Source organism: Cryptomeria japonica, chromosome 4, assembly GCF_030272615.1.
Source record: "Cryptomeria japonica chromosome 4, Sugi_1.0, whole genome shotgun sequence".
Classification (NCBI taxonomy): domain Eukaryota; kingdom Viridiplantae; phylum Streptophyta; class Pinopsida; order Cupressales; family Cupressaceae; genus Cryptomeria; species Cryptomeria japonica.
Window position 1 is genome coordinate 476885128 of NC_081408.1, and position 144179 is coordinate 477029306.

General features: G+C 36.3%; 1 protein-coding gene across 4 annotated transcripts; it reads left to right on the plus strand.

Moving 5' to 3' along the window:
• The first annotated feature begins 28238 nt into the window (after positions 1 to 28238).
• Positions 28239 to 32236, plus strand: LOC131062547 (probable linoleate 9S-lipoxygenase 5). Of its 4 annotated transcripts, none has more exons than XM_059219891.1 (9): positions 28239 to 28728; positions 28810 to 29102; positions 29223 to 29463; positions 29578 to 29925; positions 30009 to 30163; positions 30251 to 30358; positions 30430 to 30779; positions 30876 to 31139; positions 31222 to 32236. In XM_059219891.1, the coding sequence occupies exons 1-9, from the start codon at positions 28413 to 28415 to the stop codon at positions 31994 to 31996; spliced, it is 2850 nt and encodes a 949-aa protein (XP_059075874.1). In that variant the 5' UTR covers positions 28239 to 28412; the 3' UTR covers positions 31997 to 32236. The 4 variants fall into 4 exon arrangements, with proteins under 4 accessions (XP_059075874.1, XP_059075875.1, XP_059075876.1 ...); XM_059219892.1 differs by having other exon boundaries at positions 28819 to 29102; XM_059219893.1 differs by having other exon boundaries at positions 28240 to 28728; positions 30078 to 30163.
• The last annotated feature ends 111943 nt before the right edge of the window (positions 32237 to 144179 follow it).

Genomic DNA, 144179 nt, shown 5'->3' on the forward strand with positions numbered 1-144179 from the left:
TATATCTTTATATAGGCATTAGGTTAAGTCTTAGTGGTCTCCATGGAATAAGGTATATATCTCTACAATCAGTAGTAGAAGTAGTATAATCATGCATGTGATGCTAGGAATAATAGCATTATGAAGGTTTCTACAATTAGTTGTAGTATGACCATGCATGCGATGATAAGAACAAAAGAACAAATCCATGTGATCACCTTTTTTAGTTTCATATTTTTTCAAGGGTGGAAGGACGATTAAACGGTCTTATGATAGCTTCAACAAGATTATATCCTCTCTAGATAAAGGATGAGGTTTGGGTAAAAGTCCTATCTCTTATGGGACATGATGGTTAGGATTTGATGAAGAAGTTGGTAAGGAAGGAGTAGGAAATCTTATGCCTTCTACATTTCATTAAGATGTGGGCCCTATAGGATCTTAATTTTTTGTTCCATACATCCAATACCTTGTCCACTATATCCTTGTCTAGAAAGCATGTTAAAACCAAGTTTTTAATTTGTGTGCAACTCTAATGGGAAAGGAATTTCATCATAGACATCATTAAAATTGGTCGTGTAAGCATACTTTAAAGTACTAGAAGGATGAAAAAAATGAATAAGGATTGATCCTTGTAGGAGGATGCACATCTCTATTCATATCATTTATGTCAATTTTGGAGCTAAGAGAGTCCCTTTTCATTAGGTTGTTTGGATAAGAGAAGTGCTTTCTTCATTCAACATTTCATCTCTACTCAATGTAATGCCAGGTGACATATCATTAACGAAATGAATAAAATTTTGCATTAAAACATTTTAATGATGAAGGTAAGCTCTAGGAGAATAATAGGCATCTAAGTCCATAGATGTGTTGAGATTTAGATTATCAATGTTTAAAGTATGTTCCCCATGCATCAAAGCATCCCTATGAAGGAGGTTAGTTTTGGAGAAGAATCATCATCACTCTTTAATGTGTCATCCCAAGGAGAGAGATCATAAAGACAAGTATATTATCTTCTTTGGTCAAAAAATCCTCATGAATAAAATAAACTTTGGGAGGGAGATAAGCATGTTTCATTTCCATATTATTTGTAGGGGCTTTACCAAAGGTGAAACGTGAAACATATACCAAAGCTTTTATAAAAGTAAAACATGCCATGAACATATTTAAAAAATTTATCATATTATAATATGAAATTTTTATGAAAACTTTTAGAAATGAAATAAATGTCATGAACATGATTGAAATCCTCATTATGCAATACATTAAGATGCAATGAATCAATGCAAGTAATATAAAGGAATATGCCTCTTTTCAACAAATGATCTTGATAAATGTAGCTAATTAGTAAAATAATCAAATGTGAAATTTTTATCCAATCAAATTTTGTAGGATTCACATGAATTAAATAAGAATTTGGATTTGAAAATCCAGATTAGAATTATGTAAAATGTAAGAAGCGTCAAGTTCACCAAAATGAAATGTATGGAAATGAGGTCTTAGCCTATGGATGTAAGCTAAGAACTTATTCATTCTCTCTTTCCAATTTTGATCATTTTATTGGGGAACAACCAACAAGGTTCAACTTTAGTCTGAAAGGATAGATGAACACTTTGGCTAATTGTTCCCTTTTTATTTGATTGGATATGAATATGCAAGATCTAGGTAAAGAGATAGGAAATTGATAATATTCAACATAAATAGAGAGATAAAGAACTAGAAACCAACACAAAAGTATAGATATGGGATTAAGAGACATAGAAGAACTTGTACCTTAAATCTAGAGAAAAGTATACATCAGACTTTGGAACAAGGTTCCCTATTGTGAGAGTATCAATGTCAATAAAATATTTCATATTTTGGATGAAAAGGCTTTGTAGATATACCTCTCCAAAAAATGGCCTAAAAGTATTAGACACTAGAAAAATTTGGCATAGTCCAAGGGTTTTTGCTTGTTTGAAGTCTAAGACTATTTATCGCTATCTACTCTATACAAATTTTGTAACTCCCAATTGTTAAATTTGTACCTACACACATGAAAGGGAAAAATGTTGTGTTGTATAAGGTCTTGCCTAAGTCAAACCTCGTGTTGGTGCTTCCACCTCCACAATAGCTATGATAATGAAAAAAGAGAGCTCACCCCTAGTAGGGAAAAGGCTAAAACATAATTGAAATGCTAAAATGAAATGATATTATCTTAAGGTTGATAATGGTGGTGATGCAATGCTCTTTAGACAGTTTCTTCAAGTGTCAATGCAATAGCATGACAAGACATAACAAAATCAATCATTAAATCATACTTGAATGTAGATTATTGTAGCTTGTTGCTTCGTATACTTATATTTGAAGACGCTTGCTCAATCAGAATGTACCTTAAAATGTCTTTCTCACTCAGGATTTTTGAATGACAAATGGTTGTTTTATATAGCGTTCATAAGGTATTTCCTAATTTAGGCCAACTTCCAAAATTCAAATAAAAATATTGAGATTGGATCACAAATGCGGGAATTGACACTCACAATATTTAAATATAGGCTCCTTTTAGAGGAACTAGAGCACTAAGTGCCATAGTCCACTCAAAAAGGGACAAGAAAGAGTGGTGGAAAAGTATTAGGACCCAAGACATAGGATATTATCTCAATCTGAGCATATGATGATAATCAGGGATGATAAGACAAAAATAAGCTTAAAATGAGCTAAGAGATAGCACGCTAAAGTAAGGAAGGGCCCAAAATAGAGTGTGAAATTGTAAGGGGATACAATTAACTACACTACATATGTATGGGAAAATCAATAAGTTTCACTAAGGATGGGCCACTAGAAGGAGAAGAATTATAATCATAAGTAATATATTGTATGGGAGCAATATCAAGGTTATCTATGAAAGTACATAAAAACGAATGAAATGATGTATGAGAAGAATGATATGAGTTAAATCACTATTTATCTCTATCAATTGAAGTACTAGTAAAGGTGTATATCAAAGTACTATCATCATTATGGAAGCTAGAGTGAAGATAAGAATGATCTAACATGTACATTAGCATCTTCAATTCTATTGAATGAATGTAAGATAAGTATATTAATATAATGTTAGACATAAATTGAATCATCATTAAAAAAAGACATCATTCATATTATAAGAAGATAAGAAAGTATCACCATGATTATAGCTAAACATATCCACAATAGATTATGCACCAAAAGAAGAAGAAAAAGGACTAGAAAGCTCATATAGAGATGAAAAGGGCATTCCATTAGTGGTAGAAGTACAATCATCATAAAACTCATCATGATGCACCCTTATCCTATAGCATGTATTGGGATATGTATGGGTTGACTTGTGACACACTATACATGCTTTTATTTATAGTAGTAGGCTTTTATTTAAGTTAATCTAGCTATAACTACAAGGTATGACTAGATACCTAATTATATCCATAAATAAGGATGTGTGAAGGATCTTCCATATTATAACATTCAAAACTCTTTTCTTGTTTAATATTGTTGAGGGTTCCTTCAAGTGGCTTGGTTACATATTCAATATTTTTCATCATACCATGCTAGATTTTAGTGACTCTACTTTAGTGATTAGTAAATTTATTATATATACTGCTAAGGTAGTCATCATAAATAGGTATTTATCCCAAACTACAAAGCATATCTCTAGGCATGTGAAAAAGGTACATGCATCACATCATCATCTATTCAAAGGAAATATGTCAGATCATCATGAAATGCATCAATGTCATGAGAAGGCGACTAAAGTAAAATTGTATTATCCCTGTCCATGTTCACCATGTTACAAGGTGTGTCACAAAGTATATATTATCACTAGGCATGTACTCATCACTATCACTATCCAGATGATCATCTTAGAATAAAATATTAATAATCAACTTATATACAAATAATAACCAATTTATATTGATGATCATAATTAAAATAATCAACTTAGAATAACAATAATAATTGTTGGATTATAATATATAAGATAAGCAAATGTGTATAATTTTGACAAAAAATGAGTGGAACATGATGACTTAGCTTTGTGATAGAATAATGAAGATCATAAATGTGTCAAGATGTTTTGAGCTCGTCAATTTTAATCTCATTATGTTTGATCTTTGTTCTATTAGAGGATGGATTTGTAGGTGGATTATGAACTTAATCTTTGCAAGCAAACTCAACTTAGACAAGTCTTGGGCTTATACCCCTATGTTCCCATGATTCACATTGTTATGATCTCGCAATAAAAATGAATTGTTGATTTGTATGTGACAAAGATGATTACTCCCTTGTGTAAAATCATTGAAGGAGGTTGATTCATTGACTTGATCAAAGATTGAGGTAGGGATTGTTACAAATGTATTATTGATGAGTATGATTGGTTGTCATTAGTGTCAAAATGTGTACTTGGTGTTGGTGATCCAGAAGATGTGTCCCCAGAATCTTTGGTGTTCCGGAAGATGTGTTTCAGTATGGATTAGTTGTGTTGATGGTGATCTGGATATTTTTGTTTATTGGATATGCTGTTGATTAATTGTATTCATGTATATCTTGATTCCACTCATATTTTTGTTATATTAGGCAATGGTTTTTGGGCTCAGAATTCGAGGATGTGTAGCGGCATTAGTGCAACGTGTGAGTCACGATTTGGGTCTGGAATTCGTAATGGATATAACGTGTTGATTTAATCATTGTGCGTTGTGGTATGGTCTACTTCTCATTCCTTCCCACCACCAGAATGTTTAGTGTTGACCTATTTTAGATCTCTGTCTTGGCCAACTTGGAAGATTATGCTTCTCGGAAGGTAGTATTTATATGAGGATGATCTGATTGTGTTAGTATGGAAAAGTGGAGCATTGTTATTGAAGATACACGAGATTGAGAATGAAGGATCTGATTATTGATGTTGTGCGAAGTGTTTGTTGTTGAGGCACTAGATTCAGTCTGGTTTTTGCAGTGTGTGTTATAGTGGTGGATTACCTTTCTTTCTTTCTTCGGCAGTGAGCCTTTTTCTGGGTAGTGAGCATTTTGGCAGTGAGCCATCCTTTGTAAAAATCACCTTAACCGATGTTTTATATTGATAACTAACACTCTCTGTGGTTTTTCCCTTCTTGGGTTTTCCACGTCATATCTAGTGTTCATTGTGTAACGTGTCAAGTGTGTATGTGTTCTTCATGTTGTATATGCTTTAATTAAGTCACTTTGTTACTCCGGATGTGTGAAAGCATAGAAGAAATTATTTAAGTTGTCAACTGATTCACCCCCCCTCTCAATTGCCCAGATATTCAATAGGGATAAATTTTAAAAATCCCCCCTCAAAAAATATATAAAATATTGGTGAATCTTTCGTTTTCTTGGAAAATATATTAATTTCAATTGGCGTATCTTTTCCTATTTTTTAAAAAATATAATTTTTATTGGAGGTTTTTTTATATAAGAAAAATTTGTAAAGAAACTTGGTGAATTTTAGAAAATAATAGGAAAATACATTAAATTAGCATGGCAAATCCTTACATTAAAAAATAAATAAAAAATCTCTTATAGAAAAGTAGAAGCTTGAAGGTGGAAATCATTGGCTATATACTATTTAGTTGGTACCATTAATTTAAATATAATCTAACGACCCTCATTGTATTATGCGAGATAAAATGTACCCACAATTTGTAATGCGCATGGGACCCAAAATTGCTTTTAGACCATCGATTTCCATTGTGATCAATAATCCAAAATGATTTCAGCCCCCATGAGCATTACAAATTGTAGGTACATTTTAACTCATATAATACAATGAGGGTTGTCATCCTATATTTTAAATCAATAGATGCAACTAAAGATTCGTGATTTGGCCTTAAAGCAGCTAATAATAATTATATATTATTGGTGAATTAATTTAGATTTCTATGATAAATTATTAATTAGACAAATCTAATCTAATCATGTATCGAATATTATCATGAATTTAAGTTAAATTTTTTGATAAAATAGACACTAACAATTTTAATAAGACTATATTGTAGTAAAAATGTGGTGATTCAGGTTGCCATAAAGCTTGAACTGCTAGCCAAATTTTGATTCCCAAATTTCAACTATTAATCAATTGGTGAATATTAGCCGCTAAAATAATCACTGGAATGAGGATAGCAAGCAAAACCTAAAATGAATTTTTTTTTTTACTCCATTGATGCACACTTTAAGATGAGAAATTGTTGCCGGCTTTTGATGATTAGAATGAATGCAATAGATGCCTTTAAATATTAGCACGTGACATCAATTTATGAAAGCATGTACTTAGTTAGCTTTGGGTGGGAAAGGTAAAGGGGGTGATTAGCCAAAATCTGAATTAGGTCAATTTTGTGCTTGTGGGGACCACCTTACAACCATATACTCAACATGAGATAAGTAGATAGAGTGGATCACAACAAACATAGCATGTTTGGAGATTAGTGTGTAGACGTCTAAAAATGGTCAACGCTTGCGGAGTCATATTTTAACATTTGCGCATTGCCTCATTTTAGGTTTTTATGTCGCATTAACATTTCTCCTATGATTCGTACTTGGTCTTTATCATTTGCGAGCATTGAGTCATTCTTCTAGATTCTTCAATCGTCTCGCTCTTGAATTTGGTCTTGTCGACAACAATCTTCAATCATGATTTTGGTCGATCTTATCTTATTGCATCAATGTGCATAGTCATTTGTCATCATTTTGGACATCGTCAATCCTAATTAGGGTTTTGTCCTCTATCAACCTTGTCATTTTGCGATCGATTTGTCATTGATCGTGGTCATTCTCAATATTGTCATTTTGCAATCTATTTTGTCATCAATTCTTGTCCTCTTGTCAATTTTGTCATTTTGCGATCGATTTGTCATCGATCGTTGTCTGTCTCAATTATGTCAATTTGGATCAATTAGTCATTGTTCCTCGTCAATTGGCGCATTTTATCAATCAAATCATTTATCACATTGGTCATTTATCAATACAAAATCAAATCGAATCGATATCAATTATCCTTTGTCAAGACCTAATTGTCATTCTCGCATTGCTAATTCATCTTCTAGGGTTTTATGATTTAATCATTTAACCTTGGGTGTCATTTCCTCCTTTAGGATTAATAAATTATTTATTTATCCTAAGTTTTCTTGTCACAATTAAATGTTCATTTAATTGGCTAATTATTCCTCTTTGTGAATTAATTAATGAATGACAAATTATTAATTAATTTACCTAATTTCTAATTTCCATCAATTTCTTAATTCCTAAATTCTTAATTCTCTAATTTTCTAATTTTCTAATTCTTAATTTCAATTTCCTCCTATTTCTCTCCTAAATTCATGGAAATGACATGTCAATTTGTTATAATTTGTCATAATTGACAATCAATCAATTTTTGACATAGAAGTTGTCATAATTTGTCATAAATTATCAATCAACAAATTTTGCATAGAAGGTGCATAATTTGTCATAAATTTGTCATAATTGACATAATTGATTTGCAATTTCCATTTGAATTGAATCATGCTAATCTTGTCATCTCTCCAATTCCTCTATAAATTGGATGAATTTCTTCAATCAAACCCCTCAATCCTAATCTAATAATCATATTATCGAATAATCACTTCATCAAATCAATCACGCTTTGAGTATTCTTGAGCAATCATCTTGTCTACTTGCTTTCAATCATGTATGTGCACTTGTAGGTGAGATCCACAACCAAACTATTTGAAGAGGAAAGAAGAACAATGGAGCCGCATGAAGGAAGCATTCAGATCTGCATATGGTTTGCATAGTGTTTACTTTTGAATGTTTTTATTTCATGTCTCTATTGAATGTGTGTAGGATAGATCATTGCAATGAATGCTTTTGTGATTGAGCTATTACGTTTATCTTATCTTGTGATGATTTCCTATTTCCTAACGTACATTAATTGGTGAACCCAACGTGAACACTAACCTTCTAACCTCTTTATGGTGTTTTTGAGTGCTTTCAAGTTGATTTGCAGGCCAAAAAACCCAAAAACAGGGTCGTGCAGGGTTTTCTGGAGACTTCTGCACCTGTGTTGAGCAACCTGCGCCTGTGTTGATCATTCTGTGCCTATGTTGAAGACATTCTATGCTTGTGTCCTGCATTCTGTGCCTGTGTCCTGAGTTCTGGGCCTGTGTAAAGTCCAGAACAGGGGTAAAAATGCAGTGTTTTACTTGAAATTGGTTTAGTTTTTGCATTCTGTTTTCTGTGCTTTGGATTTTGGTACTAATTATCTGTGCAGAATCTTGGCATACGCATGGTAAAGACAATAAATCAAACTACTAACATGTGTTATGCAGAATCGATAGTCAAAGACAACAAATCAAACTTCTAACTTGGGTTTTGCAGGTTGCCTTGGAGAAACAACTAAACTTGGTGTTTGTTATTAATGTTTTAGGCACCTAGTGATTTCTAATAGGTTGGAATGAACATGTTCTTTCTTTGATTGTTGAGTGTGACATTGGAGTAGGAGAGTATGCTCTCATCCTTTTAGGGTGATCAGAAATCCAGATCTTTGATACCATGCTTTTGTCTTTGATTGTGTGTCTCCTCTAGAGGGCCTGCCTTCCCGACCACTTTGCTTTTGCAAGCAAGTGATAATCGTGAGAAGGGAATGACCCAAAGTGAGTACGGCTAGAATTCCTTGGCATTCTAACTCACTATAAAAAAATACCCGATGAGCGAAAGCTTTGAAGGAAGTGTTACGTGGGAATTGCAGTTACTTGGGAAGTGATGACCCTTGGACTCTTTCTCATATCAACATCTAAGTAGGACCTCACGGTCTAAATCGTGCTTGCGTGACTACATTTGTTTGGTATCTTGATGGGCTTAATGTCTCAATCACGCTTGCGTGACATCAAGGAGTAACACTTAACAGAAATCCTGACTAAACACCTTGTATTTAGAGGCCAAAAACCCTTCTAGTTGCTTGAGAAGGACAAGTTCGGATACTTGGAAGAGATACTAAGTTCACCATGGGGAGATTTCCATGGGGACTGATGCTTGGCTACCTTGAGAAGTGAGTGCCGTGGAGGGGAGCCCGTGGGGTCAAGCATCTATGTATTCTCCTTGAATCCTATAATGAGTCTACCTCTCAAGTACCTAATGTCTTTGCCTACCATAAGAAATGTGGAAATGAGCATGATTGTCTTGACTCTAAGTTGCAATATCTTGTATTCTTTGCTTGTCAAAAGTTGAATTGTATCTCATTTCAAGAACAAAACAAATTGATCCAACATAAGATTAAACACAAGAGACATTCATCCAACAAAGGTTCAACAAGATTCAAAACTCATCTCCAAACATGGTTTTCAAATATTGTTCAAAATCTTGTCTCAACAAGCATGTTACTTACATTTAGGTTCATCCTAGGTTGCATTTTGCAAAGTTCATTGTCAAGTACCAAGGTTAGGTTTCACCTAAGTCATACTCTTTGCAATAAGGGTCATCCATTTACATATGTACTCTTGCATTAAAGTCATACCATTTTCATACATTGCTTACCCTAGGTCTCTTCATTAAGCTTAGGTCATTATCATATCATATTAGGGTTACTTGCATATTAATTGTCCCTTTGCATATAGTGTCAAAACTAGGTTTTGTCATACTTGAGTAATCCAAATCTTTGATAAACCCTAAGTCATTGTTAAGAAGTCTAGACCTTGTCAAACCTTTGTCTTTATGTCATTATTGTCATTTGGTCAAACCTAGCTTAGTATCCAAGCATATAGGGGAGACATTGTCATGTTGTCCTTTTGTCACTTGGTCCTTTTGTCCTTTGAGGTCTAGACATCATTTCAATTTCCTAAGGGTCTCTTTCTTAGATTTGCATTTAGAAGTTTGTCAAAATCTTGAAAAACAACCAAAAACATAGGTTACATTCTTGCCATAGATTGTATTCTCATTCATTTAGTTTGCATTTAGTTGCATATCATATATTGCCCTTGAAAAATTCCAAAAATATTGCATTTGCATAGTGACATGTCTATTGAAACAAGGTTCCAAGCACCAATGATGCAACAAAGTTTGACGTATCAACCGACAATGCAATCGAATTTTAATCCAATGCAATCACAATTATATCCAACCCAACAACAAAGCAACATTGATCAAACTCTTTATGATGAAACAAGTCTCCAAATACAAAAACTAGAGGAGAAACTAGCTCAAGAAGAAGAGATATTGGAACAAAGAGTGAAAAACATTGAGAAGAATAGATCACAAATGTCTAAAGTGTTTCAAAAATTTCCCGGTCGACATCCAAATATTGAGCCAATTGATGTAAGATCTCTTATCGAACGATCAGACATACCAGCTCTCCTCTCCCAAATAGAGATGATGAAACAATTTCAAGAAAAGAGACAACATCAATTTCAACATTATGTGCCTCCACAACAAGAACAAGAAGGTGTTTACTATCAATCACATTTTCAACCATCACAACCAATGGTTCAACCAATGGTCCAACATATACAACCAACACAATCAATGGTCCAATTTCAACAATATATCCAACCAACTATACAATGTCAACGAATAGTTCAACCAATGGGGGAATATCAACAAGTTCAATCAACATATCAATGTGAACAACCACAATCACCAAACATTCAAAAACAAAGGTTGCAGCACACACCCACCCAAGTTTCCAACATGTCAGAACAATTGAACCAAGTCCAGTATCAAAACATGACATCAAACCAAAAACATGTTCAAATTCCAGATACAACCATGTCAAAACCTCGAAAGAAAGGTGGCTTTATTGCAATGATCTTCAGGAAATTACCAAGTGAGTTCTTTGAGGAAGATCAAGATAATACAATTATGTCTAGCAATGCCTCATCCCCTCGCAAGCAAATTAACTCTCCAGTGGCATCTATCCCTACACCTTTAGAAGTTTCACAAGAACCTTCTATATTGTCCTCATCAAACAATACACCCAAGGATGCAATTACCCAAGGGCTATCCATAATTGATTGCCAAGATAATCCAATTCATGATGCACATCCTTGTCATGTTTCAGAAATACAAGACCCAATGCCACCATGCACTCTATTGCCATTACCTATTTTAGAGGACCCCATTCGAAGTCCCTCTTCCTCATGGTCAAGCATTGATTCCTTGCCAGAATTCATCACAAATGTTCAAAGTGCATCTCCTTCATGCCAAAACATTGATTCCTTGCCAGAATCCCCCATACATATCCAAAGTCCAACCCCATGTCAAGAGGATAATTTAGAGCATGAAGAAATGTGTCTTAAAACAAATCAAGATCAAGATCCTGAAACCTTATCATCCCATCCAATTGTTGACCAAGACCCCATGTTCCCAGACACTCACGATGATTCCCCTATTCTTGTCCATCCTATCCAAAGTCCTATTGACACTCCATTCCCCAAGCAAGATCAAGATATCCCAGTCCATCCAATCCCAAATGATCCCCTTCCATTTCATGAACACAATGTCCTTTCAAATCCCATTGACATTCCACTTCCTGAGAAAGATCAAGATATCCTTTCCATCCTTTATGATGATCCCATTGAAAGTCAAGAGCAAAGCACATTTAAAGAGGATTCCAATGATCTTCCTCCTTGTCAAGATCAAATTATTCCTTTAGATCCTCCACAAGATCCACTTGTTCCTCCATCTCCTTGTCCTAATGCTCCATATACACTCCAAGATCGCATTTCTTTTGATGATCCCATTATTTCTCCCATTCCATCTCTTGAAGAGCCTGTCATTGAACCATGTCCACAACACAATCGTAGTCCCCCTCATGATCCTAATCCCCTTCATGATTCTAACGTGTCAGTGCAAGATGTTCATGAACCCTCAACATGTATAATGGGTTCTTCCACTTTGGTGCAATCCGATCCACTTCAAGATCTCATTATTTCTCTCATATCATATCCACCTCATAATGGACTCGCGTCTTCTTCCCAAAGAAAAGAGTATCCTACAAGTCAAGATATTCATAAAGGCAAAGGAGTAGATCTCCATAAGCAAGAATCCCTCCATATCAAAGAAGATCTTAAGGGTCATGTCTACACAACTCACTCTCAAGACGTTGGTATCCCCCCATCAAAATCAAAACATACACCTTCCCCATCATACCTTCCATCCATCTTAGGTCCTTATATCCCTTCATCCTCTATGCAAGGTCAGTAGAGGCACACATCTTTGAGAACCTTCCAGTCATCCAAAAGAACTCCATTTCATTCATATCCATCCATGCATTCTTTTCCCTCTCCAAGCAATTTGGATGCCAAGTATAAATGTCATAAGTCTAGCAATCCACATGTATTCAAGGATCAATATGTCCAATATAATCGACATGTCAAAATAAAGAATAAATTGATCTATAAAGAAAAAGAAATATCCAAAAGGCCACAAAGGCCCACTGAGAAAAATAAAGCAAAGTCAAAATATATATGGGTTCCTAAATCCCTTGTGCAAGCAATGCACTCTAAGGAACCACAAAAGCATGAAAAATCAAAAACCATGTGGATCCCTAAGCGGCTCCTTGAAGCACAAAAGCCTAAAGAAACATTAAAATTGGCATCTACAATTGCTATTCCTCCATCCAAACATTCCAAGTCTATTCCTCCATCACCTTCTTCATCCATTTTGGGCCCTTATGTCCCAAAATCCCAAGCTATTCCTCCATCCAAATCTCACAATCTGAGATCCATTTTTCCTCCGTCAGTCCATCACCCCTCAAGGTGTGTGCCAATGTCGATCTTGCCAACATTTTCATCCGCTGAAGCCCAATTCTTCCAATACCCTATCCATTATCCAATGCATATTTTCCATCCTTCGATCCATTTGATCCCATCCTTTACATAAATCCTTGCCTTAGTGTCATCTCTTTTTCTATGTCCTTATCCTACCAACGTCTTTGAGCATACTTTTAAAGGTCATGGTCCATTTTTTTTAAGGATACTATCTAAACAAAAAGATGCTTGAGTCCTTCTTCCATCCCCTATCATGTGTCCATCTTCTGTTGAAAAAGTCAAAAAAAAAAAAAGTGAAAAAAAAAGAAAAAGAAAAAAAGTAAAGCAAAAATAATTCGTCCACTGGTGAAAACCTGACAAACAGGCACCTTGGGCAAGTACCGTGATGAAAACCTGGCAAACAGGCGTCATGCGTAATCTATGAACTTCTTGCATACCACACTTGGGGGCAGGTTTCCTCCTTCATATCCTATTGCCCTTCATTATCCTATCATATCATGTCACACTCCTCCATTATCCTATTGTCCCTCATGTCCATTTCCTCTTTCCACCTTTGATCTTGACAAGGCTGAGGATCGTCATGAGCATCACGCATCTTGTTTGCAGCTTTTAGTCCATCATAGCTTTTGGTATTTATCCATTTGCTTATTACAACCTTTCATCCATATTCCCTAGCTTATTGCAACTTTTTTGCCACTATCCCGACCTTCAGTCCATGTCCCTTATCCATTCTTGGTCTTGCTTATCCTATCCGTCTCTTATCACTATCCATACACTTTGTTTCACTCCTTGATCTTGATCTGACATAAGAACGCAAAATTTAAACATGGTTTCAAAAACCTCTTGACATGTCCCTCATGCCCTATCACTACTTTACATTGTCATAACCAGTCTCTTGTCCCATCATACCATAGCCCTTGAAAATTGCATCCGTATTGTCTCCATGATAAAAGGCCTTTGTCTTCCCTCTATCCACCATCATTTCAGAGAGCCTATTTATTCACCTGTCATATTCCTTGCCTTGCTAGACATTGGGGGCAAAATCATAAAAATTGAAAAATGTCCTTAAAAAATCATAAAAATTGAATAATGTCCTGAATAATTCAAAAAAATCAAATAATGTCCTGAAAACAAAATCATAAAAAATTGAAAAATGTCCTGAAAAAAAAAAATCATAAAAAAATCGAATAAAGTCCTGAAAAAAATATCTAAAAATTGAAAAATGAAAATCCCTAAAAATCATAAAACGTCCTGAAAAAATGAACACAAAAACATTTCAAAACATTAAAATCCAAAAACAAGCATTTTGTCAATAAAGGATCTCTTTTTGTGCATAAGACAGATCACTGAGTATACATCCAACGACTTGCAATCCAACATTGTGCTTTAATGCAATCATGCATTAACGGATGAACTTTTTCAATCAAACCAGACATTCAAACTGATCAAAATTGTCATATCAATCAACATCAATATCATTCATCCTTGGCACACTATCATGGGTCTTATACAGGGTGTGGTATACTCGAAACCAGACTGTCTCCTATCTTAGACGGGGTACCGCATGTCCTGAAACCAGACAGCATGATCATCCTATCAACACTTTCAACTTTTGACATTGAAGATCAAGATGTTTGTTTGACTTGTTGGAATTTGTGCATCTTATCTTTTTATTGATTTATCTTCAATCATGTTCCTATGTTGCTCGATGATGTCACTGAGTGATTTAGAGTGACCGGGATGGTTCATGGTCCTTTCTTTTTTTTGTGATTGTTGTTTGTCTATGTCGTGTTTGTCTTTTGCAAAAAGGGTTGCATTTCAGCTCTGGCCTTCAATGCCATGATGCTACGCATCCATTTTACTATATTAAAATAAAGGTTCTCACCTACAAAGTGCATTACTGAAAGCAAGTTTTTCTTTGTCTCTAACTGTCCTCTGTCTAATTTCTGCTTACTAACATTTCTTCCGTCAGTCTTGGCAGTCCATTTGATCCTATCATTTTCTATCATTCTTATCGATCAATTGGCCTCTTTTCTGGATGTTTCCAGCCAATTCCTCGAGGGGGCATGCATATGTCATTATTATTGTCTGGGGCATTTTCATTATTGTTCTTTGAAACAACGCTTAAAATCGCATTGTCTCAAAGAGGGGCAAAATGTAGACGTCTAAAAATGGTCAACGCTTGCGGAGTCATATTTTAACATTTGCGCATTGCCTCATTTTAGGTTTTTGCGTCGCATTAACATTTCTCCTATGATTCGTACTTGGTCTTTATCATTTGCGAGCATCGAGTCATTCTTCTACATTCTTCAATCGTCTCGCTCTTGAATTTGGTCTTGTCGACAACAATCTTCAATCATGATTTTGGCCGATCTTATCTTATTGCATCAATGTGCGTATTCATTTGTCATCATTTTGGACATCGTCAATCCTAATTAGGGTTTTGTCCTCTATCAACCTTGTCATTTTGCGATCGATTTGTCATTGATCGTGGTCATTTTCAATATTGTCATTTTGCAATCTATTTTGTCATCGATTCTTGTCCTCTTGTCAATTTTGTCATTTTGCGATCGATTTGTCATCGATCGTTGTCTGTCTCAATTATGTCAATTTGGATCAATTAGTCATTGTTCCTCATCAATTGGCGCATTTTATCAATCAAATCATTTATCACATTGGTCATTTATCAATCCAAAATCAAATCGAATCGATATCAATTATCCTTTGTCAAGACCTAATTGTCATTCTCGCATTGCTAATTCATCTTCTAGGGTTTTATGATTTAATCATTTAACCTTGGGTGTCATTTCCTCCTTTAGGATTAATAAATTATTTATTTATCCTAAGTTTTCTTGTCACAATTAAATGTTCATTTAATTGGCTAATTATTCCTCTTTGTGAATTAATTAATGAATGACAAATTATTAATTAATTTACCTAATTTCTAATTTCCATCAATTTCTTAATTCCTAAATTCTTAATTCTCTAATTTTCTAATTTTCTAATTCTTAATTTCAATTTCCTCCTATTTCTCTCCTAAATTCATGGAAATGACATGTCAATTTGTCATAATTTGTCATAATTTGTCATAATTGATGTAGATGTATAAAAATGACCATATTCCTAAATGAATATTTTATGTTCATTTCCCTATTTAATTAAATCCAGTTTAATTAAATTATTCACATTCTTCTATTTAATTAAGTAAATCACTTGATTAAATTCACTATACCATTTAATGAATAAATCATTTTATTCAATTAAATCCCCCTAGCCATTTTTAATTAAATTCAAATTTAATTAAATAGTTATCCTAAATTGAATAAATCAAATTTATTTAATTACAACCAAATTGAATGAAAATCAATTAATTCAATTAAATCCTATTATCCCCCCCATCCACTTGCAAAATCCCAAACCCCTTCCTAACCCCTTCTAGAATATTCTAACCAATTCTAATTAACCTAACCCTCCTCTAAACTTTGTCACATCCCTAAGAAAAGGGAGGTCACTTCTCAAATGGCCCAAAGTCTTGGATAACCATTGAAGGTTTTCAACCTTCAACCACCAAAACCCCCAAAGTCTTTGAAAACCATTGAAGGCTTCCAACCTTCAACCACTTAATCCACAAAGTCTCCAATAACCATTAATGGTTATTTCAAACCCTCCCACATGGTTAAAACATTTGTTTTGACTCAACCTCTATCCAACCCAAGGGTCTCATCAGGTCATTAATGTTTTGACCATGATTATCTCTTAATCATTTGCACAAAGGTTTATCTTTGGATTAGATCCTAATTCATTGGGTAAACCTAACTTAGACTTGACCCTTAGCCTTTAGATAACCATGAGGTCTTCTCAGGCCTTTAATGCCTCCAACCTCTTCTTTCAACCCAATCCTGTGTGGACACTTGTCATCATTTCATTGGTGCAAATTGTGCACATGGATCCCCAACTTTCAAACTTGGCCCTTGATTAAACTTTTCAATCCTGACCATCCATTGCCCTGTTTGTGCTATAAATAGAGCTCTCATTCCTCCATTTTTAAGAATCATCTTTCAAATTTGAAGCATCACACTTATGCTCAAATTGTTTCAAGCTTTCATTTTATATATGCTCCTCATTTAGCCTCTTTTAGATCATAAATTAATCATGAACATGCATGCTAAAGTAGTTTATTTATCATTTTAGCTCAATCATAGATTAAATATAGTGTGCTAGGATAGTATTCATACTAACCCTGTCATCTTATCATTTAGTTTGTTGCATTTCAAGCATCTCATCTAGCTTATAACACATCTCATACTAAGATCAGTTAAAAATCTCTCGTTCTCATATTTGCCATCCCTAGACCATTTTGCTCAGTAATCTGAGAGCAAAACATTGGTTTGAGGGACATTGTGAGATAGAGAACCATGGGACCCTCCTTGGGAAGCTGAGTAACGCCACGTTACTCCATAGCTTGCATCAAGAAGTCCTCTGTGTGTGTGTGGATTGGTATTTTACGTATTTTTCACATTTTAAATTCTAACAACCCACTTTTCCCACATACATTTCTGGCGCCCACCGTGGGGTACGACCCCCAATAACACATCGGTTTTTGAAATTGATCACTTTTGCAGGTCCGCGGGAAACAGGTATCAGCGCGTCGAAAGCATGTATTAGCGCATCCGCCTAACAGTTTAGCGCTTCTAGCCTACTGTTTAGCGTGTGGGCTCTCTGCTTTAGCGCGTGAAGACCTTTTCTTAGCGCATGATATTATTTTAAAAATTTTTCCTGTAGGTTTCGACGTGGGAAAAACACTGTTTAGCGCATCCGATACACAGAGTAGCGCATCCAATCCACTGTATAGCGTGTGCAGACCATCACCTAGCGCGTGCAGTTCAAACATTAGCGCGTGACCTCCGTTAAGTTTTTCTGTAGGTATCAACGTGGGAGAAAAACAAAGTAGCGCATCTGATTAACAGTCTAGCGCATCCCACTCACTGTTTAGCACCTGGGAACTATACTCTAGCGCGTGGAGTCCTTTCTTTAGCGCGTGACTTTCACTAATATTTTTCTGTAGGTTTCGACGCGGAAGAAAAATAGAATAGCGCATCGAGGAAACAGCTTAGCGCATTGGGGGCACATAATAGCGCGTGGGTGCTTTTTCTTAGCACGTCCATGCAATACTTTAGCACATAGAGTTGGCAGAGTCAAAAATTCATGACAGAGTAAAAAATTAGGCTTGTGGGAGGCATAATATATATGGAATATAACATTTCCTCTTATCTTTTCTCTTTCTTATACTTTAAGTTATATTCCATATATACTTTCAGGATGTTTGAGAGGGGTTTCAGACCTCTAGGAGTTGTAATGCAAAATCTAGTTTTTGGAAGATCTTCCAAATTTCAGACTTAGTCAAATTTCAGGGCATTTCAGGATCAGAATTGTAAAATTTGTAACCAAGATCAGAATTTAGGCTTGTGTAAGCCCACACTAACACTTGATCACTGACTGTGTGCAGGTTCTAATATTTTTTGTGCAGGGGAAGGAGCAAGTTTAGAAGCTTTAAGTTTCTTTTTTTACTTTCTTTCAACAAAAGTTGGTTAAAAAGAACTCACTCTCCTTTTTGCACAAATTAAAATAAACCTCATCATTTCATTTGGATGCATAAAATGAACTTCATGCCTTCCTTTTTGGTGTTTTAAAAGAAAATTCATTTTTCTTTATTGCAAGGTAAAAAGAACAACAAACTTCATATTTGTTTTCTTACAAGATTAGAGGAAAAACACTTCATTTTGGAAGCTGTAAAAAGAACCAACAATCTTTACTTTGGCAAAAGTTTTAAAAAGAACCTCACCATCCTTTGGTGTTTAAAAGGATTCACTTCATTTTGCAAAGTAAAAGAACCTCATCTTCATTTTGTGCAAAGCAAAGAGGGAAAGTTTTCCCCTATCGACTTTAATTTTGTTGACCAAAAATCACGATTTACTTTTGTTGACCAGGCTTGTTTTATAAAAGTTTTGGAAATACACACTTTGCTATGAAAGGTTAAAAAGAACACCATGCTTTTTGGAGCAACATCTCCAAATAGAAGTTAGCAAATCATTGTCTTGAAGGCTAAAAAGAACAAACTTGATTGCCTTATCTCGAAAGTGGAAGGTATATGCTCTCCCCATAACTGGGTGACCAAAAAGCCAAACCACTCTTACGCTTTCAGTATTTCAAGCATTTAAATCCTTTAACAGGCCTGCCTTCCCGAGGAGTTGCACTCAACTCTTAAAGCCGTTTATGGCCGGTGTGAAGGGAACGACCTAAGTGGGGAACGACTTTGACACCAAGAATTCCAACCCACTATAATCAAAAGTGAAAAGTGATGAAAGTCCTTTTCAACGGTTGCGCGCAGCGATTAGCCTTCCCCCAGTATCCTTGAGATACGTAAAGCCTTTGTTCTAAAGGTTGGGAAGCCTCCTGAGAGAGTTTATCACTGACGGCCGAACAGGAAGCCTGATTACAAACCATAGCATTAGAAACTTTGAACCGAGTCAGTCGCCAAACATTGGCAATATCATAGTGCAAGGGTGGGGAAGAATCCGCCCCCAAGATTACTCACCATATATCTCCCAAGATAACTACTCAACTGTGAAGCGATTCACTTTGAGTTAATTTCTGGCAAAAAGCAAAAAAATGGGTGCCCCCTAGGGGGTGACAAGGCTGTTTGAGCTGACGGAGTATCGAGACTAGTGGGCTATGATATTGTCAATGACCTTTGAATAAAGAGTCTATCTGATGTGTCTTTTGTTGTAAATCAAACCAGTGATAACATTAAGGATTTGAACACATCCTCAAAAGAATATACACTCAATGTTTAGCATTAGGATGATCATTGTCTTCATGTGTGCTATGTATTCTTGTCGCAAATGCTAAAATATCTTGCAAAATATCTAAACAATCAAACTCAAAAGTCAGTTCAAACAAGGAAAAATCATAAAGTGGAGAAAATTTCCATATCCAACAAAACATCTTTTGAGATGCTTATCAACATTTCAACTATCTTTAGGAAAGACTTTCATCCAACAAGATTCGAGGAAAGCACAAACTCAAATGATCCTACTCCAAGTCAAGATCAAGATCAAGGAATCTCTTCATCCTCCAAATCTATCTTAGGTCCTTTCATTCCACAATCAAACTCTCCATCCCTTTCTTCCATCTTGGGTCCTTACTTCCCTCCATCCACAAATCCATCACCTCAAATGATCCATAAGAAAGATCAACGAGGAGCACATCTTTGAAATTCTTTCAATCCTCTATCTAAACATCTTTCCAAAACTTCTTCTATCATTTCGTCTATCTATTTAGGGTCCTTCTGTCCCAAAATTCAATTTTCCTCCATCTCTTCATCACTTCTCAAGTACCAACACTCATCTTGAAAACATTTCTATCAATCCTCGCACAAATCTTCAAAACATTCTATCTATTATCCAACACCTCTTTCCATCCCTATCATCCAATCCTTCGCATAAAATCCTTCATCAGTGAAATAGGTGTTTGTGTCATTTTGTCACATACTTGCCCATGCTCGAATCTCATGTTCAGTCCTTTTCTTAGATATCTATTCATGAAATGCTTTAGAATCCGAGGTTGTTCCTCTTTAACATTTTCTTTTGGTTGGGATACACACTCAATCCAGAAAAGAACCACTTATCGTATCTTGGTACTGACATCTTTTGATTACTATATCTCATACACTTAATTGATTGCTCTAAATCATTGTGATCTCTTAAATTGAAGACATGGCTCGTGAAAAATCTAAAATCTTGCTTCAGCGCCACTGTAATTATCAGACCCATGTAAGTTTCATCACTTACAAGCCAATGCAAGAAAAAAAGAGAAGAAGAAAAAAAAAAAAAAGAAATATCAAAAGCATGAGCAAGAAAATGAATATCAAGAAAAGAAAAATGCAATGAAATGAAATATCAAAATGATTGGCTATGGGAACATCCAAGTAACTCCATCGGGGCTATGGACGCCTGGCTGGCAATGGAGCAATATTTGTGAGATTACAGCGATAACCTCGTCGGGGCTATGGACGCTCGCTGGCAGCGAGGCTCTATCTAGGATGCTTTTGAAGTCAAGGTAACTCATGTAGCTAGCCATGTTGGATTCTGAAGATTACAATGATCATATGAGCCAGAATGAACCCACTTGCACACACATGGGTAATCAAAGAACTAAGTACCTTGATCCAGTTTGGGATTCTTCTTCCCTTTTGAGTTTGCTTCCTAGTTGCTAGAAATGTTCAGTTGAATTTTCCAGAGGTTCTAAGTGTGGGTTGGGTCTCTATCTTTGAAAAGTTTGAGAACACTTATTCAGATGATGCTACATGTTGTGACAATCTTACATATCACCTTTTTGCAAATGGAAACCTCTATGCTTGGGGGCAAAGTTCATCCACTCTATTCTTCTTACCATATCTCCCAAATCCTCTAATCCATATCCCTTATCCTATATATTCATTTCTTCTATCATCCAATTCTTTCTACAATCTTGCTTCACTTCATCCATACCTTCTAATCCATATCCCTTATCCTATATATTCATTTCTTCTATCATCCAATTCTTTCTACAATCTTGCTTCACTTCATCCATACCTTCTAATCCATATCCCTTATCCTATCTATTCATTTCTTCTATCATCCAATTCTTTCTACAATCTTGCTTCACTTCATCCATAACTTCTAATCCATATCCCTTATCCTATATATTCATTTCTTCTATCATCCAATTCTTTCTACAATCTTGCTTCACTTCAGCCATACCTTCTAATCCATATCCCTTATCCTATCTATTCATTTCTTCTATCATCCAATTCTTTCTACAATCTTGCTTCACTCTAATCCATATCCATTATCCTATCTATTCATTTCTTCTATCATCCAATTCTTTCTACAATCCTACTTCACCTCTATCCTATCTCTATCCATATCCCCTTTTTCATCCTTGATCTTGATCAAAACTATAGACAACGAATCTATTTCCACCTCAATGGTTCAGTCATCCATTCATCCATTCCTTGTCTTGATATACATTGGGGCAACCAAATACATCTTTCTTCTAATCCAAAAACTCAAAAAAATCAAAATATCCAAAAAACTCAAAAAAATCAAAATATCCAAAAAAATCAAAATATCCAAAAACCAAAAATCGACAAAAATCAAAAAAATCAAAACAAAAAAAAAACAAAGCATGAACACATGGACCATCCATCAAATCAGATCAACAACAGGAAAACTCTCAAAGTCTACAATCAAACTTATCACATGTCTTGTCAATCAATTCATTTCTTGAAATCAACATCAACATCAAACATGTCTTATACAGGGATAGGTACACTCAAAACCAGATAGATCGGTCTTATACGGGGTACTCACTCTTTGAATCTAGACATTCCTATCAATCATCAAGTCTTGATAATCAATCCATCCATCAACATCATTTTTCATCAAAGCAGAGTGACAAAAACAAGCCATAAAACTATTTCTTAAGCAAAATTTGTGTCAAACAAAGTTGTCTGAATCCTAAACGAATCGAGCAATAGAGGATGTCTCTCCTATCATAATCCAGAAAATTTTCATCATCAGTATCAATCAAATCCTTTACCATCTTACGGATTTTATCTCAAAAACACTTGTTTAGAATTTTCAAATTGTCAAATCCAGTTTCCAAACCGGGAGGCTTTTATCCATATCATTTGACACGCTTTATCCTGAAGGGGCAGCTAAACCTTCACTCTGATAAAGTAAGATTTGAAATTTCTGAAACAGGAATCAACTGAATCCAAACAAATCAAAGGAAACCATTGATCACTCATGCATGACTAATCCCCTTATTCTGAGAAGAAAGAACCTCTATCGTAACATCACGTTGAAGAAACAACAACCTAGTTTTTCCAACTTCATCAAGAGAAATAGAATTTTTATACATCAATCATCAACCAAATCATAACAATGACATCAATCAGTATGACTGTTGGATTTTATTATAGTTAGCCTTATCTTTATCAATTGATGGAAATACATGTTTCACAAATCATATTGTACATATCATATCCACCCATCTGAGACATCACCAAAAATTCACAAATGCTTATCAATCTTGGACATACTTAGTGTAGTCACTGTCCTTGGTTTCTCTGAAACAATTATCCAAATAATATCCCACCATGGCTTGGTGATCAGTATACATATCCATATCAAAGTAGTATCCATGACAAGGGGCAAAATCCTGACCTCGCTTGGGGCATTTCGCCTTCAAGATTTTCAACATTAGACCAAAAACATAGCAAGACAACAAGGATCAAAACAACCAACAAATGGCAAATGACAATGCAAGAAGGCTAAACATCAACTTGAACTGATTTCAACTGAACAAAGATCTATTTTGCAAGATGTTTTAATTGACAAGAATACATTTCCAATAGCATGCATGATTACTTATGGTTATTAATTTTTGCTTATCATATCTCCTGAGCACCTCCAGGATGTCTTACGACTAGAGAAGCAAGGAAGGAATGTGATGTTTTATTTGTCTTCTATCTGTGAGTGAAGCCTTTACCATGCAAATTTGTCCTATGAAGAAATCCAGTGGCATATTGCTGAGGACATTTCGGATTTGTATGGGACAAAGGTTAACTCTTGTATGTTTACGCAATACGCACTCAGGTTGTCCTGGTTCAATTATACCTTGACGCTTGTGCTATCTTGCAAAATCAAATATCAGGTAAATTTTTCTCAGGTCATTATGGTTCAATTATACCATTATGCTTGTATAAATTTTCAACATATCCTAAAAAAATCAATGCTCAGTGATGATATTTACAAAGAAAGCAAATGAATGGTTCTATCAGATGGCAAATACAGAACGAGAGATGCTCCAAAAATAATTAGTTGCATATCATTTTACATTAGTTGCATATCATTTTACAATTAGTTGCATATCATATCATACATCTCATTTTCAAAACATCATTCATCATTCATCATTGCATCCCTCGCATGCATATCTATCACATCATCATGGAATCTTTCTTCACTTTCATATCTCTATCATTCTTCTAAACTATCTTCATCATTCTTCCAAACTATCTTCTATCATGTCTTATACAGGCGGTATCATTCTTGCAACCAGATGCTCAATCATCCATGTCTTATACAGGCGATATCATTCCTAAACCCAAAATAATCGATCATCCATGTCTTATACAGGAGGTGTCATACCTGAAACAAGACTTGCTCTCATCAATCTAATCAATCTTATCAAACCCATGCATGCCATCACTATCTACTCTTCCATCTTTCAAACAACATTCTTCTTCTTTCGAGAGATCATTCATGCTTTGTGTGCACGAACGATCTCCCGAGGGGGCATTATCATATCAAATCTCAAAACAAATCCAATATCAGTTTCCACATCAACAAAGATATCAAAATCAAACTTACATCAACAACATGAAACAAATTTGCTCATCTACATCAAGTTCAAAATCCTATCATTTCATATCAACTTGTAACACAACTCAAGTTCTCAAAAACCATATCAAAACTTGTAAAACAACTCAAGTACCACAATCACATAAACTTGTAAAACAACTCAAGTTTCCCACCCATATCAACTTGTAAAACAACTCAAGTTTCCAACCCATATCGGCTTGTAAAACAACTCAGGCTTTCATACACATTGAACTTGAAATAGACAACGCAAATACTTCAGTTTCTGATCAAAACAACAGCTTGATAATCTATACATAACTTGAAATATCTCACATCAAAACAAGTTATACCGACACTCATATTGGACAACTACATAAAATCATGACAGCACGACACAAATATCGAATCTGGGGCATCACACATCAAATATCGAATCTGGGGCATCACCATCAAAATATCGAATCTGGGGCATCACACATCAAATCTCGAATCTGGGGCATCACATCAAATCTGGGGCACGACTAGCAAATTAAAAGAGCGACACAACAAAAATTGCATTTGATCATAAAAACACAAAAACACATCATTTTCTTTGAAATAACATGTGCACACACGTCACTTCAAAGAGGGGCAAAATGTAGACGTATAAAAATGACCATATTCCTAAATGAATATTTTATGTTCATTTCCCTATTTAATTAAATCCAATTTAATTAAATTATTCACATTCTTCTATTTAATTAAGTAAATCACTTGATTAAATTCACTATACCATTTAATGAATAAATCATTTTATTCAATTAAATCCCCCTAGCCATTTTTAATTAAATTCAAATTTAATTAAATAGTTATCCTAAATTGAATAAATCAAATTTATTTAATTACAACCAAATTGAATGAAAATCAATTAATTCAATTAAATCCTATTATCCCCCCCATCCACTTGCAAAATCCCAAACCCCTTCCTAACCCCTTCTAGAATATTCTAACCAATTCTAATTAACCTAACCCTCCTCTAAACTTTGTCACATCCCTAAGCAAAGGGAGGTCACTTCTCAAATGGCCCAAAGTCTTGGATAACCATTGAAGGTTTTCAACCTTCAACCACCAAAACCCCCAAAGTCTTTGAAAACCATTGAAGGCTTCCAACCTTCAACCACTTAATCCACAAAGTCTCCAATAACCATTAATGGTTATTTCAAACCCTCCCACATGGTTAAAACATTTGTTTTGACTCAACCTCTATCTAACCCAAGGCTCTCATCAGGTCATTAATGCTTTGACCATGATTATCTCTTAATCATTTGCACAAAGGTTTATCTTTGGATTAGATCCTAATTCATTGGGTAAACCTAACTTAGACTTGACCCTTAGCCTTTAGATAACCATGAGGTCTTCTCAGGCCTTTAATGCCTCCAACCTCTTCTTTCAACCCAATCCTGTGTGGACACTTGTCATCATTTCATTGGTGCAAATTGTGCACATGGATCCCCAACTTTCAAACTTGGCCCTTGATTAAACTTTTCAATCCTGACCATCCATTGCCCTGTTTGTGCTATAAATAGAGCTCTCATTCCTCCATTTTTAAGAATCATCTTTCAAATTTGAAGCATCACACTTATGCTCAAATTGTTTCAAGCTTTCATTTTATATATGCTCCTCATTTAGCCTCTTTTAGATCATAAATTAATCATGAACATGCATGCTAAAGTAGTTTATTTATCATTTTAGCTCAATCATAGATTAAATATAGTGTGCTAGGATAGTATTCATACTAACCCTGTCATCTTATCATTTAGTTTGTTGCATTTCAAGCATCTCATCTAGCTTATAACACATCTCATACTAAGATCAGTTAAAAATCTCTCTCGTTCTCATATTTGCCATCCCTAGACCATTTTGCTCAGTAATCTGAGAGCAAAACATTGGTTTGAGGGACATTGTGAGATAGAGAACCATGGGACCCTCCTTGGGAAGCTGAGTAACACCACGTTACTCCATAGCTTGCATCAAGAAGTCCTGTGTGTGTGTGTGGATTGGTATTTTACGTATTTTTCACATTTTAAATTCTAACAACCCACTTTTCCCACATACAATTGACAATCAATCAATTTTTGACATAGAAGTTGTCATAATTTGTCATAAATTATCAATCAACAAATTTTGCATAGAAGGTGCATAATTTGTCATAAATTTGTCATAATTGACATAATTGATTTGCAATTTCCATTTGAATTGAATCATGCTAATCTTGTCATCTCTCCAATTCCTCTATAAATTGGATGAATTTCTTCAATCAAACCCCTCAATCCTAATCTAATAATCATATTATCGAATAATCACTTCATCAAATCAATCACGCTTCGAGTATTCTTGAGCAATCATATTGTCTACTTGCTTTCAATCATGTATGTGCACTTGCAGGTGAGATCCACAACCAAACTATTTGAAGAGGAAAGAAGAACAATGGAGCCGCATGAAGGAAGCATTCAGATCTGCATATGGTTTGCATAGTGTTTACTTTTGAATGTTTTTATTTCATGTCTCTATTGAATGTGTGTAGGATAGATCATTGCAATGAATGCTTTTGTGATTGAGCTATTACGTTTATCTTATCTTGCGATGATTTCCTATTTCCTAACATACATAGTGTATAGATAACCATGAAATTTAAACAAATATGATATATGTATGAAGACTTGCATAAATATGAATAAGGTAAAATAATAAACATAATAGTACATGCATAAATAAAACCAAATAGATAGACACAACTTAACAAAAAATTACACTACTTATTATCATATACATAACATAAATATAAGAACAAATTTCACCATTTCAACAATCAACATTACATATCACACAAAGTATTTGTTACTACTTTAACTAGAGGGCATATACACATATGCATACCTAAAATTGAGTAAAATGGCTTGCATGAGAAAGAAACTTTATGTAAGTTGTGATTTAGAAAACAACTTTATGTGAACTTAATCTTTGCAAGCAATCTCAACTTAGACAAGTCTTGGATTTACCTCTATGTTCCCATATCTCAAAAAAAAAAAAAAAAAATTTAAGTTTTATGGGTTGCTTGTGACAAGGATATATTACTCCCTTGTATAAAACCATTTAAGTGTGTTGATTCATTGACTTGATCAAAGATTGAGGATATCAAGAGAGACCTAAAATGATTTTTCTTTTTTTAACTCTTTTAGTTCACCAAATTAAAGTGTAACATTATAGATGATCTTTTTAATGCTTTAGGGTGTAACATTATAGATGATCCTTTTAATGCTTTAAGGTGTAACATTATAGATGATCCTTTTAATGCTTTAGGATGAGAAATGATTGTTTGATGTTTTATGATTACAACATGAACAATAGACATCTTTAAATATTATCATATGATATCAATTGTAAAAACATGTACTTAGTTAGGTTTGGGTGGGAAAGGTAAAAGGGGGTGGTTAGCCAAAATTTGAAATAGAGCACGTCAAGTTTGTGCTTGTGGGGATGACCTCACAATCATAAAATCAACATGGGATTAGTAGATAGAGTGGATCATGACAAACATGACACATTTGGAGATTAGTATACGGATAACCATGAAACTTAAGCAAATAAGATGTATGTATGAAGACATCCATGTATAAGAATAAGAAAACTAATAAACATAATAGTATATATAAATAAAACTAAATAGATAGACTCAGCTTTACATAACTCTACACTATTTTATCATCATATATATAATAAGCACACAAATGCTAATTTTATCATTACAACTATCAACATAACATATCATAAAAAATATTTGTTATTTCTTTAACTAGTAGATATACACATATGCATACCTAAAATTGTGTAAGATGGTAAATATTAGAAAATAACTTTATGTAAATTGTGATATAAATATGTATTAACATTTAGAAAACAACTTTATATAATTGATGATACAAATATTTAAACTTCACCAACACACCAAATCACATTAAATTTTCCATCTAACTATGAAATGAATACTCAGTTTTGACCGTGTGCATCTGGGTCGCGCGAAGCATCCTGTGAATTGCTATGAAAGCATTACTGCAGAAATTTCCTACGTGAGTTCACGAACACGCGGGTTCAAATACCCCATATAAAATGCTTGTTTGGGCATCAGAAATCTTCAAAAAAAATTCAAGCAATTGTCATAATGAAAAGCTGTTGGGGCATTTGCTTTACCACATCAAAAATCTTCAGAAAAATTTCAGGCAATTGCCTTACAAAACAATGTTGTTGGGCATCTTGTTTACCACATCAAAAAACTTCAAAAACGTTTCAGGCGAATCTCGCTTCTTCTCTTGCTGCGAAGATGGAGGGAAAAGAGAGCATAAAAGGTTCTGTTATAATCCAGAAGAAAAATGTGTTGGATTTGAACGATTTCCATGCCGGAATCGTGGACAATCTCAGTGAGCTGCTTGGGAAAGTAGTCTCAGTCACACTTGTTGGCATACCTCAAGGCAACTCTGGTTGGTGTTAATTTTTTTTGCCATCTTTCTGCATTTGATTGAATAGAAAATCCATGATTGATATTTGTTTCTGTGATGGAGCATCAACAGTCAATGCCAGTGCAAACTTGAGCGAACCTGCTTACTTGCAGAATTGGAGAAGTACTCCCGTAGTGGCCATCACTGGGAAGACCACATATCCAGTGGAGTTCAAATGGCACTCTGACATGGGAACCCCTGCTGCTTTCTTTATAAAGAATACTCACAGACATGAGTTCTTTCTAAATTCACTTACTCTTGAACTTCCTGGTCAGGGTAGGGTTCATTTCGTCTGTAATTCTTGGGTGTATCCTGCATCTCGCAATAAAAAGGACCGGATCTTTTTCTCCAACAGGGTAAACACATAGATCATTAGCATAGATTTTTTGCCCATTTTGTTTTAGCAGTAGCAGAGAAGGTTAAAGCTTACTTTTAGTAAAGTGCGTGATTTATAAGAGATATGCTTTGATTTGCAGAGTTATCTCCCTTCTGAGACTCCTCCGGCTCTGTTGAAATTGAGGAACGAGGAGCTGATAAGCCTGAGAGGCGATGGAACAGGGGAGAGAGAAGAGTTGGACAGATTGTATGACTACGATTTTTATAATGATCTGGGAAATCCAGACAAAGGTGAGGAACACAGTCGTCAAGTGTTGGGAGGATCTCAAGCCTTTCCCTACCCTAGAAGGGGCAGAACAGGACGCCCCCCTACAAAGAAAGGTTGGTTGATAGTAAATACAATATTGGTTTTACTATTGCAACTTAAAACTTAAATCCCACACATACTTGTTATCTGCTCAATGAAAACATTCAATTTTGTGGATGTTATGACAGATCCAGCATCTGAAAGCAGACTGTCAGTATTCTCTAGCCTAGACATCTTTGTGCCGCGAGATGAACGATTTGGGCATTTGAAACTGTCTGATTTTCTAGGCTACGCCATTAAGTCCTTGGGACAATTTCTACAGCCTGAACTCAAAGCCTTTTTCGATTCCACCCCCAACGAATTCGATTCCTTTGAAGACATTATGAAACTCTACTCGGATGGGATAAAGTTGCCTGACAACCCAATTCTTGATGACACGAAGAATCGCATTCCATTGGAGCTTATAAAAGAGTTGGTTAAAACGGATAGCGAAGGCCAAAATCTCCTCGCGTATCCTACTCCTCAAGTCATCGCCAGTATGTTTTCTTCATTCCTATTCTTCACACAGTACCTCAGATCTAATTAGCACAGAGCCGAATTTAATTGGGCAGGGATGCAGGGGACAAATTGGCATGTTACATCATATCTTGTGAGTGTAAAGCCAAAATTAACTGGACATTGGTTGCAGGGGACAAATTGGCATGGAGGAAAGATGAAGAGTTTGCACGCCAGATGCTCTCTGGTGTGAATCCGGTAATCATACAGCGACTTCAGGTGAGACTGCCTTTTACAGAAGTTACTGCTTACCTCATTTTATATTGGTACAAACCCTGAATATCGTTATAAATGATTGACATTCAGAGTTTTCCCCCGAGAAGTGAATTAGATCCGGAGATATACGGGGCCCAGGAGAGCTCTGTTACAGTTTCAGATATAGAACAGAGCCTCGATGGCCTCACAGTGAAGCAGGTGAACTTAATTTCTAACCCAAATTTAATTTATTGCACAGTGCAAACTGAGGAGTTAAATTGAATGTGTAGGCTCTTGATGAAAGCAAATTGTTCATTCTGGACCATCACGACACAATCATGCCTTACGTGAATCGAATAAATGCTCTGAAACAACCAGACGCAATCATCCCTGGCTTGGATCGAATAAACCCTCCAGATTCTACCAAGATATATGCTACTCGCACCATTCTGTTCCTGAAAGAGGACGGCACATTGAAACCTGTTGCGATAGAGCTTAGTCTCCCCCCTTTGGATGATCGGCCATACTATAGAAAAGTATTGACTCCTGCAGAGGAAGGCGTTGAAGGGGCGCTCTGGCATCTTGCAAAGGCTTATGTTGCAGTGAATGATTCAGGACACCATCAGCTAATCAGCCACTGGTGATATGCTAACGAATCCCAGATACATACTTCTAATAAAATGGCATGATTATCTCGTAGGCTCATAATGTAACAATTTGGGGGTTTTGTTTTCAGGCTTAGAACTCATGCAGTGACAGAGCCATTTATAATTGCAACAAACAGACAGTTGAGTGTTATGCATCCCATTCACAAGCTACTGAGTCCCCATTTCCGAGACACAATGAACATCAATGCCTTTGCCCGCCAAATTCTCATAAATGCAGGGGGCGTTCTTGAAAGAACAGTATTTCCTGGAAAATACGCCATGGAAATGTCTGCCGTTGTCTACAAGGGCTGGAGGTTTGATGAAGAAGGATTACCTGCCGATCTGCTCAAGAGGTAAATAGTAATATCAATCTATTTATTGCTGTGGCTTACATTAGGTCTTGAAATTTCTTGACAAAAGGTATGAAAAATGCAGAGGGATGGCAGTAAAAGTAGAAGATAAAAAAGCGAAACATGGGCTGAGGCTTACGATTGAAGACTACCCTTATGCAGTGGATGGGCTAGAGATATGGTCCGCCATAGAATCATGGGTTGAGGAATATTTATCATTCTACTACAAGACTGATGAGGCCGTGGCATCTGATACAGAGCTTCAAGCGTGGTGGTATGAAATCAGAAACGTAGGGCACGGAGACAAGAAGGATGAGCCATGGTGGTACGAAATGCAAAGCGTACAAGATCTTGGAAAGGCCTTAACTACGATCATATGGGTTGCCTCAGCTCTGCATGCTGCGGTTAATTTTGGTCAGTACCCATATGCAGGGTACATGCCCAATCGGCCCACAGTGAGTAGAAGGTTGATTCCTGAAGAGGGTTCTAAAGAATTCACAGAGCTGAAGGAGAATCCCGATTTGTTCCTGCTGAGGACCATCTCAAACCAATTTCAGACGACGCTGGGAATAGCCCTGATTGAGATCCTCTCCAGGCATTCCACAGACGAGGTATATTTGGGGCAGCGTGCATCTCCTGATTGGACAGATGATGAAAGAGTAGCGAAGGCCTTTGAGCGTTTTGGGTCCCGCTTGAAACAGATCGAGGAAAACATTACAGACAGAAACAATGATAAAAGATACAAGAACAGATCAGGCCCGGCAGAGGTTCCCTATACTTTGCTTTATCCAAATACTTCTGATAAGAGTGGCAAAGGAGGACTCACAGGAAAAGGAATTCCCAACAGCGTTTCCATTTAATATGCTCATATTTTGAAGCCTCCAGAGATGGAACTTGATAAAGGCTTCTCATTCCCAATATTTACTGCACAACACAGCGATGTAATATGGATCAACGTTTTTTACCATTTATATTGTGCTCGGATTTGCATTGGGTGAGAATTTTTTGTCTTTCTATTTCCTAGTTTGGATGAGCCGTTCTCACAGTAAACCGCTAGCAGTTGCATCATTTTGCCAAGAAAATGTTTGATTACATAAATATTTTAGTGTTTTCATTTGTTGTATGATTTGGTGTAAGGGCGTTTCTATGGTCAGCGGTTAATCTTTACATAAATTAGTACTGTAAAAAACTTTCAGATCAGAGTGTCTTTTAGTCGCATTTTTTGTGGTTTTATAGTAATGGGATGAGATCACGAAGATTTAGATTTTATAGTAATGGGATGAGATCACGAAGATTTAGATTTAGATTTAGCTATTAAAAATTTCGTAGAAATCTGTTGTGTTTTGGGAATTTTAAAAAATGTATGGAGTGTTGTTTTGTGTGGAGATTAGCCACATCCACCTCTATGACGATGATAGAATGTATCAGTCCCTTAGTGTGAGGCCGGTGTATTCTATTGGTCTCATAGCCAAGGACATGTTGTAAGGGCATCTATGTCATATAAGATGTGTAGGAGCATTTATGAGTGTAAGAGCATCTAAGATTAGTTACATATGAAATTTGAAAGATTATTTATGACATGTAAGAGCATGTAAGAGGGAGTTAAATATTAGACTTATAAGAGTGTCTTTGTAAGAACATTCCTATTATGTAAAATGTGTTTGAGTATCTATGACACTATAAGATGTGTACTTGGTAAATTACATTATATTCTCCAGGGGTTTCACGCATATTAGAGGCATTCAAATGTGACTCGGATTTTGACACTTGTTTTCGGTCACATGGTTTTCATAAACCACATGTGATTTTCCAGACCTCCTTAAACTATAATTATGTTACCTAATTTTATGCAAGTGTAGATTATTGATCTCCATTGAGGCCTTGATATTACATTGTAACTTATTGTTGCTAAATAATATGCTAGGCACGTATGCTTAAGATGTTGATTTTTTTCTTGAAAGTATTTTCCTAGGGTATATTAGTGTTATTCTTTTGTGGTTGTCTCATTTTATGCCTCCTTTTATTCTTTATGACAAGCTTATTTTAGTATTGATGCCTTGATATTACATTGTAACTATATTGTTGCTAAATAATACATCAGGTTTGTGTGCTTTAGAGGTTGGTTTTTTCTAGGGTATATTAGTGTTATCTTTTTTACAGTTGTCTCATTCTATACTTAAAAGTATTTTTTTGAAAAGGTTTTCCTAAGGTATATTAGTGATATTTTTTTTGTGCTTGTCTCATTCTATTACTCCTTTTATTATTTATTTTTAATTTATTCTAGCATTGAGGCCTTGATATTATATTGTAGCTATCTTGTTGCTAAATGATACTTTAGGTGTGTGCGCTTTAAAGGTTTATTTTTTTCTTGAAAGGTTTTTCTTAGGATATATTAGTGTTATCTCATTTGTGGTTGTCTCATTCTATGCTTCCTTTTACCCAGATTTGTGTCAATTATTACTTATAACCTAATTCTCATAAGATTGAGTAAATTTTTTTGTATATTCCATTTTATTTGGTGTCAAATCCTAACTAGCTTGTTACATTTATGAGAGGAGCGGGGTTAATTTTGTACTAATTGATGTTTAAGTACCTAGGAGTTTCATTGTAGCGATCTGATTTCCAAGAGACATATGGCATGTGCTTCTATAATATAGGTGAGAGATTTAATGGAACCACATTTTATCTTTAAAAGTTGGAGATGGGGGATCTAACTATGGATAGAGATTAATGGGTTGTAGCTAACAAATGCTTTTATTTCTTACACACGTTTCCTTAGTGTTTTGAATATTGTCAAGCATATGATGGGGATGACTTTGAGGCTAATGTTTCCCTCATCCTATTCATGTGTTATACATCTTCAACTTGTGCAACCTTTCATGGAGCAACTATGATCACTTGTATGTGTTAGTGTGTAACATGATCAAGTTAGTGTGCACATAGGCATGCAGTGTGATATGATCATGCCATATCTTATTTTTTATGATGTTTAAAAAATATGTCCACTTGGCTAGTATCCTAGATGTAAGGCTTGTGGCATTATACAAAGGTTTTGATGTTATGATAAAGTTCATTTCTACATAATCCATGTCATATTAGAACTATTTGAAATTTTGGAAAACACCAATAAGTTAGCAAGTTTTTCCTTTGATATCACACACAAAGTGATTATTGGCAATTTAAGCCCTAGATTACACATAAGCTTTTTGGTGAAGGGTAGACCTATTGTAAGAAATTTTATTATGTAATATGGATTTGATAGATATATGATTAAAATCTTGAACTTTTTAGTGGCATGGAGAGGTTCCAAAGTTTATTTGTTATACGTACTCAAAGGGTAATTGGATTTGATCAAAATTTTATTCTATAGGTAAGGTAATTATAAATTTTATTCTTGGATTATACTCTATTAATTTTTTATTTGTATTTGGAAATATTATATTATTATAACAAAATTATTGACCATTTTATAGAACAATTTCTTAATTCACATTTGTTTGATAACAACATGACAAAATAGTGATCTTTTGATATTGATATCATTGAGCCCAAAAATTGCCAAGTGTGTAGGATTTTTAAATTAAAAAAGAATGCGATGTACAATGACCTTGAAAGATTTCAAAATACATAAAGAAACATCTAAAACAAGGTAATGATGTCTAATATAATTATGTTCATTTATGTTTGTTACATATTTCTTAGAATTTCATTATACACTTAAGAAAAGTGACACCCAATAAGAAAAAGTGTTTCATTACTACTCATAGTATTTTCATATAAACCACTTCTAAAACACATCGTCGTTTTATTAGGCAACATGTATATGGTGAAAATGGAAACAACAATATTGAAAGACTAAATGGATTCGACCATGAAACCCTAGCCTAACAACAACAAAGATCCACCATAACATATGAAGATTACCTAAGACAATGTAAATCAAATGAAATCACAAAGATTATACCATCACATGTCCAATAGGGTTTGGATCGCCATTCTTCCTATCTCCATTGATCTTGCTTGATATATTTGCTCTCAGATTTTATGTGTGCACAAGAGCTCAACAAAGAACGGAAATGTGGTTGCGAGTAGGATTGCATATGAAAGATCGAATGCTAGGTTGCTTGAATAGAATGCATAGGGTTGATAATGAAGGAAGCATCTCCTTATATAGAAGACACTATAAGAAATGGAGGGATAAGATTGAGAGGGTAGGTAAAAGAAATAAGAAAATAATAAGAGGGTAGGTAGTGTATGAATTAAGAGATGAATGACATGTGTCATAGATAGAAAAGGTTAATGAATTAATTAAATAAATAAAGATTCATTTAATTAATAGAAGAAGTGGGATAATTAAATAAATAAGATATTTATTTAATTTAGGAAAAAGATTATTTAAATAAATAAATGTATTTATTTAAATGAGAAATAAGGCTAGAAGAGGATAAATGAACTAATTAAATAAATAAAGATTCATTCAATTAATAGAAGAATTAGGCTCAAATAATTAAATAAATAAAGATATTTATTTAATTATACAGGACAATTTTAGGTGTCTACATTTTGCCCCTCTTTGAGACAATGCAGCTTGTCGCGTTGTTTCAAAGAAGATAATATGAACTGATACAAAGTTGCCCCAAGATGGGAATGATATGCCCCCTGGAGAGATTGGATGAAAATAGCTGAAAAGATCGCAAACAATCTCTCGATAAGAAAGAAAGGCTAGAATGGACTGACCGGATAGGATAAGGTGACAGAGTCGCAGGATAAAGAAGTCTGACTCGGGAAATGAGGGCTAGGGCAGTCTATAAGATAGACCATGAGGGGAATACATCCTCATTGTCATCCACACATCCAAGAGATCAAAGTGCAGAGAGAGAATAGAGCAACAACAGTAGTCAGCAGCGATGGCATTGGTGCATAGATTCGATCGCGTTCGTCGATTTTAGAGGCCAACAGATGCAAGAGAGCCGGTAAGTACCACAAAACCTCCTTGTACTTTGTCGCAATAAATGTTGTCATAAATGCATGCTAGGTAGCACAACAAATGCATTTTAGAATATGTCAAACAATGTCAAAAAATGCTGAGGCGCGTCTATGTTGGTGCCAGGCGCATCTAGGTTAGCTAGGCGCGTTTGTGTTTGTGTCAGGCGCGTCTATGAATGAAAAGGCGTCTATGTGTCAAAAATGTGCATTTATGTCTTCTAGGGCAAATCGGCAATTCTGTGATGAACATACGTTGTCGATTGGATAAGCTGTTGAGAGGATACACTCAAGCAGGTCCTCTAGGGAAGACTAGGATAGATCGAGGCACTTTGTGATGAACAGGGAGTACCAAGACATAATACTTTGTGATGAACAGGGAGTACTAATATGAGCAACACTTTGTGATGAACAGGGAGTGCAAATATGAGTAGCACTTTGTGATGAAGAGGGAGTGCAAATATGAGCAACACTTTGTGATGAACAGGGAGTGCAAAAATATGTAGTACTTTGTGATGAATAGGGAGTACCACTAGGATAGAAGCAACACTTTGTGATGAACAGTGAGTGTCACTAGTGTCACTAGGATAGAGTATCATATGATAGATATAAGCACTAAGATAATAAGCAACATTTTGTGATGAATAGTGAATGCCACTTTAACTGACACAGCTGATTTGCTTGACTGCGAGAGTATCTACCTATGCTGGAGTCACGGAAGAGATTCCCATTGACTCAGAGTTTACGACCAGAGCTGACATTTGAGGATAGAGTAGCTATTGAGGTTATGGGTTTGCGATATATTCTGTATGTGCCTGAGTTTCGGGCGAGCATGGGATTGCTAACTGCGCTGGCTAAGAGATGGCACTTAGAGACTTGCACGTTCTATTTGTCGATGGGTGAGATGGCAGTCATCTTAGAGGATGTATATGGGATACTGAGGATATCGATCGAAGGGGAGTTAGCTCCTTACAATCGAGAGGGAGACATGGATGCACTAAGACAAGTGTTCCAGGATCTAGGATTGGAGATGAGGGCTGGACACATGGCTTGGGATACCATGACACAGACATGATTGACGCTACCAGTGGTACTGGCAGGAATGATCAGTGGGTTCCTCTGTCCGGATAGGGTAACACGAGGGTTGGCTATGTAGCCATATGTATTTTGACATCATTGTATCATGACACTTATGATTTTTGATATATATCTGAGATGATTCATCCTTGCGGTAGCTATATGCATGTGTACCTATGTGATGTATGTTTCGATGTGATGCTTATGTTATGGATGCAAATATGTACATGATGAAATGCAATATTTTTGTTTTTTTATGTTTTTAAATATGTTTATGCAAATGCAAATGCAAATGTGAATGTATGAAATGCAAATGTGAAATGTGCTAATATGTGTTGTGTGCAGGATGTGATGCAATTGTGATATCTATATGTATGTATGAAACACTAATATGTGGTAATGCAGGTGCAACTACATGAAATGCAAATATTTTTGGCATGTCATTATACTCAGTCATGTGATAGCAGGCTACATGGACTCAAGAAGGATGATGAAAGTCAATCAAGAAAGGGGGATGGAAGATAGAAGATATGAAAGTGAAAGAGCTTCTTGTGCGTTATCATCATTGAGCTTTATTATGGCAAAATAGGTTATGACAATCGAGGCATATGTTTGACTGATAGCACTGAACCATAATGTTATCTGAGTCTGTTGAAAGATTTGATTTGTTGAAGCCCATTGTTGTTGCTGTGTCTCATCTAAAGCTGACTGAATCCATGAAATAGATACTTTATTGCGGATTGGCGATGCGAATGTTCCTTTATTGTGGATTGTGCATGGATAGACTAAAGAAAACTGGAAGAAACTATACTCCTCAGAACATGTGATGCTCTCAGTTCCACACCCATCACTTAGACGTAGGATTTTCTTTAGCCACAAATAGGAGCTGATTTATTATGGATGGAAAGGGGTGAAAAGGGGGTTATTTTGAATGGCTAACCAATCTTAGGTAGGTCAATAACAAGCAATGAGGGGAATGGGTAAGTTTATTATGAATGAATAGGTCGTGAATGTGTGCAAAGTGAAAGGATGAAATGAAATCCTGAAGGAGGGAGGAGCAATGTCTCTACGCATGTCGCTGGTGACCCAGTTTTCACCATGGTACTGGCCCAGGGCGCCACCAAAGTGGTTTTCACAGCTGGACGAAATGTTTTTCTGTTTTTCAATTTTTTTGTGTCACAAGGCGCCTATTTGCCAGGTTTTCAACAAGTAACAATTTTTTTTTTTTGCATTTTTTGCATTTTTTTGATTTTTTGATTTTTTTTTGTATTTTTTATTTTTTAAAATTTTTTTTGTATTTTTGAATTAGGATACTTTGAAGAGCTATGTGTAAAACCTGTGAAGGTGCATATTGTTGATAGGATCCTCCAAAGGTTCGCCATCTGGAGTTGAAAGTTGATATGCACCAGATCCATAGGCTACTGTGATGATGTAAGGACCAAGCCAATTTGGTTCAAACTTGCCCTTCTTCTCTCCGTCTTGTTGTTTTTTAGGATTTTCTTTGAGAACTAAGTCACCCACCTCAAATGTGCGAGGCTTTACCTTGTGATTGTAGCTGCATTGTTCCTTGACTGAATGATGTGTAGCTTGAGTGTTTGTCTTCCTTGATAAAGGAACTGAGATAGAATTACTAGTGTGTGGACTACATAGGCCCGTATGCGTGTCACCTGAAGAAGTTTGGGCATCCCTGATAACAAATTCCTTCAAGGAAGCTCCATTAAAGGTCCATGATGTATCACCAAAAGGGAAAGGATGTGTGGAACAAATAGATGAGTGATGAAGGCTTATGATTGTGAAAAGAAGTGAAAGTAGGATAGCATGATGGAGACTTAGGATCAACAAGTGTGCTTTTTGACTTAAAATTTTAGAACTTTTGCCCCCAGTTATTTTGGTATTAGGGGAGATCAACTCTTGCTCTTTTTGCTTCATAGGATTTTTATCCTTGACTTTGATTTTTGTGGAGTCCAGTAGCTTTTGATTTTGATTTGGACTAAAGGACTTTTCTTTATTATTGACTTTTAGATTTTTCTTTTCAAATCTTGATTTTTGATCCCTAATAAGTGAGGGATTTTGTGATTCTTGTTGATCCAAGTCTAGAAGTAAAGTGGAAATGGAATGAGTGGATGATATGGTAAAGCTATGTGAGTTATCAAGAGGGCTGGCGATATGCTCAATAGATTCTTTGTTGGAACCACTCTTAGGACTATTGATATCAAGAGTTGCTTGCACCACTAGAGGAGATTTGCATTTAGACTTAGTAGCCACAACACTAGGCGGTTCACACCCAATTCCTTGGCATTGTAAATTGTTTGTAGATTGTTCTCGTCTACTGAATAGCTTAGGAGATAGTGGGAGTTGATCAACATGGAAGATATACTCACCACATCCCAGGTCTTTAATCTTGAAATTTTCTTTTATCTCTGCTTGTTTTGATGTAGAAGCTTTCAAGGATTTTGGATCAATATATGCTGAAGATGGAACAACTTCTCGATTGACTGGTATTGTTATTTCTGATCTAGGTCGCAGATTGTTGCAATATATGAATGGATTTGGGTCAGCTTTGATGGTCACTTCAACTCCATTGTGTGGAAACTTGATACATCGATGATATGTAGATGGGACTACGCTCATCTCATGAATCCATGGATGTCCAAGCAATATATTGTATGTGAGATCCTGGTCTAGGACTTGACAAACCACATCTTTTGTAACTGGCCCAACTCTAAGAGGTAAGGTGACTGTGCCTTTGGATGAATGCTCTTCATCATCATATGCCTTGATGGTAATTTTGTTTGTAGAATTCACAGCCTTATCTGAATATCCCAATTGTTTAATAGTGCTCAATGTACCATTATTTAGACCTGCTCCTCCATCTATCAGGACTCGCTTTATTCGATGTTTGTGTAGGAAGGCTTCAATGTGTAAAGGTGCATTATGTGGTTGACTTACGAAGGTGTCATCAGCTTTTGTGAATGTAAGGGAGTGTGGAATGGAAAGGTATCCCACCATGGCTTGAAACTGGTCCACGTTCAGATCAGTAGGGACATAAGTGTCTCTCAAGATTTTGTCAAGAATGGCTTTATGTGTGGGGGATATGCGTAAGAGCTCAAGGATTGAGATAAGCGTGCGTGTCTTCCCCAACTGTTCTACAAGGTCATACTCAGGCTTAGTTGATGAGGAAGTGGTGTTTTTAGCTGGAGCACCTTGCAAAGTGAATTTACCTCAACGAGTTGTAACATTACATTCAGAGATAGGTTTGGAAGAGGATCCAATGCCTTTTAGGACAATCTTAGGTCTATGGGTAGAATTCTTAGGCATTTTGTCCTTGATGATAATGGTAGAGACACAATTGTCCACTAAAATGTGATTGATAGTTGAATCATAGTTATAGGATGCTCTAGTATAGTTGGTATGGTCATCTATGGCTTTAGCTTTTCCCTTGTCATGTTTTGGGAATGGTTCTTTAAACATTTCATGTTCTTGATTAGATGAGTGTCCCTCAATCTCAATGTCACCTCTATCAATGAGATCTTGTATGATGTTCTTCAGTCGATGACAATTTCCTGTCTTATGACCCTTGCTCTTATGAAATTCACAATACTCATAATCATTCCACCAATTTGGTTTGACCTTTGGCTCATATGGAGGCAAATCTGGAATTTTTATTATCTTGTTTGCCACTGGCTTCTTGAAAACTGACTCAAGTAGTTCTCCCAATGGAGTGTACTTCCTTCGTGACTTTGAAGTTGTTTGAGTATTCACTTGATTATTTTTAGAGCTTTATCCTTGAAAAATGATTTTGGGTCGTACTGTATTAGCGTCCACAACACCATCATTGACTGTGTTCTTGTTTTTATTCCAAAATCTTGGCTTATCTTTTCCTTTAAAGTCATCTTTGTTTTCCTTGAATATCTTAATGACTCCTTGTTCAGTTAGGACCTTCTCTGTTGCTAAGCCTTTTTCAATGACGTCCTTGAAGGTGGACAAACAAGCTTTTCTTAGGTCATAACCAATGTCTTTGTTAACATTTTGGGTGAACATCTCTACCATTTATTTTTGTGGAATTTCACAAGAGCATTTGCTAGCTAGATTTCTCCATCTTTGTAAAAATGATGAAAAATATTCTCCATCCTTTTGCTTAGTGTTGCACAAAGTGGTGACTGATATGTCTATCTCTATGTTGTATGAGAAATGTTGGATAAATGCCTCTGCTAGGTCACCCCATGACTTAATTCCAGGTGGAAGTTGGGAGAACCATTCCATAGCTTGATCGCCTAAGCTCTGTGGGAATAATCTCATCAAATATGTCTCTTCTGCTGCTACCTCAATGCAAGCTATGAAAAATTGTCTTATGTGTGCCTTAGGATCCCCTTTACCTCTATACTTATCAAAATTAGGTGTCACAAAGTGTGTAGGAAATGGAGGCATTGGAATGCTTTTGTCAAATGGATAGGGAAATATGTCTCTCATTGTGTAAGTTGGCTTCGGTGTATTTATGTCCTCCATTTTCTTTTGTAAGTCCTTGATTTGTTGTTCCAAATTGTTCTTAGGTGGAGATCGACTTCTTGGACCATACCCCATGCCTAAACCACTGGGTGGAGGAGGAGCATGTTGCATACATGGATGGTATTGATCATACACATGTTCATATGGAGGAGGTCTATAATGATGCTGCGTATATGGACCACTTGGTATAGAGTCATGATGAGGAACGAAATATTTGCTTTGTCCATGTATACCATACTCTACAAGAATATCATGAGTTTGTTCTAGTGTGTTGCCCCCAAATTTCACACGGGGTTTCCTTGTGTCCAAATTTTGAACATGCCTTTGAATATCCAATTTCTTTGGTGGTTGATTCTTAGCATTGGTATGTGATTGAGTATATTTTTCTGCATAAGACTTCCATAATAGTCTACGAAGGTGAGTATCATATGCTTGACCATGTGTGTATGGGACCTCTGGTTTTTGAAACAAAGATGATGGTGATTCAGGCACCATATGTGGTCCTCTATTGCCTCCACTATTAGGCCTCCTTTGATCCATGTTGAGGTGAGGTTGTTGCAAAGGTCGATTTTCCATTATTTGAGACATGTCAAAATCATGAGGGATCTTGGCTCCACTTTGTGCCATCACTTGTAAAAAGTATTGTTTATCTCTCCTCATTATTTCCTCAACCAATCTATTGAAACGGGGATCCATAATGGAGTCTTCCACTTCCGCTGAATGTACGAAAATGTTGTCCATATTGTCATTGTGTGTGTCATTGTTGTTTATAGTGTCCATGTTCTCAACATTTGGAATGTTTCTATAGGCATCCATTTCAGGTAATGTAGTATGATCAGAATTGAAAAAGACATCATTGTCATATTCATAGGCACTCATGTTTGCGGAATCTTGAGCCTCTTTAGCTTCTCTCCTAGATTTTTGGGGACGGGTTTCAACCATGAACTAGGTCTTGACCAAGATGTGTGAGACTAGATGAAAATGGAAAAGAGTATGAAAGACCAAGAGTTGGATGTAATGTAAATGAATCTGAAGTGTACTTGCAATGTCCAAAGTGTAAGACCAAGTATGTATGTAGTAGAGTAGGTGTGGCTTCCAAAGAGATGATAATTTCTCTTGATGAGGTAAGTTGACCTTGACTCTAAGTAAGACCAAATGAAATCCAAAGGTGATAGACCTTGATGAGGGACCACTTAGCAAAATGTTGTTATATGTAATGTGTTGACAAAGTATGATGAGGACAAGAAAGTGACCTTTTGACTCAAGTTTAGACAAATGTGAATGTAATGCAAGGTGTAAAGCAATGATGGACTTTGTGAGACCCAAAGATAGGTTGAATGCTAGATGAAAATTTAGAGAAATAACTTAGGAAGCTCAAGAATTCTGAAACCGATTGCTCTTGTTTGTTGGACTGTAAAGTTTTGCCAATTTGTGAAGTTGTTTGTTGTCACCAAATCTGAATTTTTTGACTGTTTTTCGTGACAAGAGGACACAATGTTGATGAAGACTCAATGTTTGCAAGTGTTTAGACTCAAAGTGACTCAAAAGAAAGTGTGTTGTTTGATGTAAAAATGTTTGGCATACACTTGAAGACACAAAAGACACAAAAGACACAATGTTTTGATGTTTGGTCTTGAATATTTGAATGTTTAAAAGAAGACAAACATAATTCTTATGGTTGGCCAGGACAATAGTTGTTGATCCCACATGAGGCTACGCTATTCAGAGCGGATACTTAGATGCTTGACCCCACTGGCTCCACCCTCGACACTCACTTCTCGGGGCAACCAAGCATCAGTCCCTACGAAAAATCCCCATGGCGAACTTTGTATCTCTACTAAGAACCGTATGTGTGTGGGCTGCTCCAGAGGTCTGACCTCCTGCCCCAACAACTAGAAGGATTTTGACTTCTAAAACAAGAAGGTGCTAGTAAGGGCATCCGCTCGTGTGGCTATACATGCGGCACTTTTAGCTCTGTAAATACAGAAGACTCTCAGCCAGTAGGGGTTACGCCCTACAACTGATCAAATAAATTTGATCAAACGGGTTTATGGGGAGACATAGTGTCGGTATGAACTAATCAGCACACGTTATCCATAGTTTTCACCATGGATACAGTTGTTTATAGTGGTTCAGAAGAGGTGGGTTTTCCTCACTACCACTTGTGTCGTTCTCTCCTCACTAGTAGTCCTAATGACCACACAGGGAGACAGACCCTCTAAAGATGACACAAAAAGAGCCTATTTCTCAAGACACAAAAGACACTAGTTCGATTTTAGTGCACCAATTGAAGTGTTTGCTAATCTATGAAAACAAGGCACACAATGAAAGATCAAAAACCCTTGCCAAGGTCCTGCAACAAAGATCTATTAGTAGTTTGGATTGTTTCAAATGATCACCCCTTCATGCAAGCACACAAGTTAGGTAAATTTTAGATCCAAAAGACTTTGTGAAATAGGGGCCTTCAACAATGCGTTTTTTTTTTACCAATTCAAAGATCTGATTCATCATAAAAAAAGATCACTTGTAAAATTTCAAGAAATTTCCAGAAATGTAAGAAAATCCAAAAAATTTGCTAATTTGCTCCAAAAATTAATTTGTTATGAAAAATCATAAAAAATTCATATAAAATGCAAATTTGATCCAAAAAATCTAAAATTTTTACTGGACAGTCCTGATGGTCTTCCAAACTTGCATAAAAAAATTCCATCACATGTCCAATAGGGTTTAGATCTCCATTTTTTCTATCTCCATTGATCTTGCTTGATATATTTGCTCTCAGATTTTATATGCACAAGAGCTCAACAAAGAACGGAAATGTGGTTGCAAGTAGGATTGCATATGAAAGATCGAATGCTAGGTTGCTTGAATAGAATGCATAGGGTTGATAATGAAGGAAACATCTCCTTATATAGAAGACACTATAAGAAATGGAGGGATAAGATTGAGAGGGTAGGTAAAAGAAATAAGAAAATAATAAGAGGGTAGGTAGTGTATGAATTAAGAGATGAATGACATGTGTCATAGATAGAAAAGGTTAATGAATTAATTAAATAAATAAAGATTCATTTAATTAATAGAAGTGGGATAATTAAATAAATAAGATATTTATTTAATTTAAGAAAAAGATTATTTAAATAAATAAATGTATTTATTTAAATGAGAAATAAGGCTAGAAGAGGATAAATGAATTAATTAAATAAATAAAGATTTATTCAATTAATAGAAGAATTAGGCCCAAATAATTAAATAAATAAAGATATTTATTTAATTAGAAAGGACAATTTTAGGTGTCTACAGATATCATTGAGCCCAAAAATTGCCAAGTGTGTAGGATTTTTAAATTGAAAAAGAATGCGATGTACAATAACCTTGAAAGCTTTAAAAATACATAAAGAAACATCTAAAACAAGGTAATGATGTCTAATATAATTATGTTCATTTATGTTTGTTACATATATCTTAGAATTTCATTATACACTTAAGAAAAGTGACACCCAATAAGAAAAAATGTTTCATTACTACTCATAGTATTTTCATATAAACCACTTCTAAAACACATCGTCGTTTTATTAGGCAACTTTGTACATTAAAGTAAATTTAGATAATAGCATATAATACATAAAACCATGAATTCCAAAATTTGATACACAAATATCAGTTACATTTATAATAAGAAAAAATGAGATTACAATTAAATATATTAATATAAAAAATGAACATAAATATTAAAAAGACAAAAACAATTTCTACGTATTAAAGAACTAAAATGCTAATGACTAACAAATCATAATATTATACATTTTGCATTCAACAAAACATCAAATACACTATTTACACTTCTTCTATTTACATCTAAGGTGAAGGTAAATTCTTTTCTTATTTTTAAAATTAAATAGAATATTAAAGATGAATATATCATGAAAGATACTCAAAACCAATCGAATCTTGAATCCTTCAATTTTAGTTATATGTCCCTTGCAATTACCAATCTTCAACCCTTTAATTTTAGTTATACTTTCCTTGCAATTAAGTGCTATAATTAATAAAATATCTAAGTTTTCCCATGAAAGAGATTGACATAAAGCGATTTTGTATTCTTCTTCTTCGCAAATTTTGTCCCATTTCATACGTTTTTAGATAAGATGTGAAAGACAAAGCCACACACGTCTCTTTAATGCTTAGAATTACAAGGAAAAATATTGACTTTACAACATGGGAAAGTTACTCCGTACTAGGTAGTATTTTTTATTTATTTTTATAATGTTTGTGACACTAACATATAATCAACTATGTTTTAACTAATTAAGGTTGTGACATTATTAGTTTGGGTTGATAGAAGGATTTAAATGATGCATTTTCTTTTTCTAATTTATTAATCGGATTTAAGATTTTTAAAGAAGTGTACAATTTATATTTATTTTTATATTTTATATAATTATAAAAATATCATTTTTTTTTATTCTTATCGGATCATATTGAAAATAGTAGGTAGAAAATTTAACTTTAGAAAAAAAAAATCTTCATTTTTATACATTTAATAAATATATGTCATTGAAATGACAAAGAAGCCCTGTTGCTTGTACAAACAAAATAGTAAAATAATTTACAAACAATAGAAAAACTACTAGTCACTCACACGTCGTCTAAATTGATTATACGAAAAAAGTGATGTGTATTCTTATAAATGTTGTTAGTGGTAACAATCGTACTCTCTTCTATTTAATGCAAATCTTATTTACTTGATTTTAAAAAATTGTGTGCGTAATTACATATGAACAAAGAGATTTGTAAGGGGTCAAGTGCCCTGGTTTTCACTGCTTTTTTAATAAAAAACAAAGAGATTTGTAAGGGTATGTTCGTCTAACTTTGATTTTAAGGCAAATGGATGCAAATGTTAAGTTTGGCTTAGTGAAAATTTTGTTATAATAAAGTTGTAAAGTTTTCATATAAGGCTAATGATTGGTTATAATTATAAATGTGGAAATATGAGATATTCCTTTTAAGTAAAGTTTAATAGAAAATGTTAGCATTAATATTTGTATTATTAAGAGGGAGTGGGCTTATTTATAGGGAATATGGATGTATATTAATTTTTTTTTTTTTTTTTTCTTCTTTTTAGAAAATACTTTTTTATAAAGTGAGATATTTTGAAGAAATGAATAATATTTTTTGGGTAGAACAATTTTTATAATATTTTTGTGTTTGAAAGTTTATAAGAAAAAATCAACTAGCTAATTAATATGGAATTAAACATAGAAAATAAAAATAATCATGTGGAAATAATCCTATTCAACAAAATCATTTTGAAGTAAAATTATATGTTACATGATTGTTAGTTTATTTATGAGAATATTTGACTCACACAATCTATTACAATTCAAAAACTTAATAAAAAAATAAATTAAATAGGATTTAAGTCTTAAGTAAATTTAATAGGAAAAAATATCATTTAATCTTTAATACTAATTTAGAAAAATTAAATAAAATTATATACTCAATATTTCATATCATTCCATAAAATAAAAACTCTTAAATAGATCATATGAATTCTTAAAATCTATATAACAATAATAATTTGTTAAATAAAAAAACAACAAATGACTAGAACCCACCTTAACATATGCATATTTTATAAGACAATGACGACATACTTTTCATGATTACATTCTATTAGTCCATTCCTACATAACATAGATCAGTTTTGTGCATTACATGAAGTTCATGATAATTGAGATCAAACTCATAGAGCTCGAGATCCATCTACATCATTCTCTCTATCAATTTAGAGTTTGAAAAAATTCATATAATGTGAATATTTATATAGCAATAATAATTTGTTAAATAAAAAAACAACAAATGACTAGATCCCACCTTAACATATGCATATATCTATAAGACAATGGTGACATACTTTTCATGATTACATTCTATTAGTCCATTCCTACATAACATAGATCAGTTTTGTGCATTACATGAAGTTTATGATAATTGAGATCAAACTCATAGATCTCGAGATCCATCTACATCATTCTCTTTATCAATTTAGAGTTTGAAAAAATCATATAATGTGAATATTTATATAACAATAATAATTTGTTAAATAAAAAAACAAACAAATGACTAGATCCCACCTTAACATATGCATATATCTATAAGACAATGGTGACATACTTTTCATGATTACATTCTATTAGTCCATTCCTACATAACATAGATCAGTTTTGTGCATTACATGAAGTTTATGATAATTGAGATCAAACTCATAGATCTCGAGATCCATCTACATCATTCTCTTTATCAATTTAGAGTTTGAAAAATTCATATAATGTGAATATTTATATAACAATAATAATTTGTTAAATAAAAAATAACAAATGACTATATCCCACCTTAACATATGCATATATCTATAAGACAATGGTGACATACTTTTCATGATTACATTCTATTAGTCCATTCCTACATAACATAGATCAGTTTTGTGCATTACATGAAGTTTATGATAATTGAGATCAAACTCATAGATCTCGAGATCCATCTACATCATTCTCTTTATCAATTTAGAGTTTGAAAAATTCATATAATGTGAATATTTATATAACAATAATAATTTGTTAAATAAAAAAATAACAAATGACTAGATCCCACCTTAACATATGCATATATCTATAAGACAATGGTGACATACTTTTCATGATTACATTCTATTAGTCCATTCCTACATAACATAGATCAGTTTTGTGCATTACATGAAGTTCATGATAATTGAGATCAAACTCATAGAGCTCGAGATCCATCTATATCATTCTCTCTATCAGTTTAGAGTTTGAAAAATTCATACAATGTGAATGTTTAGAGTGCTTGAAAAGATAATTTTTTATTTATTTGTTTAATCTATTTTTCTTGTGAGAATAATGTCATATTGAGTGGTTGACAAAATATTTTACTGAGGATCTAAGACATTAACAAGAATGTAGTATTAAAAGAGAGAAAACTTTAGCCTTGAAAGTTAGGGTTCAACATCTTTTCTCATTCTTGATTGTATTTTGATGGCTTTCTTATTATATTTGTATTTGTATTTGTGTGTGTATTTTGATTGTATCTTTATTTTGTTTATGATTCTATGGTTTACAATATTAAGTATATCTTTCAACTCATTCAATATGATGTCAAACAACTATTTTTATATTTGAGTGCTTAAAATAATAAAAATAAGGTTTTGAATTATCATATAAAATTGAAAATATCAAATAATGACTAGAGAAAGCTAGTTCCCGAGATAGTTATAATCTTGTATACTCATGATAATTATGTAAAGACAATCCAAGCATCACATCTCTAACAAATTAGTATTGGTGATAGTGTTTAATTATAACTATCATCATATAGATCTAATAATAGTCAAAGAATCACATCTCTAACAATTGCGTGCCTTGGTTACAAATAGTCCATAGTAGCATAGCATCCATGTGTTATCTATAAAATATTGGTAGTCCAAACATCATATCAATCATATTAGGAATTTTGAGGTGGCTCTAGATCCTAGATACTTTACCCAAAACCTTATATTCAAATCAAATCCATTCAATCTTTTGCTTGAAAACATGCAAAGAAAAGAACATACACCACGAAAATATCATAAAGATGAAACAAATGAAACTTGCTCATTATAATTCAAAGACTTTAAGTATAGTATTTTTGAGACAATTGTGAAGGCAATTTATATAAATCTTCATATATTATGATTGAATAATTTGTTATACAAGTATCATGTGTACAAACTATCACTTTCTACCAAAACACCTTTAATTTAGACACTTTACAAGACAATAGACCTAACCTAACAAGACTTAGAATCCTTTTCAAATGGCTTGGAATTTACTATTATAGAAATAATGTAACAACAAGATTAGAGCCATATACATGTGACACATTTTCACTTAAAAGTCATTTTTTACAATAGAATATGCCAAAAATCATCTTTACAGAACTAGAAGACACAAGGTACTTTAAGCTCAGCCAAAAGAATGTTGGAGATGTTGATGCAGTTGGTGATGCACTCAAAAATGGAGGAAGATGCTCCATATTTTGAATTGAATGATTACTACCATCGAGGTTGTTGGAATTGACCTGATGGGTATGTGACTACAAGGCTAATGACATAGAAAAAGGGTCCCAAAGGATGATTGATTGAAATGCAAATCAAATTGGATTTTTCTTCACTTTAAAATTCAAAAATACCATCCAACATTATTCAATGAACTTGGGCCAAATTCTTGTTGCACTCATATCCAAGAAAACCCCTTATGACAATCATAATCATAACCATCCCATGTTCCAACTATTAGAGTTTGTATAAATATGAACTTAATTTCTCAATATTTGTCTCCTCACTAGCATGATTTTTTGCAAACATAGGAGAAAAAATATTTGTAAAATCAACCTTCTATTATGCACTATCCTTTAAATGTTCATTCTCCTTGAACATCATAGGCATGCGGTAGATGGTCATTCCTTCAAATTCTATCAATTGCCTTAGAATAATTTTTATGGATGTGTGGTAAACATGAAGAAAATACAAGATATGTTTATATCTACTAAAAAGATCACAAATAACTTGAAATGCTTGATACCCAACATCCAAATTATTCAAAATAATTTTTAAAGCCTCAACAATTGGTGTCAAATTAGCTCCCAACATCTCAATTTTTTTCTATCTTTGGCATGAACTTTAAAAAAGCTTCCTATTAACTTATAAAATTTCTATACCTTTTCCACATGTTGGAGGAGTGTCTCTAAACTTTTTCCAAGTAGAGCATCTTATTGGCAATATGCTGGATTTGGTTAAGTGTTGTCATTGATGTCAACACTGTATCCTGATTGGAGGCTATCCCAGTTGGACCTATCCTAGTTAGTCTTGGTGATCATCTTGGTTTTGGCTATGATTCTGATCCGGTATGATAAATCTCTGGAATCGGTTTTAGATGCTTACTCTGGATGGTTATTTGTTTTCCATATTCTATTGGTTCATGTTTTGGTGCTCCGGTAACTAACGCTTATGTTCCCGATTGGTATTTCTCGGTACTAGTTAGCTTTATCGGTAAGTGATATTTGGTGTTTTGGTCAGATGATTTTGGTCCGACTTATGGAATCAGTTTCTATCATGCTGAAGGTGCTTCTTGATCATATTCCTAGTGTTTGGTGACTTTGCATTGGCTGGTGTGCTGTTATGGTGGTCCTATTTGGAACTTTTTGTGTTACTTCACTAAGGGTTTCTACGAGTTGGTGAAGCATGTTGGATTTTGGTCTTAGCAGAATTTTTGGCGGATGGAATTGTTTGGTTACTTGATTTAGGTCCATGTTATGTAATGTAAATCATAATATTGGTCTGGTGATACCATGTAATTTAATTTTTGTAATTATGAGTTTATGGGTTTAGGGTTTAGCTGACCTTGTCAATAAGGTTGATGATTTGTATTTCTAGGTGACTTATTCATGTAATTTGCATATGGATGGGATCGATGGTTATGTCTACATTTTCAGAAGAAGGTTTATGTGTGAAAAAGTGATATTGTTGGTAGTGGGCCAGCGTCCCTCGCGGAGATTTACGACATGGTTTAACAGCCTCCTATAGATTCTATAAGTCTAGTGGTTGTATCAGGCACTGATAGGTTGATCTTTTGGTGCAATGACAACTCTAGCTTGTAACAAGTGGTATCAGAGCTTGGTCACAAGTTTGAATCACGCAAGCTGCAACAAGTGACGCTGGGAGGGGGATTGTTGGTAGTGGGCAAGCGTCCCTTGCAGAGATTTGCGACATGGTTTAACAGCCTCCTATGGATTCTATAAGTTTAGTGGTTGTATCGGGTATTGACAAGTTGATCTTTTGGTGCAACAATAACTCTAGCTTGTAACGTGATATATCATTCGGTGAAGGATTTTGTATTGTAGGGCAGACATCTGTTCTTAACAGAACTGTATCAAGCATTAGGAGATGCTACTTTCACAGTTCATTCTTTCCGGATTGTAGTCCAATGTTTTTGTAAGTTAGTGAGACTTCTTTTTATGATGAGCAGTGAGCTCTAGGCGGTTGGCTTGATTGCAAGTGCAATCCCCATTGTAATTTCACATACTGCTGCAAAAGTATTATCTGATTGTGGATAGGGTTTCCCACTGTGTGTACTGTGCTTTAATGTTCTATACTTCATTATGTTGGTTTCTTTGTGCTCCGGTTTAATGGTTTTGATATGCATTAGTTCTTATTTCTGATGGTAAATTTATTCACTGCCCCCTCTCTGTTTACTCCCGGTATCAGATCTGTCTAACAATTGGTATCAGAGCAAGGTATTCTCTGCACAAGATTAACCGCTTGAGGAGATCCGATGGCAATTGAATCTAGTTCTACATTCAATCCCTATCAGAAGGAGAGTCCCATATTTGATGGTACAAATTACAAAATATGGAAGGAGTGAATGAAGATTCATTTCAAATATCTTGGAGTTGAAGTTTGGGAGATAGTGGAGAAAGGGTATATACCTCATGCTCCTAATTCTGGAACACTAACACCTATTGATGAACAGAAGAAGGTTGAAAATGATGTCAGAGAAAAAGAAGCATGGTTAAGAGCCCTATCTGATGAAAAGCTATTGAATGTCATAGAGTTGGAGAATGCAAAGTTGATATGGACAAAGCTTGAAACTCTTTATGAAGGCAACCAGGTTGTTAAAATCACAAAACTTGAAGGTTTCTAGGTAAGGTATGAAACTTTGAATATGGAAGAAGATGAGAAGATAAGTTCTTTCATGGATAGAGTAAATAAGATTGTTATGGGAATTAAATGTTGCAGTGGATCAGTTAGTGAGGATGAGATAGTGTCAAAGGTTCTGAGAGTTCTACCTTTGACTTATAAGATGAAGGCTACTGGAATCAATGAACTCCTGACAATGTCAAGTACCCCTGTTACTAGAGATACATTGCTTGGGAAATTGACTGCTTTTGAGTTTGAGGAACTTGGAGATCAGAGTGCTACTAAAACTGAGACTACATTTAAAGCATCTACCTCTGGTAAGTAGAAGATAGATTGGAAGGAGATGTATGCTAAAGATATGGAGGACATTGAAAGTGAAGAAAGAGAACTTGAAGAGCTAGAAGCCCTGATTGCTAGAAGAATTCCTAAAGGACCAGTTGGAAGTAAGTACGAAGGACAATTCCCTTTTAAATGTTTTTCATGCAATAAGATCAGTCATTTTGCTTCTAGATGCCCTGAAAGAGCTGCTAGGAATCATGAAATATTTGTGAAGCATTATAACCCTAATCCGGAATATCAGAACAATCCTAGATTCAAAAGGAATAAGGATAAATCATGCTATTATGTTGGTGATGATTATTTTGGTATTACTAATGATGATGATGATGATGAACTTGTGAGTGGAACCGATAATGGAAATTCCTCCGGTAAGGACTGGGTTTTCATTGCTATCAAGGATGATTCTTTGGAACCTATCATTGAAACAACTCATACTTAGGAAAAGGCTTTAGTTGCTAAAATTGAAGAAAATGATGAATGGGTTATAGACAGTGGATGATCACATCACATGACTAGTGACAAGAGAAAATTTCTATTACTACAAGAATTTGATGGCAGATTAGTCAAATTTGGAGACAACAAGGCATGTAGGATCAAAGGCAAGGGAGCAATATCATTGGATGGTAAGACTAATCTTGATATTGTTTATTATATTGAAGGCTTAAAGCATAATATTTTAAGTGTAGGTCAGATGGTGGATAGAGGATTTCATTTACAATTCAAGGATGGGAAATGTAAGATCATCAATAGATCTAGATTGGAAATTGCATCCAAAACCCAGACCAATGGAAACATCTTTCATTTGAACTCTAGTGAGAAAGCTTGCTTGATTTCTCAGATTGATGAAATTTGGTTATGGCATAAGAGGATGTGTCATGTAAATTTTTATTGCATAGTGAAGATCAGTTCAACATAGGCTGTTAGAGATTTGCCCAAAATTGTCAAACCTCATAATCTGGTATGCAGAGAATGTCAAATGGGTAAGCAAGTTAGAACTTCTTTTTAGAAGCATACATGATAAATCTAATAAAATTATTGATCTTATTCATACTGATATGTGTGGACTAACAAGGACTAAAAGTTTTCAAGGTGATATATACTTTATGTTACTTATTGATGATTATTCTAGAATGATGTGGATAGCATTTTTGAAAGAAAAATCTGAAGCTTTTGAGAAATTCAAAATCTTTAAAGCTATGGTTGAGACTGAGACAGGATTGAAGATAAAGTGCTTAAGATCAGATCACGGCAGTGAGTTTACATCCAGTGAATTCAACAACTTTTGTGAGAAGAATGGAATCAGAAGACAACTTTCTGCACCTAGGACTCCACAACAGAATGGATTGGTGGAAAGGAAGAAAAAAGCCATATTGGATGCGGCAGGGACTATGATGACATAAGCAAAATTGCCTGATATTTATTGGAGGGAAGCTGTTAATACAACTATATAAACTTTCAATAGAGTACACATAAAAGGTGATACTGATAAGACTCCTTATGAATTATAGTTTGGTCATACTCCTGTCAGATATTTTAGAATTTTTGGAAGTAAATGTTACATTAGAATAGATGATGCATTGGGAAAATTTGATCCTAGAAGTGATGAAGGAATATTTTTGGGTTATTCTACTAAGAGAAAAGCATATAGATGTTATAACAAAAGATTGAATAGCATAACGAAGAGCATAAATGTCAAGGTGGATGAACATGGCCATAATCAGATCGGATCATATGACTATGGACCGAAAGATGAACTTATCAGACCTGAACTGGTAATGCGTGAAGTTGCTCAGAGCATTGAACCTGTCACTCTGATAACATCAAAAAACTCAACTGTGACAGAGGAACAATAGAAAGAGTTAGTAAAACAAGAAAATTCAAAGACTCCTAGGTATGTCAAACTAAATCATTCTGAAGATTAGATCATTGGAGATAAAAGCAAAGGTGTGATGACTGGGAGAAGGCTAGCTATTGAAGAGGTATGTTTGATTTCTCAAATTGAACCAAAATAATTTATTGAAGCAAGTAAAGATGAAAATTAGATAAAAGCAATGGAAGAAGAATTAGATCAGATTGAAAAGAACAAGACATGGGAACTAGTTCCTAGACCTAAAGACAAGAACATTATTGGAACTAAATGGGTTTACAGGAATAAATTGAATGAGGAAGGTAAAATTATGAGGAACAAGGCTAGATTGGTTTACAAAGGTTATTCACAAGAAGAAGGAGTTGATTATGGTGAGACTTATGCCCCGGTTGCAAGAATTGATGCGGTAAGACTTTTTCTTGCTTATGTTGCACACAAGAACTACAAAGTATATCAGATGGATGTCAAATGCACATTTTTGAATGGAGATATTGAAGAGGAAGTCTACATTGAGCAACCTGATGGATTTTATTTATCAGAAGACGAGGACATGGTTTTCAGATTGAAGAAAGCTTTACATGGACTAAAACAAGCCCCTAGGGCATGGTATGCTAGATTAGACAAATATCTTTCTAAGCTTAGTTTTAGCAAAGATAATGCTGATAGTAACCTATATTACAAAATTGAGCATGATGACATACTGATAATTGAAGTCTTTGTGGATGATATCATTTTTGGAGGAGAAGATAGTCTATGCATGAAATTTGTTGATGATATGAAAAATAAATTTGAAATGTCTATGATTGGTGAGATGAAATTTTTCTTAGGTTTGCAGATTACTCAGACTGATAAAGGTATTTTCATTTGTCAAACTAAGTATGTGAAGGATTTGCTTAAGAAATTTGGACTTGAGAATTTGAAACATGTCAGTACTCCTATGATAACCGATTGCAAATTGTCAAAGGATGATGAATCCCCTAAAGTGAATCCAAGTAGATACAAATCAATGATTGGTGGATTGTTATAATTAACTCAGACTAGACCTAATATTATGAATGTTGTTTGTATTGCCTCTAGATTTCAGTCAAATCCTAGAGAAACTCATGATATTGCTATTAAGAGTATATTCAGGTATTTGGCAAGTATAATAGACCTTGGGTTATGGTATCCAAAGAATGATGACTTCAGATTATGTGCATATATAGATTCTGATTGGGAAGGAGATATGGATGACAGGAAGAGCACTACTGGTGGTGCATTCTTTCTTGGGAAGAAGTTGGTTTCATGGCTTAGAAAGAAACAATCATGTACTTCATTATCTACCGTTGAAGCGAAATATGTAGTTGCTGCTACCAACTGTACTCAGATTTTATGGATGAAACAAATGTTAAAAGATATAAGGGTAACTTATGATGATCCTATTGTTATTCACTGTGATAATATTGTTGCTATTGATATGTCAAAGAATCTAGTATTTCATTCCAAATCAAAACACATTCTATAAGGTACAATTTCTTGAAGGAAAAGGTTGAAGCAAAGGAAGTCAGATTGGTTTATGTGCGTACTAAGGAGCAAATTACAGATATTATAACCAAACCATTACCTAAAGATACTTTTGAATATCTTAGAGATCAATTGTGGGTTACCAACCCTCCAAAAGAGACTTAGAGATGTAGGAATGCATCAATTTGGTAAGCTTATCAGATATTTTCTTTGATCCGGGTTGATGAGATGATGCTACTACTCAGGGGGAGTAGTCAGTTGTTTGGCTTAGTATTTTTGATCTAGTATCCGTCCTTTGCCATTGATGTCAAAGGGTGAGAGGTGGTATTCATGTGAAAATCAATCATTTCTTTGAGGGAGATTCTTGGCATTCCTTGGCACTTGGATGTTTTTAACATTTAGTGTTGCCATCAATGCCAAAGGGGGAGATTATTGACAATACCAGTTAGCTTTACCGATAAGTGATATCTGGTGTTTTGGTCAGACGATTTTGGTCTGGCTTATGGAATCAATTTCTATCATGCTGAAGGTGCTTCTTGATCATATTCTGAGTGTTTGGTGACTTTGCATTGGATGACATGCTGTTATGGTGGTCCTATTTGGATCCGGTTAGAATTTTTGTGTTACTTCACTAAGGGTTTCTACCGGTTGGTGAAGCATGTTGGATTATGGTCTTGGGTGAACTCATAATACTGGTTCCCACTTTTTGACCAACTTTGACACTTAGATGAATATTTTGAAAAAAACCTTCACTTTCCAACACCTATAACTTTTAAACCATTAAGAATTTGAAGATGATATAAACTACTGATTTTTAGCATCTTGATTGTAGATTCTAAATATATATTTTTTAAAATTTGTTTGAATAAAATTTTATTGATTTTTCCATCTCCCTCAAACAGTAGTTTTTAATAGTGAACAACAATTTTTAAGAGTGATGTGTATCCCGAAACACATAATTTTTTTTTATATATGATAAAAACTTAATTCTTTTTAATTTTGGTTTGTAACATCAATACCCAGGACATGCAGTTAGTTTGATAGTGATATGTTGAATATTTTTCATTTTATTAAGTTTTGAATGACTAATTATAATTTAGATATAGGTGTACGTTTGAACACATAACTTGTTCTATATATATCAAAATACAATTTTATTTTTTTTGTTAGAAAGAAAACATCAATACCTAGTGCATAGATATTTTTCAGAATTTTTTAAGTTAGTTTATTATTTTTCCCAATGCATTGAACAAATAAGTTCATGTTTAGTGAAAAACCTACATTCATAAGAAATAAAATAAAAATATATTAATGAAATTAAATATATTAAAAGATATACTATTTGGAAAGCTTATAATAAGGACTAAATACTTTTAAATTTTTTTTTTTAAATGAATTAATTTGAACCCCCAAAAGCTAATGTAAAATTGGTTTTTTATCAGCATTTGATAGATGCAAAGGAGACTCCATTGCAAGTATGATTTAGAAGTAGAGAGGTTCTATCCAAGAAATTTTGATCTAAGAGACTTTGATTTAACTCTCTTCAATTAATTACTTCAAATGGGACCTCTTAAAGTTTAAATCATTATATTTTCTAAAAAATGTATGATTTCAGCAAAAATCAGGACGTACCAAAAAGTGGGAACCAACTTTGTGAGTTCACCCTCTTAGCAGAATTTTCGACGGATGGAATTATTTGGTTACTTGATTTAGGTCCATGCTATGTAAAATAAATCATAATATTGGTCTGGTGATACCATGTAATGTAAATTTTCTTATTATGGGTTTATGGGTTTAGGGTTTAGCCGACCTTGTCAATAAGGTTGATGATATGTATATATAAGTGACTTATTCATGTAATTTGCACATGGATGGGATCGATGGTTATATCTGCATTATCAGAGGAAGGTTTATGTGTGAACAAGTGATATATCATTCGGTGAAGGTTTTTGTATTGTAGGGAAGACATCCGTGCTTAACCAAAACTGTATCAAGCATTCATAGATGCTACTTTCAAAGTTCATTCTTTCCAAATTGTAGTCTGATATTTTTGTAAGTCAGTGAGACTTCTTTTTGTGATGAGTAGTGAGCTCTAGGTGGTGGCTTGATTGCCAGTGCAATCCCCATTTTAATTTCACATACTGTTGCATAAGTATTATCTGATTGTGGGTAGGGTTTCCCACCATGGTTTTTCCCTTTACCGGGTTTTCCACGTCAAAATATTGGTGTTGTGTGTACTGTGTTGTCATGTTCTATCCTTCATTGTGTTGGTTTCTTTGTTCTCTGGTGTAATGGTTTTGATATGCATTAGTTCTAATTTTTGATGGTAAACTAATTCACCCCCCCTCTCAGTTTACTCCCGGTATCAGATCTGTCTAACATATCTATCATATAATTCTTTAGTTTCTTCTTTGTTTTCTTTATTTTCTCCTCAACTTTTCTATTCTCTTCAAGGTATTTTTCCAAATTCCTCACCTTTGTTTTCAGCATTTCTAAATCCTATGTCATTTTTGTTGTCTTTGCAGATGTTGAGATTTGTCCTTCTTGTTGTGGGGGTGGAAGAAATGTGTCACTATTGTAATTTTATCCCTCAAAATTTGATTTTATCAATTCAATTTATCAACATCAACCTCCAACTTATTTGTTGTGTCCTTAGTAAATATGGCAATGTGCATAGTCAATTGTGCATCCTATTGTAGCATAATAAAATTGCGTCCTTGCAATGTTTGACCACATTTGGGTCTTCACATTGGCGAAATGAATCCCTAAGCCCGACTGGAGACCTGAGACATGCTCACACTCCCCGAAGGTTGCATCTCCTCGCACCCTGCACTCTCCAATGCTGCTTCTTGTCCTAAATTAGGGCAGGATAGGGGCGTGGTACCCCTGTCCTTGCCCTATTTTGGTTCCCTCTACATTTATCCTTCATTGGGCTTTGCATTTGGAAAGCGGGAAAAGTTTCCCTATGTCGGCCTATGATGAAAAATCAGTCAATTAACCCTAATTGACGAGTATATAAGACACATTTTCCCTTCCTATTTGCATAAGCGAAAGTAAGGTGAACAAACATTATCATCATTCAAGCATTCCTTTCAAGCATCCATTGAGCATCTCAAGTCTCCTTTCAAGGATAGGTGTTGCATTCAAGTCAAGGATTCAACCATTGAAGAGGGGATCTATTTCATCATTCAATTCCACACAAGTAACTCTATCTACATTTCAATTGCATCCTCCCTTGAGGTGAATTCATTTCAGTCTTTTATTTACATTTACTTGCAAGTACTACTTTTCATCATTTGGTTAATTCAAAAATTGGGGTTTGACCTAAAGGTAAACCCCCAATCCCAACCCCTTTTCCTCTCTTTTTTGTGTGTAGGTCGTAGGTGCGCAACTGTATTTGCAGATTCCAACTTCATTTTCAGAGGCAGAAAAACCCTTTTCGACACGCAGATTTTTTGAAGGACCGTGTACACTTTCAACACAGTCTTGACAACTTTCGCTCAAATTTGTAGGGGAGCTTCGTCTCGACCTTTTATTGCCAATTCCAGGTGTACAACTTCATCCTGCATTCCTATCTCAAGTTATAGTAATTTCTTTGTCTCTTTTACACTTAACCTTAAATCGCATAATCCAACCTTTTACATTCTAAAAGAGGGGTTACTTTTACTTTCCAAATTCATTGTCAATTTACTTAGCATTTAATCTCTTCCTATTGAGATTAGATCTAGTGAATTCTCCCCCCTCTTTTAAATGTAATGTGCGTGAAAAGGTTAAGGAGAATCTTTTGTGATACTTTCACTCCTCTTGAGGAGAGAAAAACTTTCCTCTTGATTTCTTCATCACCCTCTTTCATCACCATTACATTTTGGTGAACCCGACGTCTTACATGCTTGATATTTCAAATCATTGCATATTTTTCATTTACAGGTTTAATTTTCCTGCAAATTTACAAAACTTAGTGGTTAATTCAATCAAAACCCTAGTTTTCAAAAATTGGAATTGAACTTGTGTCTTGTAAAAAATTGCTATCTATTGTTTTAGATCTGAAAATTTCTTTTCTTGAAAAATTCAATTTCATCATTGTCTTGTTCAATTTGCAAATTCAAATTTACAAAATTAAGTGGTTAGATGTCAAAACCCTAATTTTCAAAAATCAACTTGAACTTGTGCAAAAATTGAAATCACATTTAATTTTCAGATTTAGGACTATTTTCAGATTTGTCTTCTTGTTTAAAATTCAATTTTTCAATTTCCCTCCCTTTTCCAAAATTCAAAATTTTAAAATTCAGTTGTTAGGTCCTAAAACCCTAATTTTCAAAATTAATTGGATTTTGTGCAAATTTCAATCAATTATAGTTTTCTAAACATTATTTAAGGTAGCCTTATCCATTATGTTTTACCTTTTTCAAATGTGCAATTCAATTTCTTGTCTTTTTCAAAACCCTAATAGGGTCCTATTTTCACATTCAAACCTTAATTTTGCCTATCTAAACTTCGTAAAATCAACCAATTTTTTGGGGTTAGCTCTAAAATCATCGTAACTATCATCGCTGAAAATTTCCAAAAAAATCTGGGAGGAACGTGTGCACTTTCAACATAGTCCCTGACTTTTTTCCTAGAATTTCAGGAGACTGTTATGACTGTATTTAATTACTTAAATCTAGAAAATTGGCCTATTTTCTGAAATTTTGCTCTCTCTAAAATAAAAAATGTTTCCCAATCTCAATATCACAACTTTCAAGGAAAAATTTGAAATTAAGTGGTTAATTATAATCTCCCTTGAGTTTAAAAATTCAAATTTTAACAAATTTAATTTCGAAATTAAGTTGTATTCAATTGGCCCTAATTTTAAATCTCAATTTCTTAAATTCTTTTGGAAATTGTGTCATTTCTCCTTTCAACAAAGTTCAAACTGTGTAATCATAAATTCCTTGAATTTTGCATTATTCAATTTTGCAAACTTTGTTCCCAAAATTCAAAATTCTAATTCTAAATTCAAATTTTCCCTCTAGTGCATGAGTTTTACCACTATTAGTCCTACCTCTACTATCCTCGTTAGATGAAGCATTAGAATTAAGGCTTCCCAAGGTTTAATTACCAAGGAGATGGAGCCTAATTTGGGTGACTTCTTCAGTGAGGATAATGCTAACTCTTCTCATCCTAATCACATCCCAATCTACCCAATTGCTGATTCCAATGCTGAGAAGAAGCTTTGACTAGAGTATCTATTGATCAACTTTCAAAATTGGATAATCAATTTGACAACTTTCAACAATGGATGTCCCAAGAATACCCTAATAGTGAAGCTCTTCCATTAATTGAATGCCTAAAGTGCATGATTCAAAGTGATAAGAATGGAATTGATATTTTGCGTGGCATTGCTCATATTGTTGATTCTAATGTCATGCCTATAAAGAGTTGTGCTAAGAACTTAGGTTATTCACAACCTTCTACACAAATCAATCATTCTATTCCTTTGACTACTCCAATGGCTAGTATTCCTACTTTCACTTCAAATTTCATGACTACATCAACTCAAAATGTCATACCTACAACCATTAGTCATGGGTGTAATCCCTCTTCTTCAATAAGCCCATCATCCTTACCCATGCCTTCAATAAGTATTCCCCTTGCCTCTCACCCAATAAATATGACACAAGGGGGAAATTCATCCAATCATTTTATTCCTCCTTTTAGTGTCCCATTTCCTACTCAATCATCTCCTATGCCTACTTACCATAGTGTTCCTCCACCTTATTCTCAATCAATGTATTCTTTCAACAACATCACACCACCTTCTCAATAAAACATGTCTAATATGAATTCTTCAATCGAAGCAACCATTAATAATCTTGCTCAAACTGTGTCATCATTATAACAACAAATCGCTTCTATGAGTCAATCCAAGTTTAGTGTGTGCACGTTTGATGTTGCAAGCCCACTTTCTCTTGATATTGTTAGAGCCATCCCTCCTAAACATGTTGAAGTCCCTCAATTGGAACTCTATAATGGAAAAGGTGATCCTTTAACACATGTCAAGACATTCCAAACTTTGTGTATTGGTTTGCTTATGATCAAAGATTGCTTTCAAAATTGTTTACTAGAACATTGAGAGATAACGCTTTACAATGGTATTTCTCTTTGCCTTCCTATTGTATTACTTCTTTTCAACAATTAGAAAATTCTTTTATTCAACAATTTCAAAACAACATAGGTCCTAAAATCACTTTGACTGATTTAATGCATTGTAAACAAGGTGTTAAAGAAAAAGTGACTGATTTCATTGGTAGATATAAGCATTTGTGTTTTCAAATTTCTTTTCAAGTGCTTGATAATGATATTCAAAGAATTTTCATTTCTAATTTACAAAATGATATTAGAGACAAACTTCTCCTTTCTGAGTTTACTTCCTTTTTGCAGTTGTGCACAACACTTCACAATTATCAACTAACTGTGAGTCAATTGGAGCAATCCACTCCTATGGTTCTGAGTGATAAGGGTGACAGTGCTCAACAACCATTTGTGATGTTCAAACTAAGCAAAGGATTCATCAAATTCAATGACAACATCAACAAAAACAATGTGAATGTTACAACAAGTGTGCCTCCTATTTCTAAATTTTTCAAAAGAGAAAGACAATTTACTCCTTTGAATGAATCTTTAAATAGCATTATGTCTCATTTGTTACAAAGAAATATTATTAAACTTCCTCCCATAAAACCAGTTGACCCTTCTAAGGCAGCCTCACCCTACTTTGATAATAATTCTTTTTGTCAATTTCATCGTCAACCTGGTCATGACACATAAATATTTTGCATTGAAAAGTAAGATTCAAGATTTGATGACAATAATACTATATCTGTGATAGGTGTGAATGATAAGGGAAATAAATTAGTAGCCCCTCCTAATCAAAATCTTAAGGATTTTGTTGATCCTTTTACTTCTCATACCTCTAACATGATTGAGACTGAACATACCTCGTTCTCTCCTTCTGATGTGACTACCACGGTTCAAAATTTAGTGAATACGGTAGAGAAACATGGAAAACCTAAGGGCTTCTATATCACATTTGACCCTAGTGAGACCATTAGAGAAGCTTATGGGCCTTTATACATAGTTGCAAAGATTCAGGAAATGCCTTGTCATGGTGTGCTTATTGATCCCTCTTGCATGGTTAATACCATCACTGAGGAGTATCTTTTCACTTTACATTTTCTTAAACCAATCTATGATGACACTAATGTGGTTGTTAAGTTATTTGATGGATTATCTTTTCCTACCATTGGTTCTATCACACTTCCTATTGAGGTTCACACTAAATCTATGGATCTAAACTTTGTTATCATTCCTATAAATTCTGTGTGAAGTTGGGCTATCCTTGGCTATCTTCCATGATGGCTATTGCTTCTCCAATTCATAAGTATTTGAAATTTCCCCACAATGAAGAAATTATAACTGTTAACCATAGCTTATTTCAACCAGTCGAAAGAAGCCCAGGTGTTCCTATTGATTTCTTTTGGCCTAAACATTTCCAATCTCTTCCACCAAGAAGCGGTGCTCTCTTTCAATCTTATCAAAAGTGGAAGAAAGATATGATCCTATCCTTAAGCCAACCTAGAACTCCAAAACTTGACATTCCTATCATTCTTGAAGATGAGGTTCTTCCTTTGATGGATAGAACTAATCTTCCACCTAAGGAAGACTCCCAGCCTATTCCAATGGATGAAACTATGCCTTCGACTACAAAGAATAACAATATTCCTCCTAAGGTTAGACCTGTACCTCCTCCTGATGATGGATCTGGTGTCCTTCCTACACCAAACATTCCTCCTGTATATGGTGTAGTTCCATCTCCTTTCTCTTATAGAGAGAAGAGGCCTACCTCTCCTCTTGTCCAACATAAAAGACCTCAACCTAACCCTCCAACTACCAAAGATGAGAATATTCCCCCTTCAACAAATATTCTTCCTCCTTCTCAATCTTCCACTAAGACTCGATGAAATCGTTGTGCGAGAGAACACTGACGGAAGTGTCATGCTTGAGCTCATGAAGTTGTTCCTCAAAACATCCAATCTCCCAAAACTCCAACAGTTGACATGATTCCCTTTTCTCCTAAGCAAGATGTTGAACCTACATCCCCAAATCATAAATTGCAAAAAACATGTGATGGTTTTAATCCTATTCATGTTTGCACTCCTCTTTCTATAAATCTTAATGAAGAAATAGGTAAAAATGTTATTCATGATGGAAATACAACTCCTAATGCTTTTGATAGTGACTATGAATATGTTGATGTGGACAAACATTTATCTGCAAAATTTTCAAAAGCTTTAATCCTAGCTCCCAGAAACAAACAAAGTGACTTAGCACATGAGCATAGTCCTTGTTTGGATCTTGTGATAGCTCCATTTGCTATGCTCGATGTTTCTCCTCTGGCATGTTTCCTGCCTTCTTGAAATAGTGATCAGCAAGATCGGGAGGTGGATGACGTGCTAGAATAGCTACACTAGCACCGTAGATCGTCTACCTCTCCCTTTTCTTTCTCTTTTGTGATGATTCCTCTATGTGTATCCTTGTTCTTCTATGTTCCCTAGTAATGTCTACTTGAGGACAATGCAAAGCATTGAGATCTCTTTGAGTCTCTTTCATTTTGACTCAAAAGACACCTTCTATTCCCTTTCTTCCAAGGTAGTTTCCTTCCTTTGGGGAATGACAATTATTCTATGCACATATATACATATGATATAGATGAGTTATCATAGAGCATAGTGACCTTGACGAAAGCAAAACTACCTCGTGCTTTGTGTTTTGTGTTCATTATCCTTGGGATTATTCCTTGATTCAGGGCTAAATCCTTGCAATAACGTGATCCCTCTCCCTCTCTTTCTCTTGGGTGTATCCAACCTTAAAGAAATCACTCCCGATAAGGCATGCGTGATCGCTTTAATGTGGGGGCATACACTCCACTCATATATTCCTTCTTGATACTCAAAGTTACTTAGTGAGCTTGGTTTTGCTTTGTAATTTTTGGTATCCCTTCTTTTCATGACTCATAGTGAGGGAAACCTTGCTACTTGTAGTCATGGTTCTCTCTCTTGATCTTCCCTTTTACTTTGTCAATCGATGTCGTAAGATCCTTAGTCCACTGGGGGCTTGGTGTGTCTTGCCTCCTTAACGTGGTGAAAGTCTTTCAATCTTGTTTCCTTGTACTTTACTGGTAGTATTGGTGTATGCTTATACTCCCGCTAAAGTGGGAGCTAAATGTAGCATCATAAAATTGTGACCTTGCAATTTTTGACTGCATTTGGGTCTTCACATTGGCAAAATGAATCCCTAAGCCTGATTGGAGACCCGATACATGCTCACACTGGCCGAAGCTTGCATCTCCTCGCACCCCACACTCTCCTATGCTACTTCCTATCTTGAATTAAGGTAGGCCAGGGGCGTGGCACCCCTTTCCTTTCCCTATTTTGGGCCCCCTCTACATTTATCCTTCATTGGGATTTGCATTTGGAAAATGGCAAAAGTTTTCCTATGTTGGCCTATGACAAAAAAATCAATCAATTAACCCTAATTGATGAGTATATAAGACACATCTTCCCATCCTATTCGCATAAGTGAAAGTAAGGTGAACAAGCATTATCATCAGTCAAGCATTCCTTTCAAGCATCCATTGAGCATCTCAACTCTCCTTTCAAGGCTAGGTGTTGCATTCAAGTCAAGGATTCAACCATTGAAGAGTAGATCTCTTTGATCATTCAACTCCACACAAGCAACTCTATCTACATTTCAATTGCATCCTCCCTTGAGGTGAATTCCCAGTCTTTCATTTACATTTACTTGCAAGTACTAATTTTCATCATTTGGTTAATTCCAAAACTAGGGTTTGACCTGAAGGCAAACCCCCAATCCCAACCCATTTTCCTCTCTTTTTTGTGTGTAGGTTGCAGGTGCACAACTGTATTTGTAGATTCAAACTTCATTTTTAGAGGTGGAAAACCCTTTTTGGCAATGCGGATTTTTCGGAGGACCGTGTGCACTTTCAACACAGTCATGACAACTTTCACTCAAATTTGCAGGGGAGTTTTGTCTCGACCTTTTACTACCAATTTCAAGTGCACAACTTCATCTCACATTCCTATCTCAAGTTATAGTTATTTATTTGTCTCTTTTACACTTAGTCTTAAATCACATAATCCAACCTTTTACATTCTAAAAGAGGGGTTACTTTTACTTTCCTTATCCATTGTCAATTCATTTAGCACTCAATCTCTTCCTATTGAGATTGGATCTAGTGAATTCTTCCCCCTCTTTTAAATGTAATGTGTGTGAAAAGGTTAAGGAGAATATTTTGTGAAACTTTCACTCCTTCTCTTGAGGAGAGAAAAGCTTTCCTCTTGATTTCTTCATCACCCTCTTTCACCACCATTACACGTATGATACACTAGTATCACCAATTCTTGTAAGAAAAAGAATTCCTATTAGCTCACTTGGATCTCTTAGAACCTGAGGTTTATCTATTATAGGAAAAATTTAATAAGTTGTCAAAACACCATGATCTTGTTCAAAACATTATCCAAAGTAAAGATCTTGTAGGCTCATTTAATGACTACTTTCTAAGTGTATCAAAAAAAATAGTAGAGAAAATATCCTAACCTTTTAACAATAGTGTACCATTGTCTTTGATAAATTTTCTCCCTTTTTGAGGGTGTAGTGTCATAAATTATATCCTTATACAATTTTGTCCTTACCTAACCCTCATCTTGGCATACCAGTCTCTAGTTCTCAATGAATACTTTAATGTTGCTCCTCCCATCTTGAAAGATACATTTTAAACTCATCACCTAGCCTCTATCCCCTTTTAAGTCCTAAATGATAGAAATAGGATACCCTAGGTGCCTCGGTCCTCACCATCAATACCAAAAATAGGACCTTGTTGAATTTCTTGGACAACTGAGGGGAGGAGGGGGGGTGAATCCATTGTATATTAAAATTATATCACTTTTCCCAGAGAAACACATCTGGTATAAATTAAATTAAGATTACTTAACCATGAACAAATAAGAGAATGAAACAACACACACATGAAACACTAGACATGATCTGGAAAACCTAAGAAGGGAAAAAACATGACGAATGTTAGTTCTCAATATGAAAACACCTCTTAGGGTGACACTAATTAAGGTGATTTTTACAAAGATGGCTCACTACCACAATTTATCACTGTAGGTGGGTTCATTTCTCGACTAAAACCTTAAAAAAAAGGAGGGCTCACTTCCTAGAGGAAGAAACAAAAAATACACCACAAAGGCACAACTTCCACTCTGCTGTAATGTTGGAAGAAACCTTAGGCTCACTGTCACTGGTACCAAACAACATTGAGAAACAACCACATTGATCAATCACTTCACATGAAAGATAGATCATCCTTTTACAATCAACTTCCTTTTATATACCTTCTTGTTGTATTACATTACAATCATACTACATATTTACTGATCTCCAGAATAGATTTTCCAAGTTGGCCAAGGAGATAACAAGGCACAGTTAAAAATAGGTTTTCACTAAGCACTCCTACGGTAGAAAGGAATGAAAAGTGGACCACACAATAAAGAAACAACATGTAATCCAAATGCCACAATCACCAGACCAAAAAATAGAGCATCTGGGGTTAATCAGACCAGGAAGGAACATGGTCAAAAACACAATTTCGGAGCACATCAACACGTTCTAAATTAGAATAACACAGATACATGAATGAGAAACATATATTTTAGAAGTGCAACAAGAGAACTGATGATGCAGAGCTCTACAACTTCTGTTAGGCAATTATTATCATCACTAAATTGACTTCTAGAGAAAACCTTCCAGATTGCCAAACCATGAAAAAATAATCTCAAGGAAATATCCAACGATGTGCCAATGCATCAAGAATATATCTGCAATAATTTAGAATATCTGGAGCAAAAACCAAACACTGAAACATAATCGACAGGTTGACATCAATGACAACCATACTGATACATCAATCAAATTCACATTTGCACCAATTCCCCCTTTTTCATTAATGGCAACATTCATCAACGACAAACAATTTCTCCAATAGCATGTTCAACAAAACTTCCCAAAAAACATACTTCTCCCCTTAGAAAGAAAACTATGTACTTACAAACTTCTCCCAAACTTCTAAAACTTGTCCCCCTTTGACATCAAGGACAACGGTGAATCATTAGCTCAATTCGGAATACACACAAATCCCCCTAAGAGGAAGCCCCAAGCATTAACCCAGACTAAGTTATTTATGAAATATCCTAGATTAATGCACTCCCAAATGCACTTGGTTCAAACTAGGAATGGGAATAACCCCTAACAACTATCAAAGATACTCAAAAGAATATTTGCACAACACCTTTGTAAAGGTATCTACAACTTGCTCTTTGGTGGGAACATATTCAAGTTTCACTTCACTATCTAATACTTTTTCTCTCAAGAAATGATACCGAATAGAAATATTCTTTGTTCTATAATTTAAAATCGGGTTTTCAAAGATATTGATTGCACTTGTATTATCACACATGATTGAGATAGGTTCATCAAACAATACACCAATATCCTTCAATGCCCATTTCATCTAATGTACCTGAGTGTAGCATGAAGCAACTACAATGTACTTAGCTTCTGCATTTGATAAAGATATATAATCCTTCTTCTTACTTAACCATGCAACTAACTGGGAGCCAAGAAAAAATGCTGCACTACTTGTACTTTTTGTAAAGTGGAAAATTGGGAGCTTAGCAAATTCTCCACGTGGGAAGGGAAAATTCACTAAGCTCAATTTTTACTTGGGGAAACTTTACATTCAAAAGAGGGGGATGAATCTACTAAATCCAATCCTAAAGGATGCAAGGACTGAATACTAAGTAGATTGGTTGAAATTGGAATGTAATTGACCCTCTTTTGTAAGTTGATTAATTGAATTAAGGCAAAGTGCTGGAAATGAAGATGAAGTATGAAAAAACAACAAGCTACAAATTCAGGATTTAGTTGTGCACTTGGATATGAGAATTTTGAGATGATTCGGAGTTGCTTTGTGAAATCGGGCAAAAGTTGTAGGGATCATGTGTCTGGACAGGGGCAACCTCCAATTAGTCCTCCGAACTTTTCGCGCGTCCAAAAAAGGTTTTTCCATCTCTGGGAATAAAACTTAATTCCAGAAGTGCAACTATGCACTTGTTTCCTACACACAAAATTAAATGGAAATGTATTGGGAATAGGGGCTTGCCTTCAGGTTGAAATAATGTAAATGAAAAGATGAAAAGTAGAAATCCTCCTCTTTGAGGGGATGTTGAATTGCTTGAAAATGAAATGCTTATACCTCCTTTTATGAAGTTTTTCTTGCCTCCAAATGGAATTATGATTTCTTTAATTAGAATGATGATCTCCTCTTCAATGCTTGAAATCTTCACTTTATTGCTAATCCAAAGCTTGAAGGAAGACTGAAAAATTCTCAATTGCTCTTGAATGCTTGAACGCTTGATCTCTTGAATGCTTGTACACTTGACATAATTTCATGATGATGTCAAATGAGAGGGGAAATCCCTCTTATATACTTGCCAGTAAGATTAATTGACTAATTTTCCAACTTGAGCTGACATAGGGGAGATTTTCCCACTTCAAATTTGAGTTAGGTCTAAGGTAGGGGATCAAGATAGGCCCAAATTAAGGGGTCCCAGAGTGCCACACCCTAGTCCCAATGAGGACTAGGGTACCACACCTTGTTCATTCCCTATTTTGGGGTAGGATCAAGGTGGCCCCTGAGTGCATTACTGAATTGCAAGGTGTTTTTGGTGTGCATGAGCATATTTAGGTCTCCGATCAGGCTGAGGGCTGCGAACACTAAGCCGATGGCTCAAATGCAGTCAAAAATTGTGAGGGGTACAATTTTAGGATGTTACATTTAGCCCCCACTTTAGTGGGAGTATGAGCTTACACAAATATTGTCGATAAAGTACAAGGAATTCATATTGAAAGACTTTTACCATGTCAAGGAGGCAAGCTTCACCAAGCTCCCAGTGGACTTTAGGATCTTATGAGTTCAATGATAAGGTAAAAGGGAAGATCATGAGAGAGAGAGAACCATGACTACAAATAGTAAGGTTCTCTTACTACGAGTCATGAAAAGGATACTAGAAATTACAAAGCAAAGATGAAGTTAGCTAAGTAACTTAAAGTTTCAAGAGAGAATCATGAGCAGAGTGTATGCCCTATCGGGAGAAATTACTTTAAGGTAGGATACACCCAAAGAAGACAAGCATTTTATCACAATAATTTATCCCCCAAGAGAGGATAAATCAAAGGATAATCAACACAAAACACAAAGCACGAGGTGGTTTTACCTAACTTTGGAGTCAGTATTCTTTTTAAGATAGCTCATGTATGTCATGTAAATGTATATGCATAGAATTATCCTCATTCCCCAAAGAAAGGAAACCACCATGGAAGAAGGGAACACATGTGTCTTTTGAGTCAACATGGGAGAGACCAAAAGAGATCTCAATGCTTTGCATTATCCTCAAGTAGGCAACAATAGGGACAACCGATAGAAGAATAAGGAGAACAAATAGAAGAATTGTTGGTAATTGACAATCATCCGGTGGATTTTGATGGTTCATTATTGGTTTAGGGTTGTCATTGATGAAAAATATTCTTTGAGATTCGATCCGGTAACCATAACTATTCTTAACCGGAAGTGGATGTCAACCAGTAGCCTATTAACCAGTATTTCAGGATGAAGAGAGCAGTTTTGGGTCCGGAACCTTTCTGGTGATTGTGGTGAATTGTATCATGTTTGGATTGATTGAGATGAAATTGAAACATCATTTTATGCTTTTTTTTTTGGTGATCCACATTTATCTTTGGTGATCCGATCAAGTCGACATGTGTCTACACATTACACTAGAAGGCCGACATGGTAAATGATCTATTTTGTGATTGACAGTATATAAGTTTGGTGTAGATGATCTTTTTGGTGGATGGTATGATTGTATGTGAGTGAGTGGTGATCAAGAATCAGTTTTGGTGCAGTTTCATGTGTGTATTCTTGATCAGGTAGTTGACTGAGACAGTGAACAGGGCAGAACAAAGCAGCTCAAAAGAGGTGACCCAGTCAGTATATTTATCACTTAACCATAACTCATCCAAGCATTGTAGATGTTATTTCAGAATTCATTTTGCTGTAATTAATCATTGTAACTAACCAATAAGCTAGTGAGCCTTCCAGGGTTGAAGCCTTTATTGTATTTGAGCAGTGAGCTCTAGGCAGTGTGCTTGAATGCTTGTGCATTCACCATATTGTAATATTGTTTTTCTACTGGCCATAGTAGACTAATATTGTGGGTTCAAATCCCACCATGGTTTTTCCCATTTGGGTTTCCACGTAAAAAATCCCATGTTATGATTTTGTGGTTGATTATTTTATGTTTCTGCATTTTAGTTTCATGTGTATGCTTCTGGTGGTTTAAAGTTAAGTTTGAAAACTTGGTAACTAGTAGGTCACTGATTCACCCCCCCCTCTCAGTGATCCCTAATTCCAATAATTGGTATTAGAGCCTAGTTCCTCTGAGGAAGCTTAACCGCTTGAGGAAGGTCCATGAGATTGAATCAATGGATTCTGGTTTTCAGAGATAGCTCAGTGTGGCACTTGAAGATCTTGATGTAGCAAGAAATGAGATCAGTTCTTTGAAGAAAATCCTAAATGTTGCTGATGATTTCATTAATGACTTGAAGGATCAAGTGAGAACTTCAAGAGACAAGTGATGGACAAGCTAAAGGAGAAAGAAGATCAAATCATGGAAAATCAGGATAAAGTTGATGAATGTGACAAGCTTGAGAGAGAGAGAATGTTGCCTTGAAGAATGAGATGCAATCCATTGTGATGAGGCTGACCAAGGAGATTGAGGACCAGAAGAAAAATGAAGAGAATCTAGCATAATCATTGAAGGAAAGAGTTGATGAATGCTTCATGCTTATCTATGAGAATGATTAGTTGAAGCTTGAGTTGACACAGTCAAGGAATAATGGTCAAGAACTTGAAATACAGATTGTTGCCTTAAGGGATGAACTTGCTACTGCTAATGACTACAAAGAAAAATTCAAAGCTAGCTCAGCAAGGCTTGATGAGATACTAGAAAGTTAGAGACATGGAAAGGAGATGCGAGGACTTGGATTTGAGAAAGGTAAATCCTCCAGATCTGGACAAGGAAATGATCAGAAGAAGAGCAAGAATCCTCTAGTAAGACAACCTAATGCTCATAAATTCAATGGTAGATGCTTTACTTGCAACAAATTCGGTCATATGGTGAATCAATGTAGAAGTACGATGAATAATGGAATGAACAATATAAATAATGTTTCTACCTTTACCGGTCAGTGCTTCATATGCAATAATTTTGGTCACAAGTCAAATATGTGTAGAGAAGTAATGAATAACTTTGAAAACAAGAGGTGCTATGCTTGTGGAATGTTTGGACATATCTCTAATTAGTGTAGGATGAGACCAAATCAGATGAACTTCGAACCTATGTAGATAAATGTTGTTTGTTGTGCATGCAATAAAACCAGCCACATTGCAAAGTACTATAGAAGCAAGAATAGTGCTCCCATAGACAAGAACAAATCAGAAGAGAAGGTAAAGGCGAAGGTAGAAGAGATTAGAGACAAACATGAGAAGATTTGGGTCAGAAAAGATGAATCCAATGCAGAAAATGGATCTGCACCTGAATTCGGTGCAGGATCTTCATCTGGTAACTAGGGTTATATGTCTTAGGGGGAACTTTTCATGCAAATTCTAAGAACCCCCTCTTCAGTGATCTAAAATCAATTTCGGAAGGTTGGAGAAGGATTAAATCACATGTGCAGATGTTATCTAAAAGTTTCAGAGAAAAATTGGTGCTCCGATAAGTGACTGAAAAATCATGGTAACTGGTTGCAACATTTATTATAAAGAAAAAATAGGTTTTTGAAGGATAAAAGAGCATTTGAAAACTTCATTTGTCACAATGTGATCAAGTGAATAGTGCAGAGAAGAGAGTGAAGATACTTGGCGATTTCAACAATGATTTCAGCGACTCTAAAGTAAATTTCAACGCCCGGTTGTTAATCAAGGTATTTATTTGTTTAGACTATCTATTTTCACAAACCCTAAATTCAAAATGGCTTCAACTTGTAGTATTGCTACCCCATTGGTTGTGGAAATTAAGGATAGGGCCAGACCTATATTCAAGAAACACCCTTTCAAGTCGGTTGAAGATGATCCTGAAGGTGCATATCCTTTGGTACCCTATGGCGTGCTTCATAATGAAGATATTAGGGCATATATATTATGATCTCGAGGATTTTCGTAACACGAACATGTTGAACCTGTATAATAAACACTTGGCGGATAGTTTGGGAAATATCAAACCAAAATACAAAGTTCTTTAGGATAAGGGTTTTTCAGAGTTTGTCCATTTTTCATTGCTCAACAAAGCAGAGTGGATCTGGTACATTCTGAGTCGAGTTCATGATGAATTTATATGGTTTGACATGCCCCACAAGATTACCAAATAGGAAATCTGAGCTGTGACATGCCTTAGTGAATCCGGTGAAGTACTTAGCTTAAGGAAAGTATTGAATGACACACTGATAGATACTACTGGTTCCAAATTTGATAGCAAAGCAATGACCATAAATGACATCTAAAGAATGATGTGAAGTTTTCATTGATGGTGGTCAGATACAAAGTTTACCAGTCCAATAGACATAACTCCGTCTCTGGAACTATCATTTACTCTGTATATCAGATGTCGAAAGATGATAAAAGGTATGATCTTTGTATAGTCCTCTTGAATGAGTTGATAAGTAATTTGAAGAATATTAAGAAAGATAAGAAGCACACCTTCAAATATGGAACTCTTCTTATTTTCTTGGCCTTGTATTTCCTGACTGAGCTACCCAGTCTGAAAGGAAAGGTCCAATGGGCCTACGATAGACCGGTGGCTATGCAAATCAAAGAGGGATTGTGGGGAATAGGTGATGCTGCAATGAGAATATATTATCTCTAGGGATACTTCAAATCCTTCCAAGTTGCAATGAAAAATAGAAAGGATCCCTAAGGAGATTGTGGAGAAGTACGAGCAAACCATTTGCTTCATGGCAGACAAAGATCAATGTCAAATGGAAGCAGTAGAGCCTAGGATAGTGTGGATCTTTCCCATGGGGTATGAAGTTGACTCTATCTTGCTTGAGGCATATTATCAACACCTTTTGAGTCAATCGGTGGATCCTAAAGAAGGGATATTCAGAACATTGAAGGAGAAACACCTTGAATTGCACAAACAATTCACTGCACATGCTAGAAAAAGAAAAGTTACAAAGATGGCTGTGGAAGTAGCAATACAAATGGGGTTCACCTGGGAGGAGGTGAAGTAGGAAAGATAAAAACATGCTCAAAAGGAGGCCAAAGAGGAAACCCAGAATCCCAAGGTGGATCCGGTTCCCTCCAAGGTCAAACCAAAAGAGACCAAATCTGTTCTTGCTCTGGTGTTATCATCTTCAGAACTCAGCCCATCTGGGAAAGGTGTGTTGAAGCAAAAGGAGAAGCCCAAGAGAACTTATGTTGTTGTGTCTCTAGTAGCCTCTGAGACAGAATCTGAGGAAGAAGCAGGTAAGGCGAAGAAGAAAGGTGAATTTTCTAAAGTGGTGAGGAAGCCGCAGTTCAGTGGAGCCCAATAAAGCAAGAAAGCAAAATTTGATCCTACCCCTTCCAGAAGACCTCAGAAGGAAATAAAGGTTAAAATGCAACCTAAGTCTGGTGTCAAGCAAGGTAAATCTGCATCTTCTCCTTCATTATCAATAGATCAGTTAATTGATGAGATAATTGTAGATGGTAACTTGAAGAATCTTGGAGTGTGTTATGCAAATCTGAATGAAGCTGACCAGAGAAAAGTGGAAGAAGAAGTTGTATTATATGTGTACAATTTTAGCAAAATATTGAATGAGCTAGAGAAGAGTGTCCCTAAGGACCTATACACCTTATTGATGCAAGGAGACTAACTGGCAGTAGAGATGATAAGGAGATGAAAGAAAGAGAACTAATAAATATTTGCACCTGTATCACCCATGATGAAATCATAAGGCTCATTGAGGAGGCCAACAAGAAAGAGTTTAGGAGCAGGCACAAGGTAAACTGACTAATAATTGGGAAGGTGGAAGAGGTGAGGAAGGAGATAAAAATAATATGGAGAAAGATAATTGTGAATGATCCTTTGTACAAAGATGCATTTAAGTACTCTCAGTCAGAAGAAAAGCAAGGTATTTCCAATGGCCAGAAGGGTGAAACTTAGACTAAGGGACATCCGGAAGATCAAGATAACACTACACTTGATGTTGAGACTGGTGATAATCCTCCACTGATGGACAACTCAGCAACCCCTAAAATCCAAAAGGATGATACTGTACCAAGTGGAAAAACCGGTGCAAAAGATAAAGGGGATGAGGTAGAGAAAAAGGAAGTTGAGAGTGCTGAGGCAGGTTGTAGAGTCAGACAAAGGAAAAAGAGCAGTTGATCTGGAAATTATCACTCCTTTGATTACTACAACCCCACCTCAAATCCCTATCAATCTTGATGGTCCTGTCAACCTTGGATAGATATCTCCTGTTGAAAAGCTCATGGTCACAGCTGTTGTTCAAGCTCAGGCTAGCCAGGATCTGGTAAAGTTTGAATCTGAAGATAAGAATATCATTTTGATGTCAGTTGATGTTTTGAAGAAGTTGGCTCCGAATGTATAGTTAGGTTCCAATGCCAGCCCCTCTGGTAAATTTTTGCAATTGGTTAACAGTGTAAATACTAGTTTTGATTCTTTAGAGAAGTCTGCTACTAAGAGAGTTTGGATGGATTTAAGGATGTTAAGATGTAGACATTTCAAAAGATGATTGAGGATGATAGGGTGAGATTAAATAAAGGTTTGCATGTTTTCTCAAATGCCTTGACAATAGGTGGAAAATTGTATAAGTCTTGTCTAATTTTACCTAAATTCACTGTAGATATAGACAAGCAAATAAGTGTTTGCCAAGGAAAACTTCCTATTATCTCTCAGTCCTTTGATCCCAATGTTGCTCCAACCAGCAGTACCGAAGGACAAATTTTGGTTTGAAGTGATCAGATCTCAAGGCTTAATGCAGAGAAGGACAAGATTTTGAGGAGAGTAGGTGAACTCTAGAACTTAATTGCCCCCCAGCTAAACACCATGCTAAACAATAAGGTAGATTGCATGAAGGCTATGGCACAACCTGTGTCATCTGATCTGAAGGAAGTAGAGATTCATGCCACTATATTTAGTGCATTTATTATTATTTTGGATAACTTGAAGAGCGGGTGGGACACTCACCTAGGATCCTTGAAGACCATTTTTGCTGACATCTTCAAGGATTTGTAGAATATATCTGACAAGTTTCTCTATATATAAGTTTTGGACTGCACCCATCTTTGGCATTACTGTCAAAGAGGGAGAGAAATAGTGAAAAATGTATAGTATAGAAGAGTGGAATTCTATTTCTAAGGGGAAGCCTTAGAAATTCTTTAATTATTTTGATCTAGTGTATAGTGCTCAACACTTAGCCATTTTTCATGAGTATTTCCATCAATGCCAAAGGGGGAGATTGTTGCAAATTGACACTCATCCTATGGCTTCTGATGGTTCATTATTGGTTTAGGGTTGTCATTGATGGAAAATCTTCTTGGCGATTTGATCTGGTAACCACAATTATTCTTAACTGGAAGCGGATGTCAACTGATAGCCTGTTAACTAGTATTTCGGGATGAACAAAGCAATTTTGGGTCCGGAAGCTTTCTGGTGATTGCGGTGCATTGTATTGTGTTTGGATTGATTCTACCGATATTGAAACATCATTTTACTATTGTCTTGGTGATCCCATCAAGCTAGCATGTGTCTACACGTTACACTAGCACTAGCAGGACAACATGGTAAATGATCTATTTTGTGATTGTTGGTATATAAGTTTGGTGTAGATGATGTTAGAATAACTGGTGGACAACTGAGGGGGGAGGGTGAATCAGTTGTCAATAGATTATATTAATTAAACCACTTTATAACCTTTAACTGGAGCACATAAACATTAAATACCAGAATAGCAGAAACAAATATCGGTAAGCAATAAAACTTAAGAATGAAACAAAGAATCAACACAATGCAACCATACCACATAACACCATGATTTATATGTGGAAAAATTGGTAAAGGGAAAAACAACGGTGGGAAGCCTTCCCACAGTCAGATGATACTTCTGTAGAAAGTATGTGATACAATAAGGGGCCTGCACATGTGGGGAGGCACACTGCCAAGAGCATACTACTCATTACAAAGGAGTCTCACTGAATACAGAGAGGTTATAACGACCTCAATATAATTAGACAACAATCCAGAAGAATGAACTTCCAATGATAGCATCTACCATGTCTGATTACAGTCCCGATTAAGCTCAATACCGGAGGCCTTTGACCTCTTGCATAAACCCAATTCGATCACCCATGATCGAACAAATCTCCTTCGCATATGATATTTCATTCCATGATCATTACCACCATGATCTACAATGAGATTTTACATCAATTTACACAAACCCTAAGGCCTAAACCAATTAGGTTGGCCACCTAAAAGATATTACAATATGATCATTACATACATCCACATTAAAATGATATACCATGTTGGCTTTAGACCAAAACAACATTAACTAATCGATAAATCATCCTAGTAACGTGTAGAGAACATGTAACATGATATTGGTCCATAACCTGGACCCAAATAGATTCACCATGCCAAAGAGATCTCTCCAATCAGTTGAGGTATGAACAAAGATCACCTTCTACATCTTGAATTCCATCTAGAAGCCACACCAACACCACTTATGCATCCTGTCAAAGATTCTCAGTAAAAGCTCTATCGATAAAACCTTAAACCCTTACCGGTATAGGCTTACTAGAGTGTATGATAGCATCCAATCATCAAGTCAATACCAACTGACCAAAACATACTCTAGAAACATCAAACCAAACATATTCCATTGATCCAAATATGTCGGTAGCATCCAACTGATTGTCCCTTCTGCCAGTAACACTAGTTCTTCTATCGGTTGTGTCCACTTGAATTTCATCCTTAGGATGCTACGTGCAACAAGTTAGTTTCACAAAATACCAATGGAAATGCTATAGGAAATCCAAAATCAACCAATGAAACTACATGAAATACATATGAAATAAAAATACTACCATTACCTTCATGGTTTATGTCTCATTGTTTTCTAACTCCACTATTCCTGGTTGTAGATGGTGTGCTCTCAGACAATGCATTGATAGCTTCCAAGATGGCATATGAAGAATGGACTGATAACTGATAGTTAACAAATGCTATGATATGTAATACTACATGATTTTGCTAAATGATAATTGCTATTTTGCTTCAAGATTGAAACTCATGGATGCATAAGTTTTACAAATGATTTGCTTGAAAATTCACTTGAAGTCTCTTGAAGTCTAAATCTCTCTCAACTAAAGCTCTTGATTTTATATACTTTGAGAGGATGAGATGATGTGGCTTAGATCAACAGTCATGATCAAATTTGCAGATTTGGATGGTTGTGAGCAAAGGTGAAGGTTGAGAAAAAGGGGGAAGGAGAAGACAAGTGTCACTCATCTCAGCTTGATTAGGTTGCTCACTGAGGGAATCTAGGGATGGTTAGAGAAGATTTAGGCATGATAGGACAAGTGGACTCAATCCTTCCTAAGATGTAGGGGTGTTGGAGAGAATATAGAAGATGGTTATGAAATATGTGTACGTACATAATATTTATTAAATTTGGTGGTTGAAGATAAATGATGAATTAATATTTAAGAAATGTTAATTTCCTTAGCCACATGTTTGATGAGTTGGCAAAGGGAAGATGAAGTGGAGATGGAGGGTGAGTTGGAAAAGAAAGATTAAATAATTTAGGAAATTATTTAATATTTGAGACTATAGGATAGGAGAATAACTATTAAATATTGGATATTTACTTGTTTGAAGGAGATAATTATAAATTAGATATTTAATTGACTTGGTTAAGAGGATAATTAAATATTAGGTATTTAATTAATTAGAAGAATAGGATAGATGAATTAATTAGTAAATATTAATTAATAGAAAGACATGAAAAATGAATTAAATAAAGTAATCTTTTCAAATTAACTATTTAATAGAAGGATAATTATTAAATAAATATTAAATATTTATTTCATTGCTCATAGCCATTTTTATGTGTATACACCTGTAACCAATCATAACAGCTAGTGTTGACATCAATGACAAAACATCAAATCAACACATAATCAATTCCTTCATATTGCCAACAATCTCCCCCTTTGACATTGATGGCAACACTAGATGTGAAAAAGAAAACATCTAAGCACCAAGAAATGCCAAAAATTTCCCATAGAAGATATAACAATGAAAAATTGAAAAATCCCAGCAACTCCCCCTGAGGAGTACAATCCAATTTGAAACTGATCTGAATCTCTCTCCCATATGACATATTATGACATTATTTTTCACATTTAACTCTCCCCCTTTGACATCAATGCCAAAGATATGACATAGATATCAAAATCTTGTGAATCTCAAAGCTGACTACTTCCCCTGAGTAGTAGCACCACTTCATCAATCCAGAGCAAAGGATAAAGCTGATGATGCATACCGGACTGATGCACTTCTCCATCAGTTAAGTTTCTACCAGAGGGGTAGATACCCCTAACCTATCTCTCAAATATTCAAATGATTCCTTAGACAACGGTTTGGTGAATATTACTGCAATATGCTCTTTAATATTCACATAAACCAATTTGACCTCATTTTCTTCCACCTTTTCCTTCAGAAAGTTATATTTTATTGAAATGTGCTTAGTCTTAGAGTGAAATGTTGGATTCTTAGATATGTCAACAGCTACAGAGTTATCACAATAGATAGCTACACTGCAATTTACCTTGATATCCTTCAACATTTGTTTCATCCACAAGACTTGAGTGCAATTAGTTGCTGCTGCAACATATTCAGCTTCTGTAGTAGATAAAGAAATGCATGACTATTTTTTGCTAATCCATGAAACCAATTTCTTTCCAAGAAAGAAATCTCCACCAGAGGTTCTCTTCCGGTCATCAGTATCTCCTGCCCAATCTACATCTGTATATGCACATAAAGTGAAATTATCATCTCTAGGGTACCATAAGCCATATTCTGTTGTTCCTTGCAAATACCAAAATATCCTCTTTGCTGCACATTCATGATTTTATTTAGGATTACTTTGGTATCTTGAAACAATACTTACTACATTCATAATATCCAGTCTAGTCTGAGTTAGATATAACAAGCCACCAATCATAGACTTATACCTTGTCGAATTTACCGGTGTAGATGTGTCTTTGATAGATAATTTCGCACTTGTCACCATAGGAGTACTTACCGGTTTTGAATTATCCATACCAAACTTCTTCAACAATTCCCTTAGATACTTAGTTTGATAGATAAAAATGCCTTTGTTAGTTTGAGTAATCTGCAAACCTAAGAAAAATCTCATCTCACCAATCATAGACATTTCAAATTCATTCTTCATATTATTAGAGAATTCCATGCACAATTTATCTTCTCCTCCAAAACTGATATCATCAAGAAATACTTGAATAAGCAAAATATCATCATCAGTGATCTTGTAATATAAATTACTGTCGGCACTGCCCTTAGTAAAACCAAGCTTCAAAATATATTTATCCAACCTTGCATACCAAGCTCTAGGAGCTTGTTTCAATCCATATAATGCTTTCCTTAACCTGCAAACCATATCTTTGTCATTTGTCAGTGAAAATGCATCAGGTTGCTCAATGTATACTTCTTCCTCAAGTTCACCATTCAAAAATGCACATTTAACATCCATTTGATAGACCTTATAGTTCTTGTATGCTACATAGGAAAGAAATAGTCTAACAACTTCAATTCTAGCTATTGGTGCAAATGTCTCACCATAATCAATTCCTTCCATTTGAGAATATCCTTTACAAACTAGTCTAGTCTTGTTTCTTACAAGTTGACTGTCCTCATTTATTTTATTTCTAAAAATCCATTTAGTTCCAATAGCATTCTTATTTTTAGGTTGAGGAACTAAAGTCCAAGTCTTATTCTTCTCTATCTGATCTAATTCATCTTCGATAGCTTTTAACTGTTACTACTTATTAAGTTGCCATTAGTTTTATATCCAAAGTCATTTTATATACTCTAGTCGGTTACTACTGCCGAAATATTCAGTTGGTAAGCATAGAGCAGTCAGTTATAGAAGGAAGCAGTCACAGAGCCTAGTATAGACCAAGTTGTCTATCAAGTAACACTCTATGTCTACCAAGCAACAATAATGATACACCGAGTGAAACATTTTACCAGATTCATTGAACCTAGACACACATGTGGAAACATGTTACAAGATCGAGGAGCAAAAGAACCATTATCACATTGGAAATTGCACTTAAGGATTGTGTATGATTTTGAGGTCATCTAACCAATGAAATATTTTGTATAGTTATTCATTCAATAAATCATGTTTGTAAGATCGAAGCAATGAACTAGATCACCGACATAAGAGATCTATTTATACAACATGGATTAAGATCAGATAGAGAGATATAGAGGTATGTGTGTATGAGTGTGAAGATAGACATGTGTGATACATAAGAAAGCACTGAGTGTTATGACTATTACAGAGACACAGAGGTCACCGAGAAGGATTTCAGAGAACAGTCAAAGAACAGAGTAAACAGAAGGGTTTACCGAGTTACTTTATGGGTTACCGAGGTATGCTATAAGCAAGGTAATCTCATTTTGAGCACATAGAATCTTCTATAACATTCCAGATGTAAAGTTGCAGATATTTGTAAAGATTTTATTGTAATATTTTGAAGTTGTAAGAGAAACCTTTAACAGGGTAAAAGACTCTAACAAAGTCTATAAATTGTAAAGCCTTTAACCAGGTGCAACATTTATTTTAAGTGTTGTAAAATACTTTAGCAAGGTAGATCTAACGATCTTGATACTCCTAACAGGGTAAGCTATCATAAATAGCTGAACATGTAGCTCTAATCGAGCACTCTTTATTATTGCAGTAGTGAAGTTGTGGGTGCCATCCCCACCACACTTTTTCTCTCTAACCAAGAGTTTCTGTGTAACCAAATATATGTGTTATTGAGTGAATCATGTATGATTGTTATTTATTTGTTTTAGCTTTATGTTATGTTACAACAGTTTTTGGTTTATGCATAATAGTAAAGTTATTGTTCAAGAAAGGATTTGAATTACTGATTCACCCCTCCCCTCTCAGTACATTAGCTTTCCATATTGGGCCTCACAATTGGTATCAGAGCTTGAGTCTTGGAAAAGGGTTTAACAGCCTAAAGAGAAAGATCTTATCAATGGAAGGCTATAAACAATCTCGGAGAATTGTGTATCTACAAGAAGAGTTGGATCATGCTAATCAAGTGATTGCAAACATGCAAAGACAAATACAAAAATCATTGAAAGTGAGAAGAATATTATCTAATGATTTACAGGACTCTCAAGAGCTAGTGGAACAAATTGAAACATCATCTGAGAATAGTATATCTGAAGAGATTGAAGAGATGATTGGAGAACTGAAAGAAAAGAACAAAGCACTGACTGATCAGCTAAAAGCAATGAAAAGAGTACATGAACATTTCAGCACACAAATGACTGAGAATCTTGATGCATTGAGGAGAGCTGAGGAGAAAGTAAGAGATCTAGAAAGAGAAAAACAACAACTTGAAGCATTAGTATCTGAAAAGAATGATGAAATCACAAGGTTGACTGGAATTCAAAGTAATTTGTTAGATCAATTAGGTTATGCACATCATGAAGCAAATCTGAAAGATGATGAGAATCAAGCATTGAAACTTGAATTATCAAGGTTGACCGATGAACTTGAAACATAGAAGAAATCCAAAGAAACACTGAAGAAAAGTTATGAAGCATCAAAGATGTTGGATGAGCAACTGAATACAAGAAGACCCAACAAAGATGTAGGACTTGGTTACAAAGGAAAAGACTCTACCGAGAAGGGAATCCACACTACCAAAAGAGGAGAATCATCAAAGCAAGTTGGGAACAAGAAGAACATCAAAGGAAAGAAGCCTATTTGTAACTACTGTGGAAAACAAGGACATACTGCTAATATGTGCCAAATCAGAAAAGGTAAGCAACTGAATGTCATTAGGTCTAATGGTTATTGTCACAATTGCAATAAATATGGTCACACATCTAACCAATGTAGGACAAAGTTTGTTAACAATTATCAGAAGGAAAAATTCAAAGGGTTTTGTAAAAACTGCAATAGATATGGACATAGTACCAAGAAGTGTTGGGTTAAGCAAAAGAACTATATGTGGTTTGCACACCGAGCAAATGCTAGAGGTTACCGAACTCACACAGATCCTTACCAACAATATTCTGTAGTACCATGGGATTACAATACAAGGATATGGTGTGAATGTTGTGGAAGATATGGACATATAAGTGCCAACTACTTTATAAGGTTTGGAATGAACAACCGAAGATCATGGAGAAATCTTGGTATGGCATGTTTTCATTGTCACAAAGTTGGACACTTGGCTAGAGATTGCAGAGATCAACCTAGAGAAGACATTGAGGAAATAAAAGACAAATTACAGATGATTTGGAGAAAGAAGGAAATTGTGTCAAATGAAGAAAGCACCTTACCTACCGAGTTAGGTGCACCTATTCCAAATTAATTAGTAAAGGTATGAAGGGACTGCATTCTTTCAAAGGGTAAATCTTAACAGTTCCTATTTTATCATGTACTTAATTCAAAAATCTGCATAGCTAAAGATGCATTAGGAAATTTGAAATTTTATCAAGTCTTTTTTAGCAATAGTCAAGTCGGTAAATACAGGAAGTCTATCTAGTCGGTAAATACAGGAAGTCTGGCTACTCGGTAAAAGCAAAAAAAGGGAGGGTAAATTGGTTTAATGGAACCGAGTGCATTTAATGTTTTCTAACCTAACTGCATGAAGCCTGGTAAGGTATATTGTGTACTTAAAGCACTTTGCATGGTCATTTTACACTTACCAAGTTTTCAGAGAGAAGAGCAAAGTGATTCAAAGGCAATCAAACCACCTCCTAAGCAAATTTCAAGGTATTTACACATTGATCTCAAGCATTTCTTAGAGCTAGCTATTGAGAAATATCAGTTGTGATTATCTATTTTATATCTGTTTGCCGTTTGAAAGTCTTCAAACCCTAAGAATCTTTTGTTAAGAGATTATCCAAAATTTACAATGGCACCTAAGATCCAGAAGCCCATTGTTGTTGAAAACATTGAAAAGCCCTCACTAAAATACTCTCTAACTCCCAAAGTAGCATCTGAAATAGATGATAAAACTCCATTTTCACTCATTCCGGATAGGGTTTTACTAGTTGAGGATGTCAGATTCTTCACTAAGTGTCGTGTTGAGGAACTAGGTCATGTTGAAATCAAGGACACATATGATGAATTGTGTACCGATGGGAAATTGGATAGCAAGTATGAACACATCAAAATCAAGGGATTGACCGAAGCCCTAACCTATCCCCGTGTCTTCAAACCCCAATGGGTCAAGTTTGTTCTGAGTAGAGTTCATGATGATTTCATGTGGTTAGCGGAGCAACCATTCAAAATCACCAAGGAAATCATTCATTTGATCACCGGTTACCCTAATTTTGATCATGCCAGAGCTTAGAAAATAATATCACAAAAGGAATTGATCACTCTAACCGGAGTTGAATCAGATTGCAGAGGACTAAAATTGAACAATGTAACAAATGTAGAGCTAAGGTTTTCCATTAGAGTAATAGGTTATTGTTTCTTCCAATCAGCAAAGGAAAATAGTGTACCCTGTGCAGCAGTCGACCTAGCATATAAAATTGTGAAGAAAGGAATGAAAATTGATCTTTGTGAAGTATTGTTGAAAAACCTATTTGAGAATCTAAACACCATAAGGAAGCCAAAGAAGAACAACTCGAATAACACACTGAAGTTTGGATCACTGTTAATATGCATGTTTTTCTATTTTGAGAAATTCTTTCCATCAGTCAGTAATGTAGTTTGGGAGCTACATCGACCAATCACCCATCAAATCAATGACTTCATCAAACGACTAGGTGATAACTTTAATGATATTATGGATGATTATTTCAGCAAGTTTCAAGAAAAGATGCATAACAGGTATAGAATTCCACCCCAGTTAGTGGAGAAATACAAGGATGACATATATTTTGAAGTAGACACCGACTACTACTATGTTAATGCTATGGAAGCAAGAACTCAATCTTTACCACCTATGGGTTACGAGATTGATTTTGACATCACACAATAGAAGATAGATTCTTTTCTTACATTACCAAGGCATGCTACTGAGCTAAGATATGGAACATATGAAGAAGTGAAGGAAAAAGTTAAGATGAGCATTGTAGTACCCAAGGCTACAAGGATCAAGGCATTAACGGAGAAATTTGGAGAAGGTTCTTCCTCCACACCTGTCAAGGGCACTATAGTAGTCACCGAGGAGGAATCTGAAGCCCAAGAGGCAGCTATTACATTGAGCACCGAATTGCCTAAGGGAAAAGTTTTGAAAAGAAAGAAATAGGATACATCCTAGGTATCACCGACTCCTTCAGTTAAGTGCCCAAACACAAGATCATCTACAATATCACCGAGTAAGAAAACAAGAGTGTTGCCACACCCAAGGTAACAAAAACTTACAAGAAATCTACTCGAAGACTCATTTTGACTAAAGAGTCTAGTGACACCGAATCTGAAGATGCAAGTAAATTTCAAATTGTCAAGAGTAAAAAGGTAAATGTACATAGTGTTGACAATTTTTGTACTAATTTGAAGCAATATGGTGGATTTGGAGCATTCAGATATGTTAAGTATGAATCCAGATCTGTTGATGAAAAGGGACAAATTGAAGAAGCTATCATCTGCACACTTTTGAAATTCCGATTGGTCCCACTGGAAGTATCTAAGTCTCTTCCAAATGAATTATATTTACATATTGATAACAGGTGGAAGTTGTAGACGTCTAAAAAAGGTCAATGCTTGTGGAGTCATACTTTAACATTTGCACATTGTCTTATTTTAGGGTTCTTGCATCACATTAATATTTCTTCTATGTTGCGCACTTGGTCTTTATCATTTGCAAGCATCGAGTCCTTCTTCTGCATTCCTCATTTTTATCGCTTTCGAATTAAGTCTTGTCAATAGCAATCTTCAGTCATGATTTTGGTCGATCTTATCCTGTCGCATCATGGTGCGTGCTCATTTATCATCATTTTGGACATCGTCAATCCTAATCGATGATAGAATTAGGGTTTTGTCCTCTTGTGAATCTTTCAATCATCTTTAGCTTGTTGGTAATCATTTGCGATTATCAACTTGTCAATCTCATCATTTTGTGATCGATTCATCATCGATCCTTGTCCTTGTCAATCTTGTCATTTTGTGATTGATTCATCATCGATCCTTGTCCTTTTCAATCATGTCAATTTGGATTGATTAGTCATTGTTCCTCGTCAATTGGTTTCTATCAATTTGATCTCCTTGTCAATCTTGGTCAATTTGTCATTGATTTTTTGTCAACCAATCTTAATCATTTATCAACATTGGTCCTTTGTCAATTAGAATCATAATCGAACCTACATTAATTTCTTGTTGTCTTGACCTAATTCCTTGTCCTCTTATTTCTAGGGTTTTATGATTTGTTCATTTAATCCTTTTCTTCTTCTTTGTGGGTTAAATAAATCTATTTATTTAGTCCTAGGTCTCTTTCATGAATTAATTAATGGATGAAAACCTATTAATTAATTCACCTAATTTCTATTTCATCTTTTTCCTCAATTTTCTAATTTGCTAATTTCTCCTAATTCCTAATTTCTATTTTTCCTATTTTCTTTAATTTTTCTAATATTTCCCCTAATTTCATTCCCTCATTTTCTCCTATGTTTATGCTTCCATTTGTTGCAATCATGGAGGCTATTTTCTCTCTTCCCTTTTGTCATGGGAATGGCATTTCAATCTTGTCATAATTTGTCATACATCTTGCATAGCAACTTGTCATAATTTGTGCATAATTTGTCATACACCTTGCATAGAAAATGTCACACATTTGTCATAATTTTGCCATTCTTGATTTGAATTTCCTTTCAAATCTCTTCATGCTAATATTGTCCTCTCTCCAGTTTGTCTATAAATTGGATGATTTTCTTCAATGAAAAGAGGAATCAATCACATTTTCGAGTAACCTTATGCTGCGAATTTCATCTCTCAACAACTTGTTTTCCACTTGCATTTTGCACTTGTAGGTGAGATCCACATCAAATTTGAAGGTGAAAGAAGAACAATGGAGCCAGATGAAGGAGATATCTGCATTGGTTTTCTTTGATTTCATTTGATTTGAATATCTTGTCTTTATGTCTTCATTGATTGGATTTAGGATTGCTTTCATAGGAGCTTTAGGTTTTGTGGTTGTCCTAATTGCTATTGTTTTGATGATTTTCAATTTCCTGATCTACATTTTCTGGTGAACCCGATGTGAACTAATCCCTTAACCATGTTTTGAGTGCTTTTGAGCTATTTGCAGGTGAAAAACTCAAGAAACAGGGTGACTCGGAGCTCTCTGGACACTTCTGTGCCTGTGTTGAAGTTTTTTGTGCTTGTGTTTGAGTTTTCTGCGCTGGTGTTGAAGTTTTTTGTGCCTGTGTTAATAATTCTGTGACTGTGTTGAAGTTTTATGCGCCTGTGTTGATTGGTTCTACACCTGTGTTGAGGCATTTTGCGCCTGTGCAAGGCTAGAAACAGAGGTGAAATCAGTTTTTTTTACTTGCAAATTTGTTTGTTTTCATTCTGTTTCTAGCATTCTCGTTTTTCTTTGGTACTAATTCTCTATGCAACATCTTGGTGTTATGTGTGACAAAGACTAAAAATGCAACTACTAATGAATCTTATGCAGGATGCGGTCAAAGGCTCTCATTAAAACATCTTTCTTGCGATTTTTAAAGTAGTTGCACATTTCATTTCTTAAAGGTTAATGAACACCATGCATGCTTTGAGTGTTTTTAATTTGATTGCATGTTTCAACCCTTAGAACTGGGCCTACCTCCCGATTTGCCTGGCACTTCACACAGGCATTGGTGAGAGGGAACGACCCAAAGTGGTGACGGGCTAAAGCCAAGCTCTTCCGAACCACTCTAAATAACTATGGATGCAACGAAAGTTGTAGACAATGGGTGCTAGAATGGTATTGCAATGATTTATTTGCCGGATCAATACCCACCCGAACGGATGCCCTTACTAGAATCTCTTGTTTTTAGATGCCAAAATCCTTCTATCTGTTGGCTCAGGCATTGTGACACGCGCATGCCGAAGACACCTCTCATGTACTCCTTAGTTAGAGATAGCAAGTTCTTGGGAAGTGATGCCCCTTGAACTCGAAGCTTGGTATGCCCGAGAAGTGAGTGCACTATAAGGGGGAGCCAGTGCTACCAAGCGTCTAGCTATCCGACTGAGTGTTGTATTTTATGGTTAGAGGATTCAACAGATATTTCCCTTGCCAGCCATAGGATTTGTTGTGAATGTGCTTGAATGTCTTGAGTCAAAGTCAAACAAACATTTTGTCTTCCGTGATTGTCAAAGGTTAAATCAGAAACAAACTTTCAAAAGTGCTCATAATCAACTTGGGTTTTCAAAATCAACAACCTTCAATTCAAAACAAAATCCAAACAAAAGTCCAAATTTGTCCAAGTATTCATCCAACATTTGAACATGGCTTGTCAAAAACATTGAATATCTTTGTTTCAAAATTCAAGTCACTTTAGGCTAGGTTTTGCATAGTCCAACTTAGGTCCTAGGGCATATTGTCATCTCCCTTCATTTTAGTCCTTTTCATTGCAAGAGTCCTCATTTTGCACTTAGGTTCAAAATCATTTCCCTAAGTTTGCATTTCATTGTCATATCCAAGCTAGATTTCCATTTAGGTGACATTCATGCATTATCCTTGTCATGCTAAAATTAGGTCTTGCCTAGGTTGCATTTTGCATATTCCAAGTCATTGGTCTTCGCATATCCTTATCATTGTATTGTCATCTTGTCTTGGCTTCATCTTGTCATATCATATCCTTAGATCATTTTCATGTCATATCCTAAGTCATTGTCATAATCATTGCCTTCTTGCATTTAGTCTAAAAAATTTGGTTTGTCAAACTTGAAAAATCAAAACTTTGGATGATACCCTAAGTTGTCATTAGGGAGTCTTGACCTTGTCTAAAATTTGTCCTTTCATTAATATAATTTTTTTCAAACCTAGCTTAGTATCCAAGCATATAGGTGAGACATTATCAATTTGTCCTATTGTCATTTGGTCCTTTGTCCTTTAAGGTCTTGGCTTCATTTCAACTTCCCAAGGTTGAGTCTTTAGGTTTGCATTCCAAAAAGTTTGTCCAAATCTTAAAAAACAACAAAAACATAGGTTGCATTCTTGCCATAGATTGCATTTTCATCTATTTAGGTTGCATTTAGTTGCATATCATACATCATCCTTTTAAAATCAAAAAAAAAAATCCCAAAAATATTGCATTTACATAGTGACATGCCTGTTGAAACAAGGTCAAAATCTAAGAAGATGGGCGAACCAATATATCAACCCATTGACAACATATCAAACTCACAGTTTCAACCTAGTCAAACATTACATATTGAAGGTTTGTCAAAAACATCATTACCACAATATGGAATGGTTCAACTTGGACCACCTCCATTATATGAGCCAGTGTTTGTACCCATGAAATGGGGATATGGGAGTGTTCCACCAATGCCAAGGGAAAATGCACCTTTTGACTGGAATAAACTGAACCTACAACATGAAATTCAAACTCAAACATTACATGAGGAACAAACTCTTTCTCAAGGATTTGGTTCAGATCAAGGCATTCAACAAGAAATAAATCCAAATGTTTTACCAGATTCTTCATTAGATTCCGATGGTTTCGATGATGTTGATATGCTCCTTAAAGATCAAAAGGTGACAAAAAGGATGGATAAATTCTTGAACAAGGTCTCTAAGATGTTTCCACAAAAATATCTTGATATGATGAGTAATGTGACCTCCTCAAATGAGAAAACTAATGTGCAAAAACAACAAGGTGGTGATCTGTTAAGTTTCTCTCCACATCCAAACAAAGAAAATGTGCAACAAGAACCTCAACACACGTTGTTGAGTAAGCGTGCTTCAAAAACTTTGACAGTGACTATTCCACAAAAGTCAACATTCGAAACAATAAACAATCCATTGTTTAATGCAACACCTTTAACACAAGATCAAATGATGGCCACACAAATGTTGACAGGTGTCCCTCAACAAGAAGTGATTCCTCGAATACCTAAAAGTGGATCCAAATCTAAGATGCAAGAAAGCTTTACGACTAGAATGCCTGATCTTACGAATGTTCAAAACAATTCTACAATGCAACAAAGTTCATATGTCCCATCAAGTTCAGTACGGTTGCCAAATACTCAAGTACCCGTTATGCAAAATATTATGACAGATCCTTCGATAGTGGCAACACAAAGAGCCACAAATAGTGGTGTGCACCAACAACAAGTGTTGCAACAATTGAGGAATGCACAAAAGGCACAATTGAATGCGCAAACAAGCAATGCACAACAACAACAATATCGCATTCAACAACAAGTTGCAGTGTCTTCTGCACCATTACAAGTCAATTCAAACTTGCAACCACCACAATGGATTGGACAAACAACATAGCAAGTCAATGCAAGTGCCATACCCCATCTAAAGGAGAAACAATAGAAACCTCCCAAACAAAGTTTTTTGCAAATGATGGGATTTACATCAGGACAACAACAATTGGCACAAAGTCAGCAAATTCTGATTCGTTAGCATCAACAACAATATGTGCCTCAATATGTGCCAGGAAAAACAAGTTATCATACATCACAACCACAACTGATGTCCATGCAATATCAACAACACCCTCAATTGCAATATCAACCAAGGCTACAAATGATGATCCCATCACAAGAAGCACAGTAAAAGGGTCAATGTCAAGGCATGTCACAACCACAACAACAAGAGCTATATCAAGAACTTTATATGCCAGAGACATCAAAGACAGCAATTTTAGAGCATCAACAGCCAATGGAGAGCATGATGTATCGACAAAGAGTACACCCAAGAATGAATGATGAACTTCCAAAATCTTCGCTATCTGACACAATTGCACAACAACTTGAGAAGTTGCAATGACAAATCGATGCATTGCAAACCAAAGGGACAAAGAAATTATACATAGATCAAGATTTATGCCCTAATCCATTTGACAAGAGCTTGTACATGCCTCCCTTTCCTAAGCATTTTGAGGCACCTAATTTTGAGAAATATAAAGGGAAAGGCAATCCAAAAGACCATATTCGAGCATTTTTCACAGCATGTACTGAAGTGAGCTATGAGGAAACATATTTGATGTGCTTATTCGTACGAAGTCTCACAGGACAAGCCATGTATTGGTATTCGCATTTGCCAGGGAACATAAAAACATGGCCGGAGTTGGCTCAAAAGTTTATATCCCACTTTGCATTCAACATTGACAACGAAGTGACCATGTCAGATTTATGCAACACAAAGCAAAAGCAAGGTGAACCATTAGTGAATTTCTTACAAAGATGGCGAAGCTTGTACAGTCGATCTTCCCTAGATATACCTGAAGAACAACAAGTGAACTTATTTATTCAAAATTTGGTCCCAGAAATGATGTATGAGCTCAAACTGAAAAGTCCTAGTACCATTGAGAAGATCATTAAGAAAGGGATGAACATTGAAAATGCTCTTGTAGCTAAGGGACTCATTAAGCTCAACAAAGATAGTGACAACACAAACAATTTAGGGGACAAAAATAGATTTTGGTACAAAAACAAGAATGTCACTAATGATGGAGTTGTCGACGTAAGAGCAGTGAATGCAAATCAACCCAAGTTCATGATAAAGAAATTGAGTGCTCCTAATATGTCTGCTATGCAACAAAATCAGACACAAGCAAGCAATATTATTCAAGAGCCACAATACCAACAGTATAATCAACAACAAGGTCAGCAACAAAACCAACAACGAAAACCTTTCAGATCAAGGGATGGGCCTCCTCATCAGTTTACGCCATTGGGCGAGCCTATTGAATTAGTAATGAAACAATTGATACAAGCAAATTTTATCAAGTTACCAGATGTCAAGGAAGAACCATTGGTAAAGCCGCATTGGTGGAATGATAATGCATATTGTGAATACCATCGGTCAAAAGGACATAAAACCGCATCGTGTTTTCAATTGAAACATATGATTCAATACTTGTTAGATCAAGGAGTAATTGAGGTAGACCCACCCAACGTGACCTCTAACACTGATCATACAATTTTCAAAACTCCTTTGCTTGATCATGACAAGGGCAAAGCATCTTCTTCAAACTCTACCCAAACAGCGGATCTTAATTATGCAAATACTGGTTATAACAATGTCATCAATTATTTTCGAGCATCAAATGAGTATGTTTCCACCATAAGAATAAAGGGACAAGGTCCTTCTTGCATAGTCACCACTCGTTGATCCAAAATAGTCCTGAAAAGAGCTCCTGCAATTCCTCCCAAATCAACTCCTACAAGTCAGTATAATCTCCTAGATCATCTGGGAAAGATACCTGCACAAATATCAATTCTTGAGTTGTTGAAAATGTCCCCTATGCATCACACAGTCCTAGATAAAGCTTTAACTGAGTCCACCATCCTGACAAACATTGATGTTGACCAGTTTCAAGCCCAAATTGGACATCTCACTGTTTCCCAACACATTGCCTTTCCTGATAATGATATTTCCCCTGATAAGCTCCCTCATAATGGTCCTTTACATCTTGAAGTCTTTGTCCATAATTGCAAGATCTGATGAATCTTGATAGATGGCAAAGCAGGTCTTAACATCTGTACCTTGAGAGTAGTCATTGGTCTTGGTTATACAGAAAATGACATTGATTCTTCGAGAAGAATAACAATCAAAGCATATGACGATGCTGAGTGCCCATCTAAAGGGGCAATTTCATTGCCTAGTGACAGAAAACACTTTCCTGTAGGTCCTAGACCTCAATCTCCCTTACAATATGATTCTTGACCATCCATGGATCCATGCAATGAAATTAGTTCCATCTACTTATCATCAATGTTTAAAATATCCTTACAATGGGACCGAGATAACAATTCCAGGAGATCGTAATCCATTTCAATTTTGTGCTAATCTAAAGGATTCCCCGTAGCAACAAGTCCCAGTCAATAGAGAGGCCCACTCACATAATTATATGGATCCTAATAAGTTGTTAGATGCTGTCAAAGGAAAATTGAAGATACAAGACCAAGGATGCAGAGAGTATTCAATGGCTCAAACATTCCTCATTGGGAATTTACCAATATCTCCAAAATCACATGGAAAACCACATTTGTTGCAAAAGGAACCTAAGACAGTCATTCAATATCAGCCCCCCACTACATTTACAAAATGGGGTGAACTTAACAAGGAAACTTTGGATGATGATGTAACAGATTGGCTTTATAAGGATCAAACTGATACACCACCTGTCAAATTGCGAGTGGACCGGTATGGAAAAGGGTTTACTATAATCCAGAAAAAGGGATATGATGGCTGCAGTGGTTTTGACTCTGACAAGAAAGGAAGACTAGAACCTATTATACCTAAGATGCAACATCCAACTTTAGGGTTAGGTTTTGTACCATTGCGAATTGGAACCTCGTCTACCAAAGTGACCATGTGTGGAAAGGGGCATGACTCTGATGATGAAACAACACCTGAGGATATCAAACCTAAAATTGATTCCAATGAATGGGAGTGGAGTTCCTTTTCTTCTAGCTCCTATGCCCTTGAAAATGTTTTCCTTGACCCTGATGATTTGCCCATGGAAGACAAACATGAAATAACTCCCCCTCCCAAAACGTGTCCTAATGCTTGGATAGAGTCATTTTGGGACCCAAGCTCTGAATCAGATACGAGCAGTTCAGACAATGATACCACAGACATTTTTATCCTTACCATCTCGGCCCTAACTCTCCCTGAAACCAATGATGACATGCCCCTTGTCTATCCACAGCTTATCCAACATGACCAACAAGAACCACTCAAATTAGATTGTTTTCAAAATGACGAAACAATTGCAGAATTCCTTGGACTACGGGAAGGCATACCACAAGGCGATCATAAGGTAGGGTTTGTTATTGATTTAGATTCCACAACATATTTTGGGGAGTCAACTCCATCTTCTAGTCATAAAAATGAAAAAGAAAAAGAAAAAGTAAAAAATCAAAAGAGTGGGTCTTTGAGTGAAAACCGTAAGGCACTCTCTGATCATGGAAAAGTAAAAATAAAAGACGTACCTGCGGGTGAAAACCTCTCTGAGGCACCCAAAGGTGGAAGATTGGACATACCCTTGTCAAGTCAGGATAAATCAACATTGCTTGTGGAAATGACTGAAGAGATAAATTTGGGTACACCTGACAACACTAAGGTCATTCATTTCGCTGCTTCTCTATCAAAACAAGAAAAGATAGATTTTGTCAATTTCTTTCTTGAGAAGAAGATCAGTTTTGCATGGTCTTATGCAGATATGCCCGACCTTGATCCAGAATTAGTCCTTCATCACTTTCCGTTAAAACCAGATGCCAAACACGTCAAACAAAAACTCAAAAAGATGCATCCCCAGGTGGCTCTCTTAGTCAAAGTAGAACTCAAAAAATTATTAGATGTGGGCTTTATCAGACCAATTGATTATGCAGATTGGATTTCAAATTTGGTACCAGTTAGCAAAGTAACTGGGGGCATCAGAATCTGTACGGATTTTAGGGATCTCAATAAAGCATGCCCTAAAGATGTCTTTCCACTGCCAAATATAGACATCATAGTTGACATGACTGCTGGATATGAGATGCTATCTGTAAAGCAAAAAATCACGGTCGAACCCTAGTTGGTCTCCCCTCTTCTAACTCCGAGGAGAGAGAAGGGAGGTTCGCTAGGATTCGATGGGTTTTCACTTAAGGGGAAGACTTTACATTCAAAAGAGGGGTTGAAACTCATAAGATTCAATCCCACACAATGTAAGATTGGATGCTAAATGAATTTCAAGGGTTAGGAAAGCAAGGCTACCCTCTTTTGTAAAGAATGTTGTTAAGGAAATTAAGCCAAGAATACATAGAAAGTCATAAAGATTCGCTTATAAACTGAGTTTAGGTTATAGGATGAAGCTGCGGACCTGGAATTAGCAGTAAAATGTCGATACGGCACTGTCCTGCAAATTTGAGCAAAAGTTGTCGGGACGATGGCGCCCGGCGCCACGGTCCTCCGAAAAATCCGTCAAACGAAGGGGGATCGGTTCGTCTCTGCACAAGGATTCCAGATCTTCAATCTCAGCCATGTACCTGCAACCTACACACAGAAAAGCGAAGACGATTGGGGGGTTAGGGATTAGGGGTTTGCCTTTAGGTCAAACCCCGGTTTTGGAATTAACCAAGAAATGAGCAAGAGCTGTAAATGTAAATGTATGTAAAACAAGTACTAATACCTTGTTCTAAGGATGTTGGTATCCTTATGTGCGAAGGTTTAGATGTTGTATGTTGTATGTTGTAGTAGCATGTAGTAAGTGATCTCCTCTTCAATGGTTGAATCCTTGTCTTGAATGCAACACTTAGCCTTGAATGGAGACTTGAAATGATTGATTGCTTGAATGCTTGAGTATAGTTTCCACTCTTTTACACATATGTCCTCCTTTTTTTTCCAAATGGGAAAGGAAAATGTAGTTTATATACTTGTCATTTAGGGCTAATAGACTGATTTTCCCGACCTTAGGCCGACCAGGGAAGTATATTTCCAAATTGCAATAAAAAAGACCCGATATCACTTAGGAAACTGGGCCCAAAATAGGACCCAGGGACCAGGGCGCTGGGCGCTCTGGTCCCACCTCCGGGACAGCGGGGTGCAAGGAGGTCCAGGCCAAGGTGCTTGAAAAATGCAGTTTTTGGTGTCGTGAGCAAGTTTTGGGGTCTCCATTTAGGTTGTGTGTTGCGTCGCCATCGTGAAGACCGAAATGCAGTCGAAATTGCAAGTGTCGCAATTTTAGGACGCTACATTTAGCCCCCACTTTAGCGGGAGTATGTATGCTCATACTTCCGGTAAAGTACAAGGAAACAACATTGAAAGACTTTCACCACGTCAAGGAGGCAAGACACACCAAGCCCCTAGTGGACTAAGGATCTTACGACTTCGATTGACAAAGTAAAAGGGAAGATCACGAGGAAGAACCATGACTGTCAGTAGTAAGGTTCCCTCACTATGAGTCATGTAAGAGAAATACCGAAAATTTTCAAGGCAAAGCTAAGTTCGCCAAGAAATTTTCAAGTATCGTGAAGGGATAGTCAGGGTGTATGCCCCCCTACGTTAAAGCGATCGCACGCGCCTCAACAGGGGTGATTGTTTTAACGTAGTGATACACATAAGAAATGAGAAAGGAAAGGAGCACGTTATCGCAAGGATTTAGCCCCCAAGTGTGAGATAAACCCAAGGATAATAGACACAAAACACAAAACACGAGGTGACTTCGCTTTCCTCGGGGTCAGTATGCTGTATGATAAGTCATGTATATATCATATGTATGTATGCATAATTGTTCTTCATTCCCCAATCAAGGAAGGTCACCTAGAAGAAGGGAACACATGTGTCTTTTGAGTCAACATGAGAGAGACCAAAGAGATCTCAATGCTTTGCATCGTCCTCAAGTAGACAACACTAAGGACGACAAATAGAAGAATGAGAATAACATATAGAAGAAGTAACAAAAGAGAGGGGGAGAGAATCTGCTATGCTAATGTAACTAGTCTAGCATGTCATCTACCCCCCGATCTTGCTGATCAATGTTTCGAGAAGGCAGGGAACACGCTAGAGGAGGAACATTCAACACAGCAGATGGAGCTATCACAAGGTCCAAACAAGGGCTATGTTCATGTTCCAAGCCACGTTGTTCTTGTCTAGGAGCTAGGATAAGTGCGTTTGAAAATTCATTAGATAGATGGTTATCAACATCAACAAGTTCATATTCACTATCAGAAGCAAGAGGAGTAACATTTTCATCATGCATAACATTTTCATCTATATCATCATCAAGATTTATAAAAATAGGATCTTTAACTCGCACAGGATCAAGACCATCATGTATCTTGTGTATAGGAGATTTAGGCTCAATATCCGGCTGAGGAGAAAATGGAATAATGCTTGTTGAAGGTGTTTTTGGAGATTGTAAAGTTTGAGAAGCGGTTGCTTGAGCCCTAAGACGACGTTTTCATCGGCGTTCGCATGCAGAACGATTACGTCTAGTCTTAGTAGGAAGTGTAGAAGATAGAGGAGGAGGAATGTTCTCATCCTTATCACTTGGGTGTTTAGGTTGTGGTCTCTTAGGCTGGATAATAGGAGAAGAAGAATGTCTCTTCTCTCTATAAAAGGCAAGAGGAGGAATTGCTCCATATAAAGGAGGAATTTTTGGTTTAGGGAGAAGACCAAGTCCATCATGACGAGGAGGTATAGATCTACTCTTAGAAGATTTATCAGGCATAGACATAGTCACATCCATGGGGACGGGTTGGGAATCTTCTTGAGGAAAGACATTAGTTTTATCTTTCAAAGGAAGAATTTCCTTCTCAAGAATGATAGGAATGTCAAGTTTAGGTGTTCTAGGTTCACTTAGAGATAGGATCATATCTGTTTTCCACTTTTGATAAGATTTAAAAAGATGATCACTTCGCGGAGGAAGAGATTGGAATTGTTTAGGCCAAAAGTAATCAATAGGAACACTAGAGGTTCTTCCAGCTGGTTTGAAGAGACTATGATTAACAGTAACAACTTCACCATTATGGGGAAATTTCAAACACTTATGTATAGGAGAAGCAATAGCCTTCATGGAAGATAGCCAAGGATAGCCAAGCTTCACACGAAATTGTTCAAAAGATGGAATAATAGCAAAGTTCACATCAAGAGATTTATTATGGACCTCAATAGGCAATGTAATAGAACCAATTGCAGGAGAAGAAAATGCATCAAATAGTTTCACAATCACATCTGTTTTGTCATAGATCACTTGATTCAATTGCAAAGTAAAAAGAAATTCTTCAGTAATAACATTAACCATGCACGAAGGATCAACAAGCACTCCACGGCAAGGTGTATTCTTGACTTTTGCAACTATGTATAAAGGACCAGCAGGTGCTCTAATGGTTTCACTAGAATCAAATGTGATGGAAGGTTCTTTAGGGTTTTCTTGCTGCTCTACAAAGTTAATCACATTCGGAGTCATAGACACAAGACCATCAGATGAGAAAGAGGAATCATTAGCCTCAATCGCATTAGAGGTATGAGAGGTATGAGAAGGTAATGGATCAGTGAAAATATGAAGATTTTGGTTAGGAAGAGCTACAGATGTGTTGCCTTTATCATTCACTCCAGAAACAGAAATAGTATTATTATCAATCAAATCCTGAATTTTACCTTTTAAAGAAAAATATTTTTCAGTATCATGACCAGGCTGACGATGAAAATGACAAAAAGCTTTGTGATCAAAATAAGGTGAAGTAATCTTTGCAGGATCAATTTGTCGTATAGGAGGAAGAGTAAGCACATTTTGTCCCAATAACTTATTCATAATATCATGCAATGATTCATTCAAAGGAGTATACTTTCTTTCTTTCCTGAAAAATTTAGAAATAGGAGGCACACCTGATGCTGCATTCACATTGTTGTTGATGATGTTTTCATTGAATTTGATGGAATCTCTGTTCGGTTTAATCTTCCCAAATGGTTGTTGACTGCTATCACCCTTATCACTCGGAGCCATAGGATGTGATTGTTCCATTTGACTCACAGTCGGTTGATAATTGTGAAGAGTGGTGCACAACTGTTGGAAAGAAGTAAACTCAGAAAACAGAAGTTTGTCTCGAATATTTTTTTGTAAATTAGAATTAAAGATTCTTTGAATATCATTATCAGGCACTGGAAAAGAAATTTGAGCATACAAATGCTTATATCTACCAATGAAATCAGTCACTTTTTCTTTAACACCTTGTTTACAATGCATTAAATCAATCAAAGTAACTTTAGGACTTATATTGTTTTGAAATTGTTGAATGAAAGCATTTGCAAGTTGTTCGAAAGAAGTAATAGAATAAGAAGGCAACGAGCAATACCATTGTAAGGCTTTGTCTCTTAATGTTCTAGTGAATAGTTTCGCAAGCAACCTTGAGTCATAAGCAAAATCAGTACAAATTGTTTGAAAAGTCTTAACATGTGTTAGAGGATCACCTTTACCATTATAAAGCTCCAAATGCGGGATTTCAACATGTTTAGGAGGGATAGCTCGAACAATATCAAGAGAAAGTGGGCTCGCAACATCAAATGTGGGCACACTAAACTTAGATTGATTCATAGAGGCAATTTGTTGCTGTAAAGAAGAGACGGTTTGTGCAAGATTGTTAATGGTCGCTTCAGTCGAAGAGTTCATATTAGGTGTGTTAGATTGAGATGGAGGTGTGATGTTATTGAAAGAAGGTAGAGAGTAAGGTGGTGGGACCCTATGATAGTCAACCATAGGGGATGATTGGATAGGAGGAACACTACAAGGAGGAATGGAATGGTTAAATGAATTGCCCCCTTGCGTCATGTTCGTTTGTGAAGATGTAATAGGAACATTCATTGAAGGAATGTACGAAGAAGTTGGATTGAATGAAGGAAGAGGATTAATTGAAGAAGGCGGAGGATTGCCCCCATGACTAGTGATCACAGGAGGAATGTCTTGTATAGAGGTAGCCATGATGTTTGATGTAAAGGTAGGTATACTAGCAATAGGAGTGGTCAAAGGAATAGAATGATTGACTTGTGTAGGAGGTTGTGTATAACCTAAAGATTTAGCACAACTCTTCATAGGCATCATATTCGAATCCACAATATGTGCGATACCACGTAAAACATCAATTCCATTCTTATCACTTTGAAGCATGCGTTTTAGACCCTCAATTAAAGGAAGAGCTTGACTATCGGGATACTCATGAGACATCCATTGGTGAAAATCATCAAATTGGTTATCCAATTTGGAAAGTTGTTCAACGGAAACTTCATGGGGAGCTTCTTCATCATTAGGAGGATTAGAGGAATTACCCATATCCTCGTTAAAAAGGTTACTCAAATTAGGTTCCATCTCCTCGGTAGTTAAACCTCGGAAGGACTTAATTCTACGGCTTCGTCTAACGGGAATAGTGTAAGTAGGGCTTACTGTTGTAAAACTCATGCACTAGAGAGAGAGAAAAGGTTTTGATTTTAGAGGTAGCAATTTTCAGTAAAAACAGCCAATCTTCCAGATTTAAGCTGTTAAATGCAATCACAATAGTCTCCCGAAATTTCAGAAAAAATGTTCGGGACTGTGGCGCCCGGAGTGCAACACGGTCCTTGCAACTTTTTTCGAAATTTGCAGGGATGAAAGGTATGATGATTGTAGAGTTAATCTGAAAAAATTGAGGGATTTTACGATCTGTAGATAGGCCAAATTAAAGTTGCAATCTCAAAATTGAACCCTATCAAGATTGTCGAAAAATGCAAAATTTTGAGTTTTGAAAAAGAGAGGGAAACTGAAATTTTGAATTTTATGATTTTAGGGGGAAATGTCAAAAGCAATGCAAATTTTGAAAATTAAAAATTGACTCAATTTCACGCAAAATTCAATTTTGAAAGCGGAAATCAAAGTTGTTGTAATTAAGCACTTAATTTCAAAAGTCATAAATTGCAAGAATTTGAATAAAGCACTAAAATTTCGAATGAATGTAGACACACTTTTCAGATTTATGATAATAAAAACGCAATTTTGACACAAAATTTTAATTTCGACAATTTTTGAATGATTAGGAGCCTTAGACCAAGCAATCGCAAGACCAACTTTGACTGTAATTTTGAAGGTGTTATAATTGCAAAAATCAGCCAAAATTCTGGATTTTAGCAGAAAAACACAGTAAGATGTCGCTCCCGAAATTTCAAAAAAAATGTCGGGGACGATGGCGCTCGGAGTGCAACACGGTCCTCGCAACTTTTTTCCAAATTTTCAGGGATGAAAGATATTGTGATTTTATTGCAGAATCCAAAGTTACAGCTGATTTGGAGATGTTTTGATTGGTCAAATTGTCGGACAAAGGTTGAATCAAGAGGGTTTCAAAAATTAGGGTTTTGACACTTAACCACTTAATTTTCAAAATCAAAGCACAAATATGAATTGCAAATTTGTAATAGAAAAGTAGATCTGAAACAAGCATTAACAATTAAACATTTCGCAAGTTCAATGTTCAAAAAGAAAATTTAGGGTTTTTATGCAATCATCTCTAAAATTTTGCAAAAGATCAAACATGGAAATGTAATCAAGGAGTCCAATTTTCAGATCTAATCATGAATAATCAAAAAGGATGTTCACGTCGGGTTCACCAAAATGTAAAGCGGAAAATCGCGGTCGAACCCTAGTTGGTCTCCCCTCTTCTAACTTCGAGGAGAGAGAAGGGAGGTTCACTAGGATTCGATGGGTTGTCACTTAAGGGGAAGACTTTACATTCAAAAGAGGGGTTGAAACTCATAAGATTCAATCCCACACAATGTAAGATTGGATGCTAAATGAATTTCAAGGGTTAGGAAAGCAAGGCTACCCTCTTTTGTAAAGAATGTTGTTAAGGAAATTAAGCCAAGAATACATAGAAAGTCATAAAGATTCGCTTATAAACTGAGTTTAGGTTATAGGATGAAGCTGCGGACCTGGAATTAGCAGTAAAATGTCGATACGATGCTGTCCTACAAATTTGAGCAAAAGTTGTCGGGACGATGGCACCCGGCGCCACGGTCCTCCGAAAAATCCGTCAAACGAAGGGGGATCGGTTCATCTCTGCACAAGGATTCCAGATCTTCAATCTCAGCCGCGTACCTGCAACCTACACACAGAAAAGCGAAGACGATTGGGGGGTTAGGGATTAGGGGTTTGCCTTTAGGTCAAACCCCGGTTTTGGAATTAACCAAGAAATGAGCAAGAGCTGTAAATGTAAATGTATGTAAAACAAGTACTAATACCTTGTTCTAAGGATGTTGGTATCCTTATGTGCGAAGGTTTAGATGTTGTATGTTGTATGTTGTAGTAGCATGTAGTAAGTGATCTCCTCTTCAATGGTTGAATCCTTGTCTTGAATGCAACACTTAGCCTTGAATGGAGACTTGAAATGATTGATTGCTTGAATGCTTGAGTATAGTTTCCACGCTTTTACACATATGTCCTCCTTTTTTTTCCAAATGGGAAAGGAATATGTAGTTTATATACTTGTCATTTAGGGCTAATAGACTGATTTTCCCGACCTTAGGCCGACCAGGGAAGTATATTTCCAAATTGCAATCAAAAAGACCCGATATCACTTAGGAAACCGGGCCCAAAATAGGACCCAGGGACCAGGGCGCTGGGCGCTCTGGTCCCACCTCCGGGACAGCGGGGTGCAAGGAGGTCCAGGCCAAGGTGCTTGAAAAATGCAGTTTTTGGTGTCGTGAGCAAGTTTTGGGGTCTCCATTTAGGTTGCGTGTTGCGTCGCCATCGTGAAGACCGAAATGCAGTCGAAATTGCAAGTGTCTCAATTTTAGGACGCTACACTATCATTGATGGATGGTTTTTTTGGATATAATAAAATTCGCGTTGCTCCTGAAGATCAACATAAGACTACATTCACATGTGCTTGGGGTACCTACTGCTGGAATGTGATGCCCTTTGGCCTTAAAAATGCTGGAGCAACATATGAAAGAGCTATGACAACAATTTTCCATGATTTTATGCATACTTTGATGGAAGACTATGTTGATGACCTATTATGCAAATCCATCACAAGAGATAGTCATCTAGCCATCCTTGGCCCAATTTTTGATCGAATGGAAACCTACAAGCTCAGACTCAACCCAAAGAAATGTGTCTTTGGTGTCACAACCATCAAATTATTAGGGTACATTGTTTCTCACAGAGGCATAGAAGTAGACCCAGAAAAAGTTAAAGCAATAATGGATATGCCTCCTCCTTCCAATCTCCGTCAACTAAGAAGTCTGCAAGGGAAGTTACAGTCAATCTACCAGTTTATAGCTCACTTGGCAAACAAATGTTATCCCTTCCAACATTTATTGCATAAAGGTGTCACTTTTAAATGGACTGAGCAATGTCAATCAGCATTTCAAACTCTCAAGGATTATCTGATGTCGCCACCTATTCTAATGCCTCCTATAGCAGGGAAGCCATTCATATTGTATATCTCTGTAGCCGAAATGGCACTGGGAGCTCTCTTAGCCCAACAAGATGAGAAAGGAAAAGAATGGGCTATTTATTATATCAGTCAGACACTAGTGGGCTATGAACTGAATTATTCAACTATTGAATAGCCATGTTTAGCAATGTTATTTGCAACACAGAAGCTTCGACACTATATGTTAAATCATCAGACATTGCTAGTTGCAAAAATTGATTCCTTGAAATACTTGCTTAGCAGGGCAGCTTTGACAGGTCGCCTAGCAAAGTGGGTTATGATCCTAAGTGAGTTTGATATTGAGTACATTGAGAGAGAGGCAATTAAAGGACAAATCATAGAAAATCAACTTGTAGAGGCACCTATTCATGATGATCATCCAATGTTGACAGATTTCCCTGATGAATTAGTATTTGCTCTTACTTCTTCTAAGGAATGGCAATTATACTTTGATGGATCTCACACAAAGTATGGCTCAGAAGCAGGTATATTGTTTGTCACCCCTCAAGGAGATGCTATCCCAAAGTCATATAGGATCACTTTCCATTGCACCAATAATATTGCAGAATACGAAGCTTTGGTCACAGGACTCAGAATAGCAATCCAATGGAACATTACACATTTGCAAGTCTATGGAGATTCCTAGTTAGTCATCCATCAAGTGAATGATGACTATGAAACAAAAGATGAAAAAATTCTTCCCTACAAGCATATGGTGGATTTCTTCAAGACAAAATTTACTGATATCCATTTTAGTCAAGTTCCAAGAATTCAAAACAAGTCAGTAGATGCTATGGCAACTATTGCTTCCATGTTAAATATGCCCCACAATATGGACAGATGTGAATTTTTGGTCAAGCAGTTGCTGGTGCCTTCTTTTGAAATTTTGATAGTAGATGTGATGTGTGTTCTTGTTGGTCTTAATTCCCCATGGTACAATGACATCTATCGGTATTTGAAATCCCAAACCTTACCACCCAACCTTTCCTCTAACCAACGCCGAGCCTTCATACGCCAAACTGCCAAATATGTCATCATTGCAGACACCCTTTACCATCATTCCTTTGACCACACCCTCCTGAGGTGTTTGGATTCTGACAAGGCACAATTGACTTTATGTGAGGTTCATGATGGTATATGTGGGGGCCATTTCAATGGTCCAAGTCTAGCTAAAAAGTTGGTTCGTGCTGGATATTATTGGCCCACCATGGAAAAGGATGCTCATGATTTTGTCAAGAAATGCTACAAATGTCAAATACACGGAAATTACATTCCTGCGCCAGCTCAAGAACTTCACTCTATCATATCTCTGTGGCCCTTTTCTCAATGGGGATTGGATCTTATTGGCAAGATTCACCCGACATCTGCAAACGGACACAAATTCATCATCACAGCCACATAATACTTTACAAAATGGATTGAGGCTATCCCTATGACCTATATCATTGGTGTTGAAATGTGGCGACTGATCAACAAAGTACTATACACTCAGCACGTATCCTTGCCAGGGTCCAGGGCTGGGTTGGGGTTCGGGGGCGGCAGCCCCCGAGAAAGCGGGGGTTCGGGGGTGGCAGCCCCCGAGAAATTTTTTTTTTGCCATTTTTGTTGATGAAAATTGACATTGTAATAAAACCCTAAAAAAGGCCGACTTTGTTTGTTGCCCTAAAAACGCATGTTATAAGCGGCTGGGATGCTTAAGGCATCGTAAGGTTGATGTACTATTTTTGCTAGATAATAAGAAAGATTGGACGACTATGTATGGTGGATGTAACCCATTCTGGGTGAACCACATTAAATCTCTGTGTTATCTGTGTCCTGTTTTATTTCTTTATCTTTTGTATTTAAATCTGCATATAATTGTTAGTTCATATTTGCTTCGGATCTGCTTGAAACCCTAACAATTGGTATCAGAGCGAGGTTTTCTGTAAATTGGCAGGACTTTCAGATTTGAGTGGGAGCAATGGAGGATTCCAAATTCAAGGTCAAAAAGTTTAATGGCCAGAATTATCAGTTATGAAAAATGCAGATGGAGGATTACCTATATCAAAAGGATTTGTGGTGGCCATTGGAAGGAAAGGCAAAGAAACCGACCACAATATCAGATGAAGAGTGGGACATTTTAGATAGAAAGGCATTGGGATCCATTCGATTGTGCCTTGCGGCGTCTGTAGCATTCAATATAACAGAAATAAAAATGACTGTAGATTTGATGGCAACATTGGCTAAGCTGTATGAGAAACCCTCGGCTTCGAATAAGGTATTTCTTATGAAGCGTTTGTTTAATTTGAAAATGAGTGAGGGAGGATCTGTAGCGGAGCACTTAAATGAATTTAATACAATTACCAGTCAATTGTCTTTGGTAAAAATTACCTTTGCAGAAGAGGTTAGGGCTCTCTTGATTTTATGTTCTTTTCCAAAAAGCTAGAATAGCTTGGTTATGGCTGTAAGTAACTCTGTCTCTGGTAAAAATACTTTGGTATTGGATGATATTGTTGGTGTTATCCTAAGCGAGGAAATGCGAAGGAAAAGCACAGGTGAGACTCTAACATCATTAGGTAGTGTTTTGAATGTGGAGAATAGAGGAAGATCAAAGGAAAGAGGAAAAGGCCCTGGGAATAAGAAGTCATGAGGGAAGTCAAAGAAAGGACGCTCTCAATCTAGAGGAAAGAAAGATTGCTGGTACTGCGGAAAGCCTGGTCATCTAAAGAAAGACTGTTGGTCTCGGAAAAACAAAGAAGGAGACAAAAATGAAAATGACAGTAAGGAAGCTAATATTGCAAGTAATACTTTACAAGATGCTTTAATCTTATGTTTGGATAATGTTAATGATTCCTGGGTAATAGATTCTGGGGCTTCATTTCATGCAACACCCCATAGAAAATATTTTCTAGATTATGTTCAAGGTGATTTTGGACAGGTATATTTGGGCGATGATGAACCCTGTCAAATTGTTGGAAAAGGAAAGATAAAGATCAAGCTGCAGAATGGTAATGACTGGTTTCTGCAGGAGGTAAGACATGTTCCTAATTTAAGAAGAAATTTAATTTCTACAGGGCAACTAGGTAGTGAAGGTTGCATAGTTACCTTCTCAAATAGTATGTGGAAGGTCACTAAAGGATCATTAGTAGTAGCTAAAGGTGCAGAGGTAGGCACATTATATCTGTGTACTGGTAACACTTACTCTACCTTAGCTGCTACAGATAAAGTTACTGCAGGGACAACAACAATAAATGTTGCAAGAACAGATTCGATAATGTGGCACCATAGGCTTGGGCACATGAGTGAGAAAGGGATGAAAATCCTTCACTCCAAAAATCTATTGCTAGGATTAAAGAAGATTGATTTAGAGTTTTGTGAAAACTGTGTTTATCGTAAACAGAAAAGAGTCAGATTTCTCAAGGTTGGGAAAGAGAAGAAGAGTGAGAAGTTAGAGCTTGTACATTCAGATGTATGGGGACCGGCTCAGGTATCATCTCTTAGTGGCTCTTGTTATTATGTTATTTTTATTGATGACTCAACTAGAAAAACATGGGTATATTTCCTAAAACAAAAATCAGATGTTTTTGAAACTTTTAAGAAATGGAAAGCTTTGGTTGAGAATGAGACAGGAAAAAAGTTGAAGTGTCTCAGATCGGATAATGGAGGTGAGTATTGCAGCAAAGCATTTGAAGATTACTGTTCCTTAAATGGGATTCAAAAGCAGAAGATAGTTCCAGGAACTCCACAGGAAAATGGTGTGTCAGAGAGAATGAATAGGACCATCATGGAACGTGCGAGGAGCATGAGATTGCATGCTAGATTGCCCTTACATTTTTGGGCAGATGCTGTACATACTGCTGTCTATTTGATAAATAGAGGACCTTCAACCCCTTTGGATGGTGGTATTCCAGAGGAGGCATGGACTAGTAAAAAGGTAAATTATTCTTTTCTAAAAACTTTTGGTTGCGAAGCTTTTGTCCATGTTGATAAAGAAAACAGAACCAAGCTTGATGCTAAATCTCAGAATGTACCTTCATTAGATATGGGATAGATGAATATGGCCATCGGTTATGGGATTTTGAAAATAAGAAAATAATTAGAAGTAGAGATGTTATATTCAATGAGAAGGTTATGTATAAAGAACAGATGCAGGAAAAGAAGCATGAACAGGACAAACAAGAATATGTGGTGTTGGATGAGATTCCTGAAAATGAAATGCCATAGGTACTTGATGCTCAGCAACAACAGATTGTCCCACAAACTCCTGCAAGTGTTAGACGTTCTACGAGGACAAGTAGACCCCTTGAAAGATTTTCTCCTTCTTTGTATTCTATTTTATTAATGGATTCTGGTGAACCAGAAGAATATGAAGAAGCAATGTAGGTGGATGCCAAACAACAGTGGCAGCTAGGCATGAAAGAGGAGATGGACTCCTTGATGAAAAATAAGACTTGGGACTTAGTCCCTTTACCTGCAGAAAAAAGAGCCTTGCCTAACAAATGGGTTTATCGGCTGAAGGAGGAGGAAGGAGGCCAGAAAAGATATAAGGCCAGACTTGTGGTAAAAGGTTTTGCACAGAAAAAGGGTATAGATTATGATGAAATATTTTCTCCAGTTGTAAAAATGACTTCAATTAGAATTGTACTTAGTCTTGTGGCTGCAGATGATTTACATCTTGAACAATTAGATGTCAAAACAACTTTTCTCCATGGAGATTTGGAGGAGGAAATTTACATGTTGCAACCATAGGGATATGAGGTCAAAGGTAAGGAGAACTTGGTGTGTAGGTTGAAGAAAAGTCTGTATGGCCTAAAGCAAGCACCCCGACAATGGTATTTAAAATTTGATAGTTTCATGGCTGAACACGGTTATCATAGATGTCATTCTAATCATTGTGTATATTTTAAGAGATTTGATAATGGCAATTATATTATCCTGTTGCTTTATGTTGATGACATGCTTGTTGCTGGGTCTAACATGCAACATATAAATGATCTTAAATAGAAATTAGCCAGGTCATTTGCTATGAAGGATTTGGGTGCTGCTGAGCAAATTCTTGGTATGAGGATTACACGGGATAGGAAAAATAGAACCTTGAATTTGTCCCAAAGTGAGTATATAAAGAAGGTGTTGAAAAGATTTAACATGCAGGATGCAAAAGCAGTTAGTACACCTTTGGCTAGTCATTTCAAATTGACTAAGGAGATGTGCCCAAAGGCATAGGAAGAGGTTAATAAAATGTCTAACATCCCATATTCATCAGCTGTTGGCAGTCTGATGTATGCAATGGTATGCACAAGGCCAGATATTGCACATGCAGTGGGAGTTGTGAGCAGGTTTATGAGTAATCCAGGTATGGAACATTGGAATGCTGTGAAATGGATTCTTCGGTATTTGAAAGGAACTACTACGAAGGCATTATGTTTCAAAGGATCTAATGCTTCTCTAAGTGGATTTGTTGACTCTGATCTGGTAGGTGATATTGATTCACGGAGGAGTACTACAGGGTATGTTTTTACTATAGGGGGAACTGCAGGCAGTTGGATTTCTAGGTTGCAAAAGGTTGTTGCACTTTCAACCACTGAAGTTGAGTATGTTACTGCTATAGAAGCCAACAAAGAGATGATTTGGTTGCAATGTTTTCTAAAGGAATTGGGTCAGACACAAGAGGATAGCCCATTGTATACTGATAGACAGAGTGCCATTCATCTTGCGAAGAACTCTGCTTTTCATTCAAGGACAAAGCACATTCAGCTCAGGTACCACTTCATCCAGACTATTTTGGAGGAGGGTCAGTTACGGCTTGAGAAGATTCACACAAGTGAGAATCCTACCGATATGTTCACAAAGGCAGTTCCACAGGAGAAGCTGATTTCTTCATTAGTTTCTGTTGGTCTTCTTGATTGATAATTGTGGAATTTATACTAGTCAAGTACTAGTGTTTTACCCAGCGGATGTTGCATGTACAGTGGTGTCGTGTAGTATTAGTCTCCAAGTGGGAGATTGTTCAGTGTGGAGCTTGATCAGTGTCCTATTTTATTTCTTTATCTTTTGTATTTAAATCTGCATATAATTGTTAGTTCATATTTGCTTCGGATCTGCTTGAAACCCTAACAATTGGTGTTCAAATTTCAAAGTTTCTATAGAATTATATCATATGCAGATATGGGGTTCCCCATGCAATAGTCACTGATAATGGCCGTCCATTGCATAAAGGTGTCACTTTTAAATGGACTGAGCAATGTCAATCAACATTTCAAACTCTCAAGGATTATCTAATGTCGCCACCTATTCCAATGCCTCCTATAGTAGGGAAGCCATTCATATTGTATATCTCTGCAACTAAAATGACACTGGGAGCTCTCTTAGCCCAACAAGATGAAAAAGGCAAAGAACGAGCTATTTATTATATCAGTCGGACACAAGTGGGCTATGATCTGAATTATTCAACTATTGAACGGGCATGTTTAGCAGTGGTATTTGTAACACAGAAGCTTCGACACTATATGTTAAATCATCAGACATTGCTAGTTGCAAAAATTGATCCCTTGAAATACTTGCTTAGCAGGGCAACTTTGACAGGTCGCTTGGCAAAGTGGGTTATGATCCTAAGTGAGTTTGATATTGAGTACATTGAGAGAAAGGCAATAAAAGGACAAATCATAGCAGATCAACTTGCAGAGGCACCTATTCATGATGATCATCCAATGTTGACAGATTTCCCTGATGAATCAGTATTTTCTCTTACTTCTTCTAAGGAATGACAATTATACTTCGATAGATCTCACACAAAGTATGGCTCAAGAGCAAGTATATTGTTTGTCACCCCTCAAGGAGATGCTATCCATAAGTCATATAGGATCACTTTCCATTGCACCAATAATATTGCAAAATACAAAGATGTGGTCACAGGACTCAGAATAGAAATCCAATGGAACATTACACATTTGCAAGTCTATGGAGATTCCTAGTTAGTCATCTGTCAAGTGAATGATGACTATGAAACAAAAGATGAAAAGCTTCCTCCCTACAAGCATATGGTGGATTTATTCAAGACAAAATTTACTGATATCCATTTCAGTCAAGTTCCAAGAATTCAAAACAAGTCAGCAGAGGCTATGGCAACTATTGCTTCCATGTTAAATATGCCCCACAATATGGACAGATGTGAATTTTTGGTCGAGCAATTGCTGGTGCCTTCTTTTGAAATTTTGACAACAGATGTGATGTGTGTTCTTGTTGGTCTTAATTCCCTATGATACAATGAAATCTATCGGTATTTGAAATCCCAAACCTTACCACCCAACCTTTCCTCTAACCAATGTCGAGCCTTCACACGCCAAACCGCCAAATATGTCATCATTGCAGACACCCTTTACCGTCATTCCTTTGACCACACCCTCCTCAGGTGTTTGGATTTTGATGAGGCACAATTGAATTTATGTGAGGTTCATGATGGTATATGTGGGGGCCATTTCAATGGTCCGAGTCTAGCTAAAAAGTTGGTTCATGCTGGATATTATTGGCCCACTATGGAAAAGGATGCTCATGATTTTTTCAAGAAATGCTACAAATGTCAAATACATGGAAATTACATTCATGCACCAGCTCACGAACTTCACTCTGTCATATCTCCATGGCCCTTTTCTCAATGGGGATTGGATCTTATTGGCAAGATTCACCCGACATCTGCAAACGGACACAAATTCATCATCACAGCCACATAATACTTTACAAAATGGATCGAGGCTATCCCTATGACCTATATCACTGGTGTTCAAATTTCAAAGTTTCTACTAAATTATATCATATGCAGATATGGGGTTCCCCTTGCAATAGTCACAGATAATGGCCATCCATTGCATAAAGGTGTCACTTTTAAATGGACTGAGCAATGTTAATCAACATTTCAAACTCTCAAGGATTATCTGATGTCGCCACCTATTCTAATGCCTCCTATAGCAGGGAAGCCATTCATATTGTATATCTCTGCAACTAAAATGACACTGGGAGCTCTCTTAGCCCAACAAGATGAGAAAGGCAAAGAAGGGGCTATTTATTATATCAATCAGACTCTAGTGGGCTATGAACTGAATTATTCAACTTTTGAATGGGCATGTTTAGCAGTGGTATTTGCAACACAGAAGCTTCAACACTATATGTTAAATCATCAGACATAGCTAGTTGCAAAAATTGATCCCTTGAAATACTTGCTTAGCAGGGCAACTTTGACAGGTCGCTTGGCAAAGTGGGTTATGATCCTAAGTGAGTTTGATATTGAGTACATTGAGAGAAAGGAAATAAAAGGACAAATCATAGCAGATCAACTTGCAGAGGCACCTATTCATGATGATCATCCAATGTTGATAGATTTCCCTGATGAATCAGTATTTGCTCTTACTTCTTCTAAGGAATGGCAATTATACTTTGATGGATCTCACACAAAGTATGGCTCAGGAGCAGGTATATTATTTGTCACCCCTTAAGGAGATGCTATCCCAAAGTCATATAGGATCACTTTCCATTGCACCAATAATATTGCAGAATATGAAGCTTTGGTCATAGGACTCAGAATAACAATCCAATGGAACATTACACATTTGCAAGTCTATGGAGATTCCTAGTTAGTCATCCATCAAGTGAATGATGACTATGAAACAAAAGATGAAAAGCTTCTTCCCTACAAGCATATGGTGGATTTCTTCAAGACAAAATTTACTGATATCCATTTCAGTCAAGTTCCAAGAATTCAAAACAAGTCAGCAGATGCTATGGCAACTATTGCTTCCATGTTAAATATGCCCCACAATATGGACAGATGTGAATTTTTGGTCGAGCAGTTGCTGGTGCCTTCTTTTGAAATTTTGACAGCAGATGTGATGTGTGTTCTTGTTTGTCTTAATTCCCCGTGGTACAATGACATCTATCGGTATTTGAAATCCCAAACCTTACCACCTAACCTTTCCTCTAACCAATGCCGAGCCTTCATACGACAAACTGTCAAATATGTTATCATCGCAGACACCCTTTACCATCGTTCCTTTGACCACACCCTCCTCAGGTGTTTGGATTCTAACGAGGCACAAATGACTTTATGTGAGGTTCACGATGGTATATGTGGGGGCCATTTCAATGGTCCAAGTCTACCTAAAAAGTTGGTTCATACTGGATATTATTGGCCCACCATGGAAAAGGATGCTCATGATTTTGTCAAGAAATGCTAGAAATGTCAAATACATGAGAATTTTATTCATGGGCTAACTCAAGAACTTCACTCTGTCATATCTTCATGGCCCTTTTCTCAATAGGGATTGGATCTTATTGTCAAGATTCACCCGACATCTACAAACAGACACAAATTCATCATCATAGCCACATAATACTTTACAAAATGGGTCGAGGCTATCCTTATGACCTATATCACTGGTGTTCAAATTTCAAAGTTTCTACTGAATTATATCATATGGAGATATGGGGTTCCCCTTGCAATAGTCACAGATAATGGCTGTCCATTGCATAAAGGTGTCACTTTTAAATGGACTGAGCAATGTCAATCAACATTTCAAACTCTCAAGGATTATCTGATGTCGCCACCTATTCTAATGCCTCCTATAGCAGGGAAGCCATTCATATTGTATATCTCTGCAACTGAAACAACATTGGGAGCTCTCTTAGCCCAACAAGATGAGAAAGGCAAAGAACGGGCTATTTATTATATCAGTCGGACACTAGTGGGCTATGAACTAAATTATTCAACTATTGAACGGGCATGTTTAGTAGTGGTATTTGCAACACAGAAGATTCAACACTATATGTTAAATCATCAGACATTGCTAGTTGCAAAAATTGATCCCTTGAAATACTTGCTTAGCAGGGCAGGTTTGACAGGTCGCGTGGCAAAGTGGGTTATGATCCTAAGTGAGTTTGATATTGAGTACATTGAGAGAAAGGCAATAAAAGGACAAATCATAGCAGATCAACTTGCAGAGGCACCTATTCATGATGATCATCCAATGTTGACAGATCTCCCTGATGAATCAGTATTTGCTCTTACTTCTTCTAAGGAATGGCAATTACACTTTGATGGATCTCACACATAGTATGGCTCAGGAGCAGGTATATTATTTGTCACCCCTCAAGGAGAATCTATCCCAAAGTCATATAGGATCATTTTCCATTGCACCAATAATATTGCAGAATACGAAGCTTTGGTCACAGGACTTAGAATAGCAATCCAATGGAACATTACACATTTATAAGTCTATGGAGATTCCTAGTTAGTCATCCGTCAAGTGAATGATGACTATGAAACATAAGATGAAAAGATTCTTCCCTACAAGCATATGGTGGATTTCTTCAAGACAAAATTTACTGATATCCATTTTAGTCAAGTTCCAAGAATTCAAAACAAGTCAGCAGATGCTATGGCAACTATTGCTTCCATGTTAAATATGCCCCACAATATGGACAGATGTGAATTTTTGGTCGAGTAGTTGCTGGTGCCTTCTTTTGAAATTTTGACAACAGATGTGATGTGTGTTCTTGTTGGTCTTAATTCCCCATGGTATAATGACATCTATCGGTATTTGAAAACCCAAACCTTACCACCTAACCTTTCCTCTAACCAACGCGGAGCCTTCATACGCCAAACTGGCAAATATGTCATCATCACAGACACCCTTTACCGTCGTTCCTTTGACCACACCCTCCTCAGGTGTTTGGATTTTGATGAGGCACAAATGACTTTATGTGAGGTTCATGATGGTATATGTGGGGGCCATTTCAATGGTCTGAGTCTAGCTAAAAAGTTGGTTCGTGCTGGATATTATTGGCCCACCATGGAAAAGGATGCTCATTATTTTGTCAAGAAATGCTACAAATGTCAAATACACGGAAATTACATTCATGTGCCAGCTCAAGAACTTCATTTTGTCATATCTCCGTGGCCCTTTTCTCAATGGGGATTGGATCTTATTGGCAAGATTCACCCAACATCTGCAAACAGACACAAATTCATCATCACAGCCACCGAATACTTTACAAAATGGATCGAGGCTATCCCTATGACCTATATCACTGGTGTTCAAATTTCAAAGTTTCTATTGAATTATATCATATGCAGATATGGGGTTCCGCTTGCAATAGTCACAGATAATGGTCGTCCATTTCATAAAGGTGTCACTTTTAAATGGACTGAGCAATGTCAATCAACATTTCAAACTCTCAAGGATTATCTGATGTCACCACCTATTCTAATGCCTGCTATAGTAGGGAAGCCATTCATATTGTATATCTCTACAACTGAAACAACACTGGGAGCTCTCTTAGCCCAACAAGATGAGAAAGGCAAAGAACGAGCTATTTATTATATCAGTCGGACACTAGTGGGCTATGAACTTGTGTGGGGGAAAAAGTGAGACTAGGTCAACATACCCTAATCCTACTTTTTGACACACATTACGGAATATGAAAGAGCCTAGAGATATCGCACAATTGGCTACTTCTTTTGGTGAAAGAGAGAGCCACGGGATATCTATTAGGATTCCTATTCCCTTGTTGAAATTGTAAGATCAAGTAATTTAAGTTCAAACCCTAATCCCAAAATGCAAGTATGAACCAATAACAAGATTGCAGAATTGAGATTAAACAATGAACAGCTATAAGTACAAGGATGAAATAAGAATGCAGATATGTACCCGGTGTCAAAATCGGACTGAAAATGTTCGGGACGGGGGCGTGGGTGCCACTGTCTTGAAAACTGCACCGGAAACCACTGTTCTGCACTCTGGAAACTGTCTGCAAACTGTCTGTCCGGAGGACCAGGGCACCCAACGCCTCTGTCCCAGGGACCAGGGCGCCCAGCGCCCCTGTCCTGGTAGGACCAGGGCACCCAGCGCCCCTGTCCTAGTCTCCTGCTCTGCAATTTCACACAGAGTGCTGTTCCAACTATCTCTCTTCGGATCTGTATCCCTCGGCGTCGTCCGAATCCCGAAACCTACAATAATATCTAAAAAAGGGGGAGGGGCGGCTATATAGGGTTTTGCCTTAGTCAAACCCCCGCTTTGGTGATTTCCACCTCCACGAATAGCCAAGTTGTTTTGTAAAATGTATTGTGTGTGCAGACCTAGTGTGTGTGCAAGGTCCAAAATGCAAGAAAGCAAACTAGAGCAACCTAGAAAGTAAACCCTAATTGCTTGCAAATGATAATGTAAATGCTCTAAATCAAGATGCAATGTGATCTAAAGCATGAATAAATGATGTATCAAAGCTTATGCAAAGACATGAAAACAATACGAAATCATACCCAACCCTCAAGGGAGGAGTACAAGCCAATCTTCAGTCGGTAATCTCCTAGTGTTCTTCAATGTCTTCCAAGCCCTAAGTGGATGAATGAATTTGATAGATGCTTGATAGAAAGATGTTGAATGTTGTTGAAGTCCTCAAAGATCTGCTCTTTCGCTGCATATGAAGTTCCTGGAAACAAAAATCCGATCCCTTCCGATGAAGGAAGAGAGCTCTTATGTATGAAACCCTAGGTCGTAAATTCGTATTTTGGCTGACCTAGAGATTGAATATCCCGCCAATTTCTTGGGGTTAAGCTTTATTTTATGATTGGATCGTGCTCCCAAAATTTCGGGAAAAATGTCCGGGACCATGTGCACCGGGCGCCATGGTCCTGACAACTTTTCACCAAATTTTCAGGGCCGTCGGATATGATGATTTTAGAGAGAATCCCGAAGTTACAGGTGATTTCGAGATGTTTTGACCCCGAAACCAAGCCCCCAAGTTCGAAATAGGACTTAATTAGGGTTTTTGATTAAGTGGTGTATTAGAGGAATAAAATGCGAAGGGCGCGCTTTAGTGAAAGGGCCCAACTTTGTGATGTAGAGAATGATGAAATAGGACCTTAGACCTAATTAATTTGATTAATTAAGTGCTTAAGGAGAAATGCAATGCAGAATGCAGAATGCACTAAGGCGGGTGCTAAACTAGGTGTGAAATTGTACCACCCTAGCGAGTGCGTACAATTTACGACGCGACATTTAGCCCCCACTTTAGCGGTCATATGAGTACTACGTGCATATGCAAGCTAAAGTACAGAAAAGTAAACATTATTTGAAAAAGGATATATCCATAAGTTGTCAGACGAAGCCCCCAGCGGTATCTGCAGTACACAGTTAGGAACCGCACCCTACAAAACAAACGTTAGATCACAAAATCACCTAATGCTTACTAGGGAAAGTGATGAAATTTGTGAGTAGCTATATGCCCCCCCCTGTTTTGACTTGCTTATTAGGGAGGTGAAATAGGGTAGCATGTTTACTTGCGACAAATTGTGTAATAGAGTATTGATGAGGGGTGTTTGCTAAATAGGCTTCATCAGAGCACTTTTTGGAACATCCCGAGAGTAGGAGAAGGAAAATATGATTCCAACGCAACAAACGGCTCGAAAATCGCATCTCCCAAACTCAAGTTATGATAAGATGAATGAGAGAGGAAAAATTAGGGTTTCACAAAGTAAGAATAAATGAACGAGAGTATATACTTCGAAAGTGACACTTGTATTCGTCACTTTGTCGATTTTAGAATACTATTCAGTGCAGCGGAGCCCACCTAGCCATCACCATGCCTTCACGACGACCGAAGCGTCCCATGAGGATCGAGATCCTGTGCCAGGCCGTGATCGACGATGAGCCACTGGACGAGGTGAGTTGACTGAATGTTTGACTTTTGATTTTTTGCATGTTTGACTTTTCCGTGATCGTATGCGGGCCTCGAAGGCTGATCGGGGCCCACCCAGGGGTGCCATGGTCCCTGAGGGACGCCCTGGTCCCCCCAGGGTGCCATGGTCCCTGACAGGGGCGCCATGGTCCCTGACAGGGCGCCATGGTCCCTGATCAGGGCCTGGCGAGAGGTTTCAAGGCTAGCATACGATGTGCGACGGTTTGCATTTGCGATTTCGATGATCGAGTACTGATTATCGTCATGTTTTCATTTTGCAGGGTCTCCCGTACATGAGAGAGCACACAGCGGGACATATTCTTTGCACTTTGCGAGATCAAATTCTACGGTTGACTCAGTCAGAGAGAGACACATTATCGATTGTAGGATTGTGGTACGTGATTCTGATGCCGGCCATTCAATTTCATCCTGCGATGCTGATGGCACTGATGGAGTGATGGGATCCTGACACATGTACTTTTCACCTTCCAGTAGGAGAGCTGACGGTCACACTCGAGGATGTGTACCGTATACTTCGTTTTCCTATCAGAGGAGCGACAGTTACATACGCGACCGATCGGTCAGCGGAGGATCATCAGAGAGAGCAGGTGTATTGCATAGGGAGAGTCATGCCAAGCGAGACGAGAGGTTGCATCATGGTCAGCTGGCTCTTACATCCTACAGGGGAGGTACCACTTCTGAGACGCCTTATGATAGCCATCATAGCACTAGCCGTCTGCCCTAATGGGCGAGGGACACACATGCATGGGGGTCTCACATGGTGTATCAGAGCGATGGAGAGACACAGGAGAGTGTATGCTTGGGGTCGGAGTATGCTTGCGCATCTCTATCACGACCTTGAGGAGTATGTATTCGGACAGGGTTGCAGTTTGATGACATGCACACTTCTGCAGGTGTGGATTTTAGAGCACTTCACATGCACCAGGCCCGTCGGCTTCCCACTGAGTACAGTGAGCGAGCGACCTAGGGTGTTCGCTTATCCACTTACCAGAGAGTGGAGATTTGGCGATTTATTATATTGGAGAGTGATTATTGACAGACTGACATCCGAGGTGATAGTGTGGAGACCTTACCTACTGATGCATAGATGGGATGGTATGGAGAGACAATTAGCATGTCTACAGAGGAACCGCCTACTGCGAGGATGATATGCACACATCATAGTCCCCTTGTACTTTGACCGAGTACGGAGGCAGTTCGGACTAGAGCAGTATGTTCCAGCCGATGTGCCCATCTATACTCGACACTCACGGGTCCTTCCCAGACCTGGAGCAGTAGCGAGATCGACGGTAGATGATATTGAGATGACAGACTTAGAAGGATCTGATCAGGATGTAGTCACTGACTATTCTGCAGAGCCTGGAGCACAGTGGAGGTACGTCTCATGGTTTATGAGATCATATCCAGGTCCTATCTTTCCACCAGATCATCCGACAGGCTATCCAGGCCCATGGAGACATGGAGACCGAGACGAGGATGAGGGATCCAGGTCAGAGGAGCCAGACGAGGGAGAGGGTCATGAGGAGGCGGGAGATCCTGATCCACCTACAGGCGATCAACCCAATGACGAGGAGGAGGAGGATAGAGATGATGAGGAGGAGTCGGATGCAGCTCCCCACCATTCAGGGGATGATACCATAGCTCTGGATCCACCTCCTATTCTCCAATAGGGGGAACAGGAGGCGATACGGAGACCTGTCACCAGTACCGTCCAGCCTACACCCATCGTGGATAGAGTATACGAGCGAGGGGAGCCTAGCAGTTCTCAGTCACAGATACTACCATATCATGATCCCTACTGGCATGAGGGAGATCCAGGTATAGTAGGTTTATACTAATTGATTAATGTTTTGATGATATAGAATGGTACTAACAAAAATCTGTTCTACTGCCATAGCTAATGTGCAGGAATGGCGTTCCTTGATTCAGCAGGCAATGACAGACATTTCCATGATAGCACAGATCCCCAGTTCCTCACAGATTGCCTATAGGCCTCAGGGGAACGTGGGTCGGCATGAGGATTTGTTTTTCCCATTCCGAGTACAGGTAGATATATGGAGGGAGAGAGAGAGAGTCCTATCAGAGGACCTCCAGCAGGCGCGACAGAGAGAGAGAGTCCTATCAGAGGACCTCCAGCAGGCGCAGTGAGATCTAGCAGCGGCTCAGACCGAGGCTACCACCTATCGTGCGATCCTTATGGATAGGGATCGTAGGAGTTCCTCTTGGAGTCACTCATGATCTGTATCACGCTACACACCCATGGGTCCACCTTCACGGCCAGACCAGGAGGGAGCATCCAGTCGACACTCTCCAGCCACTAGCCCTAGGGATAGGAGATGATTTTATAATGTACAGGAGAGGTCACATTTTGGATATACAGTGACCTGTTTTTGTATACGATCCACATATATATATATATATACATGCTTCTCTTTTTGTCTCAAATGTGTTATCTTTAATGCTTAAAACTATGTATGTTTTGTTTTGATTAAATCTAATACATTTGGTAAATGTACATGTATGTTCAAAATTTAATTGCCATGTGATTGATTTCTCAATGCTCCATGATTAAATTGATACATGTGTGACTTAATTAAAATATTTAATCAAGTGCTACATTGATGATAAGGAAGAAATATGCATTAAGTTTAAGAATCATATAACTAATGTGATTTAATTTTGAACTTAAACACAACATGATACAATTCTACTTAATACATAAAGACACTGTATAATATGCTAGCATAATAGGAATGTAAATCTTTTACAATTTACATAAATGAATTCAAGACAAACTATAAAGTAAGGAGACACGCTTGTCAGGAATGAAGCAATATAGATTAAACAACATAACATTTAATTCTATTTTGCTTTAATTAAGAGATACTAACATATTATCCAATGTTGAAGAATTGAAAAGGAAGATAGATGAAGAATGAAGAATTAAGCATAATATCTACGCAAGTGCATAGCATTGATAGGTTCTTTAAGAGGCGTACTGTCTACATCTGCTATTTTGTAAGCACCTGATCCATAATCCTCAATAACGATATATGGTCCAAGCCAATTAGGACTAAATTTTCCCTTTTCTGTAGGCAAGGCATTCACATTGCGCTGATTCTCATAGAGGACTAAGTCACCTACTGAGAAGGAACGTTGAATAACCTTATCATTATAGCTTCGTTGTAGAGTTTTGTGATACGCTTGAATATTCTCAAGAGCGTTTATGCGCTGTTCATCAAGCATCTCAAGTTGTTGAAGTCGTTGTTCTCTATAAGAGTCATCATCTACTATACCTTTGAGAGAAATCCTAAGTGATGGAATCTCTAGCTCTAAGGGCATAATAGCATCAACACCATAAACAAGATTATAAGGAGTAGTTCCCATAGCAATTCGTACACTCGTTCAGTAGGCCCAAAGAGCATAGATCAGCTAGTTACTCCAATCCTTACCATGCTTATTCACGGTTTTACGAAGAATTTGTTCAATTATCTTATTAAATGATTCGGCTTGACCATTTGACTGAGGATAATATGGTGTAGAAAATCGATGTTTGATATGATACTTCTCAAGGAATTTCTTCACGTCCTTGTTCTTAAACGATGTCCCATTATCTGAGATAATAGTAGAAGGTATCCCGAATCGAGAAATGATGTTTTCTAAGAGGAATTGACAAATCACTTCAGCAGTAGTAGAGCGAAGAGGAATAGCTTCTACCCACTTCGTAAAGTAATATGTTGCAGTTAAAATGAAGGTGTGTCCTTGAGATGAAGGAGGAGAAATTTTTCCAATAAGATCCAAACCCCATGCGGAGAAAGGCCAAGAAGCTACTTGAGAACGAAGTTCTTGGGTAGGAGCATGAATCAGATTATTGTGTTGTTGACATTGATGACATTTTTTAACAAATGAAAAGGAATCCTTTTGCATAGTTTGCCAATAGTATCCCATACGAAGCAATCTATGAACCAAGGATTTGCCCCCAAAATGCCCCCCACAGGCACCTGAATGTGCCTCTTCAAGAGCAACGGGGATTTCTGACTTGTTAAGACAACGAAGGAGAAGACCATCATAACCCCTTCGATAAAGGACATTAGAAAGGATGATATATCTAGCAGACAGCTTGTGGATTCTAGCCCTAGTGTTCTTATTAGCGGAATCAGGAAAGGTACCATCGGTCAAATATCTTACGATATGCGAGTACCATTCGTCTGAGTCTACAAAGTCACAACATGTTACCAGGCTAGAATCATCTACAATAGCCAGAGAAATAAGATTGTGAATAACGAATTTAAGATCGACCACAGGGTCCTCTAAAGATACTAGAGAAGCCACACATGCCATTGCATCCGCATGTCGATTATCTTTTCGAGGAACGGGTTCCATGGTATAAGAATCAAAATTTTGTAATAAAGAGATAGCAAGATCTTTATATTGTGATAATTTGTCTTGTTTTGCTTGATACACTCCTATTACTTGTCTTATAATCAATTGTGAATCTCCATAGATATGTATGTGTTTTATATTCAGAGCTAAGGCTGCTTTTATCCCCGCTATAAGAGCCTCATACTCAGCAATGTTATTGGTACACAGGAAATTTAGACGATATGACAAAGGAATGGACTTCTTTGTAGGAGAAATCAGAACAACACCTGCCCCCAATCCCGTACGACACTTAGAGTCATCAAAGTATAACTCCCAAGTTTCATCTTTCTCTATAGAAAGAATGAAGTCTTTAGGAAAAGACTCAGGGTTAGGGAAGGAGAAAGGTGAAGGGGCCTCAACTAAGTGATCAGTCAACGCTTGCCCTTTAATTGCTCTTTGTGAAACAAATTTAAGGTCAAATTCAGTTAACATCATAACCCACTTAGCTAGACATCCTGATAAATCAGTTTTAGAGAAAAGATGCTTCAAAGGATCAAACTTAACCATGACATGGACTTCTGAATTCAAAAGATAATGTCTCAATTTCTGAGTCGCAAACACCACGGCCAAGCATTGTCTTTCTATCGCAGAATATCGGGTCTCATAATCGAGTAAGGTACGACTTATGTAATAAACCGGACATTCCTTACCATCTTTATCATGTTGTGCTAACAATGCTACGAGAGCATGAGAAGAAGCAGCTGTATACAGAAGGAAGGGTTTAGAAGGTTCGGCAGGTTGAAGAATAGGAGGACTAGCCAAATACACTTTTAAATCTTCAAATGCTTGCTGACAATCCTCATTCCATTGAAAAGTGATATCCTTTTTAAGAAGTTGAGTAAAAGGAAAGGTACGATCCGCAAGTTGAGACATGAACCTACGAATAGCTTGAATCTTTCCTTGTAAGCTTTTAAGTTGAGACACATTTCGAGGAGGTGGCATGTTAACAATAGCATCTATTTTCTTAGTGTCCACCTCAATCCCACGATGCGAAACTATGAATCCTAATAGTTTTCCACTATCCACACCAAAAACACATTTTCGGGGATTCAAGCGCATGTGATATATACGAATTCTTTCAAAAATTTGGCGGAGGATTTTAACATGATCCATGCAAAGAAAGGATTTAGCTAAAATATCATCAACATAATCCTCTAAAATCTTATGCATATAATCATGAAAGATAAGGGTCATCGCTCGTTGATAAGTTGCACTGGCGTTTTTAAGTCCAAAAGGCATCATTTTCCAACAAAACGTACCCCAAGGAGTGGTGAAAGCAGTTTTGAATTGATCTTGAGGGTTAATAAAAATTTGATTGTAACCTGAAAAACCATCCATGAACGATAGCAAGGCATGTCCTGCCGTAGAATCAACTATCATGTCAATGTTTGGAAGAGGGAAATCATCTTTTAAAGAAGCCTTATTTAGATCCCGAAAGTCAGTACACATTCTTATTTTGTTATCTGGTTTAGCCACAGCGACAATATTTGAAATCCATGGGGATAGTCAATAGGGCGGATAAATCCAGCCTCCAATAATTTTTCAATCTCAGCCTTAACAAGCAGAGCCACCTTAGGATTCATTTTTCGAATCTTTTGTTTCACGGGCTTAGCATCAGGAACTAAGACAATATTATGAGTAACGATCTTAGGATCTATACTAGGCATGTCAGAATATGCCCAAGCAAAGATCTCAGGGAATTCATGCAATAGTTCTTCATATTGTTTCTGTTCCTCTTCATCCAAACATTTCCCAATTTTAATAACTTTCTCTTTGTTGCAAGGATCCATCTTAACATCAAGGGTATCACTTATGAGAAGATTACTTTGTTGAGGAGTATCCTTTAACTAAGGGAATTCTTTCACAATCTTATCGTTATCAATCTCTTTTCCAAAATAGGCTTCAGTGTTCAAACAATAAGGGAGTCCCCTATTGTGATGATAACGAGGAAGAGTGTCATAGGCTCCCAAGAACTCAGCTAAAGCATCGTCGGTAGGGAAGATATCCAAAGCACAATCACCCGAAGGATCCCCATCAATATACTCAGGGTGTTGCATTGATAGAGATGTAGAAATAGCATTAACACTAATGCATGGTCTTTTAGAAGCTTTAGTACGTCTGCAGGGATTATAGCCAAGTCCAAAGGCATAATTGTGAAAATTAGTCTCTAGAGGAACTCTAATCCCTTGTTCATTAGCACCACAACCTTTTCCATGATACCCATGCTTAGCAAAAATGCGAAAACCACGACCATAACGATCAGCCATTTTAGGAAGAGAAGGTGGTTTTTCATAAGACAAAGAATCAAACTCTTCATAATTATTGATGTGAGAAGAAGAAGTTTGAGAAGCGGCCACAAAATTATTACTCATAGATTCAGGTAAGGTTGATTGATTTTTAGTTTCTTCTTTCTTTTCAACTTTGTGATTCTCAGCTTCTTCCTTCTTTTCAATTTTAATTTCTCTAGAAGGAACCTTATATTCACCCACAAAGGTAGGGTTAAAATCAAGAGATCCCCAATCATCCTCTACGAGAACCTTCTCAGGATCAAAATCCTTTTTATGTGTAGTTTCAAGTCGAGAAGGATCCTCTCCAGGAGCTCCAGACTCATCCAAAGAATTCCGATCATCGGAGAGCGAGGATTCATCGATAGGTTTCTTGTTTAAAGAGTCATCACTAGACGAGGATGGCTTAGAAGAACTCCCTTTGGAAGTAGATGTTTATAGACAAGCTTGAAAATTAGTATCACCCATCAAAGTGTATGTCTTATTGTTATAAACGAATTTAACTTGTCTATGCAATGTAGAGGGGACAACTTGCATGCTATGAATCCAAGGCCTCCCTAATAACAAGTTATATGTTAAATTTCCCGGCATAACATGGATAGGAGTAGGCAAAGTAACAGGTCCCACTATGAGAGGTAAGGTGATGATACCTAATGAAGTCTTAGCCACATTGTCAAAGCCACGAATGGGACGAGAGTCAGGCTCAATAAGAGACGTATCCACATTCATCTTATGCAATAAATTAATGCTACACACATTAAGGCCAGAGCCATTATCTACTAGTGTTTGTCTTATAGTAGTGTCTTTCATGACAACCACAATCATCAAGGGATCATATTGTTGTTGAATTTCACTAGTAGGCAACTCATCTTGGGTAAACACAATTTGAGCTTTAGGATTCATCACAGAGTTAACAAAAGATGCTATATTACTAGATGTATTTGGTGGAGGAACATTCAAATCTTTCAAGGCATCTTGTAACATTCCATGATAAGCGGAAGAAGTTTGAATCAAATCCCAAAGGGATATCTTAGCAGGGGTAGCTTTGAGTTGTTCTATGAGATCATATTCCTTACCCATAACTTGCGAAATACGGGGAGCTTGAGGAAGAATTGGTTGAGGATTAGGAAGAGAGACTGGAATAACAGGAGGAGGATTAGGTTGCCTATTATTTCTGGTATGATAGGTATGGGCAACCGCATGATAACTCTCTCTAGTTATTTGCTTAGCATAATTGTAAGGACTTATAGGTTGTCTTCCTTGTACAGTGATGATTGGTTTATTTGGGGTACGAAAGGAATCATGATCATACCTTCCTTGAACAGTAAGGAGAGGTGATTTAGGAATTTGAAAGGTAGAAGAAGGATAAGCACCTTGGACTTCAAAGAGAGGCTTGTTATATTCATTCAAATTTATCATGTTAACCAATTTAGAGGTCTTGTTTTTGTTTATAGGTTTCGACAGAGCCACAAAGTCATCAAGAGCATCATCCAACAAAGCATGATCATATCGGTTAAAAGGTTTGTCTTTTGATTCAAAAGGAGACATCTCCTCATAGAGGGGATTATTGAAAACAACCATGTTACTAGATTCAGGGGAAGAGTTGATAGGAATGTATCCTTGAGAGGAATTATTCGACTTATCTTTCTCATCACACCTAAATGGCATAGTAACAAGGTTTATGAGTTTTTGGTAAAATGAAGGTTTAGCATCCTTAGGGTTTAAAAACTCATCTAAAGCTTCATCTAATTCATCTTGGCTATACTCATAATAATCATCAAAAGCATGAACATTTTGCAAATAAAAATCTGACATTTTGAAAAGATTGCATAAAATTTAAGTACACAATGCAAAGAAACACACTCTTTTTTTTTTTTTTTTTTTCTCTTTTAATGAAAATGAAATGAAAACACACTAAATCTAGATCTAGATCTAATAAATGCAATGCAAGAGGAAGCAATGATAGATTCACGTTGGGCTCACCAAAATGTGTGGGGGAAAAAGCGAGACTAGGTCAACATACCCTAATCCTACTTTTTGACACACATTACGGAATACGAAAGAGCCTAGAGATATCGCACAATTGGCTACTTCTTTTGGTGAAAGAGAGAGCCACGGGATATCTATTAGGATTCCTATTCCCTTGTTGAAATTGTAAGATCAAGTAATGCAAGTTCAAACCCTAATCCCAAAATGCAAGTATGAACCAATAACAAGATTGCAGAATTGAGATTAAACAATGAACGGCTGTAAGTACAAGGATGAAATAAGAATGCAGATATGTACCCGGAGTCAAAATCGGACTGAAAATGTTCAGGACGGGGGCGCGGGCGCCACTGTCCTGAAAACTGCACCGAAAACCACTGTTCTGCACTCTGGAAACTGTCTGCAAACTGTCTGTCCGGAGGACCAGGGCATCCAGCGCCTCTGTCCCAGGGACCAGGGTGCCCAGCGCCCCTGTCCTTGCAGGACCAGGGCGCCCAGCGCCCCTGTCCCAGTCTCCTGCTCTGCAATTTCACATAGAGTGCTATTCCAACTTTCTCTCTCTGGATCTGTATCCCTCAGCGTCGTCCGAATCCCGAAACCTGCAATAATATCTGAAAAAGGGGGAGGGGCGGCTATATAGGGTTTTGCCTTAGTCAAACCCCCGCTTCGGTGATTTCCACCTCCACGAATAGCCAAGTTGTTTTGTAAAATGTATTGTGTGTGCAGACCTAGTGTGTGTGCAAGGTTCAAAATGCAAGAAAGCAAACTAGAGCAACCTAGAAAGTAAACCCTAATTTCTTGCAAATGATAATGTAAATTCTCTAAATCAAGATGCAATGTGATCTAAAGCATGAATAAATGATGTATCAAAGCTTATGCAAAGACATGAAAACAATACGAAATCATACCCAACCCTCAAGGGAGGAGTACAAGCCAATCTTCAGTCGGTAATCTCCTATTGTTCTTCAATGTCTTCCAAGCCCTAAGTGGATGAATGAATTTGATAGATGCTTGATAGAAAGATGTTGAATGTTGTTGAAGTCCTCAAAGATCTGCTCTTTCGCTGCATATGAAGTTCTTGGAAACAAAAATCCGATCCCTTCTGATGAAGAAAGAGAGCTCTTATGTATGAAACCGTAGGTCGTAAATTCATATTTTGGCCGACCTAGAGATTGAATATCCTGCCAATTTCTTGGGGTTAAGCTTTATTTTATGATTGGATCGTGCTCCCAAAATTTTGAGAAAAATGTCCGGGACCATGTGCACCGGGCGCCATGGTCCCGACAACTTTTCACCAAATTTTCAGGGCCGTCGGATATGATGATTTTAGAGAAAATCCTGAAGTTACAGGTGATTTCAAGATGTTTTGACCCCGAAACCAAGCCCCCAAGTTCGAAATAGGACTTAATTAGGGTTTTTGATTAAGTGGTGTATTAGAGGAATAAAATGCGAAGGGCGCGCTTTAGTGAAAGGGCCCAACTTTGTGATGTAGAGAATGATGAAATAGGACCTTAGACCTAATTAATTTGATTAATTAAGTGCTTAAGGAGAAATGCAATGCAGAATGCAGAATGCACTAAGGCGGGTGCTAAACTAGGTGTGAAATTGTACCACCCTAGCGAGTGCGTACAATTTACGACGCTACAGAACTGAATTATTCAACTATTGAACGAGCATGTTTAGTAGTGGTATTTGCAACACAGAAGCTTCAACACTATATGTTAAATCATCAGACATTGCTAGTTGCAAAAATTGATCCCTTGAAATACTTGCTTAGCAGGGTAGCTTTGACAGGTTGCCTGGCAGAGTGGGTTATGATCCTAAGTGAGTTTTATATTGAGTACATTGAGAGAAAGGCAATAAAAGGACAAATCATAGCAGATCAACTTGCAGAGGCACCTATTCATGATGATCATCCAATGTTGATAGATTTCCATGATGAATCAGTATTTGCTCTTACTTCTTCTAAGGAATGGCATTTATACTTTGATGGATCTCACACAAAGTATGGCTCAGGAGTAGGTATATTGTTTGTCACCCCTCAAGGAGATGCTTTCCCAAATTCATATAGGATCACTTTCCATTGCACCAATAATATTTCAAAATACGAAGCTTTGGTCACAGGACTCAGAATAGCAATCCAATGGAACATTACACATTTGCAAGTCTATGGAGATTCCTAGTTAGTCATATGTCAAGTGAATGATGACTATGAAAAAAAAGATGAAAAGCTTCTTCCCTACAAGCATATGGTGGATTTCTTCTAGACAAAATTTACTGATATCCATTTTAGTCAAGTTCCAAGAATTCAAAACAAGTCAGCAAATACTATGGCAACTATTGCTTGCATGTTAAATATGCCCCACAATATGGACAGATGTGAATTTTTGGTCGAGCAGTTGCTGGTGCCTTCTTATGAAATTTTGCCAGTAGATGTGATGTGTGTTCTTGTTGGTCTTAATTTCCCGTGGTATAATGACATCTATTAGTATTTGAAATCCCAAACCTTACCACCTAACCTTTCCTCTAACCAACGCCGAGCCTTCATATGCCAAACTACCAAATATGTCATCATTGCAGACACCCTTTACCGTCGTTCCTTTGACCACACCCTCTTCAGGTGTTTGGATTGTGATGAGGCACAAATGACTTTACATGAGGTTCATGATGGTATTTGTGGGGGCCATTTCAATGGTCTGAGTCTATCTAAAAAGTTGGTTCGTGCTGGATATTATTGGCCAACCATGGAAAAGGATGCTCATGATTTTGTCAAGAAATGCTACAAATGTCAAATACACGGAAATTAAATTCATGCGCTAGCTCAAGAACTTCACTCTGTCATATCTTCGTGGCCCTTTTCTCAATGGGGATTGGATCTTATTGGCAAGATTCACCCGACATCTGCAAACAGACACAAATTCATCATCACAGCCACATAATACTTTACAAAATGGATCGAGGCTATCCCTATGACCTATATCACTGGTGTTCAAATTTCAAAGTTTGTACTGAATTATATCATATGTAGATAAGGGGTTCCCATTGCAATAGTCATAGATAATGGCCATCCATTCAAAAATAAAGATGTCAAGGAACTCTGTGAAGATGTCACTTGATGCAATTACAAAGTATAAAGAAATTCTTCAGCTATTAATTAACCATGCAAGGAGGATCAATATGGACTCCTTTAGCGAGTATACATTTGATTTTTGTACGTATGTATAATGGGCCATTGGGTGCCTTAATGGTCTCACTAGGATCAAATGTTATACACAAATCCTTAGGAGGTTCTTGTTGATCTACAAGGTTCACCACATTATTAGTTTCAAGTATCAGATCATTGGGAGAGAAAGCAAGATGATCAGTCTCAATCACATTAGTGGAATGGGATGGTAAAGGATCAGTGAAAATTTGAAGGTTTTGATTAGGAGGATCTATGGATTTATTTCCTTTATCATTCACACCTACCACATATATAGTATTGTTATCAATCAACTCTTGAATCTTACTTCTTAATGAAAAACACTTCTCAGTATCATGACCAAGTTGACGATGATATTGACAAAAAGATTTAGCATCAAAGTAAGGTGAAGTTTTCTTAGATGGATCAATAGGTTTGATTTGGAGAAGTTTTAACACATTCCTTTGTATTAACTGAGACAAAATGCTATGCAAAGATTCATTCAAAGGAGTAAGTTGTTTTTCTCTTTTAAATAATTTAGACAAAGGAGGCACACTTGTAGTGGTTGCTACTTGAGTGTTGTTGTCGATGTCATTGAATTTCATGAATCCTTTGTTTGGTTTGAACTTTGCAAATGGTTGTTGAGAACTATCACTCTTATCACTCAGAGCCATGGAAGGAAATGATTGTTCCAATTGACTCACAGTCAATTGATAATTATGAAGTATTGTGCACAACTGCGAAAAGGAAGTAAATTCAATTAAGAGAAGTTTATCCCTAATAGCTTTTTGTGAATTAGCAATAAAAATATTTTGAATGTCTTGATCAGGCATAGGAAAAGAAATTTGAGAATACAAATGCTTATATCTGCCAATAAAATCAGATACTTTTTCTTTAATTCCTTGTTTACAATGCATCAAATCAGTCAAAGTAACTTTAGGACCAATGTTATTGTGAAATTGTTGAATGAAAGAATTAGCCAGTTGTTGAAAAGAAGTAATAGAATAAGGAGGCAAAGAACAATACCATTGCAAAGCTCTATCCCTTAATGTTCTAGTAAACAATTTTGCTAACAACCTTTGATCATGAAAAAAGTCACTACACAAAGTTTGGAATATTTTAACATGAGTTAAGGGATCACCTTTTCCATTATAAAGTTCTAATTGAGGGACTTCTACATGTTTAGGAGGGACAACTCTAACAATATCATTGGATAATGGGCTTGCTACATCAAATGTGGGCATATTATACTTGGATTGATTCATAGAAGCTATTTATTGTTGTAAGGAAGACACTGTTTGGGCTTGACTATTGATTGTAGCTTTAGTAGAAGGATTGAAATTAGACATGTTTGATTGAGAGGGTGGAGTAACACTGTTGAATGAAGGAAGATATTGAGAATAAGGAGGTTGGACACTATGATGAGTAGGTAATGGAGAAGATTGGGTAACACATGGAAGACTCATAGGAGGAATGAAGGAATGTTCATTGAAGGAGTTTCCCCCTTGACTAAAATTTATGGGTGGTGAATGTGATTGGATAACAAGGGGAGTACTCATGGTAGGAGAGATGAAAGAAGAGGTATTTCTATTGGTATTTTGGTATGGTTTTGTCATTGATGTCAACACCTACTAACACTTATCAACTCTGGCACTTTGGAGGATCAACAATGTTCACCGGCAAGCGACTTATGCACAGTCACCAGTATCTGGTACACCGGTAGGATATAATGTTTACCGACACTTGAAATGATATGGAAAAAACCTAGTTATGTCGAAGACATCGTTTGGACACTCTATCTTGGAGATTTGTTCATTGGCATATTTGTATTTGCATATTTGTTGTTACCGGCGAATAGGTCTAGGTTATGCACCGACAGACTTATCTATTCCAGATCAGCACGACATGCTTTGGTTGTTATTAAAAATGCATTAAGCCGACATGTTGAATCGGATATTGCATCGGCTATTGATTTACTTGTAATTATTTTATTGTAATATCTTTTAGAGCCGACCTACTAAAATTGGTCTTAGGTTATCGTATATATGTAAGATCTTACTTGTAAGATTGATATGCGATAAGGATAAGGAATTATAAGAAGGTATATGCGAGAATAAGCAGAGCTATACATGCAAACATCATTTGAAGGTGAAGCAAGGTATTTGTAAAGACAATCAGAACTACACCGGTACTGAATCCAGCATAGAAAGATGCTATTTTGAGTAGTACATTCTTATTGGATTTAACCATCCAATTGTAGTCAGTGTAACTCCTATTGTGTTTGAGTAGGGAGCTCTAGGCGCTTGGCCTTTCTGCATGTGGAGACCCCATTTGTTTACACATACTATTTGTAGTAGTATCATCTGATTGTGGGTAAGGTTTCCCACTGAGGTTTTTCCCCTTACAGGGTTTCCACGTACAAATATTGGTGTTATGTGTTGTGGATGTTATTGTCTTTCTATTTCATGCATTAATCTTTACTGGTACTGTAATTAACTGATAAACTCTCTATCGACATAAAGTTTGGTTTACTGGTATTAAGCACATTAAGGTTGGTTAAATTGTTTTTGGTTTGAATTTACTTGACAACTGGTTCCCCCCCCCTCTCAGTTGTCTCTAGGACCTAACAATTGGTATCAGAGATGACTCCTCTTTTTGCAAAAGTTTAACAGCTTGAGGAGATCCAATGTCTACTAACTATTTTAGGAAGGACAATCCTAAACTTGATGGAACCAACTATGAAATATGCAAGATTAGAATGGAGAAACATCTAAATTGCATTGGAAAGGACATCTGGGATGTTACATAGAATGACTATACAACTCCTACAACCAGTCAGCCTAATCCACCAAACTTGGCTAAAGATGAGGAAAATGATTGCAAAGCAAGAGAAGCACTTTTGAGCGCATTAACAGATCAATAAATCATGGGATTATCAGATAGGTCTACTACTAAAGCTATTTGGGCTAATTTATAAACATTGAATGAAGGAGATTCCATAGTCAAAATTGCAAAACTTCAAAGCTTTCGGGTCAAGTATGAAAATCTGAAAATGGAAGAAGATGAAATAATTTCTGCTTTTATGGAAAGAGTAAATGAAATTGTTTTGGGTATTAAATGTTGTGGAGGAACCTTAAGAGAAGATTAAATTGTTTAAAAAGTTTTACGAGGATTGCCACCAGCATATAAAATGAAGGTTACTACTATAAATGAGTTGAGAACAATGCCTAATACATCAGTAACTAGGGATACATTGATTGGAAAACTTTCAGCTTTTGAAATTGAGGAATTTGGTCCTGTTGCTACTATAAAGAGAAATTTAGCTTTTAAGGCATCCACATCATCTCCACCATCATTTGATAAGTCTTATTGGAAAGCCTTTTATGCAAGAGAACTTGAGGAAAGCAGGAGAGAAAATGAAGAACTTGAAGAACTTGAAGCACTATTTGCAAGGAAAATACCTAAAGGTCTAGTTGGAAGTAAGTATGAAGCTAAAGCACCCTTTAAATGCTTTAACTGTAATAAGATGGGTCATATGGCTTCAAGATGCCTTAATAGACATGCTAGACTAAGAGAAGAAGCTAGAAGAACATACAAGCCTAACCCTAAATATCAGAGATACAGATTTAAGAAGAATAAAGATAAATCTTGTTATCTTGCTGATGAAGGAGTCACTGATGATTCTGATGAAGATCTAATAGATAATGGATGGGTTTTGTTGCTATAATAGAAGATCAACCGACACCTACTATTCAATCGGTAGAGCAGGCCATGGCAGCTAAAGTTGAAGTTAAGGATGAATGGATCATTGATTTAGGATATTCACATCACATGACTGGTGATAAAGGTAAATTCTTGAACTTTCAAGAATATAATGGAGGTCTGGTAAGATTTGGAGATGACAAAGCTTGTTCAATCAAAGGAAAAGGTACAATATCTCTTGATGGAAAGCATAATACTGACAATGTTTACTATGTAGAAGGTTTAAAGCATAATCATATGAGTGTTGGTCAATTAGTTGAGAGAGGATTTCAGTTACAATTCAAGAATGGTAAATGCAAAATTATGAATAGAACTAGTTTGGAAATTGCAACCAGTAATCAAACTAGAGGTAATATCTTTCATTTGAATAACAGTGAAAAGACATGCTTGATTGCACATATTGGTGAAAGTTGGCTATGGCATAAGAGACCCTGTCATGTAAATTTTGATTGCATGGTAAAAATTAGTACTACTAAGGCAGTTAGAGATTTACCTACGATTGTCAAACTTCACAATCCGGTATGTAAGGAATGCCAATTTGGAAAACAAGTTAGAGCATCTTTTAGAAGTATTCCAAAAAAATCAAATAATGCTCTTGACTTAATTCATACTGATTTATGTGGTCCAACTAGAACTAAAAGCTTACAAGGTGATAGATATTTCATGCTAATCATTGATGACTATTCTAGAATGTGTTGGGTTACTTTTCTCAGAGAAAAATTAGAAGCACTTGGAAACTTCAAACTATTCAAAGCAATGGTAGAGAATGAAACTAGTAAGAAAATCAAATGTCTGAGATCAGATCAAGGAGGAGAATTCACATCTAAGGAATTTAATGCATTCTGTGAAGTGAATGGAATCAGAAGACAGTTATCAGCACCCCGGACACCACAACAAATGGGGTTGTAGAAAGGAAAAACAAAACTATCTTGGATGCAGCTAGAAGTATGTTATCTGAAGCAAATATACCACATGTATATTGGAGAGAGGCAGTAAGCACAATGGTCTACACATTCAACAAAGCTCACATCAAAGGAGAAACTGGTAAGACCCCTCATGAACTATGGTTTGGTATTACTCCTACTCTTAAATATTTCAGAATATTTGGAAGTAAATGCTATATTAGAAGAGATGAGTATATTGGAAAATTTGATCCTAGAAGTGATGAAGGAATATTTCTTGGTTATTCATCTAAGAGCAAGGCATATACATGTTTTAACAAGAGATTGCAGAAAATTGTTGAGAGTACAAATGTGAAGATTGATGAACAATATAGAGGAACTTCAAGGTATATTCTTGAGTCAATCTAAATACTTGAAAGAGTTACTAAAGAATTTTGGGATGGAGAACTCTAAACCGGTAAGCACACCTATGAATACAAATGACAAATTATCACTAAGAGATGAATCTACACTTGTTAATCCGACTAGGTACAAATCTATGATAGGAGGCCTACTGTATTTGACACAAACAAGACTTGATATTATGAATGCAGTATGTTTTGTTTCAAGATTTCAGAGTAATCCTAGAGAAAATCATGAATCAATAGTAAAAAGGATTTTTCGGTACTTACAAGGCACTACAAATCTTAGTTTATGGTATCCTAGAGATGAAAAATTTGAATTATGTGCATACACAGATGCAATTTGGGTAGGAGATGTGGATGACAGAAAAAGAACCACCCGTAGAGAATTTTTTCTTGAAAGAAAATTAATTTGTTGGTTGAGTAAGAAACAAAGTTGCACATCTTTATCAATAGTAGAATCAGAATATGTTGCAGCAACAACTAACTGTACACAAGTATTATGGCTTAACCAAATGTTGAAGGACATAAAGGTAAAATGCAAGGAACCTATAACTATCTATTGTGACAACGCTGCAATAATTGATATATCTAAGAATCCGGTATTACATTCTAAAAACAAACATGTTTCTATCAAACTAAATTTTCTGAAAGAGAATGTTGAAGCAAAAGAAGCAAAACTAGTTTATGTGAATACTAAGAGCAAATTGCAAATATTTTCACTAAACCTTTGCCTAAAGAGGCCTTTGAATATCTTAGAGATCAGCTTAGGGTCATACCCCCACCGGTAGGGACTTAGCTAGTTGATGTTTGTCATCAACCGACATAATTAACAGAGAAATATTTTACTCCGAATTTGACGAGGAGAGCTACTTCTCAGGGGGAGTAGTTGGCATACTGAATTGGTTGGTATTTTGTATTTATATCTGGTTTTGTATTGACTTTGGCATTTCATGTCAAAGGGGGAGAGATATCTATGGAAAAACACATTATCTTTTGGGGAGAGATTATTCATTGGGGGAGAAATTGTTACTTTGAGATGGTTGATTACTCTCTATATTTGAATCTTGATTTCTAGTCATGATCTCTTTTGGGAGATGTTGGTTTTTGGTATTTGGCATTTCTGTTTTGGCACTTTGATGGTTTTTCCATCTTGTGTTGCCATCAATGCCAAAGGAGGAGATTGTTGGTATTTTGGTATGGTTTTGTCATTGATGTCAACACCTACTAACACTTATCAACTCTGGCACTTTGGAAGATCAACACTATTCACCGACAAGCAAGTGACTTATGCATAGTCACCGGTATTTGGTACACCGGTAGGATATAATGTTCACCGACACTTGAAATGATATGGAAAACACCTAGTTATGTCAAAGACATCATTTGGACACTTTGTCTTGGAGATTTGTTCATTGGCATATTCATATTTGCATATTTGTTGTTACCGACAAATAGGTCTAGGTTATGCACCGACAGGCTTATCTATTCCAAATCAGCATGACACGCTTTGGAGATGATTTTGTTGTTACTGTAAATGCATTAAGCTGACATGTTGAATCAGATATTGCATCGGCTATTGATTTACTTGTAATTATTTTATTGTAATATCTTTTAGAGCCAACCTACTAAAATTGGTCTTAGGTTATGGTATATATATAAGATCTTATTTGTAAGATCGATATGTGATAAGGATAAGGAATTATAAGAAGGCATATGCGAGAATAAGTAGAGCTATACATGCAGACATGATCTGAAGGTGAAGCAAGGTATTTGTAAAGACAATCAGAACTACACCAATACTGAATCCAACATAGAAAGATGCTATTTTGAGCAGTACATTCTTATTGGATTTAACCATCCAATTGTAGTCACCGTGACTCCTATTTGTGTTTGAGTAGTGAGCTCTAGGCGCTTGGCCTTTCTGTATGTGCAGACCCCATTTGTTTACACATACTATCTACAGTAGTATCATCTGATTATGGGTAAGGTTTCCCACCGTGGTTTTTTCCCTTACAGGGTTTCCACGTACAAATATTGGTGTTATGTGTTGTGGATGTTATTGTCTTCCTGTTTCATGCATTAATCTTTACCGATACTGTAATTAACTAATAAAATGTCTACCGGTATTAAGCATTAAGGCTGGTTAAATAGTTTTTGGTTTGAGTTTACTTGACAACTGATTCCCCCCCCCCCCCCCCCCCCCCCGCCCACCCCCCTCTCAGTTTTCTCTGAGACCTAATGATTTCCCCCATGACACATTTGTAGGAATAACATTTTGTGTAGAGGTAGCCATGATATTTGATGTGAATGTAGGGACACTAGTCATAGGAGTTGTTAAAGGGATGGATTGATTAATTTGACTAGGAGGTTGTGTATAACCTAGGTTTTCAGCACAACTTTTCATAGGCATGATATTATAATTAACAATATGAGAAATACCACACAAGATATCAACACCATGTTTATCACTTTGAATCATTCTTTTTAATCCTTCAATCAATGAGAGAGCTTCACTTTTTGGGTATTCTTGACTCATTCATTGTTGAAGATTGTCAAATTGATTGTCCATCATCGCCAATTGGTCAACAGATACCCTAGTTAGTGATGCCTCCTCATTGTGGGAATTATCAAGAGGACAAACAAGAATATATATAGGATTAGAAGAACCACCAATATCCTCATTGAAAAATCTATCCATTTAGGTCCATTTCCTTGGTAATTAAACCTTGGGTAGCCTTAATTCTACAACTTCTTCTTATGGGGACACTATAGGTAGGACTAATAGTAGTAAAACTCATGCACTAGGGAAAATAAATTGGAAAGAATAATGAAATATCCTAGGAATTTAAAATTTAAAATTAGGGCTTTGTTAGAATAACCTCTTAAATTAAATTTGAAATTATCCCCTAGAAGATAGAAATTTGAATTTGAAACTAAGGATGAAAATGACCTCTTAATTTTAAAATTTTTAAAGGAGGAAAAATAAAAATAAAAATTAGATTTGTCCAAATCTAACCTCTTAATTAAAATTTTGAAATGTTGAAATATTGAAGAAATCAATTTAATTTTAAAAATTAGGGTATGTGTAGTGAACCGCTTCATTTTAAAATATAAATTGAAAATAGAGATGTTAAAATTCAGATTTGTTTTCGACCTTAGGGTGACCTAAAATCAATAAAATTTCACAAATCCCCATAATTGTCTAGTAAAATACAATCAAAACAGGCTCCCGAAATTTGAGCAGAAAAAGTCAGGACTAAGGTGGTAGCAGCACGGTCCAAACACATGGTCCGACCAACTTTTTACCAAATTTTTAGGGAAGCAAGATATCGTGATTGTAATACAAATTCCAGAAGGATATGGGAATTGGAAATGTCTAGATATGCAAAAATAAGCTTTGAAGTTCGAAATAGGACACACTTAGGATGTTTGATTGAAAGAACAACAAAAAGGGCACACTTAAGGGCTGACTTTTATGATGTTTAGAAGTAAGATAGGAGGATTTAGATTCAATTGAGTCAATTAAATACTTAAAACAAAATTTTAGATTGCACAAGATTAATTTAATTTTAAAAAATAGGGTTTGTTGCATAAACCGCTTAATGTTAAAATTTAAAATAAAAAATTTGAATGTTGTAAGGAGGGAAAATGAATTGTGGAAATTGAAGCAAAGATCAAATTCAAGATCCACACAATCCACAAGGTCAATTTTAAAATTAAAAATTAGGGTTTTGAATTTAACCACTTAATTTTAAAATTTTTAAAAATTGAATATGCAAATGAAAACTTGAATTGTAAAAATGAAGAGTTCTCATATTTGAAAAAAATAATCCAATTTAGACAAATGACAAGCTCAATTTTGAATCTAAAAATTAGGGTTTTTTGTGAATTCAACCTCTCAATTTTAAAAAATTTCAAGGAAATTAAACTTGTAAATGAAATTTTGAATTTTAAATTGCATGCACTCAGATCAGAAAACAAAAATCAGAATTAAGGGTGTAAGGAGTCGGGTTCACCAAAATGTAAAGTGGAAAATTGGGAGCTTAGCAAATTCTCCACGTGGGAAGGGAAAATTCACTAAGCTTAATTTTCACTTGGGTAAACATTACATTCAAAAGAGGGGGATGAATCTACTAGATCCAATCCCAAAGGATGCAAGGACTGAATACTAAGTAGATTGGTTGAAATTGGAATGCAATTGACTCTCTTTTGTAAGTTGATTAATTGAATTAAGGCAAAGTGTTGGAAATAAAGACAAAGTATGTGAAAACAACGAGCTAAAGATTTGGGATTTAGTCGTGCACATGGATCTAAGAAGTTTGAGATGATTCAGAGCTTCTTTGTGAAATCAGGCAAAAGTTGCAGGGGCCGTGTGTCTAGACAAGGGTGCCCTCCAATCAGTCCTCTGAACTTTCTGCACGTCGAAAAGGGGTTTTCCGTCTCTGCGAATAAAGCTTAATTCTAGAAGTACGGTTGCACACTTGTTTCCTGCACACAAAAAGAAAGGGAAATGTGTTGGTTATAGGGGCTTGCCTTTAGGTCAAACCCCAATTTTGGAATTAACCAAGTGGTTGAAATAATGTAAATGAAAGGACTGAAACTAGACATCCTCCTCTTTGAGGGGATGTTGAATTGCTTGAAAATGAAATGCTTATACCTCATTGTGAATATTTTCTTACCTTGACATGGAATTATGATTTCATAAAGTAGAATGATGATCTCCTCTTCAATTCTTTAAATCTTGACTTTATTGTTGCTCCAAATCTTGAAGGAAGACTGAAAATTCTCAATTGCTCTTGATTGCTTGAACGCTTGATCTCTTGAATGCTTGAACACTTGACATAATTTCATGATGATCTCAAATGAGAGGGGAAATCCCTCTTATATACTTGCTAGTAAGATTAATTGACTGATTTTCTGACTTGAGCCAACATAGGGGGATTTTCTCACTTCAAATTTGAGTTAGGTCCAAGGGAGGGGATCAAGATAGGCCCCAATTAAAGGGTCATAGGGTGCCACGCCCTAGTCCTACCCTATTTTGGGGCAGGATCAAGGTGGCCCTTGAGTGCATTACTGAATTGCAAGGTCATTTTGGTGTATATGATCATATTTAGGTCTCTGATTAGTCTGAGGGGTGCAAACACTAAGGCGAAGACCCAAATGCAGTTGAAAATTGTGAGGGGTGCAATTTTAGGACATTACACTTTTCCTATCATCAAGACTTCTTGCCTAATCTGCATCATTATAAAATTTCAAAGTAAAGTTTGATCCTTTGGGATACCACAGTCCAAAATATTATGTTCCTTTGAAGTATCTGAATATCCTTTTTACTGCAACAACATGAGACTCTTTTGGTTCTTGTTGAAATCTGTCTGCAAGATGAACAACGTACATGATATGTGGTCTTGTAATAGTTAGGTATAATAATCCTCCAATAATTGATTTGTACTTGCTTGCATCAACCTTAGAAAAATTATCATCATTAGTCAACTTGGATCTGGTAGTCATGGGAGTATATATCAGTTTGGAATTCTCCAATCCAAACTTCTTCAACAATTCTCTAACATATTTTGACTGAGAAATAAAGATGCCTTTACTGTTCTAATTCACTTGCAATCCAATAAGGAAATTTAATTCACCAATCATAGACATTTCAAATTCTTTTTGCATTTCACTAGTAATTTTTTGCACATGTCATCATTGCCTCCAAAAATTATATCATCCAATTAATATCTTATTCGATTCAACTTTGAAGTAAAGATTGTTGTCAACAGACCCTTTTTGAAAACCTTGATTCAATAGATACTTATCTAACCTTCCATAACAGGCTCTAGGTGCCTGCTTCAATCCATATAATACTTTCTTCAATCTACAAACAACATCCAGATCATTCGATAACTTGAATCCTTTCGGTTATTCAATGTAGACTTCTTTTAATTCTCCATTCAAAAATGCCGACTTCACATCTATTTGATACACTTTGAAGTTCTTATATGTTGCAAAAGCCAAAAACATCCTAATAGCTTCCATCCTAGCAACATGAGAATAAGTCTCCTCAAAGTCAATACCTTCAACTTGAGTGAAACCTTTACATACCAATCTTGCTTTGTTTCATACGACCTAACCATCTTCATCTAGTTTATTTTAGAACACACATTTTGTTCCAAAAACATTCTTATTTATTGGTCTAGATACCAATTCCCAAGTCTGATTTTTCTCAATTTGATTCATCTCTTCCTTCATTTCTTTCCTCCAATTCTAATCTATGTAGGCTTCTTCAACTATCTTAGGTTCAAACTCAGAAAGTAAACACACAAAAAAACTTGATCTTTAGCTAATTTTCTTCTTCTAATGACTCATTTGCTTTTATCTCCTATGATTTGATTCTAAGAATGATTTTTTTGCACATACCTAGGAGTTTATGATACATTTGTCAGAGTAACTTGAGTTTCTTTCTACTTATCTTCATTTCTATTCTTCTCTTCTCCTTCATTAGATTTATACCCTTCTTGAATAACAACTTCTTTTGAAATGTTCTCATCAACCTTCACATTTGCACTCTCAACAATTTTATTTGTTATAACATCTGTAAGCTTTCCTCTTTGTATAATACCCAAGAAATATACCTTCATTTGCTCTCCTATCAAAATTTCTAAAATTTCCTTCATCTCTCCAGATATAGTATGTACTTCCAAAAGCTTTGAAATACTTCACAGAAGGGATCCTTCCATACCATAACTTATATGATGTCTTCCCAAACTTCTTCATAAATAGAACTCTATTAAGGGTGTACATAACAGTGTGTATAGCTTCTCTCTAGTAAATCTTTGGTAGATTTGCTTCCTTGATCATAGTTCTTTCCACCTCTTGAATAGTCTTGTTCATCCTTTCAACTACACCATTGTACTGAGGTGTCTCAGGAGCTGATAAATGTCTTCTAATTGCATATTTCTCATAAAAATTATCAAATTCATCATAAATAAAATATCCTCCTCTATAAGATCTCAGACACTTAATTCTTTTATCAACTTCATTCTCAACTCCAACTTTAAATATCTTAATTTTTTCTAATGCTTCTAACTTTTCTCTTAGAAATGCAACCCAAGCCATTCTAGAATGATCATCAATTAAGATCATGAAATATCTCCCACCTTGCAAACTCCTTATTTTGGTCGGATTGCATAGGTTTGTGTGTATCAGATCCAGTAATCTGGTAGACAATTGTTCCTTTCCTTTGAATGCACCTTTTGTCTTCTTTCTCACTTGACACTCTTTGAAAATATTGTTATCTGGTTTAGTCAGTCTTGGAAAATCTCTTACAACTTTTATCATACCAATCTTCGCCAAATTATCGAAATTGATATGACACATCCTCCGATACCATAGCCAACTCTCATTGATTTGTGATAATAAATAATATCCTCTAGCAACTTCCAAATTGTACATATCTCCACCTGTCTTTTTCTTTGCAACAATAATAGTTTCAGATCTCTTCTGAATCTCACAACCACCATCCTGAAAGCCAAAATTGTAACCATTTTCGCATATTTGTCCAACACTCGAGATTATGATGCAATTTCACATAGTAAACATTGTCAATGTTATGGCTTCCATCAAAGGTAATATAACCAATTCCAACACTTTGAACAGTATGATCATCTCCAAATCTAATAGAACCACCATCATACTTTTCAAGCTTTAACCATATGATTTGAACATCCACTATCAATTAACCATTCATTTCTATCTCTCTTAACATGAAATGCTGAAACAAAAGAGTCTCAAAAATATTAGAGTTATTAGATTTAGGTCCATCTTTTTCTACCATGAACAAATAATCACCATCCACATTATCTTACTCATCATCTAAAATACCAACATCATCTCTAACATAGTAGACTTTCTTATTGATTTTTCCTTTATTTTCTTTATACTTCTATTTTGATCCTCTTTCCAGACATCTAGATGCATAATGACCAATCTTTTCACATTTAAAATATTTAAGAGGTAACATACCTTTATACTTGTTGGCTCTCTTCAGTTTCCTCACAAAGTTTGCTTCCATTTCATCTATGCTCTACTCATCATCTGAATCTTCATCTACAACTTTTGATGCTTTAAAGGTTTTTTCTAATTTTGCTTTGTCTCTACCAAAATTTCTCATCTCAAATGTAGTCAAAGTCCCAAACAATTGTTCTCTATTGAATTTTGACAGATCATAGGTTTCCTTAATAGCTAAAATCTTGTCACTGTAACTCTTTGGTAAATTCCTCATGATCCTTTGTATCACATCCTTCTCATATAAGACACCACAAAGATCTCTAATCTCATTTACAACAATGTCAACTGTATGAAAGTAGCTTGTTGCACCTTCACCTTCTTCCATTCTCAAATTATCATAAGTGCCCTTAGTAGTCTGCATCTTAGATAGCTTTACTCTTTCATTTCCTTCATAAATACTTTTTAATCTTCAGAAAAAGGAGGGCTCTCTACCCAGAGGAAGAAAGAAATAATCCACCACAAAGTCACTACTGCCACTTTGTTATAATGTCGAAAAAAACCTTAGGCTCATTGTAACCAGTATTAAACAACATCAACGAACAACCACATTGATGAACCACTTCACATCAAAGATAGATCTTGCTTTTACAATCAACTTCTTTCTATATACCTTCTTGTTGTATTACATTACAATCATATTATATATATACTTATTTGTAGAATAGATTTTCCAAGTCAGCCAAGGAGATAATGAAGCTTAATTAAAGGGTCTTCACTATGCATTCCCATGATGGAAAGGAATGAAAATTGAACCACACAATGAATCAACAACACGCTATCCAAACACCACAATCACCAGACCAAAAAATAGAGCATTTGGGGTTAACCAGACCAAGAAGGAACATGGTCAAACACACAATTTTGGAGCACATCAACACGTGTCGAATTATAATAACATAGATACATGCATGAGAATCATAAATCCAAAAGTGCAACGAGAATTGAATATGCAGAGTAATGTGCAGCTCTGCAAACTCTGTCAGACAATCATTATCATCATTGCATAGACTTCCCGAGAACACCTTATGGACTGCCAAACCATGAAAGAAGAATCTCAAGGCAATATCTAATGACATGCCAACACATCAAGAGTATATTTGCATTAATTCAAAATATTCAGAGAAAAAACCAAACACTAAAATAGAATCATCATAGTGACATCAATGAAAACCATACTGATACATCAATCAACTTCACATTTGCAACATACCTCACAATGGTCAATTGATGCGAGTGGTAAACTTTGCTTCGTATCAGCTTGCTCCAAAAATTAAAACATTTTAAGCATGGTGAGGTATAAAAGGAATGCTACCCCCATCATTTATAAAATAGAAAGGAGAGCCTATAACTTCAATCAAGATTCCAATTCTAGCAAAATCAATTTTTCTATGTGAGAAAGCATTCATGTATTCATCAAGCATTGAAGGAGAAGTCAAGTCAAGATCAAGCATTCATGTTCAAGTATCCATGATCAACCTTCTATGAAGACATTCTACATTACATCATAAACCTTTGCATGAGGATTCAAGCAAAATTCATCAAGGTATCAAGTTCAAGAATTTCTAGATTTAGCCTTTCCTTCAAAGGGAAAGCATTCCATTTCAATTATCATTTCATGGTTAATTCCTAAATTGGGGTTTCACCTAAGAAAAAACCCCATCAACCAAACATATTTCCTTCTTTCTATGTGCAGTAAATTGTCTTAGGATT

Bases quoted from the DNA above. Each gene is read 5' to 3' on its own strand.
- LOC131062547 (XM_059219891.1), top strand. From the start codon at position 28,413: ATGAAAAGCTGTTGGGGCATTTGCTTTACCACATCAAAAATCTTCAGA. The intron at 29,464-29,577 runs GTTGGTTGATAG...ATGTTATGACAG, and splicing joins ACGCCCCCCTACAAAGAAAG to ATCCAGCATCTGAAAGCAGA. The intron at 29,926-30,008 runs GTATGTTTTCTT...GCAGGGATGCAG, and splicing joins TACTCCTCAAGTCATCGCCA to GGGACAAATTGGCATGTTAC.